At 37.4% G+C, this 123,678-nt stretch overlaps 3 protein-coding genes across 16 annotated transcripts; 2 read left to right on the top strand and 1 right to left on the bottom strand.

Annotated features, from left to right (window-relative positions):
• The first annotated feature begins 13,130 nt into the window (after nucleotides 1-13,130).
• On the top strand, nucleotides 13,131-27,439 carry PLA2G10 (phospholipase A2 group X). The gene is made up of 4 exons (XM_075718444.1): nucleotides 13,131-13,191; nucleotides 19,865-20,030; nucleotides 22,821-22,927; nucleotides 25,548-27,439. The coding sequence occupies exons 1-4, from the start codon at nucleotides 13,131-13,133 to the stop codon at nucleotides 25,691-25,693; spliced, it is 480 nt and encodes a 159-aa protein (XP_075574559.1). The 3' UTR covers nucleotides 25,694-27,439.
• Nucleotides 27,431-34,410, bottom strand: BFAR (bifunctional apoptosis regulator). Of its 5 annotated transcripts, none has more exons than XM_075718442.1 (8): nucleotides 34,386-34,410; nucleotides 32,498-32,826; nucleotides 31,426-31,627; nucleotides 30,860-31,029; nucleotides 30,057-30,201; nucleotides 29,635-29,805; nucleotides 28,907-29,109; nucleotides 27,431-27,998 (listed from the first exon to the last, which is right to left on the bottom strand). In XM_075718442.1, exons 2-8 carry the CDS (start codon nucleotides 32,761-32,763, stop codon nucleotides 27,806-27,808), a joined length of 1,350 nt encoding a protein of 449 aa, XP_075574557.1. In that variant the 5' UTR covers nucleotides 32,764-32,826; nucleotides 34,386-34,410; the 3' UTR covers nucleotides 27,431-27,805. The 5 variants fall into 5 exon arrangements, with proteins under 5 accessions (XP_075574557.1, XP_075574555.1, XP_075574553.1 ...); XM_075718440.1 differs by lacking the exon at nucleotides 34,386-34,410 and adding an exon at nucleotides 34,064-34,092; XM_075718438.1 differs by lacking the exon at nucleotides 34,386-34,410 and adding an exon at nucleotides 33,900-34,057.
• Nucleotides 34,411-38,778: 4,368 nt separating this feature from the next.
• Nucleotides 38,779-102,869, top strand: PARN (poly(A)-specific ribonuclease). Of its 10 annotated transcripts, none has more exons than XM_075718708.1 (24): nucleotides 38,779-38,809; nucleotides 39,209-39,286; nucleotides 40,179-40,258; nucleotides 42,040-42,107; nucleotides 42,206-42,287; nucleotides 43,057-43,117; nucleotides 43,856-44,021; nucleotides 44,235-44,300; nucleotides 45,031-45,069; nucleotides 46,980-47,022; nucleotides 47,714-47,794; nucleotides 49,941-49,997; nucleotides 51,062-51,139; nucleotides 52,323-52,366; nucleotides 52,848-52,890; nucleotides 54,629-54,704; nucleotides 56,927-57,037; nucleotides 57,123-57,192; nucleotides 63,852-63,907; nucleotides 68,592-68,678; nucleotides 76,117-76,191; nucleotides 92,092-92,281; nucleotides 99,073-99,266; nucleotides 102,000-102,869. In XM_075718708.1, the coding sequence occupies exons 4-24, from the start codon at nucleotides 42,046-42,048 to the stop codon at nucleotides 102,050-102,052; spliced, it is 1,734 nt and encodes a 577-aa protein (XP_075574823.1). In that variant the 5' UTR covers nucleotides 38,779-38,809; nucleotides 39,209-39,286; nucleotides 40,179-40,258; nucleotides 42,040-42,045; the 3' UTR covers nucleotides 102,053-102,869. The 10 variants fall into 10 exon arrangements, 9 of the variants coding, with proteins under 9 accessions (XP_075574823.1, XP_075574818.1, XP_075574817.1 ...); XR_012831500.1 differs by lacking the exon at nucleotides 102,000-102,869 and adding an exon at nucleotides 95,709-95,892 and having other exon boundaries at nucleotides 38,790-38,822; nucleotides 99,073-99,111; XM_075718703.1 differs by having other exon boundaries at nucleotides 38,790-38,822; nucleotides 42,257-42,287; nucleotides 47,717-47,794.
• Nucleotides 102,870-123,678: the final 20,809 nt, after the last annotated feature.

Raw genomic sequence — 123,678 nt, 5'->3', positions numbered from 1 at the left:
CCGCATTACAAAACTAACAATGTTACATATACACTGAAAAACTCTGACTGAATTTAAATAAAACTTTAAATGAGGCGTGGCCAGACTTGACTAGGTTCTTTTGAAGAAAACACTTTTGAGAGAAAAACAAAGGAGAATAAATTAGCTGATGCATTTGATCTAGCTTATTCCTGCTTATTCCTGTTTCTATATTGGTGAGCATCAAACTGATAAGAGGTTTTTCCATTTTCTTTACAATCACTACTGAAATACAGGATTCAAAATACAACTTTTTCAGAGGGCAGGGGAGAGAAGCAAGTGTAAGGTACTGTGCTACTGCTGCCGAATTTAGTAGTGCTGACATTAACTTCTGCTGTGAGCTGTATTGTAAGCATATAGGTATGTATGAATTACTCCTATACATATATGCAATTTCAGAAGTGATAAGAGTTCCATGACAGTGGACTAACACAATATACTTAGGTTCACAGAGTTCCAACTCTGAAGTATGGAAGAGAATCCAGATGAATAGGCAGCTTACAGTGGCCATTACAAATAATGGCACTGATGAAGTAGCAAGACCTTTCACAACAATCTTAGTCCACATGGGTATTTACAAGGCAGGATATAGGATACATGAAGTAATGGAGGAATGTTTTTAGGAAACAACTGTAATTGCAACAGAATTGCACTGCCATTAACATAGAAGTTGCTTCAACAGGCAGAGTCCTGCTGTTTCTCATACCTTTGAGCTAATCAAATTTATTTCATGCTCTTTTAATCTGTTTTATGAAACCATTTTTGTGTTTCTAACCACCTGTGCTTCCACAAAATTTGAGTTTTGAGCTCGTATGCTGTAAGACTCAAACCAAACTTTAGATGGCTGGGTTTTTAACTTGAAGGCTGTACTCTCAGATGTAGCACCCCACCCATTGGCTGTATACAAAAGGAGGTTTTAAACTGACAGGCAAGTTAACATTCTTCCAAACCTCAGTCTGGAGCATGTATAATTATGCTAAGTCATTGTTAGAACCTGTTTTAAAAGGAAATGTTGCCTGCCTTCTGAGGTTTTTCTATATACATATAGTTTGGGCATGTCAGCCTCTCTCTAAAAAACTCCAGCATTATTATTCTTGATAGAATAAGCAGCACTAGCACACTTTAAAGCACAGAAAATAAGACAAGCAGCTAGGCTCTTCCACGTTTATCTCTCTACCTTGCCACTGATTTTGTATAGAGCTTCAGTTATCCTGGGTCTCATTATTTAAATTTGTAAAATTGAGCTTTCAATTTTTAAACTGATGGCAGCTGTTGCAGTGATTATTTGTTTACATAAAAATGTACTTTCTTCTGTAAACTGCTGAATCTCAGGTATTAGATAGTTTTATACATTTTTCTTTGTGACCTTTTAGAGATAGTACGAATGTACTCGTTTAACTGAGGACAGAACCTATCCTGTAGTAAACATTGATTACATTTTATTTATATTTTCTCAGGACTAAAGTTTCTCTGGCCGTCAGTTGAAACATTTTAGTATTGAACTTACTGCCATTCCTTCCTTTTCTCAAAGGCTCTCCTAAATTATTACCTCTAACAAATATTTTAATGAATAAATCACCTTTTTCTTGCTGTTATCTTTATTAAATTTTATTTTTACTAAAAAATATGATTCACTTCAAACATGCACAGTCCCATCTTACTGTAAGTCAATCAGTTTTAAATAAACCCTCTCCTAACTAGGCTGTCCCATCTCTACTTCTCGTGCCTGCTCTTGATTCAACTCTTTTCTAGCCACAGGCCCCTTGCAAGACATTCTTCTGTTAACAGAACAGGAAGTTCCTTATCTTCTAAAATTGTGTGACTCCAAATTTAATTATATGCTTTAAGCAGATAGAAAATATGCCTTGCTCAGAGAGAAATTACTTGGGCTGGTACAAGACATTTCAGGGCCTATGGCATACAAGTCAGATGAGATGATCTGACCTTCAACTCTTTGAATACACGACAAGTGACTTAAGAAGCCGAAGAAGAAAAGATGATGGGCAGAAGCCAAAACAAAGTGATGAAAAACAAAATTCAAAGACGAAAAAAAATTGAAAGAAGCAGCCTACCAGTAAGCAGTTACACTTGTTTCGATGGCGACCCTTCTCTAAGGAATTGTGCTGCTCAGTGTTCTCACATGGGTTCCTAAGTCCAGTATTTCGAGTAAAAATAGGACTGCTGCAGCTCCTCCTCTTCCTTCAACTTGCAGTCATAATGATCATAAAAGGACCCACCTAATTCCAGTCCTTCCAGTTGTGGGGTAGTCATTATGCAGATTACAGAAAACTGAAGGGGGGATGTAATATATATGCTATGGTACAAATTATTTCTTTCTTTATATGAAAGAAAGTGATCATTTAGTGCTTACATTGTTTAGTGCTTCCTTTCTGACCAAAGGAAGATGCATTCCCTTCCCTAGGATCAGGGATGAAGTAATTACAGACCATTAACTACTTTGCTTTACATTTTAATTCTACTTCATTGCATGCATATGCAAAACACTTTTGCACACATCCATAGGCATACTATTTGTTGCTTCAACAAAAATTAATAAATGAAAAATACTGCTTGATTGGAAGTGAAGAAAACGAACCTTCAGCAGCATCTCAACACACAGTTATCCTTGAACATCCAGACATTTGAAAGAGTCATGTACAGTATTGACTTGTGGTTTTTCAAGTAAATACTATACAGGTATTTTCTTTGGTGGGTATCAGAAAGAACAAATCTAAACAAAAATTCAGTATAATATTTTACAGAACAAATACTAATTAGAATTGCTTATGTACCTAAGTCTGGGTATGCCTCCCCTTGGCTCTCCATTCTAAATAAGACTTGGAAACAAGCAAAGATTATCTGTTCCTGGCAAATCCTTCCTTGGGATTACATGGTGCATAAACTAATAAGGGTTTATCTTTTCTTCTGTCTGAGAGAGGAAATAACTAGAGCAACATTAAAATATTGATGTGGTATTAAAGAATTCCAAACAGAATTAAGAAATTAAAAGGTTAGGATTCTCACAGCAGTATCAAATCACCATTAAGTTTAAGTACACAGAACTTACGTGCAGACCACACATAAAATTCAGAGTACTCTGTGTGTGCAGTACTGTTTTGCTCTGTGAAGTAAAAATGTCAAGTATGCGTAAGCTGTTTATTTTGAAAGATAATCTGAATGTGGTCGGCATAAAATTCTGTATGCAGCACCATGTTATTCCTATTTCTTGGGGTGCCATAGTCACAAAACAAAGCACTAGACAAAATTTCTACCATTCAACACAATCTAAATGAAAATACTTAAGTAACTGAGACACAATTAGAATGTGCTAAGTTTTACACCATAAAAAGGCAAAAATATGTTTAGTACTTGCCATCTGAAAGAGTTTGATGATCACTGTAAAATGGCTATTTGGGAATATGTCTGTTTATTTCTGCAAACTTTGAAAGGCTAATCAGTGAAAGCTACTACACAAAATAGAAACTAGGAAGTTACCAAAGAAGGCCTCAAACGAATGAAACACTTTGTTACTAGTCGCCTTTTGACTGCTGGTTCTTGAGATCACCTATGACTTGGTACTATATATATTTTAGGATAAGTGCTTTAAAGAATTTAAATCCATTTAGTAAGACTCACTCCTCTAACAGTTGAAGAGAAAACTATTATTTTTAAAGCTTTACTATGACTGATTCCTTGCTCCCCTGTTTTTTCTTGCTATCTTGCACATCCTGATGCCAGTTAGCAAGGCCTGTTAGACAAAGGATAGCAAATTCCCTTATTCTGTGTAATAAACGCAAAGAGAATGACAGTTCCGTCACTGCTAGTACAAATGGTGTAGTTCATGGCATTTGATGTATTGATTTTATGATGGCAACTTTTTCTCCTTTATATGCAGGAACAAGATTCTTCATACATGTTATTTTAAAGCATACAGCCCCTCTATGGGTTTAGGATGGTATGAGCTTTATTAGTTACAGGACCTGTAGACAAGAGTTTTTCTAGATATCTCTCTATGAAATTCAGTAAATACAATATCACCATTAGGAACTTGTTTTATTTTAAACCAAGGAAGCAATTTATGTATTTGCATCAGGTCATCTTCCTTGGTTTAAAATAAAACCAAAAAGAATGACCAAGGCTTAAGACTGCCAAACCCATTGGTGTCCTAGTTTCCAGTTTGTACAATGGAAATTATGCAACATTCCTATATGTCTTTGGAGATTCAGTGAACTCTGTAAGAGTGAAGTATCATCATCTTCCCTGAGCACTGTCATATTTACAAGGTACTGGGACTTCACTTCAGCAGCTACCTTCAGACACAACTCTCTTTCTTAGCTTTTACTGACGATGCGTCCACAAGTCTTATGCTCGTAAGTGTCCTGAACATGTCTTCTCTTGTCCATAACTGATCACTTTTAAGGGAATATAAAGCCTACAGAATCATAAACTCTTTCTTAGTTTTAGGAAAAAGTATTCTTAAGCTAGTAATTGATACTGCAAAGAAGCATAAGCTTAAGTCTTTATAATTACAGGATATATAAATTGTTCTAAATCGTTTATATTATATAGTACCCGTGGCATCTGTTGCCTTCCAAATGCAGTGGAAAATAGGCCTACATAGAAAACTTAATAATATGTTTGTCATGACAGCCCAGATTTGAGAATGCATTTAAACTCTTACCTTCTGTTGAGATGAGAGTCCTCGCTTCTCACTGGAAATCAAAGCAGCTAGCAGCAAAACAATAGCAGCTAAGCAAACATTTTACCGAACGTTGACCTGTATGTTATGCACTTACACTCTGTGCATACTCCTCAGCAAACAACTATTACATCTTTTGGCTGATTTGGGAGTATCTGGTTTACTTCAGGTACAGCAAATCATGATGTTAGTGCTGACAGTTCTCTGGTTCAATTACTCTTCATCCCAACCACACTGCAAAATCAAAGAGTAAAGATGGGACACAATCCAACAGCAAAGAAAGATATCCAGAGCCTGCTTGATAAGTGACACATACTCAGTTCTCAGCACTATCGAGCCTCTTTTTGATCCCACCTGTCTTAAGATAACAGATTTCTGGTATTCACTTCTTTCCTACTCATAAATTCTCTAGCTAATCCCAACATTCCCCATCCCTCAGTACTTCTGGGATTTTTTTTGTCTCTCAATAATACATTCAGTGACTTCCCAGTTCTCAAAGTAGTCTAGATGGCATTTAAGCTGTTTAAAGATAGATAGCTCTTGTACTGATTAGCCTGGAACAGACAAGGGCTACATTCTACTCACCTTTCCTTTGATGGACACATAACTTAGGGGTTTTATCCTCTGCCAAGTGTCCAATTGCCATAAAACTCTTCACAGCTGAGGAAGCAGAGAGCATGAACAAAAAGGTTGTGAAAGAAAGCTGTAACACAAGCAGACCAGACCAATAGGGTGTTGCACCATTGACAGGATGAAGAACAAAACAATAAGAGGTGAACAAATAAACAGGTAAGAAAAATCTGCAATTTATTTTTAAGCAATTTAAAACATTTAGAGACAGCAAAGAGCCAGGAGACAGACTAAAAGGAAAAGTTACACAAAATCGTAATACGTGCATCTCTGTCTCTTCCCTCTTAGTGGAACATAGTCTGCACAGTCTCTATAAATCCATGGTCTATCTTTACCTCAAATACCGCATACAATTCTGCAGCTTCCTCCCCATCTCAGTAAAAACAGAACTGGGAGAAGATTCAGAAATGGTCAACAAGGACAAAGGCATAGAAATGGAATTTCAGTACACTGAGTTAAAATGGTAGGAAAGTAGTTCTTTATGAAAAGGGCACTGCTTCTCTTCATGACAAAGCTGTCTAGATAATAAAAGTAGGCAAACGAAGTCTCAACTCCCTTTGAATTCAGTACAGATGATTTCCCCCTGTGCATTTGCATAGCTTAGTTGGTGGTATGTGAAAAAATAATTATCAATGAATTTGTTATTGCAGTGGAACAGGCCTACTGCCTAACCTGCCTGCAGGGTGTAGTTTCATGAAAACCTTTAGGCAAAAGGAAAAGTGGTATTGGAGTCTCTTTCCCTGCCAGGGTGGAACTGCTAGTTTGAAGCTATCACATCACAAAATCATTGTATCACATCACTAGAATCACATAGGTGGTCAGGGACTTCTGCAAGTCTGCAGTCCAACTTTCTGCTCAAGGCAGGTCCCATTAAAGCAGCTTGCTTTGGGCCATGTCCAGTTGAGTTATGAATATCTCTAAGGATGGAGTTTCCATAGCCTCCCTGGGCAAGCCATTTCAGTATTTGACCATCCTTTTTTTAAAAAAAATGTTTCCTATATTGAATTTTCCTTATTGTAACGTGCTCATTGCCTCTAGTGCACCTCTGGGAAGAATCTGGCTCCATCTTTTCTACACCATTCCATTAGGAAGCAGCAGACAGCAGTATGACCTCCCCTCACCATCATCTTCTTTAAACCTGAGCAAATCCAGTGCTCACAGCTTAGAATCACAGAATCATAGAATGCTCTGGGTTGGAAGGGACCTTTAGAGGTCATCCAGCCCAACCCCCCTGCAGTGAGCAGGGACAGCTTTCACTAGGTCAGGGTGCTCAGAGCCCCGTCCAACCTGACCTGGAATGTTGCCAGGGATGGGGCCTCCACTACCTCTCTGAGCAACCCCTTCCAGTGCTTCACCAACCTCATCGTAAAAAATTTCTTCCTTATATCCAGGCTAAATCTACCCTCCTTTAGTTTAAATCCATTATTCCTGGTCCTGTCACAACAGGCCTTGCTAAAAAGATTGTCCCCATCTTTCCTATAGGCCCCCTTTAAATACTGAAAGGCTGCAATAAGGTCTCCCCACAGCCTTCTCTTCTCCAGGCTGAACAACCCCAACTCTCTCAGCCTGTCCTCGTGGGAGAGGTGCTCCAGCCCTCGGATCATTTTTGTGGCCCTCTTCTGGATCTGCTCCAACAGGTCCATGTCCTTCTTGTGCTGAGGGCCCCAGAGCTGGACGCAGTGCTCCAGGTGGGGTCTCACCAGAGCAGAGTAGAGGGGCAGAATCACCTCCCTCGACCTGCTGGCCATGCTTCTTTTGATGCAGCCCAGGATATGGTTGCCTTTCTGGGCTGCAAGTGCACATTGTTGTCTCATGTCCAGCTTTTCATCCCCCAGTACCCCCAAATCCTTCTCCGCAGGGCTGCTCTCAATCCCTTCATCCCCCAGTCTGTGTTGGTATCGGGGGTTGCTTCTTCTTGTATGTCAAGAGCTGCAGCCCCCTGAACAGTTTGGTGGCCTTCACTAGCCTTGCTTTAGTACGTCAATGCCTTTCTTAAAATGAGACACACAACTCCAGATGTAGTCTCACAAGTGTCAAATAGAGGGGAAGAATCACTTCCCTCCAAACCTGCCAGTTATACTCAGCCCAGTATACAGCTGGACACATTTGCAGCAGGAGCACACTGTTGACTCACATTCACCTTGTCCGCCATGACCCCCAGCTCCTTTTCTACAAAGCTGCTCTCTATTCAGTCAGCTCCCAACCCATTCTACTGCATGGGGTTATGCCAGATGCAGGGCTTTGCATTTGCCTTTGCTGAACTTCATGAGGTCCATAACAGCTCATTTTTCCAGTCTGACTAGGTCCATCTGAGTAGCAGCCCTGCCCTCCAGTGTATCAACCACTCCCCCCAATTTGCTATCGCCCACAAACTTGCTGGGAGGTCACTCTGTCCCATCATCCTGGTCATTACATCAGCCATTTCAAGAATCCAAGTTGATATAATCTATATATAAGAAAGCAAATCAAACATCCCTCCAGAGATATGCTACAGATTTCAAATTTTGTTTTACAAAAATGCAAGAGTTGCATTGCTAGCTCTCTTCTCCTCTAGATATAAAAATAAAAAGTAGCCCTAGGTTCCACAAGAAACAGGCCCTGGGTCTTTTTTTGGGTGCAAATGGTGAAATGTAGAACTTGACTTTGAGTGTGCAAGAAATCTTCTGGAAGGCAGATGACTGTTAAAACTTAAGAGCTAAGCAAGCCAGAAATTATTTATAGACTCCTTCCCCAGAATCTTCCAGTCTGTGGCTTTGCTCAAAGACAGATGATATATTTCCATGTCATAAACATGGACAGAGTTGCATCGGTATGTACATGGCACTCCAAGAACATACTCGCAATCTTGTTATTTGCCTGGGTAATTGTATGCACAGGACGGACTTTGCACTAGTAGCCATTATACTTAAGGAGCATAGGGTAGAATCTGGAACAGAACAAAACAAAACCAAAAAAAGACAGATGAAAAAAGAAAACTGTAGGAGTAATTTAGCTCCTCTGCATACAGTATAACTGTAAACCCGTTTCAAGAACATTTACGTAATAACAACCTTTCCAGCACACAACTGTCTGTTATGGGCAGCTATGCACTAGCACAGTATTTCTGCAGAACAGACGGAATAATATTGCTGCCAAAGGGCATATAAAGGACAACGCTACAAACAAGGTTCCCAGAATTCTCTCAGAACATACTATGCTACTAATAGGCTTACTGTATTACCAAAGACATTACAAGTTACACTATAGGCTAGTCTAGTCTTAAATCAAAGTTGGATTTTGTTCTGTATGCTAGAAATAGATTTGAGATAATACCAAGTACATTGGAAAATACTATAAAATGGATTAGCAGAATGTTTTCTGATCTTCCACATGGAGCTTGTCTCTCCAAACTATGCTTTATAACTCTCGTGGTTTTTGGAACAACATCCCCAACAACACAAGCTGAAGAAAACTTTGGTAAACAAGAAGCATTGGTTGTGAAAAGGAACTAAAAGAAGATGGAAAGACATGAAAGAGAAGAAAGCCAGCCAAACCTCTAAAAATGGGAACAAAGGCACTGAAAGTTTCCAAACAAATTCTTGAATAAGTAAGGCTGGGATTTTTTTATGAAGATGACAGTGATAAAGAAGCTGATTGTATGCTACTTGGACATTCAGTATCTGAAGGAACACACACTTGTAAGGGAAGTGTTCCAGGCCAAACCTGTGTCCCAATTCAACATTTAAGAAGATGTGGGGTAACTTAGGGACATTTGCCAAGTATAGCAATCAAGTAAATACAGCCACTTGACTTACTGCTGGGAAGCAGCTCTTCAGTTCTAATTATTCTGATACCTTCACAGCAAGGCATGTGTTTTCTTTCCTTATTTTCCTCCAGGAGTCAGTGCCACAGAAGAACCCAATTTGGGACTTAAGCTGGGATGGAGAACACCAAGGTGTAGTTTCCCAGCTCTGCTACAGCCATCATATAACACCTTGAGCAAATCACCCTGCCTCCATTCCCATCTCTAACAATGGGAAAATAATTTCTTTCACCATTCTTTATCAGTTCATTAATTCAATGGGGCAGCAAATATGTCATATAGCTTAATTGTCACATGCTTAACGCAGAAGGATCCTAATTTTGTAGGACTTTGCTTAGATACCTACAGACCCTAGTACTTCTATACTCATCATCATGACTACAGATCTTTGTAACAGCTAAATGCAGAGTATATATAAATTTGACCAAGGTAGGTGGTCAGTGCTTTTTCATTTCTCAGTAAAAATAACTGCTCTTACTAAATAAAAAGGGTTAATGGAACCAACTTCTATTACTAGAAAAATACAGCTTTGCAGCTGTTTAGTCAGCAGTAAATACACTGTTACACTGCTCTCAAAATCACTACCTTCACCTGCTCACAGGGAAGTGGATAACTTGCACTTACATTAACCATATTTTAGACCGTTCTAGCACTTGCCATCAACATTTTAACATTTTGGATTCATATACTCTATCATCTTCCTACACGTACAGAATCATGGACACTGAGAAACCAGGGTTTTACAACTAACTTAACAAGTTTGCCCATAATATTGTTATGCTGTGAGAATGTTCCTCAGTACACCCTATGTGTCTCAATTATATTAATCTATTCCTTAGATTTAAAACCAACTTAATTAAAACAACCATTGAGCACATGCAGCCTTGTTTGAGAAAGTATATTTGAAAAGCAAATACTTCTCCCCGCCCCTGCACAGCCCCAGTTGACAAAAAGAAAGAATTCATCAGTAAGAAGGAAAATGCCATTTGTCACATACGACTTATACCAGTTACCAAATGCTTCAGATAGAAGAAAAGGAACACTATAAAAAGCAAATATGACAGGTCTGCACCACCACGTAAGTTTTTATTTAAAAATTTAAAGGGAATTTAAAATCTCATTAAAAAAATCATTATAATCCATATTAATTTCCAATCTGTTACTATAGCCATATGCCATGGCAATTAACTGGACAACCTAACTCCCCCTCAGTAAAAGTATTTCATTCTATCAGATTTCTCCCCCCGACCCCAATTTCACTAGACGTTCTCCTTTGAACTTTTACAACAACTCGTAGGATAGAACTCCTGACTTGCATTCCTTACTTCATCGGTTCATATAGTTTTTGTCACTTCATACCTTTGTCTGCTTTCTAATAGAAGCAGCTGTAGTCCGAACATTTGCAGTCTCACTTGATTTTTCAATGGTTTTAAGATTGCTTTCCTTCCTTCAGAGAAAAACGTATCAACGGCACTAATCCAACATCAAGTGCACTAACGCATTGCATCAGCCAGCCTCCTGAAGAACAACCGTGACATGTAATCCATGTTGCTCCCCTGGCTACTGTTTTCATTGTCATATCCAATGGTATGCTGGATACTGTTCAACTGGAAGTTTCACTAAACTGCTGTTGAACACTATTAAAATGTTCTAATAGGTGTGACTTACTGACCGGAAGAGTCAGTAAACAAATACAGTATAAGTAACAGTATGAAAATAGAGTAACAGTAATTAGCGATGTGACTCCGTGAGTAATATGAAAATTGCTTTGACCCAGTTGGTGGCAGTAGCAACAAAATCTTAGGAAAAAAAAAGATTTAAAATCTATCCCAAACAGACGGGTTTTCTATTATGACTTGTACATTACCAAGACTTCTTAGGGTCATTGACAACATTTATGGTTGCCACAGATCGTATTTGGCTAGTATTCTAGTCCATCTCTGTTGGGAAACGCAGTGGTAGCTGCGGTCTGCTACCTTCATAACACCCAAAAGACAGGGATAGAACGACTAGCTGGCAGCGTATCACAGCTCGCTGTATCACAGGCTACTTGGTATCGATCCGCAGGAAGTCCTGGTCACACAGCAAGCCTCCAACAGCTTTTGTCCCTTTGCAGAATACAAGCTCTCGAGCTGGAAACCCTGCTTTCCTCTGGTTTGTCAAGTTCATACCATCATCCCTTCTGCTTATTCAAGCACCGTGCACAGTTTTGACTGGGCTAACATACCATTTCGGGTGTCCCGCATGTAGTTGCACAAAGGCGTATCAGGCGTACAAAGGCATATCAATATCCTACTTTAAATCGGCATGCTTCCACATTCATCCCACACTACCCTAACTTCGGTGCCAACACAAACATTTCATAGAGCATGGATTAATGAGAGCATAACAAAACCAAATCCGGTCTCTTTGCATACTTTTTGTCTTTTGGAATCAGACCACTATGATTTTCTACTTCTCTTCTGATTAAAGAGGAATGATATAACACAGAAATCAAGAGCATTTTAATGCAAAAGTAGAATTATCCTTCAGTATTGCACATAAAAAAACATTTTATTTCTTTGATGAAAATACCATTCCCTACAAAAAAAACCTACCACCTGCATTCCAATAGTAAGATGACATGATCAAGAACAAGTTCTTGGTAAGTTCCGTAAAAACCCTTTCCTTTTATCTTTCCTTCCTTATCCTAGTAGTGTAGGACTCAATGGGATCCAATGGGGACTACATCCTGGCATATAATAATGCCAAAAAAAAAAAAAAAAAAGAAGAAAACAAAACAAACCACACACACACAATAAATCAATACCCAAAATTTTGGGTATCCTGATTGCTTGAACAACTGGCAGGACGTGCACTGGTTTCAGTGCAATAATAAAAGGTCTGATGAAATACTTGGAACATATGAGCAAGGAAAAAAATCACAAAAGCAAGTGGCATTGTCTGTGTTGAGAGGGGCGATGAAACTGTGATTGCAATATGGCAATATGGCATCTAGTGGTAGGTTTTACAAAATAATACAAGAGTTGGAAAAAATGAAAAAAATATGCGAAGGGTACACAACGTACAAAAAAATACTCGGTATAAGACTCCATTTTGGTTGAGGGAAGGTTAAAAAGTTATTTCGATCAAGCTACAAATATCTGCAACCAGTTTAGGAGTTGGTTGTTCTTTAGTCCTCCAGGAAAAGTAGCACTCGGGAGATGAAGCTTGGCAAATTCAGTGTACGGGCACAGTGTGCGTATTCAGCACTGGTCGTAATTAACCGCTAGAATAACTTACACCACAGTCCCCTGCCATCTTCGCTCTTCAGATCTAGACCAAATTATCTAGGAAGTGCTGTAATTCAAAGAGAAATGACAGCTTCCAGAGCGGGTCCGTCGCGGAGGAGCGGAGGGGAGCAGAGGGGAGGGAAGCGGAGGGGAGGGAAGCAGAGGGGAGCGGAGGGGAGCAGAGGGGAGCGGAGGGGAGCGGAGGGGAGCGGAGGGGAGCAGAGGGGAGCAGAGGGGAGCAGAGGGGAGGGAAGCGGAGGGGAGCAGAGGGGAGGGAAGCGGAGGGGAGCAGAGGGGAGCGGAGGGGAGGGGAGCGGAGGGGCACGGAGGGCAGCAGAGGGGAGGGGAGAGGAACGGAGGGGAGCAGAGGGGAGCGGAGGGGAGGGGAGGAGAGCGGAGGGGAGGGGAGCGGAGGGCCCCTCCCGGGAGCCCGGCGGCGGGGCCGGCCGCGCTGCGGGGTGACGGGTCCCCGCTCTCCGGGCTCTCCCAGCGGCGGCCCCTCCCTTCTGGCCGGAGGGGCGGCGGAGCGAGGGCTCCAGCGCTGGCCCCCGGGGGACCTGACTCGGGGCAGAAAGCAGCCCTTTATAGCCGGCACGCAGCTGCCCCGGCTCACACCGACACACGCTGCTCCCGGAGCAAGGCGCCGCTGCCGGCAGCCCGCATCCCTGCCTGCCCCCGGAGCTGCGCAGACCCGCCCGCCGCGCTGCCCATGGGACCCCGCCGCCCGGCGCTGCCCCCGCTGCTGCCGCTGCTGCTGCTGCTGGCGGCCGGTGAGTAGAGCCGCTGCGCGCCCGGCGCCGGGGCTCAGCCGGGGCAGGCGCGGGCTCCGGCGCCGGAGGAGCGGTGCAGCGGGGAGCTCCCCGCCCGCAGCGGAGCGCCCCGGGCCCTGCCTGCAGGACGCGCTCGCCTCCTCCGGGCGCTCCCTACCCAGAGGGCTGGGGCTCGGCTGGGGCTGGGGGAAGGCAGGAGCGCGGGGGGGAGAGGAGGGAGCGCTAGGAGAAATGATCGTGGCAAGAGGGACCTGGGCAGGCTGGACCGATGGGCCGAGGCCAACTGTATGAGGTTCAACAAGGCCAAGTGCCAGGTCCTGCACTTGGGGCACAACAACCCTATGCAACGCTACAAGCTTGGGGAAGAGTGGCTGGAAAGCTGCCTGGCTGAAAAGGACCTGGGGGTGCTGGTTGACAGCCGGCTGAACATGAGCCAGCAGTGTGCCCAGGTGGCCAAGAAGGCCAACAGCATCCTGGCTTGTATCAGGAATAGTGTGGCCAGCAGGAGCAGGGAGGTGATTGTCCCCCTGTACTCGGTGCTGGTGAGGCCGCACCTGGAACACTGTGTCCAGTTTGGGCCCCTCAGTACAAGAAAGACATTGAGGTGCTGGAGCGTGTTCAGAGAAGGGCAACGGAGCTGGTGAAGGGTCTGGAGCGCAGGTCTTATGGGGAGCGGCTGAGGGAACTGGGGTTGTTTAGCCTGGAGAAGAGGAGGCTGAGGGGAGACCTTATCGCTCTCTACAACTCCCTGAAAGGAGGGTGTAGTGAGGTGGGTGTTGGTCTCTTCTCCCAAGTACTTAGCAATAGGACGAGAGGAAATGGGCTGAAGCTGCGCTAGGGGAGGTTTAGGTTGGAAATTAGGAAAAATTTCTTTACGGAAAGGGTGGTCAAGAATTGGAACAGGCTGCCCAGAGAGGTGGTGGAGTCCCCATCCCTGGAAGTGTTCAAAAAATGGGTAGATGTGGCACTTGAGGACATGGTTTAGTCTAGTCTACCCTTGATTGGTTTAGTGTGGACTTGGTAGTGTAGGTTAATGGTTGGACTGGATGATCTTAAAGGTCTTTTCCAACCTAAACGATTCTATGATTCTATGATTCAGCCGTCGGAAGGAGTACGCGCTCAGGCGTAACTGGGGTGTAACTCCCCTGCAGGGAAGGCAGCACGATGCCGGCGCACAGCCGTAGGCTGCAGCTGCGCCGACAGCTCAGCCCTGGCTCAGCTTCCATGTGCAACACGGGAGCTTCGCTGGAGGGTCTCACATCACTTTCTTAAAATTCATCAGTAACATGCGAGTGTGTTAAAAAGCTCAGTATTTAACATCAGACCGCAGATTGCACGTGTAGTAATAATCTTTCTACAAAGCCAATGCATCTACCCACACTCTTCTTGTGGGTACCAGGGCAAGCGATCTCAGAGCACTTAAGTTACGAAGCCGTTCAAAAGCTAGGAGCTGCTAGAACTGAGATTGCCTACAAACCCGCAACTGGGTTATTCTGAAAAAATGAGTCAGTCTTTATGAATGAGTTATGATGTGAGAATGTAATTAAAGGACCCCTGCCTCATGCCCGAGCATAGCTGACTACTCACTTTGCAAGTATTTAATTATTTTTTTGTCTCCTATGTCCTATTTATTAAGCAGTATTAAAGACTGGTTGTAATAATTTACAGTCCATTTCCTCATAGGTTTTCTGAGGTATTCATCAGTATAGTATCTGAATGCACTTAATTCTTTCACACTTCTGTGCAACTATATTACCATCCCTCTTTTTCAGATAGGTAGGTGGGCTGACACAAAAAAGCACCCACTAATTTTAGGTTCCCGTGGTGACACATGAGAACACAATTTTACCTACAACTACTTACAATTATGTGGAACTTTGCCTGGCTCTGAGTATAGCAGTAGTTTGGTACTCCAGCCCCAGGACATTCAGCAGGCTGGGAGCATACTATTAGAAAACACCGATAGGCATTGTTTTAAAGTTATTAAACTAACCTCATGCTGAACCTTTGTGATAGCTGTAAGGATAAAATCCAGTTTTCCAGACTAGCATTCAGCTGCCTTAATTAAGAGATTCTCTTTTGTCTTCTTGCGCTTTTTTTTTTTAAATACATTCCTACACAGCTTGCAAATTCACCAAACCAAATCTTGCAAATAAGGATCCTAAGGACAAGAGCCTCAATTCATTCTTACAACAGATTCTGTGCACAGAACAAAGCAGGGTCTGGGAGTGGGGGAAAAGGCAATCGCATGATTAAAGACCGTAAGGTAAGGTGCTTGCATAATGGGGCCAACTTAAGGTCCCACCAAGCTCACTGCCCCAATTCTACTTCCTGACCTCAGCATGCCCCTATTATTCCTTCTGCATTTTGATTATCCTCCAGAATTCGTCCTTTGCACAGCACAAACCTCAGCAAGAACATTAAGGAAAGCAATGAAAGACTGTTTCACTGCTTCTGCCAGCCTAGAGTGATCATTACAGAGAGCCTGGCTTGCGTCCGATAGCTCTGAGTCAGGCATCAGAGTCACCCATTCCGTAGGCGAGGAGGATGGATGCAATTTACCTGTTTTTCCATGCTTGGTCCACAGTATCAAAACATTTGCATGTGGCCACAGATTGTGGAGATAGCAGATGACTAGTCCAGGCAACAAGATGAAGTGGAAAAAGGCCATTCCTGATGGCTTATGAAAGAAGAGTAAAAATCTAAGGAAAAAAAAGAAAGTTTCTATAATGCATACAGTTCAAAGGTTTCCACTTCTGGCAAGATCTTGGAGATGCATCAGGAAGTCTGCTTATTCCCAGGTTTCAAGTTCTGAACTACTGGAGCACTATGGTTGTACAAAGGAAATATTACTATAGCAAATCTTACACATATTTAACACCAAAAAATGTTTCTGTAGCCTCAGTCTTTCAAAGAATGGCTTAAAATTTCCTTTAAAACCCACATAATAGTCTGTATTAGATGCTAATGATTGATGTAGTTATGTATCATAATTATGCAAAGTGATGCATCTCAATAAAAATATATTTATATATCTGCAAAAATAATTATTACGTTTGCATTGTCCCCATTGCAAAAAAATAAAATGTTATGGGAAATATGACCTTTCACAAAAAATTAATGTGTTTCTAAAATGTTTTTCTTTCCTCTATGCATATGGAAATTTAAGGGACTGGATTTTTAAATACTATTGTAAGCTATTCAGAAAACTAGGAAAAAAGGAGAGTAGGAAGGTGTAGCGGAAAACATCTTGTAAAGACATAGTAACGTACAGCATTTAGCACAATCTGCTGTCAAGAGCTTATACAGGCAACAAACCAAGAACAGTATGGTGAAGTTCAAACTCTCCAAACATGACAGGGCTCCAATTTAGGCAACAGAAATTACAGTTTTAAAATCAAGCACAACACAAATATAATGTGATTACTTACTGTTACTTGCTCTCAGGCTGTCTTTAGTGTTCATTTAATTTCAGTCTTCAGAAAGTCACCTCATGGCTTTTGATCTCTCTGGCTTATTCATTACAATCACAAAGACATTTGTTTGGGGTTTTTTCTTTCCCCATCTGCTGTTTTATGGTGCCTAAAGTAGCCTTAGGATTGGTATGGTTTTGGTTACCCTTCAACCTCTACTTTTAAAGCAGCAACATCACATCCAGTTAAATCTGAGTTTGCTGATGGACTTACCTCTTGTGAGTTTTTTTTTTCCCTCTCCCAAATATGTCTTTAAAGTTTTCTTCCAAGAATGAGAACAGTTTAAACTTGAACAAAGTTCCAATTCCTATTATGCAATAAATACTGGGATTAAATATTAGAAGAACATTAAAAGCTGTAACAAGACTAGACTCAAATTGTATAACTGTAGTTGTACTTACTTCCCAAATGGGAAGTCTTCATAAAACCCAACAAAACTACACAGAAGATTTTAAAAACATACCTTCATCATTAAACATTTGGAAATATGCAGAAATGTCACTTTACTCTCTGTATTCCACAGAAGTTCTGATAAAATACTTTGAAAATTTTATTATGTTGCTAATACAGTAATGCTACCATCATCATACTGATACTCCTATTGTTTCCATAGTTCTGTGTGTTCTAGGACAGTCTTTTGTCACTTTTATTAAAAACTCAGGTTACAAAGCTGTTGGGGCAGAGACTTCTTCAGTCACGTTCAGAGTATCTACAGTACAATACAGTCTTGGTTTATACCTGGATGCCCAGATGCTGTAACACAAATAAATTGCAAGGATAAAAAGTTCACGTCCTTTTCTTTAACTTACATGGCATGTTTTAAAGATTTATACCTGAGCTACTCCAGAAGTAGACAGTTCATCACTTCTACTTTACATGGATTTAAATCAAGGGACTGGGATTTGTCCAAAGTTAGCAAACAATTTGCTGATGCAGCCAGGAATGTGACTTGGAAATTCTTAGCTTCCTCTTCCTGTCTTGTAGCTCTCCTACACCATCCTTCCCCAGTCACCAGGAACTGGGACACAATGTAAAAACTCTTCAGGGATTTCTTCAGAATCACTACTGCCATGCAGAGCAAACCCAACTTTGCCATTAACCACTACATGGTTCCTTCAGATGTTACTGGCTAGCTACAACAGTCTAGCCAAATCTTACTAAACATTTAGGAGTGTAAGCAGTTGTCACCCATAATGCTGCAGCCTTATTGCAGTTTTTCTTCAGCTGGGAATTTACTGAACCTGTACTGACAGTAACGATAGTATTTTCAACACTTCATAAAGATAAGAATCTGCTTATACTCAAATGGATGCTTCTGCTACCTGGAGCTGAAACATATATTCAGAGCTGCAACGGAATGGGAGATGATCATGTGTCAGTTCCACGACGTGTTATTTTGACGCCTAGAACTACAGGTTCCAAAGAGTCCACCCAGTACACCTTATGGACCCTTTGGGAAAGTGTGAGAGGATCTTCTTACCATAAAACCTATGTAACTAACCAGCAGATAATATCCTGGAATGGGAGCTGTGACACAGTAGATACTATTCACTATCTTAGCAAGGAAGTTCTAGTGCCAATGAAACAGATTTTAAATGAGACTGCAAGCGACTACATAGCCAAGGAAGCTTTTTTAAATTCCTCAAGATGCAATTGCTTTTAATCAATGGCCAAAAATGCATATGCAAGTTTAAGCACTCTTGTTTCAACATCCTCTCCTCTCCCTATATCACATACCCACAAAGCAGGAGGGAACAAGATCCGGGAGTAGTCGCCAGTCAGAAAAGTACCGAATATTGTCTTAGGAAGCCTAGCCATTTTCATAAGTAAGGATTAGCTACAAACATTCTTTCTAAAGCTTTTTTTACCATTCTCACATATAAAATAATTGTATTTCTTAGTGAGGTGATTTCATGACGTGTTTAAATCCCTTTGTTTCATGAAATTATGAGTGCTGGAGGTCACCAGCATCCCACTTTGAGTTTCAAGTTACTCAGCTGTGCTGGGAACAATATTTTTCTGGCAGACCTGCCATTAAAATCTACTATAATATATTAGTCTATTAGTTAGTCTATTATAATAGATTATGTACAACCTGTATAATCATACAGTTATTCTGTAGGAAAATAAATAGCAAGGCCTTCAATGACAAAGCCTAAATATTTTTTCTGCTGTCTCTCTCTCACAGATACTATCAGTTATTAAAGCTTAATGTCTTTCCCAGTCTGTATTCAGTACTGGGAGTTAAGGTTTGTAAACTGTTCTCATACCAAAATACATCATTTAGTTTAAGTAGTAAGACAACTCTAATCAGCAGCCTTCCACTAATTTGTTTTGTACTCATCCAACTTCTTCAAAATTGCTGCAAATAGCTTTGAGCCTGCACTGCAAGGAAATGCTGCCTATTACCATTCAGGGTCTTTGATGCACTAGCTCAACCTGAAGGATGACTTGAAGACCTAAAAAAAGTTACTTGGTGTCTCAACATTTATCTGCTGCCCTGGATATACTGCTTTAGTACTAACACAGGATAGTTAAAGTTCCTAAATACAGTCTCGTTCTGGAGAAATAATGGTGAGAATTCCTTAAACAACAATAACAAAACCCAAACAAAATGAAACAGGAAAAAAAAGAAAAAGCAACCCTTCTTCTAATTTCCCTGGAAATGACTCCAAGCACCTGCCCATTTCCCTGCTCTACACCCACCCCACCACCCCCACCAGTTATTTGGCTGCTTTGTCTAAAAATGAGGAAAACCGGAACCCCATCATAGAGAACATATTTGTTCAAATGTAAAGCATTACATTCTACAAAATAACAACATGGGCAAAATTGCATGTTATGATAAGGAGAAAATACTGCAACACTTAGGGCATCTAATCTTAGCAGATCAGTGGACCTAGACCACAGAACACATGCTAGCCCTTGCCACTTGTAAGACTGGAAATGACTGAAGTCTGCCATTGTATGCTGCCTTGATGGGAGGAAACCACTGCAGCTATTCAGAATGTTTTTCAGTATTCTGCTCACTACAGATTGGGGTAAAAAGGGACTGGGTCAAGCAGTGTGGCCCCAAAGTGCCAAAAAGAAAACTGTATTATTTTCAAGTACTGACATTCACTATCAAAGTTTAAAAAAAACACCACCAAACTGGTTTATATCTGCATGTTTGATGCAATAAAAGAGTTTTTCTTCCACAGTTTATAAAGGCGCTCTTGGGGAAGCCCATTTTAGAAATCGAAGAGGAATTCTTGAATTAGCCGGAGCCATTAGATGTACTACAGGACGATCTCCTTTTGCCTACCTACGTTATGGATGCTACTGTGGCCTGGGAGGAAGAGGATGGCCCAAGGACAGAGTAGACTGGTAAGAGTAACTATTCATCTGAGTAGTTAAATGCTGAATGTATGCAGATGACAGAGTAAAAACACTAAAATATGAATTAGGCTTACTTAACACCCATGAGGAAAGTGAGCTTAAACACACCTCAGACTGCTGAGAAACTCTAAAGCATTAAAACTGTGTTACCATAGAACTACATGAATCTTAGTTGCCTTGAACTGAAACTCTCATTGCATTAATATTCAATTCACAGTACAATTGAGTTTCTTTGCTGTTGCTGTTTGCCCGATAGCTGAAGAACTGAAGTCTTCCTGGAGAAGCTGTAAAGCTCAAACATTCAAGCTATCTATAAAAATAATTTAAAAAAACCCCGCAATTGAAAAATCTTTTGATTCTACTGCCATCCATCCCATTTTATTAGTATTCAAAATAATACATAGAAAATGACGCAAAATTCAGCCTGTTGAAAAATAACTTTTGAATAAAAGGAATTATGAACTGTTACTCAAGTAATTCTAAAAGCAGACCTTTGTCTTTATTACTAAATCTCAGCATATTGACTATCACCAATTTAATTTATAAGTGAATATTAGCTGACAGGAAGATGATTTCATGGTTACAGTAGTTAAAGGTTTTATATTTTCAAGTTTATCATTATAATGATACATTTCCTCACCATATGTGACATCTCAAGTTCTGATGTATCAGACAGACACGTTGTAAACTGAAAGGAAAAGAAATGTCTCGTTCTCACATTTAGGGTAGAATATATGTAAAATTCAAATCTGGGGTTTTTTTTGGGTGGGTCTTTTTTTTTTAATAAAGATTCTAGTTGTGATTAGACCTAAAACTTTTAGAATCGTTGCCTAAATATTTCAAGTTTTTGTATGTGTAATCTGTTATTTTAAAGACAATTTTGTAGAATGTCATTGCTACTTTAATGACTAGGAATACATACGTAAAGAAGGGACTATTATTAGTTCTGGTCATCTGTACACCTAAAGGTAATGATGGAGAATCTGCAGTTTGCCAAACTTTCATTGTAGGCCATTTTTTCACTTTGTAGAAGCTTCTTCATAAAACACGGTTAGCTAGCTATTTGTGGTCTGCGCTTTAATAGCTGCAGAATGTTAAGAACAAGCCAGAAGTGAGTGTACTTACTCTACTGCATTTGAACAGAATCAAGAATTACACCGATTGAATGTAGAGACAAACATTCTTACCGAGTTTGATTTCTTAAAGTTCTGAGCTACATTGTGGGCTGTTTACATTCAGAATTATGCCTGAAAACAAGTCAAGTTAAAACACAGAAATAATTAATATGAAGTAAGAACATCTGTAATGGAATTATTCAAGTAAGAGTTATTGCAATTTAGATGTTTGCCTGCCACTTATAAACTTTCAAATGGACACAATGATATATTGCTTTCGTAAGATAAAATGTAAAATCCTTAAGCATCTGTTTTTATTTAAAATGCTTACAAAAGGACTAAAGTAATTCTAAAAATTTTGGTAAGCACATGAAGATAGACTGCACTATGGCAAAAGAAGCCGTATTTCCTGGTTTATTTACCTTAGTGCTGCTACAAAGACTCACTAGAAGTCAATTTTTTTTTTTATTTCGACACGTGAAATACATGTATTGAGCTACTTCACAGGCATGTGCCGTTTAACTGTTACATACTGCAGGATCTTTAAATGGAGAGTCATGTGGAATTACCAAGTAATTATTTAATAAGCATCGGAAAAAACTAATTGCAAGTGAGAGCTCACAGCATTAACTTTTTCTATTGCAGACACAAATTCCTCAGGCAATCTAAACATCATGTGCCTACTGTAATATGATGGTTTTAGGCTACCAGGAGGAAACGGAATGACTAAATGCAAATAGCTTGCGGATACACCCGGTTCTTCTACCGAGTCAAAAAAAAAAAAAAAAAAATACAGAGAGTACAGTTAGTTTGCAGCAAAAACTTACAAGCCATCTAATTTCAGATCCTTGTTACCTCCCTCACTTGCTCTTCTGGGCTTGCAATGAGTCTACACCAGAAGAGTAATTCTTTTTTTAAGCATTAAAATACACCATTAGTGCTCACCTGTACTGTTCCGTTCCACAATGTGATAGAAAGTCTATGAATTCATTGTCCCAATTATGACAAGGACAATTTTGAAATCATCATTTTGGGCAAATTTCCATATTTTCCTATGATAATGAAAAAAAGCAGTTTTAGTTATATTATGGTGTTAAGCAGTACCCGTGCCTATTTATTCCTGAACATTTCACCTGCTCTCAGCTTTTCTGCCACCATCTAAAGACTTTACTATAAGACAACATTTATGATAGTATGCTATGGTCTAACAAATCTTCTTGTCCCTTCCCCGTTAGTAACTGTTACAATAGCATCAATAACTGGTAGAAAAATACATCATTATCTCACAGACTATTCTGGCATTTAATCTTTTTCTTGGAAGGGGCTAGGCAGGAGGCATACCCACATAAAAGTTTATTGTGTTTAAAACTGAGAATGCTTTAAAGATTCTTTGTATTTTCATCTGTGAAGAAGTTCAACTAGATCAATGTGCATCTGACATTTTCCTCATCATTGATTACATGAGAGAGTAATAATTTTTTCCAGGTGATCTATTAAACGATTACCTTGTTTTGATTCCTGAGCAACTGTTCGTACGTTCACGTATGTTGACCGTTTTGTTATTTCACAGCCTGTAGAAACATGCTGATAAAACCCATCCAGATTATGTGACCATAAATGACCACAGTATGAATTAAGGCAAGCCCATTTCTGTTACTCTCAGGTGCTGCTTTAACCATGACTGCTGCTATGGTAAGGCAGAACAAGCAGGTTGTCACCCAAAGACAGAAAGTTACCACTGGGAATGTGAAGACAACACTGCTATCTGTGGTGAGTGAACAGTTCTAGTTTTTTGGGGGGGTGGGGTGGGCGGGGTGTGGTTGGTTGTTGTTTTTTTGTTGGTTTTGGGGTTTTCTTTTTTACTTCTACTGATTGTCTCATTGACTTAACAGAAAAACATTTAAACATTTTTTTTTGTTAATTAACAGTAAAATTATTTTGCCATCCTTCCTTTTGTGACTTTTCTGTCAGGGCAAGCTATGCCTCCAGAAAGCACAGCTATGCCGATCAACTAAATGCAGTTTCTTCTTAATCCCCACCTACTGACATACATAAGCAAACAAAATTCTGATCTACAAGCTTCTATTACCCTTTCAGAAAACACTACCAAAAAAACTCCCTTTTTACTCAGCATTTACATGTGTTGAGGAACTCATGTTATGCTACTCACTGTGGGTCTCCAACTGGAGAACAACTACAAATAGGTGAGACAATTACAACTGTTTAAAAAGGACCTTTTTATACTTAGCAGAAAATACTTCACACCATTTATAAGTTTATGATGGATGAGTTTTTGGCATACTTATCCCCGATCAGTTGCACAACCCACTGCTAGTGGCTGCAATTTATGAATGAATTCACAATTACAACTTACAATTTCAAACACTGAGGTAATAAAATATTTGATGAGTATGTTTATTTATGGAAGTAACATGTCCACAAGCCATAAAATGTTAATTTGAAAATATTTATTTACATAATTAACGTACAGGTTGCAACAGATGGCTGACCGCATCCTGATAAATTTTGTTCGCTTGCTCTGAAATATGAATATAAGATACTTGCCATGCTATAGTATAAAAGAGAAGGACAAAGAGATTACAAAGAAACAATCAAAAAACATTTAACAGGAAAAAACAGCATTTCTTTTACATTATTTGTTCACAACTCCCTACATTTTAGCAAGTATTTTCCAATACACTTCTAAGACTTTTTGAAACTCTAACTTCTCACAAGCTCCCAAAATTTGCAGGGTTTTTTCTTCTTCTTGTTAGGTTTTGTTTTGTTTTTTTAAATCAGGTGCTAAGTCAAAGCTACTCTGCATGTAATTTTATGCTACTACCTAGAATGTTAATCAGCTTGAGAATTGCTTATTACTTGCACCATAAAAATGCAGACCTTTATATTGGTTACAATGAGTCTGAGTTTCTGACTACCATAGTTTGAAGGCAACACAGTAGGCCATTCAGAGAAAACACAAAAAACTCTCACTTCATAACTCAATTTAGAATTTGCCTGACCTGAAATCAAATAAAAGTTTTTGACAGTATTTCCTTTCCTCCTTTACTTTACCCAAGTGTCTACCTCATGCAGAATCTCTACTTGCTAATTTCCTCCTCTGCTCCCGAAGTACTAAGAGTCTGCTCTCTCAAACTACCCAATTAACTATCAAGTTACCGTCCACCTATATTTGGCTGTAAAGGTTCTGCTCCTGTTCCAGTCCAGAAGCTGACAACATTTTAAAATACTGGCCAAGATAGTAGACATGTCATCAAAAAACAAAGCTGAAACAAAGACCCTGGTATACCATGGGGAAGATTAAGTTTGGAGCAGTAAGAAGAGAAGAAATAGTTCTTCTCAGTTAATGGGTTTTGTGTTGGTGGTTTTTTTTTTTTTTTTTGGGGGGGGGGGGGGGGGGGTTGATGGTGTTATTCCTATCATGTTTTTTATGCTACTGAGTAGTTCTTAAGGTAGCTAGTTGCAGCATCAACATATGTACATTAAGAACACTTCCATTTCATAGCAGAATTTGAGTTTATTCACAAAACTGAACACTTGTTCTGCTCCTAGACAAATCTCAAGCAGAGATTCAGCTAAGCTTTCAAAATGTTAAATACTCAGACAAAATACAGTCAAGGATTTTTCAGTTTACAGACAGTTGCAGAGAGAAAAAACACACATTTCTGGGTTGGCACAATAAAACCAAAATATGTTGCTGTAGAAAATGTTCATGCCAAGAAGAAACGCTCATGCCAAGAAATCTGTTAAGTTACAACACTACAATTATAAAACAAGTATGGGCAGACATGGATTTTATCATCCTTAAACACACTTTACCTAACTTCTTACTGAATGCCTTAATGAAAAAAGGTGGGCGATTTAAGCTGAACATGGAACATCTTTGCATCCCTTATTTCACATATATAATTTTAATGCTACATCCTTTAGTAAATTAAAGCATATGCGAAATGGAAAATATCTTCCCAAACTCAAGTTTCGCTAGAGCAACAGGGTGGGCAGGGAGGGTCACATACCACTTTCTAAAGAGGAAACAGTTATTTTATTAAAGAAAGTCAAGAAGAGTATTTAAGGCTTTATCCAATTATTATATTTTCACCTGCCAAGATAGTTCCACTGATTATCAACTGTTGCTAAACCAAACCATGCTTGTATCTTCTCTGTTGCTAAGATGTCCTAGCAAGGAGCTCTGCCTAAAGAACACAAAAGAACTCTTAAGTCTCACTAAAGCTCAGTACAGTTCCTATGACTCTTGAAACGTAAGAGCCATTTACACAGCAAACATGGAACGCGAGGTAGAAATTCTTGGTATTCCATTTGATATTTGTTAATTACTTCAGACTAACATCAAACTTACTGTATTTTCTTTCAGAATCACTAGAAGACAAATGTCAAAAAATGGCATGTGAATGTGACCGTGAAGCTGCCAAATGTTTTTCTAAAGCTCCCTATCACACAAAATACCTTTTGTGGCCAGACTTTATGTGTGGTGAGATTCAGCCTTTGTGTAGATATTAGCTATACAACATCGGTCTTTATGAAAACTCTGTAGGTATTTAAATCTAAAATTACTTATTTTTTTGTCACATTAGTGGCAACAAATGATCTTCCCCTTTTTTGATCCTCCTTCCTGCCACCTCAGCCTCTTCACCCCAGAACGGCCAAAGTAAATATTTATCCTCTCCTTTACCTTCTACAGTGCATGGACTAAAAGCAAGTTCATTAGTTCTGTGTAAGCTTTTATTGACTAAATAGGAATTTGAGTTTATCAGCTTAAGGAGTAACTGACTTAAAATTAATTTAATTTATATTCAGATTCACAGATTTTTCAGATTCATAAATATTGTTCACTGTAAATTTTTAATCCCCCCTCCACTGGCTGTAAAATACAAATCAAACTTTTCCACTAACATTTACCTTCACACTTGTTAACTTTGAACTGACCGGAAGAAATGCGTGAGGTGACAGTGTCAGCACAAAGAGCCCTCTCATCTATATTAAACACTTACTATGAAGCCTAATTTATCTTTTGCTTCTCATTCACCTTAAATAGTTCTACCTGTATTAAAAAATGCCTAATATAATTATTTTTCTTTTCTAGTATTGCTTTTTAAATACAGTTTTCTAAAAAGTTGTTCATTTGATATGGCTCAAGCTCCTTACTCTATGTACACCTTGAGTTTCCTGTAGGCACAGGGACAAGTTCTACCCTTAAAACTTCAGACACAGATTTAAAAGTGCAAATGCAAACCATCACCAAGACAGATACATGAAAAAAGTAGCAGTTACTGGCACCAACTGCCTTTCCCGTAAGTGTTAGATCTTGGACAGCATGAGTTTGCAAAGTTCAGAAGTGTATACACCTCGTAAGGATGTAAAGATGGTTTTAGCTAGGGTCACTTCATAGTTTTTTGAAACCTTTTAGGAAGAGAGATCAGTTAACACAAATTGCTGAATAATACACTTTTTCACAGCTACTAATTTTAACAGTTTAAGAAACAGGACTGTTTAATGTCTACTTTCACCCACCTCACTTACTTAAAGCTGCAGGGCTACAGAACAAATTTACACATGTCAAAGCTAATGACAAGTACTTCAATATTAAAAAAAAAAACCAACCCAAACAACACTTCTGTAGGAAGGACGAAGATTTCAAAAGAGATCTTTAATCTTTAAAATGTTCATAGGCAAATGATACAAATGAAAAAAAAACCAAAACAATGTAGAATGCAAGGGGACAAAGCTCTTGAAAAATTTAACTTTTGCTTCAGTCAAAACCCATACATTAACAAATGGCAATCCTGATTATACAAAGTAACTTTCCAGTCATTATTTGCTCACAGATCTAAATACACACATTATATTGCAGTAAGATGTAATTACAGTGTAAGGTCATTTTTCCAAAATAATCCTTTTAAGGGATAACCCTGAATTTAAGAATTAGCAACAGACTTCAAGAGGAGAGCATTAAAGAAGCTATTGATGAAGTCTAACTGATCCGAGTAAAAAAATTTTGAATGGCAATCACGTTTTCTAAAAGACAAGAAAACTCAAGCAGTCTTTGCATTCAACAGAGGGAATTGTAGAACAAACTCTACTGTGAGACTGTGTATTTAACAGTCACAACTTTACATGCAAAGAAGACTGAAAACACTGAAGTACTTTCAATATCAAGCCTATCCAGGAAGAGCTTTGGCAAACTTAAGTTGAGGAACACACTGCTGGTATGAAATGCCAAGTTTTAAAGGAAAAAAAAAAAAAAAAAATCACTGTAGCTGTTCAGTAGACACTGATTTTAAGGCAGGCTTGAAAATAACCAGAATGCTCAGGACAAAATACAGAGGTCTTATTTGCTCAAAAATAGGGTGACATGACTGTGTAAGTTTTACATGGCTAAATTAGGAATGTAATTTTTTCTTTCCCAATAGAAAATTCCTTTTGGATACTAAAGCCCATCCTCAGAGTTGGAATCAGCTGGTGTAAGAGTAACTTACCTTAAGGCTTTTTTGTGTGTTTAAATTAACATAATCCACCACTTTCACTGCCACATATATAAAGAAGAAAAAAAAGCAAAGCTTATTTCAAATGTCCATTTTTAGAAGCTAAACAGCTCAAAAGTTCCAATGCCAGTCACTGCACTTGTGTCTCCAGACGCCTTACTTCTTTAACCACAAGATCAATGTTTATAATTGGGTTAAAGTACAAGGCCCAGTAAAACAAACAATTGCAAACAAACTGAGGAATAAAAGGCCAAAAAATGGCAACAAAAAGACCCTGGGTTGAGACTTTCCAGAAATGCCTCCACATTCTGTGAGGAAGAGTCCTGTGAAAAAGGAGAGGGAGAGACTTAGAGTAACTTTCCATTTTGTTTTTATGCATCCTAAGAAAAGCTAGTATGTGCTGTAGCCTCAAATTATTTAGCACTTACTCAGGTACCTGTAAAATGCCATTTTGCACTCCAGAAGAACTTTCTTGAAATACAGTAATACTAGATTTTATATGAGGAAGCATTAAGTCAATTTATTCAGACCACAAAGCACAGTAAGTTAAAGTGGTCAAATTCCAGATTTGTCCTAGATTATTTCCATGTAGCCTGTTCTCTTTTGAACATGTTCTGCCCCCTAGCTGCTGGCAGAGAAAATGAAAACCCAGTATACACCAAACAAAGATTTTCTCCTATGCAAGTTCTAAAATCTATAAATAAAATATCACTGCAATTATGAAGTAGTATTAATATGCTTGAATTAAAGCTAACACACGTAACTGAAAACAGCAATTTTGACCACCTATCAGAAATAGTATCAGTGTAACTTAATTTATGATCCTGAGGACTCATCCTTTAATAACTGTATTGTAAGCATATCCTGACAAAATCTTACGTATTTAGTTCTCAGCTGACAGCTAATACCAGTTACCATAAAAGGCAATTCTCAAGGTAAGAGTTAATATTTACCCAATGGTTAAGAACATGCTTATTACCATTACTACATTTGCTACATCTGATCAGTAAAACCAGCTTCTAGAAACCCTTTCAAGTATTCACAGAAATAAAGATATTCAAGAGTGAGTACTAGGGTATGTGCAGATTCAGATTCACATGTTCTTATTAACCTCAGAGTTCTGGTTAGACACTGTCATTTCAGAGAGCAACTGTGAAATTGTAAGACTGTTACTTTCTAATTATAAGGCCACGTACTCCCTACCCTCTTCAACAAGCTCGGTAAGACTTACTTCAACTCTCTTCTTGACCAGAGCCTCCAAAAGGAGAATAATTCCAGAACAGAGAGCAACATAGCATTTACAATTATAAATCTTGATGTCCAGTAGTGCACATCCAGCCAATCCCAAGCAAATTCAGCTATCAACTGGTATGGCAAAAATAAATACTTTACAATGAATTCTCTCCACTGTTTCCAAGAAGGATCTTTAAGGTCCTGTAAATTAGGATAAGACAACTGTTAATCAATTTCCTATTAAACAGGCACATTACTGGCTTATTTCCACTACTCTTTTGTTGAAAATTTGTTTTTTTCACACATTGAAAGCAGTAATTTATCTTCACTATACTTTCTGGTAGATAATACTTTAACCCAGTGATTTCTATTAGATTAGAATAAAACCATACAAACAGACCTTATAATGGCATTTGTTAAAATACAGGCATTTTGAGTGAACAGCCTTTCTATAGTCATGTGAACTTCAAAAAAATTAGTTTCACAGATTTAAAGTCTTAAAAGCCTTAAATCAATCTTATTAAAGGTCACTGTCACAACACTGGTGATCACATACTTCAAACACTGGTGATCACAAAATCAAGGAACCACTTACTTCGTAGGACTTTTTTAAGTTGTATTTCAAAGAGATGAAATGGTGAATAATTACATCATGGGTTTTTTGCTGCTAGTCTTAAAATGCTTGTAACTAAAGCAAGAAGCATATTTAATGTTTTGAACACTTACTAGTAGTTTTGTGACAATATCTTCATACTTGTCTTCTTGCGTAGGGCAAATTGTGTGGATGAAAGGTAGGAAAGCTTCTGCATAATCAAACAAATACAGGTATAACATACTGAGTCTTGGAGAATTCTTCAGTGCATACAGAAGAAAGAGGGATTTTCCTGGATTTACTGCCTGAAAGGTACAAAATTATCAAGTTTCAAACAATCAAAAAATAAAATGAAAGGGACATGCCAGTTCTTGAGTTTTCTGACAAACATTTTTCAAAGGATCATTTTTCAAATACAACAGTTCATTAAACTGAGCAGTTTTTACAAGGGTAATTCTACTACCTTAACACTCCTCCTGGCTTTAAGACAATTTTCTTTTAAGGATATTATTTGAAAAATACTTAATATACACGACAGACTTTATATCAAATTTACCTTATATTCCCAAAGGTTCTGTGGTGGTTTAACGCCTAAAGTCTTCACACATTCCAGTTCTGCAATAATAGCTTTTCTATGGTTACTGTTCTCTATACTATAAGGCTCTTTTGTGAAATCCTCCTCTGTCAGTGTTAGAAGGAGTCTACAAAACCAGAAGAATACAGAAGGTAAACAGTGCCTCTTCACCAAAAAGATACGACTAACAAGTTAGCGATTACATACTGAAACAATAAGCTACTGATAGAAGGTATCACCTTTTGGATTACACTCCGTATCAAGTGTTCTGAGTCAACTGCATCTCAGAGCCTGGGTTTTAAATATCCTTCTTTTCAAGTTTTCTCTTGCCTGCTTTCAGCATGCAAATTTATCAGCTTGTTGGCTATTATTGAACACAGTTCTTCAGTACTTCACAGATCTAGTCTGGTCTCCTGAAATCAAACCTAGAGCTCTTGGGTGGAATGCAACAATGCATATACCATATGCATATTTTCACAAGAAAGAAAAGGTAGGAGGGGTGGATAATACATTAGTAGAGTTTTACTTTCAGTATCATTTCAGTTTGCATTGTCAGCATTTAAAAAAATCCTTAGAGAATTCTCAGTTAGCTTGCTTAGTATCTACTACTAAATTTTTCAACTACAAGTGTTAAAACTTCCCCTGAATTTTATTCTGATACATCAACAGAATATTCCCACAATCTACGGAACGAAGTACAGTCATTTCACAATGTATCATCTTTAATGAAAGCTATCCAGCAGTCCAATCAAATGATAGCTGTTCTTGACAATGAGGCCTCTCACCTTCCATTCACCTTCTCCAGTAAAAATCTTTCTTTATAATGGGAAGCCCATGGGCCCAGCTGCTCTAGCCAAAGTATCACTTCCTCAGCAGTCCATTTCATCACAGGCTTGTGGACAAGAAGATCTTCTTCAAATTCTCTGCTACTCCAGTGATATCCAAGTAGAACTACCTATAGGTAGATTTTTAAAAAAAAAAAAAAAAAAAAAAGGGGGGGGGGGGGGAGAAAAATAAAAAAAAAGATATTATTTACCTGCAAAGCAAATACATTAATGATACAAATAAACACACTTTAAGGGGCTTGACATGTAGAATCTTCCATTTTATGGACCCTAAAATATTCAGGTTATAAGAAAGTACCTTGAAGTTTTACCCAGTCCGTCTAACTTCCGTTTGCTGTATATTGCAATTGGAGTTCCTGACAGACAATTCTGAATGCTACCTTATTTACTCTGCTCAGCTGAAGTCTCTTCTGTGCTGACAATCTTTTTTATATGCATGTAACTTAAGTATATTTGATTGCATGCTTAATTAAGTAAATATGGAAAACCAACCAGATAAAACTTACTGCTACACAAGTTAAAGCTGTCAGAACGCCTGAGAAAAACCCTCCTCCTCGAGGATTAATTCTTCCTGTGTTCGGAACTGTAGGGATCTGGTCATTCCCATATTTTTGGAAGGTTGCTAAGCTGCGTGCTACATCACTGCTTTGCTGAATATCTTCTTTTCTTTGTTCAATGGCATCAGAAAATAGCTTTTCAATAACATCCCTAATGGGAAAAATATTTGTCATTGTACTATAACCATTGAGGCTTAACATTCAGAAAAGGGACTAATTTTTGGATTTTTGTTTTCCAGCCTCTACTAAAGAGTGTCATCTTTGAAAGGAAGAAAACATTAGTTATTAATACTTAGTTAAACTTAAACCAGTTACTTCCAAACAACATTTTCCTTAGCTTCTAAAGACAGAGGAAGTTAAAATATCACATTAAAAAAATAAAAATCCTTATTTCTTATCTAAAACTAGAATTGTGTGTGCTACTGGCAAGCCCTGATTATTCAAAAATGCTAAGCAAAAGACAAAATAAAAGCGTACCATCAATCCTACCATCTATTTATTAAAATATTATTAACCTAAGATAAAGTATTACCCACAAGTTCTTGTGTTAATAATTCAAGACAGCAAATTGATATTTCTAGCTTTGTTCTACAATAAGATCACATTCACTCCTATAAATAATTCCTATTACAGAAATAATTACACAATTATCACAGATCATTCTAACTTAGAATTATTAGGAAACAACCTGCTGTATTAAAAGATGCAAGTGTCTCAATACTAAAAAAGGATCCCTCGTCTCAATCCCCCCAAAAATTCAGAAGGGAGGAAAAAAAAAAAACAAACCCCAAACAAAACAAAACAAAACAAAACAAACCCCAACCAACCCACCCCTTAGTTCCATGCAGAAAAATGTGCTTGAACAGTTCGGAACTGGTGCAGAACATGAAAGACTTGAGGATTTAAACATCCCTGTGACAGTTCAGATTACCAATAAGCTGCAAAAATCTGCAGCAAACTTAAGAAACCAGACAACTAATTTCAGCGGGTTTAGAAATCCAAAATGGCATAGTACACTCACCTGAGGAGGATGTTGACTTTGGGGAATCCTTCCCATTTTTCTCTGCATTCAGGGCATTCATTCTTCTTGGATGATACCCACCACAAGGCAAGGCAATGTCTACAGAAACTGTGCCCACAGTTCAGGGTGGTGGGATTGACAAGAATGTCGTAACAGCAGTGGCAAAGGAACTCACTAACTGATATCCGCCGACCCATCTCGGGAGTAGCGTGCGTTTCAACTTTTGCCACCTCCGTTTCACCTTGTAAAGTCTCATCTTCTTCCATTTTCTTTTATGCCTTATGCAAACAGAAAGCTCTTAGATCTTCAAACCAGGTAAGGCATTACTTCTGCAAAGCAGCAAGATAAACCTCATCAAGAAAAAAGTTACTATAGAGTTTAGAATTGCAAGCAGTATAATTTATCATTGTAATTCTTTTGTTGCTCTGATGGTTTTAAACTTTTTAACTAGCTTAGCTCTCCCCAGAATGAAACACAATCTTCTACTTTCACAACAACATGCTCATTGCAAGCTACAATCAAAACCAGATTCTAGATGTAAACAGCCAGGCTCAATCTCCCTATATTTTCTTTTCCTGTATTACATAACACACGAAAATGAAACAAAAAACCTCACTAACTACGATTCAGATTGCTTTTGACAGCATCTTTAATCAAAGTTTTACTAAAAGACACCAATCAAAAAAAAAAAATCATTAGAAAATACCATCAGATGATACAAAGACAAAACACCAGTATAACATAATGATCTAATTTACTCCATCACTATCCTTTCCAAGCATATGGAGTAAAACGTTATTAACAGAGGTCAATACTAGACATTGCTGGGCAATGTTAAAAAAAAAATTTATCCACAAAGTCTTATGCTTCAGAAGTATAAGAGGTTGGTCTGTTTGCCATCTCAGTGAAGGACTGAACTCCGTATTAACTTTACTGGTAATTACTCTTTGCTAGTATTTCAGAAAATGTACAAATGAGAAGAGTTTAAGTTCGCCAAGCTTACCAAAAATACAAACCTATTTGCTTGATGCTCCTATTATATTCCCTCAGATGGCTGTATCTATCTTTTCTTAAGAAAAACATTGATCCAGATCACTCACTCATCAGTCACGTTAAGTTAGAAGCTATCAAAAACTACACAATTTTCTCCTCAGGCACTACCAAAGCAAAATATGCTTACACTCTCCACCATGTGGCTCCTGCTTACTACGAAGTTACCACCTTTCCATCCAGATCAAGCACAAAGAGGTAAGCACGCAAGTTCGTAAAGAGTAAAAAATTAAAAAAAAATTTACAGGCAGTACAAAAATACAAACCGATAGTGCTACTAGGATCCTCAATCCGCTTACAAACGTGTCTTTTCCCAGCAAAGCAAAGACTGTTGGCTTTCTAAAAGACAAACCTGAAACATCACTTGGAAGAGGAGAAATAAAAACAAGGTTTTGCACCTAAGAACATTCTTCTAGTTCTCTGGAAGAGAGCGGCAACGGGATTTCTTTGCGTGCAAGAATATTTCGCCACAGTCTCTGCACCAAATAACAGAAGGGTCAGAAGCAGAAAGCTTACTAGTTGCTCTCCTGCCTCCTCCAAGTTCAGCCTACTTCCTCCCCTCTGCGCCGCTACCGAAGCCGAGGCACGGAGGGCTCGGCCCGCAGCGACGCGAGGGTCGTTCCCCGCCCGCAGGCACGGCAGGGCCCCTCTCGGAGGGGTCAGCAGCCCACCCCTTCCCCCGCTCCCAGCAGCGGAGGGGAGCGCAGCGCAGCGCAGCGCCACCAGGCAGCACGCCCAGGCCGCGGCTCCGCGGCAGCCCAGCCCGGCCTGCCCAGCCTCAGCCCCGCCGGCCGCAGGCAAGAGGCCGAGGCGGGCCGCGCCGCCCCGCCCGACTCACCCGCCGGCCGCCCCGGTCCCCTCGCCCCGCGGCCTCCGCCGCCGCTTCCGCACAGCCGCCGCCAGCGCCCCGCGGGGCGCGCCCAGCCCTAGCGCCGCTCCGCCGGGGGCTGCCCCGGCTCTTCCCACCGCCCCTCGCCCCACGGGAAGCGCGGCTGAGAGGCGTCTCGGCGGGGGGGGGGGGGGGGGCTGCCAGCGGCCTCTCCGCGCCCCGCCGGGCCCGCGGGCGGAGAGCTGCGCTCCCCGGTCCTGCGACAGGCCCCGGAGTGAGCAGGGCACGCCGGTAGGGAGGGGCTGAGCAGCAGCCGCGAGCTTATCGATACAGTCTGTACGAGCAGAGCCCTTTTCTTTTCTATCTTTAAGCGTTGTATTTCAAAGCTTTTAAAATTACCAGGCAGCAACACTACTACACTCACATTTTTCTTAATACGCTCACTTCCATAGTCGTGAGAATTGAGCTGCGTTTGCTGGATGTATGCCTACACAGCCAGGTAATCTTCCTTCGCAGAAACTCTGAGGTTTATTTTACAAGTTAAGCTCTAGAGGTCTGATCTTAGAAGTAAATTAGACTTTTAGATGCCAGGTGGACTGCAATGCTAACGCATACCGCACCAGGTTGTTTCACACAGGGACTATTTTTACCACATGAGACTATATCTATATATACACACATCACAAATATTTATATCAGTCTCTGTTCCCTTACTGCATTTCTTTTTGACAAGAGTCCAAAGAAAATTGAGTAATTTTTTAAAGCACTGTTGAGATGTACTTTCTCACTCTGCAATGCAGTGACATTTTCTTAAATATTTTGTTCTTGTTCCGGTTTGATACAAGCTACAAGTCCACTTCAAATGACATTTGAGTTACCAGAACCAAATAATAACTTTTTAATTATTCCAGCCTGTTTCAATAAGGAAAATAATAGTCTCTCATTGTTTCCTGTCCCATATTATCCAGATTTCTCCAGAGGACAATTATTACTGTGCTGACACATACATAGCTCTGATTTTGTTTGCTTTAGAACTATCCTAATCAGATTTCTTATGGGACAGAAAAACATGTAGCTGAAAAGTTCGTCAACTGTTTGAGCAACGAGCCGCTATTTGTATATCACACTTCCAAATTTACTTGTTTTACTTAACAGTTGCTGCTTCTTTACTTGCTCATGGAGTTCTGTTAACAAGACTGCAGTATTATTTTTCAGATCCGTTTGTGACAAAACAATCAAGATCCAATTCTGTCCTTCCTTAAAGTAGTAGATTAAAAATACTAGACAAATTTCCTATCAAGATGGAATAAACCATCATTTATATTCAAGTGTACCTGCCATTTCAAGGGGTTTTTTTTTAACACAAAAATCTAGCTATAATGGGTCAGGGATCATAGGAATGATCATGGATTCCAAAGCAGTTTTCAACTTTAGTCAAATACAAATTAAAACTCCACTAGCAGCACAGAAGTGCGGACAAGCGGGTAAGTCCGTACAAGCTAGCTTCCAAGGCTTATTTTATGAAAAGATCTACCACCAGTTCATACTTATTTGTAATTTTAATTAGGTATTTGAAGTGAAATCCCAATCAGCAAATCCTTAAACTACCCTAGCATGGAAGTATTAAACCTCTTCTAGATCAGAGGAAGTTCACCTAGGTCTACAGTAGTATATGTGAGGTGAAAATGTGGCCTAGAATATTTAGGCCTTGTTCTAGAATCTAGTTTTTTACTATTTTTTTTTCTTTTTTGTGTGTGTGTTTTCACTTAGGTTCACATTGGATGTTCAGAAAAGTAACAGAACACACAAAAGTGTTTGATACAGTCTCCCCAGCAGACTTATGTCATGTTGTGGAAATGTAGCCTTTTTGTTCTAGTTTATAAAACTTTCATGTATAAAAACCCAATGTAGTCCTGAACTAGCTGTTTGTATTGCTCTCTGCCAAGAGTACCCAGTAATCTGGAAAGCAGCCAACCTCTTCTGCTGTCATTTAAAAAATGTGAGATTTGAAGAACTCTGATTACAAACTACTTAAGTGCAGTTGCTTTAATACATACACGGAAGAGAACCAAGCAGGTGCTTACTTAATTAGGCAAATATGTTATCTTCTGAATCTAAACAAAAGTGAAGATGTATGCCCTCTGAAACATTTCTTGACATACACGATTGCAAGCAGAAAACTAATTAAGGATAACTACACAATATGGGGATTAAAACTTAAATAAATATCATGAGAGTTCTAAATTCTTAACAGATAACAGCATTTCCTTTTTATTGGAATATATTATATACAGGAAGACAGTAAAGAGGAGACTATTCCTAAAGAGGAACAAAGCCAGAGAATGATGTACCTCGGCTGTCAACTGCACCATCAAAAATTAGATTTTTCTCCAAACCAGATCTTCTCAGAAAGCAAAAGGAAAAAAAGAAGTACTCCCATCTATTCAAGCTCTAGTTGTGCAGTTTGGGACACTAGTAGTGACAGTGGCAAATGCAAACAGAAGTCATCTAATAGATAAAAAAAAAACCAAAACAAAACCACAAAAAACCCAACACAAAAGTAAATCTGAGGGGATTAATTGGACATTAGACCTTCAAAGACAAAAGATGTCTAGTATCAAATAGTAGTTCTGACTACTATCAACTAGACAGAAACTGGTTGAGATGGATAATTGTCCTAATTCAGCAGAGTACTTTGCTGTTAAAAAACTGCTTTGTATACTATATGCAGGGCACATTTCCAAGACAATAGCACCAGAAAAGAACAGGGCATACAGTACTATATCCAAGGTAAAACTGTATTAACTCATAGTGTAGATTATTGCACCACATAAATATTTTTGGAGCTACTATCATCAGAGTCAACACTAACTATAATTGTGCTGGTTTAGTCCTGCTATTCAAGTTCTTTATGCTTTTTCTCCTTCCAAGTTAAAAATAACTTTTTTTGTAATAACTAAAACAACACCCCAAAAAGATTCACTTAAGTGTTTCAAATTTTCCTTCTAAATATGTAATAACACATACATGTTGAAGTAGAAAATGTCTAATCTGTAACACATAATACTTCAATTCCTATTAAGTAACTGCACTTTATTACAGCATCTTACATTTCTACTTGCAGTTTAGCTTTATTTTGTAGGTGAATGAAGAAAAGAATTCCTGGATTTGTCCGCTACTTGGGGAAAAATGCCAGGGTTCTAAAACAGCCATCAAGAACTTTAAAGTACCATGAGCACTTTAACTAGAAACTGCAGGAGCATTTCTTAAAAAATAGAGGAGTAAGATGAAAATTTTAGGCTTTAGCCAATTTACTGCAAAATAGAAAAATCTCTACTACGTTAACTAACTTCTTACTGAGCACGTTTTAATCATATAGATGATTTGCTGGGAGTGCAAGTAGAATAAATTGCTCATACTGAAAAAGCAAAACGTAATCTTGAAGAATCTTTAAAAGCTCTCGCTGCTCAGTCCTGCATAATTTTGTATCTTCTACTCTATGCAGAAATCACCTCCCAGTTTGTGGAGAATTTTCCATTTGTTTTCATTCTGCTAGAATTCTGGAAAAGATTCATCTGCTGTGTGAACTCTAAACCTGCAGCACACATGCTAAACTCTGCATACTGCCCTTGCCCACAACTTCTTGCTTCCTTCCACAGCATAGGTGCAGTGCCATCTTGACAGGCGTTGAGCTTTGTTTACGGTTATTCTAAGGTGACGTGTGAAAGTGCTGGTTTTATCATTTTAACAGGAAGAAAAACGCTTGTTCTGTAATACTTCAAGCCTACCAGTTCCTCTTCATCATGAAGGTATAATCACCAGTAGTTCTCCATCATCCCCCTAGTATCTCCTCAGCAAATTCCTATCCCTTTTTTCTTGCTGTTGGGAGTTCTGCCTTTCCGGTCTGGAAGGCAAAGACCGTGTTTTCCAACACGTGTGAGTGACATTTCAAAAGACCCCACAGAAAAGCAGCTGGTTTAGGACTCCTTTCCCGCTAGCGGGCCTGTTACAGCTCCTCCGCTCCGCAGCGGCTGGCAGGGCTGTCCTCCGCCGCCTCCCCCGCGGCAGATGGCCGAGGGGCGCTTTCCAGGCCTAAGGGCCCGCCGCAGCAGCAGCAGGTTTGCGGTCCTCCACACGCAGGCGGCCAGGCCTCCCCTCCGCGCCCAGTTCCTCGGCCCCCCCCGCCCAGGCGGGGTGGGCCTGAGGCCGTGCGTGGGAGCCGACGACCGGTACGCTGCGAGATCAACCCCCGCCCGCTGCCGGGCGCCGCCCCACGAGAAAATGGCGGCCGCCCCGCCCGCCGCCGCAGGGCGCTGACGCGGCGCTGACGCGCGGCGGGGCGGGAGGGGCGGTTTCCGGAAGCGCTCGGCGGCGGCTGCGGTGGTGCCGAGCCGTGCCGAGCCCCGGCGGGCTGGTGCGGGCGCGGGATGGAGGTGATCAGAAGCAGTGAGTGGCCAGCCGCCCCTGCGCGCCGGGCTCGGGTCGCACCTGGCGGCCGCGGCGGGAGGCCCCGAGCCAGCGGCGTAGAGGACGTCCCGGTGTCCCGGCTTCCCTTCCTCAGGCTGGCGGCGGGGTCCGGCCTCAGCCTCTCCTTCAGGGGCGAAGGGGGTCTCCGCTCCTCCCCGCGCCCATGAGGGCCAGCCCTGAGGTGGGAGGTGCGGCGGGCGGGCCTCTGCCCGCGCCCCGAGGCTGAGGGGGCGGCGGGCGGGCCCCGGCGCGGTAGGCCCCACCGGCCCCGCCGCCGGCCCCGCGCTCGCTGGCAGGTGCGGGCCACCGGGCTGCGGTGGGAAGTCGTTAGTAGTCTCAGGTGTGTTTTACCCCTTTACCCGCAGATTTTAAGGATAACCTAAGCAAAGTTTATGAAGCTATTGAAGAGTCGGACTTCCTGGCCATCGATGGGGAGTTTTCAGGTATGGTTGCGCCTGTGTTGTGATTGTGATCTGTTGGCAGTATCTGTGCGGCGTCCCAGGTGGCCGAGTTTGCTCACGTAAGGTATCTCGGTGTCGGCTTGAAAAAGCTAAGGCTAAGGCTGCCACAAAATGATTAAGCCGCTTGTTACAGCGCGATAGCAAGGTTTTGGTCAAGGAAAGATACAAGTCATACTCGTGCTGTTTCTACTCCCTCCCCACGGTAATCTTTTAACATGTTAATTGATTTTCAGCTGCAGCTCAGGAAAAAAAGAAGATTTTATGCATGTCATGAAAGCAAGAGGTTGGGATAAATAAGGGAGGCCCTGCAAGTGTTTGGACAGGGAAAGACAGCAGTAAGAACTTTTACGTTTGTAAACCCCAGAGGGTCTATGCATCAGAGAGGTGCCGTACTAAGTGCTTTAGCTTTGGGATACAGAGTTCAGTCAACCATGAAACGTAAATGTGATCAAGATTTAGTTTTGTTAGATGTGGTGCTTATGGAAATACAGTGGTTGTTATGTATTGCTTGAGGTGACTAAGTCATTCAATAAATCTGTGGAGAGCTCTCTTCCCGTTTTTAGTTTGACTTTGGTCCTGCATTGTGTTGTAAAGACCCATCAACATTATGTTACTGGTAGATCTTTTCATGTTAATGTCATGTAGAGTAGGAACCAGAGCAGCAGACCTTTACTGGTAGAACACTACCATTAAACTGGGTGGCTTTTATGCTAAGACCTGTACTTTTCTGCAGTAGAAAATCTTTCTCAACCGAAATAATCTTAACATGTACTTGAAGTGAAAATGTTTTTCTTAAATTACCAGTTGTTGGATTTATTTGCTGTGGCTAATTTTGAAAAGCTTACCCAAAGCAAAATATGTTCTTCTTATTCAGGAATCAGCGATGGGCCTTCTGTTAGTGCGTTAACCAATGGCTTTGACACTCCAGAAGAAAGGTATCAGAAACTTAAAAAGGTAAAGTGTTTACCTTGACTAAAATAAAAATGCTGGAAAAAGGTTAGAACTCCTTAGTTCAGAATGGAGACAATGTAGGGAAATAGGGCAGAGGTCTGTAAAATTGAGTTACATAGAGCAGACAGGGATTGCTTGTTTCATTGTCTCTACTAACACAAGAATTGGTTGGGGAGTGTTGCATTAAACTTGTGGAAGTCCTGGTCAGAACAGACAGACATGATTCTTCACGCAAGAGTTAGTAGATATGTGGAAGTTAAAGGATATTGAGAGTGTTAAAATTTATCGGTTCAAAGGGGGACTGGGTAAGAGAAATTCAGTGACAGAGAAACTACATCAGGATTAAGGTCCTTGCCAAACTACCTCCCCTGCCAACATGTACTGTCCCTAACAAAACTTAAATGCCACTGCCACCTCTGTCTCTCTGCAGCACAAAAAAGAAAAGGGTGCTGGATGGCATTGAAAGAGTAATGAAAAATAGCCAAATGATCACAAGACAACATATGGTGTGTAAGGGTCAAAGGTCAAACCTGTGATGTTTTGGGTTGTAGGTTTGGTGTTTGGCTTTGGAGGTTTTTTTTCCCGTAAGAGGAGTCAGAAAAGAGAAATGCTAAGCATCTCGGCACATGCTATTTCCTGAAGTGTCCGAGGAGTCAGTGAACACTGTTTACTAATATTGATGAGGGAATTACTGGTTAGTGCTCCTGCTGAGAAACTAGGACAATAAATGGCAAAAACTAGGGAGGAGGCTATAGCTAAAAAAACCCCACCAAACACTAAAGGGGACAATAAAAGTGGAGACCAGCCTCTGAAGAGCATCCAAGAAACTAGAGGATGCCATATTCTGTTCATCTGGCTGCATATGAGCCTTTGAGAGCTTCAGGGTAGCTGATGGTTCAGGCCCTGCAGGCCGAGGCAGTCTCTGTTGCTCATTGTAAGAGGTCTGGTGTATCAGAAGCCAGCCCCAAATTCTTTGTTGTCACCTTCTTAAAACTTAACTTTTACCAGCTAATAAATTAACTTGATATTTTTGATCTTTATACTCAAATATAAGAGAAGAGGACTAATTTTATATGTCCTGTTGTCACCCATTTTTTTTTTTTTCCCCTGTGATAGAATTGAATAATCCTATGTCGTCTTTGTGTTTAAAATGGGTGTTTGGCCCTCAGGAGGAACGAGTCTTTCAGTGAGACCACAATGCTTTTTTATTTTCTCGTACACTTGCAGTGGTGTTAAAAATCTTTCCAATATTGATCCAATAATTGTGAAATGCTAGAGAACATGATGATAAAGTGCTTAGTGACTATGCTAGTACTTCTATCATGTTAGCCATGTGGATTAGAAGAACATTAAATATATTATTATGTATATTTGAAAACTATATACGGCCAGTGTCCCTCACAGCCTGCTCCCACACTAATGGGGAAAGTAAATGAACATTGAGAAGGAAGACTGATAGCTGCTTTAGCTGCAGCATCTCTTGTGTGTGAGCAACAGGTGGGGAGAGATGGGGCTTCCCTCAGTTCTTGTCTCTTTAGGGAATGGAAGTGTGTACTGCAAGTCATCTTTGGGCAATAGTAAGGTGATTAAATGGGGGTGAAAACTAGTTGAAAAACTCTGGTGTATTTACTTCAAAATTACGAACAGAACAAATGTTGGTTAAGAAGATTCAGATTTGCTTAATTTTGAAATGGAGAGAAATCGTATTTATTGTGGATGCACCCCAGTTATCTTTAAATGTGTACGATTTTTATTCTTATGCAAAGTTTTCTTTTCCTTTCCAGCATTCCATGGATTTTTTGCTCTTTCAGTTTGGCCTTTGCACTTTTAAATATGATCACACAGAAGAAAAGTATGTTATTCTCTTATTCTTTGTTTTCTTAATTGAGGAATTTATTAAGTAATATTGATAGATAAGCTGTATTGACATGCAACTCATCTTTTTCACAGGTATATAATGAAGTCATTTAATTTCTATATTTTTCCAAAACCCTTTAACAGAAGTTCACCAGATGTCAAGTTTGTCTGTCAGGTTAGTAGAAAAACAAGTTTGATTTTGTTTGGTTAAGGTATGCCTGCAGCAAACTTATAAAAAAATATTTCCAGGAAAACTCTACATCACTGTAGAGGGAGAAGTGGTTGGTCCTTTTAACAGCTTAAAAGGCACATAAACGTAAGTTTCTGGGGTGCGTTTCTTTCCTTATAGAAGAAATAAGCATCAGTTAAGAGCAAGCCATAAATATTAGCTTTAAGAAAATATATTTGATTTCAGTTTTTAAATCTTGTTACATGTTACATTATGTGGTGTCTGGAATTGGAGATAATTTTCCAAACCTGGCAAGATGATTTGATTTGATTTGTGGCTTTTGGGGGGGGGGGGGGGTTGTTGATGGCTTTTTTTTTTTTAAATTCCTTTCTTGTCTGACTTCCTGCTTTCTTGCTTTTCCTGTTTGGTCCTTTATTCCCGTATGCTTATCTCACTTTCACTGCTTCCCAGGCTATTGCCAGCATTTTTCTAGTCTCAGATTTGTTCTCCTGAACGACACTTTGCTTTCTTTAGTTTCCTCTTTCCACATAGCTCGTTCTTTCATCTTTATCCCTTTAATGTATTGTTCTTGTACTTCATGAAAGTTGAAAATATGTAGCAAAAGGAGCATAACCTAAACTCTCTGTGGCTTCTTTAGGGTCACAAGCTCGGTTGCTCTTAGTATAATTTCTTAAGAAGTGTAAAAATAACTGAATTGATCTTTTTATGCCACAGATACTGTTGCCAATTGTAAAGCTATTTTCTTTTGTTGCAGAGTTCAAGTATAGATTTTTTAGCAAACCAAGGATTTGATTTTAATAAAGTTTTTCGCAACGGTGAGTTGTTTTTTTTTTTTTCTTCTTCTTCTTTCTTTCAATGTCTGCAAAGTTTATGACATCTTTCTTAATTTTCTGCAAAAAGAAAAAGGCAGCAGCTATTCATGATACTCTCTTAACACATAATGAAATTCTTAGAATTATTCTTACCTGATCTACAATTGTGCTGATAGTTACTCCCTTTCCAAAAATTCATTATATAGATTCAACAGAATAGAATTCCTGTTTAGATAAGTGCTTGGTTGTTTATTTTTGTTCGGTGGCTAAACATAAATAGATAGATTAACAAGTTATGTAGCTGTGTAATGGATCAGTAGTGACATTTTAGAAAAAGTATCAGTGCATTGTAATAGGTGCTGCTGCAGTCTTATTATTAAAGCGATGCAGGTAGCAAGGAAGAAGAGTGCTAAATATCTTTGTGATTGTGATCTGTAGCCCTGCAGTCCTCAGGCTCATGCCTGGTGCAGATGAGGCATATAGCTCTTAAGAGTCCAGTGGTACCAGCTAATCTGGCATGTGCTAGAAGGAAGCCTACATACACACAGATAAAGAATGGGGTCTAGAACAGATGACTGAAAGGGAAGGATGTGTTTTGAGCCATCAGGGGTGTAACACTGGCAAATGCTTGGTTAGTAATAAGTCTTCTGCTAAGTCATACATCCCTAATTTGTCTCTATGATGAGCTTTTAAATGTAGTGGTTTTTTGTTGTGTGTTTTGTTTTTTTTTTTTTTTTTAAGGAATTCCATATTTAAATCAGGAAGAAGAAAGACAGCTAAGGGAACAGTATGATGAAAAACGTTCTCAGACCAATGGTGCAGGATCTCTGTCATACATTTCTCCTAATGCCACAAAGTGTCCTGTAACAATTCCTGAAGATCAGAAAAAATTCATTGAGAAAGTAGTGTAAGTAAAATTGTTTAATATCTTCTGATGTTGTTGAAACTAAAACATAAACAATAGTGACATGTTCATATGTTGAAGCTATTTTTATTAGTTCACTAGTTGTGAAATAGTTCTCTTGTCATTATGAAGTGTTTTTTTTGTCTTTTGGGGAAAGCTGTAAACGCCATAAAAATAAAATGGTAGATATAGAAGCAAGTAATTTATTTCTTCCAGGGAACAGATAGAAGACTTATTAAAGAATGAAGAAAATGAAAGTTTGGAGCTGGAGCCATGTACAGGGTCAGTTTCTGAAATTACATATCTTCTAAAAAAATTATGTATTTTGGCCATATAGAATTAGGGGAGTGATAAGGACGAAGCAAAATCTACATTTGACTGATGTCTGAAGGTTGAGGAAACGTGGTAACTTATATAATACTCTGTGTTATGAGCCATATCATATTTACGTATAAACATATTTTAAGTATAGCCAAGAAGTGTCTTGCATATGTGAGCCTTCTTTTGCTATTGCTGAAGTGCTCCATAAGCCTTGGATATGCATTTTATAAACAAATTTCTCAAATCTATTGAGCTATCAGTTATTCATAGTTGACACTATGAATTGAAACTGGTTTTAGTGGTCTCCTTCCCAAAGTCTATTTAGCTTTGGAGTCCAGATGTTTGGAGAGTATGGTTGTTTAAAAAATAAAAAAAAAAAAAATTGAATTTAGAAATATTAGAACATTGTGAAGCTGGGGGTAAGGTAACATCACTGTATCTATAGTCAGTAATCATGACTACAGAATATTTGCTTGTGAGAAGGTATGTGGATAACTGTACAAAATGCCATTACAGCTCGGCAACTCAGAATTCAGTAAAGCCCTTCCAAGCATATAAGTTATGGTAGCAGTGACTTAAGCTTTAAAAATCTTTCTACAAATGAACATGGAGCTGGCTTTAACTGAACACTATTACTTAGAAAAACTTTTGTAAGTGGAGTATTAGTAACACAATTGTCTTTTGCTTTTAGATTTCAGAGGAAATTAATTTATCAGACCTTGAGCTGGAAGTAAGTTACTGGTAATACTGCCTTACTGCATATTTTTAGTATTTCTGATAAGAAATCTGGGTAAGATGTGATCTACTTAACCTCAGAGGTGATCCATTTAGACTTTTTTTTCCTTTAAGGGAAGACTTCTGTAATGTTCTGAAGATAAATCGCATTAAACTGGTTTGTGATGATTCATTTCAGTATTTTAAAGCTTAGTATTTATTTTATCATTCCTATGTAAAATCTGTGAATAGGACAGCATAGCCTAGAATTATGTGACTAAAAACTTGACAGCCTTTTAGTGACCAAAAGTGCATGTGCTTATACAGATTGTGGACGTTACTTGAAAAACTACTAGTTCTGTAGTAGGTACTGGTATGTTTATAGTTTTCTGTTAGATGCCAACTATAAGCGTTTCTGATGACTTAAAAATCCTGATTCTAGTAGTAATTCCCTTCTCCTTTCTTGGCTTACTTTATCCCCCATCTTTGCCCAAATATATCCCTTAAGGCCTTAGGAGAAATGGTAAGGCTGTAGAGATGAGATTTTCATTGTTGTGACTGCTCTAGTAAAATGTGGAAAACACAGTGGAAATCTTTTTTTTGTACATTTAGTTAATTCAGTGTTGCAGCAGTATCTGGCACTCTGTTACTTACCATGGAAGCGGATAAAATAAAGCTTCTCTCTATAAAATGGAATCTCAAGACATGAGCTTGAGAACTAATCTGAGAAAGAGAGGTGTGTTCAAGAATTTTTCTGTGTGGATTTTTTAATATATTGATGAACTATCTATAGCTTCCAGTAGGACATAGTGTTATGTTTGTTTGACACTTATTCTTGTATCTTCTCTCAGTGGATGGAAGAGTGTGTTCATGAATTGTATTTTTTTTTTTTTTAATATTCAGCTGTGTTGCTTTATATGTATACAGCTGTGTACACCGTGTGTGTATATTGGTGAGAGAAAGCAAAGTTGTGAAGTTAGCATAGAGATAATTAAAGCAGAAACCAGTGAGGTTATTGATTGCCCTTATGTCCTGAACTCTTCACAGGCCATTTTCTCTATTGAAGTATTCTGTTGTGCAACAGTGTTTTGATTCATCCAAGGTTTATGACACGAAACAGCTTGGAAGTGAGGTCTAGGTTCAAAATTGTGTGAGAAGTCAGGGTGGAGAGGACACAATATTACTCATAGTATGTGTTCTCTAGTATTTTAGTAGCCAGAGGATGAAGGAAACATGCTGGTTCTGCAGTGGTTATATAATTGTTGTTAGTTTATTATAGTGGGAAGATCAGACTATTATCTACTTGCTAAGCAGTGAAAGAAAATACTCTCTGACCTTGCTATTGGTTGGATGCTCTGTGTATGGTAGTACTTTGGTATTTAAACGTGATTGTGGTGGAGTGATGCAACCCTGTAGCAGAGGTAACGACATTTGTGTTATTATTTCCTATTAGAGCTTACTGTTAGCAGGAAGTTCAGGGTTGTTTATAAATCCTAGAATAAGAGATATATTAAAGGCATGCAGTCACCAAAGAAGTTGTCTTGTGGCTGCAAGTAAATGAGAACTTTCTCACCAGTGTTTTGGTTTTGGATTTCTTGAAAGCGGAGATTCTAAATCGTGATGAAATACCTAGATGATGTTTACTTAATATTACTAAAATAAGAAGTTACAGGTTCCACAGCAATAGGATGGGAAGTTGCATAAGAAAATACATTTTAGTGCTAGTTACTGTTAGGTAATGTAGGTAGCCTATTGCTTCACATTTTCCATTATTTTAAATTAAAAAGGAACTTTTAACTGTTCTTTTGCACTTAAGACTTACAGTAATAACGAAACATGAAATTACCAAATCACTGTTGTGGTTTCAGTATGCTAAATGCCAAATTAATAACTATTTATATTTACTTTTCATTTGTTTTGATGTAGGTATCCAAAAGGTATCCATGTTGAAACTCTCGAGTCAGATAAGGTAACTAGGCATATTACTGCCTGTAACATTTGTTCTGTTTAAAGGAAATTGTATTTCCCATTTTACCAACTCTCCTAACTTTTGGATTTAGCTTGAGCTTTGTTATGCAAAATGTGAAACATTTTAAATGGAATACAATGAACTAGTTTCTCAACATTAAATCTGACCAACATGTGAAGTGTAAGCATGTATTTGTGTGGCTTAATGTTTTTTGTTGGTTTGTTGTTTGGTTTTTTTTAAAGGATACTAAAGGGTATTTTAAGATGTAGTGTTTAGTATTAGTAAGTATTTCAAGATCTGATGTTCAATATTGGTGAAAAGTAGATCTTGATCTTGGTGGAAAAATAGCAGCATCACATACTGTATCCTCACTTCCCAGCACAGATCTCTGCTTCAAAGGATATTTGAAATCCACTATTTACAAGGAAATGCTGATAACCTTTCTTCAGAAGTAAAAAGTGGATTTAGTAAAAGTTAGGTTTGGTAGATGAATCTAATACATCTTTCTAAAGTAGGCTTTTGAGAGTAGGTGATAAAGTGGTGCTTACAATAGAAACGGTCGTGTTGCCAAGTAACTGCTGCTGAGGTATGACTTAATTTTCTTTACAATGTAAATTCACAGAAACTTGCAGTGGTCTTAAATATGAGCTTCTCGGAGTCATTCCTCAAACGATACTTTTTTTTATTTTAGAAGGAGAGATATATTGTTATTAGTAAAGTAAATGAAGAAGAACGAAAAAGAAGAGAACAGCAGAAACAAGCAAAAGAACAGGTAAATAAGTTCCATTTCATTAGTTTACATGAAGGAGGGAGGGGAAGAATCTGTGACTTCAGCCAGCTATGCAAAATTGTGTGATACAGTTTGATAGTATTTCCCCTTGTTTGGCTATAGCTGTTGTCTGAAATTGATCCTCCAAATTCTACCAGATAACTTAGGCAAGAAGTGTTGCAAGACACTCTACAAAACGTTAAAGAATGAGTAACTGTAGAATAGTGAACCAGTGTTCTGGAGCAGGGAATTCCTCCTTCGATTAATCTGCTCTATCAGAGAAGCATGGCCTAGTAATAGGAAACGTCTGCATTTCTTAGTGCTGTATAACAATAGTCATTGCAAAAAGTCTTGCAGAAATTCTTGAGCAAGTTTTCACATTATTTGGATTCACAATCTGTCCTTGGAGTAGTACTCTCTTAGAAAACTTGCTTGCTCTTAGTTGTCTGAGTTAGTGTCCTGCACAATTAATACGTCATCTGACTTTTCTTGATAGAAACATGTTGCACACGACTACTGTAGTAACAAGTTGACTGGAAGGTCATGTCTGGTATATTCAGGCACTCTCAGCATTGTTTATAGGACTTGGTATTTTTTGCTTTCTGAGTCTGACACAAGTTTCAAGTAGTCATAAGACTTGAATTGTGGGAATTCTTGATCACACTCTTGTGATTTGTGCTTATATGTTTCAAGATAAAGTCAACTTGGGTGGAGCAAATAATACTTGTGTGCAGAATGCCTCTTAAGAGGGAAAGAGATGTCTAACAGAGACCTCAACTGATGTGACATCTCTTTTTCTGAAAGGCAAGTTAGGGACAATTTACTATTACAGTAGATTTTTCTGAAGCAGTCTTATTACTCGCTCTGACTAGTGACATTCAGAGCTGAACTAAAATAACAGTGAATGTTTTTATTGAATTTCACTTCTGGTTGAACAAAGACAAATAATGCAACGCAGAAATTACTTCCCTAAGCCTGAAAAAGAAAAATCTGTTACAAAAAATTCCTTAAATGAAACTAAAATAGATGCTGTAGTGAGATCCCCCCCAAACCAATCTGAGTCAGTTTAAAATGTGTAACTCGCATTATATAATATTGTATTTGTATAATATTGTAGTTGTATAATGTTTCTTATTTTTCTTTATATAAATGATGAAGAATGTTTCTTCCCCAATCTCAGTGTTAGCATAAAAGTACAGTCTGATTTAATGGAAATAACAATCAGGATTCAACCTGTTGCATCTTATAACAATGTATGTAAAAAAATGTGGCTGAAGATACATAGCTTAGTTTTAATGTCTTCTTCAGCTGTTTGCAGTCTAATAGCTGTTGAGCACTATTGAAGATACTGCATTGACAATGAACTGACTCCAGCTGTATTGGTCTGATTGGGATGAAGTTAACTTTCTTCATAGCAGCCCATATGTTGCTGTGCTTTGCATTTGTGGCTAAAACAGTGTTGATAACCATACAAGTGTGGTAGCTGCTTCTGAACAGTGCTTGCACAGTGTCAAGGCTTTCTCTCTCTCTTTCACCCTTCCCCCAAAAGCAAGTAGGCTGAGCTGGTGGGCAAGAGGTTGGGAGGGGATGTTTGTGGTTATAGTGTTTATCTTCCCAAGCAACCTTTAAATATGCTGAGGCCCTGCTTCCCAGGAAGTGGCTGGGCATCCGCCTGCTGATGGGAAGTGGTGAATTAACTCCTCTCTCTGCTTTGCTTGTGCATGTAGCTTTTAGTTTTCTTGCTAAACTTGTCATTATATTGATCCATGAGTCGTCTTGCCTTCTTTTTGAATTTCTTCCTTTTTTTTTTTTCCTTTTTTCCTTCTTGGGCCTCCCTATTCCCCAGGAAGGCAGAGTGAGCAAAAGGCAGAGTGGGTGTTTGGCTTCTGGCCAGGGTCAACCCACCACAATAGCTTGTGACTTGTCCTACTTTACCTTGAACTAGAGCTACATATAAAACTGGAATTCTGTCAGCAGCATCCTGCTTTGACCTCACGTATCTTCCAGATATTGATGTTTCCTCTGTGGTCTGTTTTTGGTTATGTCTGAGAAACAGTTTGAGCCAAACTGGTGTGTCTGCCAGTTGACAGGTACAGTTTTGACAATATTTGTATTTATGTTTCACTAATGTCAGAATCTTTGCTTACAGGAAGAATTGAATGATGCGGTAGGATTTTCCAGAGTTGTTCATGCCATTGCTAATTCTGTAAGTTAACATGATTTTTAATGTACCTTTTGGTTGTTTAAAAAAAAAAAAAAATTCAAAGAAAGATTTCTTTTGCTGTTACATTTTAGAAGATAAGATGAAATACAAGTTAAAGTGGCTTCTCTTTTTTTTTTTTTTTTAAGTTGATGTTGCTTCATGTTTTACAATGGTTGAGTATGGTAGATTAAGCTCTTAAACTAATGACATGAACAACCTCATTATCTGTAAGAGTCAACAATACCAATTTCTTAGGGCTCTTAACAAGATTCTCTTAAGAAACTAAGCTTTGAGGGCTTTTTTTCTCTGTCCCAAAAAGGTTGTTGGTTATGGGTTTGGGGGTGGTTTTTTTTTTTCTGGCAGTTAAAGGCTTAATCAGAGAAGGTCATCCGGTTCTCTTCTTATTACATAGTTAAAATAGGCTATAGTTTTATATCTGTCCCCTTCAGCCCAATTATTTTCATGTAGTTGTTACAGCCTGCTCTGTAGGGGGGGAAAAAAAATGCTTATTGTTTTCTCTAGCAAATGGAGGATGCAGGGAAGCAGAAAAGGTTGTCACGTCAAATGAATCAAAGTTAACATTTTAAAAATTTCTTGTACTTTTTCAAGAAGGAACTTTTGTACATCATCTGGCATGAAAAGTTCTGCACTGTGAGAAGCCAGGTCATGCCCCTAATAACTATTGTATATTACAACCATAAAAAAAAAAATATTGTGAGTTGTTGTACAAGTTGTAAATTAAAAGATAGTGGACTGTGAAATCACTTGACTTCAATCTTAAATAGATTACATTTGGAAACTAAGTTGTAAGTAGCTGTTCTAGTGCATCTTCTCAACATTTCAAGCTGCTGCTGAAGGCTGTGATAAGTGGTTGGGAGTAGAGGAAGAAGTGGATCCTCTGAGAGAATGGAGGAGTGTGTGGAGCAGGCAGAGAGCAAATGGAGAGGTTTCATTTGTATTTGTTCCCAGCTGGCCTCAGCTAGCATCTGGGATAGGTGCTTTTCACAAATTGCCCTTGCCATGGCCAAGATTGGAAGTGTAACTAACATTCAATGTTCTTTTCACAGGGCAAGCTTGTTATTGGGCACAATATGCTACTGGATGTGATGCATACCATACACCAGTTCTATTGTCCCCTACCTGATGTAAGTAATCTTCTGAGTGTTCAGATGATGAAATAAATGCTTTAATGTATTTGTCTTTAGTCTTTATGTCCAAAGTTTCTTGTGAATAGAAGTATATGACAGTCTATTAAGAACAATAGAAGAGTATTTTAAAAAGAACGCTTGTTACTTCTGGGCTACTGCCTTATTTTCTTAAATCTTCATGTAGAAAGCTTAGTTGGATTGAATTCTTCTTTACATTTTTAAAATGTTCAGATTAAATTTTGGAATTGAGTTGTAGTTTCTGCTCGTATCTGTTAGTCCTTCACAAACTGCTTGGATAATGGCAGGTAAATTTAGCTGACTTACTCGTTAAGATACTAGTTTGGAGCTTCAGCATTATTGTGTGGCATTTTTCCCCCTGTAGTCTATAAAGTGGGAATACATGTTTTCATGTAATATAGTACAATTAATAGAACGATAAGAAATCTTGTAGCAGGATGATGTTCATGGGGTGAAGAAGTGGAATGTCTGAATAATTGGAGGGAGTATACTTTCATGATTTCAGTAGGGCAGTCTAACCGTTCATGACTGCAATAGTCTTAACAAGTTAAACTAAGCAATGTATTGGCACTGAGGACAATGGTCTGAAGAAGCCAAAGGTCTCATTGGAAGGATGGCCCACATGATGGTTATATTACTTATAATCCTCAAGAGCTTGTGGGTGTTATGGGAAAGACTTGATTATGAGATGGGAGAAATAAGTCCGGGACCTGTTCAGACAGTGTTGGAACATAGGCAGTTGTCAGTTGTTCCTGTACTTTTGACACTTGGAAGATCTGAACCTGTAGGCCGTCAACTGTCCACCTGGAGTGACTGCTTATATTCCATTGACAAATTAAATACCAGGAACATTTAAGTAAAACTGTTAACACAGCTGGAATTAGAAGTAGTCTAGGTTGTATAATAGGATAGGGTATTGGAGGTAATAGAACATTTCTCTTACAAATCACAGGCAAATCAGAAATAATTAGCCTGTAGTTCTGTGTAATTGCAGGTGGTATTTATGGTAATGCTGTCAAATACATCTCTTACGAGATCAGGATTCGGTTGCTGTATCTCAATTTTAGAAGCTGATTGGATAATTGTAGCTATTGCTATCTATCATTGTGAGACTGATAAACAGCTTACTTGGATCTTACCTTCTGGTTTAATGTTAAATTAGGACCTAAGTGAGTTCAAGGAAGTAACATCATGTGTCTTTCCCCGGTAAGTTCTTTATTCAAACTTTTTTAGTATTGTTTTAGCAAGCTGATATTGTTTGTCCTAGCCCTGTAACCTAGCTGTTAATGGAAATCAAATTGGGAACAAGTTAGATAAACATAGTTTTTGAAGTATTCTGTAGCATCTCTCTTTCAGAAAAGCAGTACTATTGTTCTACTTCTTGGCGAAAGATGCAGCTTTGCTACCCCTTTGTTTTTGGCATGATGTTTGATGTTTTGAATCTGCACTACATTTGGAACAAGATTTATTTGCTACTTACTGTTTGCATCTCTTGCTATTGCTTAGTTGCTGTCCTTTTTCATGCTGAGCAAAGCCAAGGAGTGTTTTGGCTGCTCTTAAGATCTGAGTAATTTTTCAGTAGCGTGAAACTGCTGTTTCCCAGCTAATACACCAAGACATTTTTTGAGGATTTAGCAAAATGGACATTCTTCCATTTCAACTTATTTAGCTCTTACTTTGTTTCTAGGCTATTGGATACTAAACTGATGGCAAGTACACAACCTTTCAAGGTAAATGAGTATAATATTACAGAAAGATTTGAAGATACAAGTTTGCGTTAAGTGTGTATTGAAACAAATTATTTTTTTTAGAGAAAAATGTCTAACAATGTTTTTTGTGATGCTCCTTTTTTGTAAAAGAATTTTTCTTAACCCTTTATGTAAACTTACAAAATTTTTAGAATACAAATTTTACTTTTGTACAAGTGACTTTTGTGTTTGTTGCAGTTTTACGGTGACTTAGCAGCTTTGAATTCCAAAATATGTACCATTTTTGCTACTTAAAATGTGATTAGCAGATTTTTTTGTTTGTTTTATAAATTAGCAAAAGACTGCATGTCTCCTCAGGAGGAAAAAAAAAAAAGTGTTATTCACAAACAAATAGGACCTGGAAGCTGCTTGTATACTCAAAGCTTTAGAACATTGTGAATGCTGACTTAGATTTGTCTAGAAAAAGATGCTTGAACATCATCATTAGGTTCTGTTGTGGCCTGCTGTTCAGTGGGTAGTTAGCAGGAGAAAAAAAATTACAGGTTTCTCTTAAAACACCTTGCAGCGTGAGTTTTATTATTCCAAAGAAGTATTGAGATAAGTAATCATATCCTCTTGCTTTCCTATGTGCCTTGGGAATGAATTAATTAAAAAAACATGCTGATGAAGCACCATCTATCTTTTTGCATACCTCTGACTTCAGAGCATTGCATAACAGAAAATCTCATTAAAATGTACTTAGTAGATATTTTCAGGTTTGTCTTGCTTACCACTGTAGTAAGAATAGATGCTTTTGTATTCTGAAAACTAATAATCCTGCACAAGTTTTATGTTTGGTACAGTTATGTTGATATTTGTAATTTTTACAGGAGATGGTTGGGTTTTAGGCTATTGTTATCAACTGGTGCTTTGGGATGCCGATATAATGCATCATTTGAGCTTGTACATTGTACTGAGTTCTTGATAACTTTTTAGACTGCATTCTTGGTAATAACTGTAAACAGCTCTCTTGATTTAGAACCAAAGGAAATTTGGTCCTCAAAAATTTCAGACAACTTTAAGAAAGATTGTGCGAGATTTTTAGTTTTCTCTTGCTATTGATTCTGCATGTTTTTTTTCCATTGTACTGATTGACAAAGTTTATTTGTTTATTCAGGAAGTTTGGTTTGATGAAATCAATAACCTATATATCTTTTTGTGATGTTTTATATATACACATATATAGATTTGGTAATGCAACTCAGCTAAGCTGAAGTGTAAGAGCAGCTCTCTGATTGTCAGGCTTCTTTCACTGTCTTTGTATTACTTTAAACCAGCAGTATTTACATGTATAAAAGTATTCAAGAATGTCCAGTCAGCAAGCATGCTTCAGTGCTCACCTTGAACGCCTTCAATCATTATCATCAATATTTAGGATATTTTGCCTTGCTGCTTGTACTGGCTTTTCCCCCACCACATGTACCATGCATGGAAACAGATTCAAATAGAAATATTACTTTGGCATAATTCATCATCAAGAATTCTGAAAAGTATCAATAAATGCTTGTGACTCATAGATACTATGTTGGAGGTGAGGCAAGTTAACTTTCCAAAACTTGTATGGACAGGCTTCTGTGGTGTATTAGTTTGAAATGAGGCTATGTACAAATCCTTAGAGAACACAAGGTGGCAGCAGTAAATACTCATTTTATCCTATTTGATTTCAGTTTCCAGGGAAAATGTGCTTGACATTGGCAGTTAATCGTATCTTTTCTTGTAGGAGATCATTAATAATACATCCCTTGCAGAACTGGAAAAACGTTTAAAAGAGGTTCCATTCAGCCCTCCTAAAGTTGGTAAGGATATATCAAAATGGTCTTATTTCTGAAATGTTTTCCTCTTTCAGAGGAAAGAAAATGTTTTGATTATTTTTGTTCTTGGTCTGAAATGTAAATTCCCCTGTTAATACTTAATGTTTTGATGAAAGGGACTTTAAACATGGGCAATATGTGTATAGTGCAGTTGTATTTAGAGTTATTAGTGGAAGTCAGTAGGAATCCTTCCACTTTACTTCAGATAATAGGAGAATGGATGTATTCAGTGAACAGCAGTTTCATCATCTTCTAATGATAGCATTTTGGGTTTTAGCTTGATTTTTTTGATGAGTAACTTGAAATTGTTTTAAAACCGTTTCATTTGGTTATTAATGTCCTTCAGATCAAAGCCAGAGCACTCTAATAGGCACTTGAACAAACAAAACCAAGAAAACTTACACAGTAGTGACTAGTCATGTGTGTTCTAGAACTTGTTAAAGTTCCTGTAGAGCTTTCTTTGCTTTGAGGTGAACGAAAGGATATTTAATCAAAGGCCAAGCTTATCTCAAGGTTCTGGAATTTTTCTTAAGCTGCTGATTTAGAAAAGGGAGGGAAGTACTGAACAGTAGAGCATGCTGGTAGGGGAAGTCTCAGTGCTTAATCAAAAACAAGGTGAGTGATACTTCTTTATATTGCTGAATGTGCAGAGCAGGTGCACATAAGCTGTAGTAACAGGACAGATAATAAGATGGGTAATCTACAGTCATCTTGGACAACGAGCGGGAGCTGTTGGTGCCTAGACCTCAGTAATACCACGCATATGGAGTGTACAGTAATTGCATGCGGACCTTTTAGTCCTGTATCCTCTGTAGCTTCTTCTCAGGATGTAACATAATTTGGCAGCTGTCAGGTACTAGTTTTTGCTGATGTAATATAAAATAATTTTACCTTTTTTTTTTTCTTGAGCAAAATATGACCATAATGGTTAACTGACTCAGAAGTGTTAATATGTTAGTATTTCATCAGAGATGATTAATGTGGCTCAGAACATCCAAAGCAAAGCGTGTTTAAAAATACTAGAATAGTTTCGTTAACTGTTCATTTATGTTTTCTTTTGGATATGTATCTATTTTTTAAAAAAAAAAAAAGTTAAGCACTAAGAAATGACCTTTTCAGCTCAGCCAGTATAGCTTAGTGTCATCTGAATCTCAGACAACTTTATTTTTTAGATAAATATTACAAGGGCTCATCTGAAAAAAGACCTGATGTGTTGCTACTCTAGTTTTATATATAAAATTAGGACTCCAGTTTCTTTTTACAAAATACAACAAATATATATGCTTACATATTTCCATTGTAGAAGTTATGCTAGTATGCCATATCACTGTTTTAAATCCTGGGTATGTTTCATCATTGTTTTAGCTTCTTTTGCTAGGTTGAATGCAATAAATTAAATGGAATTATTGAGTTCACTTTTCAGTCTGTACCTTAATGTAAGGGTCATCATTCTGGCTTTTTAAACAGTTAATTTTGGTCTTCCAGTCCTATTCTCAGTGTAACTTCTAGAGGAAAATGAGCCGGCTTTCTAGAGGTTGAGAAGCTAGCTACAGAGGTGAAATAACTTTGATGTTGGGAGTGAGAAAAAATTAAATGTTAAAGAAAAAAGTGTGATGTGCACATGTTTCTCTGTTACTGAGACTTTGGCGCTTTCAAACACTGCTCTTCAGAAAAGTGACTATTAAGGTTCCCACTTTCAGAGGTGATTCAAGGGATACTTCTCAAGGTCTTCGCATAAAAACCAAGCATGGTTGTCAATAGAGACATCCTTTAATCACTTAGTTCCATCTTCATCATTTAAATACCTTGAAAAAATCTGACCCTAAGTCAATGGGATGGTTAGCAAACAGGTTAATGGTAGAGTTTTCAATTAGCCCGAGTGTCTGTTCTTTTAAATGCAAAACAGTCAGGAAAAAAAAAAAAATGCTGTGTGGGGAATCCTGCTGTCATTGTGTTAGAATTAATACTCCATTTTGGCTAAGTAGGTCTGTGGATTAATAGCTTTTTAATAGGAGGAAGTTTCTATCCTCAGAGCCTGTTCTTATTTAAAAATAGAAAACAAAAATGTCCTTTATTCAGAACATCTGAAAACCATATAAACTTGCCCAAATGATATTATGCTCTGACAAAATAAATGTGTGGGTAAGCATACAGGGCTGCCTTTAACTTCTGTGATAATGTGTTTACAAATTGTTTTTTCTTCTTAGAAAGTGCAGAAGGGTTTCCAAGTTATGATACAGCTTCCGAACAACTTCACGAAGCAGGATATGATGCTTACATTACTGGACTGTGCTTCATCTCCATGGCTAATTTCCTAGGTATCTATGTAGTCTTTTTCAAACCTTCTCCTTAGTGCTATCTGTAGCTGCTTATTACATACTGAATTTCTTCTTCGTTCATCAGGTTCATTCCTCAGTCCTCCGAAAAACCATGTGCCTGCTAGATCAAAACTCATTGAACCTTTTTTTAACAAGTAAGTAGTTGTTGTGTTAAAAGACCTGCTAAAACATGGAAATATAACACTAGCCTTAGAATATATCTCTCTAGCCTCAGAATCAATGTCTAACTGCATTTTTCTTTACACTTCAGTTTTGATTGGCTTTGTGGTTCAGACTAGTAATGCTGCAGAGAGGCCAGAATTTGTAAAGTAAATACCTTTTTCTTTTGAAGACAACGGTTTACTTTCTGCTAACCTGTAAAAGGACACTTAGAAGAGTACCTGGACTGTCTTAATGGCCTTGTCCATGCCAGTGTTGAGAATATGTTTACAATTTAGAAAATTATTTCTGGAGTAAGCTTTGAGGGTAGTGGAAATGAAAAAAAACTGGTCAGGTGTTCTTTATGTTGTAGGACACTGTCAGAAACTGGTGATAGTTAAAACTGAGTATGCTAAACAGTCTGGAAAACCTAAAATATCCCTACTGTAATATCAATCCAAATAACACAAAACTATTATATTAACATTATCAGGTAACCCATTTTTAAGAAGGCGAAATAAACATGTATGATTAGTAGTTTATGGGATGATGCTATCATCAGTATTTTGCTTTTGAATTGGATCTTCATGCAAGTTACTTGAACAAATTGAAGTAAGACTTGAGAAATCTAGAAGTCTTTATGCGCAGATTTGATTTTTTGCATATTTAATCTGTAGATTTTGCCTTATGAACTTCTAAAGGTAGTATAACCTGTCACATAGAGGTAAAGGAGTTGAAATTAAAAAGCTGCTAGTGCTTTAGTCTGTTTGTTTAAATTCAGGAGAAATTCCATCCAGAAGCAATTATTTTAGCTTCAGATGGCCCATACAAATGAGGCAATAATCGTGATCAATGGCTTTCAGCTTCATTGGTCTGGAAACCAAATGACTATAGTGACAGCAGTTAGATGATTCTCTTGACACTGACACATGTGAGGTAGTAACTCCATATATTCTAGCAGATGTTATAAATTGTATGTACATTCCTCAGATTGAACATGGATCCGCAGTGACCACTTGATTCGAATGTGAAGGTGATGATAGAATTGATCAGCATAATTTCATTTTAAGATAGGATTTATCACAGGGTTGTTTTCAGTAACACCAGCACACATACATGCCAACTAGTAGATGCCAATTGAGGGGGTTATTTTTTCAATCATTAACCAAAATGCTTTCAGCTCTTTCTAGAGATGCATATCTGCAACAAGTACAAACTGAAACTTCTAAAACTGTCACAATAATACATTAAACTTAAGCTTTTCAGGTTAAGTTGTGTACTTCAAATGTGACATTCCTCTAACAGTGACATTTCGAAGTTTTGAGAGGAAGCCCACTGTGTCTATTCTGGCCTCAGAGTTAACACTGCCTAACTGTAACAAAAGGGAAAGTTAACAAAAAATTGTAGGGAGAAGAACAGCTTGCTTTTTTTTTTTTTTTTTTTTTTAAGCAAGAACTGAAAATTACTGTTTCCAAGGAAAAAAGTTTATCCATTCTGTCATTATTCAGAACTTGTAGCTTCTTGTTTCAGAAGAGTGATATATTGTTTTTAAATCATGAAAACTTGGAAGACTTGCCGTGTCTTACTTTCACATGGTCTTAGGAGCTTTGCCATATTCTAACATCTGCCACCTCACCTCAGTCAGAACTTGGAGATGAGACTGTCTCACCTTTCCCTTATAGTGAACAGGCCAAGGCTTGTATTTTTAAAGCTTTTTTTTTTACTATAATGCAAAATAACAAACCAGGATAAGACAACTCTAGTTATTTTTTAAAGAAGAAAAGAGATTTACATACATGTCAGAAGTCAGAGCTGTTGGATATTTAAATGAACAAGTCTTCTGCTCTGTTCCGTATGTCCTTGCAGACCAGATAGCTATTTCCAGCTGTCTGTTTAGCACCTGTAAGTAGCATCCAGGGCTTGTGCAATTTACATAGTTAACTTAAGGTCCCTAGTAAGTATATTGCTTCTGGGGCTTTTTTGCAGGTATGCTCTGGGCTGCCAGTAGCTTCCTGCTACACCTAGTTTTCTCTAGTTTGTGGTCTAGAAGCTTTCCCTAGCTGAGCATCCTCTCTTCCTCCTGGGGAGAAAAAAAACTATCTTCCTCCTTCCTCCAGAAGTTCTACCTGATCCTGTGGGCAGCAGTCAGAACAAGGAAACCTTTTCCTTTGTGCTGTAGTCATGTTCTTCAAGCAAAACACAAACTACAACATGCAAACAGTAAGCTAACCAAATGAAAGTTATACTATCTGTCACAAAAGTTTCTCCTGAAAGAAGCTGAACAGAGTAGTTTATTATAAGGCAATTATTTAGAAGCAATGCTCTCAGTTTGAACTATTATCAAGGTAGTCTTGAAAATGTTCTTTAAAGCAGACCACTTTATGATCCTTTGGGTTGCTTATAAAGTCTTAATTTCAAGATCTCTGGAATAGTAGGTGTTTAAATACAGTTTAGAGATTAAACTTTTACATGATTGGTGTGAATGATAGGATTTTGGAAATGTTTTCCGTTTGAATAGACTTGTCACTAATGTGAGTAGTGTGAGTAAATTTAAAACTGAAAAATCAAGCTTTGATTTTTACAAACTTAGCCTTCAAAGGAAGGTAATACTTTTTTCAGTAGTTATTTTGACTCTTTCATTATGTCAGCACAGTTACGGAACTTCCTGGCTTGCCATTCAAGGGTGGTGGCCAGCATATAGGTTAATGATGAATATAGGTAAAATCTTTAGTTTCAGCTTCTTGTAAGAGTGGAACTGATTAAAAACAGGCTTTGCCTTAGGGTTGCTTGGCTCTTTCAGGCATAAAGCAGTAAGTTACAGGATAAACAACTCAATAAACCAAGAATTCCAGAGATGCATTTCTGTAATCTTTATGCTTCATTGTATATACAACATCTTTGAAAAATCATGTTCATGTGAACAATCTGTTGTGAGTAGTCCCTGATGAACACTTAGGAGTTGAGATGATGGGACTTTTTGTATTATAATATGTAAATTCTTATGTGTATAATTCAGATGCTATATTGTGTTATATACTTTGGAGTTGATTAGAAATTTTTTGACCTGTTTTGTTTAGAGCAACAGCTCTTCTCCATGCCTCTCTGCCCCCACCGTCAAGCCCCTCCCAAACTTTTAATGAGAACTTTATTTCTGATCTTTGGGTTGTTTGAATGTTGGGTTGTTCTTTTTTTCTTTTGATGTTGCTGGAGGTAGGGGGTGGAAGAGGTGGAGAGATATGAAAACACCATGTTTTATTGACCTGAATAGCATGATGGTCTGTAGAAATACAAATTATCTTAGAAATAATTTTTTTCATACATAAGGATATTGGAAACCAAATTTGATGTATGTGCAAATAGCTTGGTTTTGTGCTGTTTGTGGAAAATGTCTCACCAGGGAGCTAGGTTCTCTGGCCTGTATTGCAAATCAGTTAATTTCTCCCTCTGCTTTTCTATATTAATTGAATTTCCTTTGTAAAATTCTTGAAAAAGAATATGAGTGTGCTTTTCTGCAGTTTGACCGATAGCTTTTCAGTCACAGTGTAGGAGTAAACAATTGCTGTCCTTGTGCTTTCAGCCACATGTGGCTGTTCTAGTTACTGAGCTGGATTGGTAAACTGATCTGGGTTTAAAAAGATGCCTTTTCTTTTTTCAGCTGGATCAGTTTTTCTACACAGTTCATCACACACCTGTGAAAGATTTCATCCTAGCTCAGTGCAGAGGAAGAATGTTGACTACTTGAGACTACTTATGCATTGCTGTGAAGTGGCATGATCATAGCCTTGCTCTCCTTATTTCACTTGGCTTGCCAGATAAACAATTGTCTTCCAAGTGGCTGTCTCAAAATACCTCAAAGTTCCTAGGATATTGTTGTATATTGAAAAGTAGACCTCTGTCCTCTGACCATGTGATCTGGCTGTAGCTTCTAAACAGTGTATGGTATAACATTTTTAAGCTTGGTCAGTATAGCTTCTAAATAATTGTGAATTAATGTAGTGAAAAGCAATGCCATAACTACAATTTCACGAATCTAGGTAATTAAATATAAAGTAGGGTTCATGTTGTCATACAGAAGAACGTTATTAGTTTTAAGTTTTCTGCAAATAGATGAGGAATCTTACAACTGTAATTATGGATACTTAATTATGGATTATGCTGCAACTCAGTGTTCATAATCCGTGTGATGTAAGTTAGTGCTACAGGATGCAGTTATTACTGCTGTGCACTCAATATTAAAATCAGTATTTATACTATCTCTTTAGGGTGTGTGTGTGTTTGTGTGTGTATGTGCTGTTTAGAGACACAGTTCTTTGACCAAACAAATAAATGTAGGATTTGTCTCGGAGCATAAACTGATCTTAGTTTCTTAATTAATCTCAGGTATATGCATTTTTTGGCATAAGTCTGTTCTTGCTGCTAGCCACTGTATTGCTTTCCTCAGCATGATAAAACGTGGGGGAGGACAGCTTAACTAGTATTCTCTCCAGAAGTTTTTATTGTATTTTTAGTAAACTTTGTCTTTATTTTTATGAAAACTGCTACCTAGGAAACTAAATTTGAGTACGTTAAAAAGTAGCTAGTTCCAAGAATTCTGTGAAAGCTTTTTCTTCAGATAGCTCAACTTAAACCAAATCTGCCTGTGGGTTTTTGGTTTTGGTTTTGTTCCCCCCCCCCCCCCCCCCCCCCCCCCCCCCCAAACTTTTGCTATCCTGCATGGATGATGGACAACCTTCATCCAGTGAAGACTAAACTGCTTTTACTGACTAGCTGAAATACTGTACATTTAGGCTATGCTTATCCCCTGCACTGGAGTCCGAAGCAGGCTGTGGCTCCTAACAGTGACATTGACATTATTTCAGATGAAGACATGAGCACAAAACATAGGTAATAAATGGAACCGAGCATCTTTCAACAGTCTGAAGCGAAGCCCAGCTTGCTAGCAGAGCATAGATCCCAGACCTGCAAGTTCTTTTCTGCTCAGCTAGGTGCTCTGTGATGGTGGTATGATCCTGCCTGATGTCTTCCACCAGAGATGGAATATAGTCATCTCCCTTCTATTCCTCCTTGGAAGATGTGTCCCATACTCCCTCTTTGTATTCCTCCTCTTTAATCTCATAAAAAATACCCTTATCGCCTGATCACTGTGTCTCCTGTCTGTTGTTTTCTGCGTGGATGGCTTTTTTTGTTTCTTTTTTGAGCAATAGCACTGCATGTCCTGTCAGTATTACCCCAGATCTCTAGGAGATATCAGAGTAAGGATGTTTTTCTCTGTTTCCTTGTGGAAGCTGTGTTCTGAAGCTAGGTTCATTTTCAAGATGTCACTCCTGTCCTGTTTAAACAGATAGCTATAATGAAGCTAAGGCTATAGGAGTATGGCACCTAAGGCTAAACATAAGCAGCAGCTCTGGCTCCTTTGTAAAATGTCTTCATTACTCAGTGCTATGCTGGAATTGTTAAAGTTTCTAAAGTTAATAGATGCTGATGTTTCTAATTTTTATTGATAAAATTCCTTTTAGGTTCTGCAGTGCTCAGGGGGACACAGTGCACCTTACACCATATCTTCCCTGAGACTCAGGAAGAGAAATTAGATGGGACAGTGTGTATCATAACTGGTGCCAGTTCTCTGAAGACCCTCTGGCTCACATGTGAACCTGTCATATAGTCAATTCTCTCCCCAGTGTTGTGGCGTTTTGTTTTTTTTTTTTCTTTCTCCTGAGTATAATAAATACAAGTTATCAACTGCATTCCAGTAGACTTCTCAGTGATACAAGTAACCATAAGGACATAATATTCAAACTCTTAAAGAACTAATAGTGAGTGTGGTATGATACAAAGAATCTCTAGGGAATTACAGATCAGTCTACACACTTAAAATGTTTTTATCAGCTGTTTATATCAGTTACTACTTAGTTGAATACTGTAATTGTAATCTGATAAGCATTTTAGAAGCTTTTTGAAGTTATCATAGAAAAGTTATTTATTTTAGCCCAACAGTGAACACTATACACAGCAAATGTTTTGTAACAGCGATGTGGCATCTATACCTATGACAGGTTTTTAGACTACTTACCTTATTTTGGAGGGAAATAGTTCTCAGAGCTGAATATGAGCTTTTATTGAAAGCATTTCTTGAATGTTTTGAGAAACTCTTCAGTTACCTGTTAAACAGCAAAAGACTTGTCCTGGTTATCTCCACTAAAGTGTCATGATGGCTTTTGCTGTTCTAGGGTTTTAAGATCCATTCTGTCTAAAGCATGATGCACAAAATGGGAAAGTGTATGTGTATTTAGAATGACAGCTTTTGCACTATCCACCATGTAACTGGCTCTTACTGCGCAGAGCTGCTATTTTCTAAATGTTCATTTCCTTACTTGTTTTAATTGTTTTCAGCAGTAACAGTTTGGGGCTTCTTGTTCTTGTTTTGTTGAATAAGTAAAATTACTAGCATGATGCCAAGTAACTTTTGAATCTGGATTGTTAGAGAATGGATTGGACTTAATTAGAAGGTCTGTTTGTTTTAATATAGCTTAAGATACGGTTGGGATGATTAATTCTGCTTCTTCAGAAGCAACATCTAAAAAACTATAAAAAGAAAAGCTTATTAAAAGGTCTTTAGGCAGAAAATTGCTAATGGTGCTTTTCCGTTTTGCTTCAGGCTATTTCTTATGAGAGTAATGGACATACCATATCTCAATTTGGAAGGACCAGACTGTAAGTAGCTTAGTTCATTGAAAACTTTACTACCATTCTGACAAATTTCCTGGAGAAGGAAGTGTAAATAATTATTGTGTATCTAAAGCATGGGACATCAGCTGTATTTAGGTTATTAGCCACTTACCAAATGATGGGGGTTTTTTGAATGAAGTAGTAAAACCATAAGTTCTTCAGCTTTGACCAGAGAATCTGCATTATAAAGGGGATTGACTAGAACAGACTAAACTATTGTAACTAAATATAACAGAGTTTGAAGTTAACAGCTTTATGATTTCGGCTCACTGTTCTTGCGTACTATACAACATATAAAATGGGGTCTTAACACTTTCCCCCTCTCCCCTCACCCCAGCAGTAAATACAGGGTGCAAACTAGTGAATAGCAAATGGTTCTGAAAATCTTCTGGCCACTCCTTCACAATTTGCATGCAGCAGTACCCTTACTTAAGTTCAATCAACAAATCAGAATTCTATTGCCACATAAGATTATGATTGCATAAATGGAAAAATATTACTTGAAATATTTTTACATTTCAAGTTATTTCAGGTTACAGACCTGGGGCTGTAATAAGTTGCTAGTACACTTAAATTAAAACAGATTTTACTAATATAAAGGTCCTTACTGTTACGGGATGTTACACTATGAGGAAGAAAACTTCAGATGGGTGTTACCACTGATGTCTTGACTTACAAAAATGTGAAGCTCTGGAGGTCAGTCTAGTCCTTGACTAGACGAAAGCTTAATTTTACACAGTGAAGTCAGATAAATGAATGTCTTAAAAATGATACCCATCTGGAAGAATATTGATGTGAAGACATTTTCCACTCCGTGCATCGGAAAGCTCAGACTGGAGGATGACCCTTTATTAGATACTAGTTTAATAGTAACAGAATGCAATGCCAGAAAGATGGAAGTAACTACTGGAGAGGGAAATATATGCTGTAAGGGCATATATTTAATTTTAAATGCAGTTAGGTGATCAGATCACTGAGCTCTGGCTCTGTGGATCTATTGGAATGGTTATCTAATTATGTTGCATACTTCTTTCCCCAACTGTTTGATATTGAGTGGAAGAATGGGTAAATACTTTGGGTCATTGAGAGAATGCCAAAGCTACTAAGCTGTAAAGATGCTACTTCCACTTGCTAGCCAACTTACAGGATTGCTTTGATGCTTTGCCAAGAAGAGTTGCCAAAAAAGAGTCTGCCTTGGAAAGTCTCTCTTTTATCTGAAAGCCACTGCTGTAGAGCAGACTAATGCAGATGTTACAGCAGAATCTGAACCAGGGAGAATTTCTAAGCTTCAAAATGGAAAAGTACATCTAGGGTGGCATGTTTGGCTGGCTGCTTTAGAAACTTTTATTTCTATTCTGACATTTAAATGCTACTGTAGGTTGAGGAAGCTATCTGGTTGGTTGTTGTCTGTAGGGGGCATTCTGCAGAGAAGTAAAGCCACACAAAGAATAAGGGCACACTTCTGTGGTAGATATACTTGGAGACTGTATTTAAAAAAAAAAAAAAGGTGAGGCACAGCTAACTAGGTGACTGTTGTAGGTTTTGTTGTGTTTGTCTTATAGTGTTATAGCTAGTTTGTGCAATTTTTCCAGAAGTAATGGAGTTTGTAACATATGCTAGGTCAAATAGTATTGAATATGTGAAAGTGACTTTCATCATCTTTTGCTACTGTGTATTAAAAACTCCTTTAAAAAGAATGAAGCTGCTGCACAAAATGACTGCAAAGCAGAATACAAATCAAATATTTCTCACCTGAGTAGATAGAAGGTATAGATGTTTAACAGAGGATTCAAAGTGAATTTAAGAATAAACTGATACTAGAGGGTTAGGAGTAGTTTCTTCTTTCTAATCAATAGAAAGCAGCTGTTAACATCTGAAACTGGAGCTGTTACAGTTACACTTCTCTACTACTGGATTGCAAATAGTTTAGGTTTAAACCTTTGTATTGCTAGTTGTTCAATAGGCTATACAGCAATGAATTGATCTTCATTGGCTTGTTAAGACAACTTGTGGGGCTTCGGTTTTGGCTTCTGTAGTGCCAAAAAAATTGAATTCTGGTGCTTTAAAAATTTTGTGTTCTTTTTGTTTTTTTGAAGTAGAAGATTTAAGGGACAAGACTTCCCCTGTGCTCTTGAAGGGATTGCTTTCTTTAGCTACTTGTGTCTTCATCTAATCTGATGCTCAGGTGCTCATGCAAACCTGTAATTTGTTAGCAGGGAGTTTCTAATAAACTCATGCTAACCTGGCTTGTTTTGAGCAAAAAAGATTAAAGTACTACAAGCAAATAATATGTGGCCTGGAGGCTGGCAGCTATAACATCTTCAATTAATACTGTTTCATCTGAAGAGGCTATATTCCTGAATACCTGTCTCCAGTATCAATTTTATTTCAGTTGATATGATCAAACAGATGAAAAATTTACTCTTTTCTCAGCTGCATGGGTTCTGCTGACCAACTTATTAAGACACCCTGTCACAACTTACCACAGGGTCATGTTCTGGTCTTGCATTTTTTTGAGCTGAAAAACTAGGTTCTTTACTTATGTGGAGCAAACCAAGTAGTTACTCAAAACTTATGAAACTTAGTCTCCCCTGACTTCATTAAGCATTCAGTATTTCACTTAGGAGATGCTGAGTTACGATTGTATTATTTTTACTGTTGCTACATGCATAATGGCACTTTTGTGAAGATCTTTTTTTCTTTTCTTAATATTTTAATATTATAATTGCATTCATGCTGCAGTCTCTTCCTTAGGAGATAGATGCATTTGGAAATCTCTGTCCTATTTTCATGACATGTTTTGGTTAGGAACTTGAGTTTTAGATGCCTCTAACCGTTGTGTTCTGTTGAGTTTACGCAAGATGTTAAAAAATTATTTGGGAATGAAAATTCCATTAACCCTGTGGGCAGGGGTGGGAAGGCTTAAAACCAAAGCACACAAAAACCTGTTCTATCTATTCAGGAAACACTGTAGCTGTTGAAAGCTACTGTTCTCAAATTCATGCAAAAATGAAGCCTTACTTGTGGACTAGAGTTACACCTAGAAACGTACATGCTTTCTACTACAAAGTACATACCAGGCTGAGGACGCTACCACTTACTGTAATTACTAGTCATAACTAAATTGTAGTAATTGCTAATGCTTAGCTGTATTTATGAAATTAACAATCTACAAGGCTTTCATCAGTTAACAGTGCAAAGTTGCATCTTAACCAAATGTGGCAAAAAAACCTTGTGTAATGGGGTCAAGTACACATGAAAGTTGGATATAGCAATAACAAGTGGTTGATGGTCTGGTTTTGGACACCTGTGCTCCATGAATGAGATCCACCTTGAAAAACTCTCCTATTTTAATGCTGAAAGCTAAGGACATCAGAAAGTAGAAAAGTTTGTATCACAAAAGAATTCGGGAGGGTAATTCACTAAGGTGAAAGTCAGTCCCTATATCTCTACACCCAAAGAAGAGAGAAGCTTTTCCTGAGAGTGTTTCTGTGTGGTCAAGTTAAAATCTGATCATATAAAGCTGTGTGTAGTTAAGCCTTGAGTTACGTTTAAGAAACTGGAGCAGTAAATTATAAAGTGGAACACTTCACTTTAACGGTTTGGCCTCTGTCTAACATCAAACATAAAATGACAAGGGAAGATCTGGCAATGTGTCATTCATAAAAATGTAAGTCTCTGCAGATAACTGCGGAGAGGCTCAATTAATGACTTGTAAATAGTTTCACAAAAATGGAAAATATTTCAGTATCTTTGCACCTTAAAATATAGTATTCCACTTGCTGCTTTTTAAAATACGATAAGACTCCACAGGTTCTAAAAGCTCAAGTGTCTAATGAAAGGAACTTCAGCCGCATGTACATTTTGGTGATGTCTTATGTACAAATGATCTTTACTGGGCGAGGTCAAAGGTCCATCTTGTTCAGTAGCCTGCCTCTGATGATGACCAAAACCAGATGTGTAGGGGGAAGTGTGTAAAAGTAAGGCAGGTGTGTAATGATAATTTCTGCTGTACTCTTACCTCATCCAGCAGTTTGACGTGGATTCTCTCTCTCAAATTCCTAAAGCTCCAAATAACTTTCAGTGTACACCAAAGGCGTGTTTTGGACCACTTCTTTAGGTGTTGGCCTTTATATGCTATTTTTTCTTGGTGTATTTTTTAATTTAAAAGAAAAAAAATCTGTCAGTGTGTATATTCTAGCTTGTACCTAGCGAACATGGTTATGTGAACACTGAGTTGAACATTGTTTCGCAGTAAGTTTTTTATTGAGAGAAAAATGACAACATTGAATTATTGCTAAGAATTTTTTAAAGCTAGAGCTGGAGCATGAAGAGGCTGTTGTTTTTTTCTTCTGTCCTTGAATTTGGTGCAAAGGATGTGAAGGACTGGATTTGTGAGCATTTCCCGCTGCATGTAATGCTGTTTCAATTTCTTATACAGACGAGCTAGTAGGATTTAGTAATGTCCATTTCATGCATAATTGCAGGCACATCTTTGTTGGTGTCTGGTGTAGCTTCATAGATTTTGGCCTGTTTTCTTTTTGAAAAGAAAAAAAAAAAAAAAAAAAGAAAGAAAAAAGCTACATGACCGTCTTGGATAACTTTTTTAGGATATTCTAAAGGTACTAGTAGTGACTCTTATTTTAACAAATGCTTTTTTGTTTTGCAGTGCAGCCAAAACGAGATCATGTTCTTCATGTTACTTTTCCCAAAGAGTGGAAGACTAGTGACCTTTACCAGCTTTTCAGTGCCTTTGGTGAGTGATACAGTCTATCCTTCCTTATATGTTCCCCCCCTCCCCGCCCCCCCCCCCTTTGTCATTAGCAAGTACCTCCTGGTTTTGTTTGTTATTTTTAATCTGTGGATGCAGACTTATTCCTAGGATAGGTAATGATGAATTTTGTAATTTTTGAATGGTGTCCTGTGGACTTTCTTTGTAATGGTATGTTGAAAATGTCTGCCCTTATGAACTGCTCTTTAGAAATCTTTTTACGTGGTGCTTGTTGAATATTGTGGACCTTTGATCCTTTTATTTACAGCCTCTCCTGGGAGGAGGTAGGAGTTCATATAGGTGGGTAAAGGGAATGGGGATTGGTGTGAAAGGTGGATCAAGGTTTTAAGAATAAGGTTCATCCTGCAGTCTACTTAAAGCCAGATGCTAACTTAGTGAGTCTAGGCAGGCAAGCAAGCAAGCTTGAAAATAGCCAATTTGATTTCAAGATTGTGAACACCATCCAAGTCAGAAGAAACAACAAAGAAGTTATTAGGTAACTGGGGACTAGTAGCCCTATTGTTCCTCTACTGCGTATTAGTGTATAATGTAAGGATATGGAGATCCTAATTAGTTGACGGTGATTTCCTGATACCTAGCTCTTGCAGCAGAAAACAGTGGCTATGCTTTGCGTCCCTAAATCAGAACAAGAATGCTCTTTCATACAGCCCTGTTTTGGATGTTGTTTCCAAGATTTTTATTGCAGATTGGTTTCTAGTTTCTTATTGCTAGGTAAGGTAATGCTTCAAAAGAGATCTTTCGGGCTTGTAAATAATTTTAAATTATTTTTCTGTGGCTTTTCTTTTTTTTTTTTTTTTCTTTTTTTGCAAAGAGGTAACTTCTTCCCATTTCTTAAAACATTTAATGTAAAACAAAAATTATCACTCTTATTTAATAATTTTTTGCATGACTTTCCAGAAATATTTGCTCACAATACTTATCATACATATTGAAAGTAGCTTATTAAATGTTGTGTATAAAAGACGTTTATGCATCTTGTCTTCCTCAAATTCTGTAATACAGATTCTAATGGGAAATTGCTTAAAAAAAAAAAAAAAAAAAAGGGAATCCGTTTACCAAAGTGCTTATGGGGGGAGTGGGGGGTGTCACTTTCTCATTTAAAAAAAGAAAATCCTTGCTTTACATTCATCTTGGCAGCTCTAAGCAGAGCATGTATGACTGAATTTGTAATTTCCCTATTCCTAAAAATTTTCTGCTTGGCACTATAGTTTTCCCCTTTTTCCTGTCCCCAGTCTTACTTAAAGTCCCAGTAACAATTTTGTCCATTGGAGTATAATGGCTGTAAAAACTGTGCATATTTTTACATGTGTTTTAAGCAGGTAAGAGACTAGTTGGCTCTCTATTATGAAATGGACCTTTCTCTTTTTGGAGAGAGGCAAATGAAGAGAAGTCTGTTTAGCTAGCACTTGATCAGTGTACCGCAGTTGTTCCAAAGTAATAGAATCACAGAATCATTTAGGTTGGAAAAGGCGTTAAGATCATCAAGTCCAACCATTAACCTAACACTGCCAAGTCCACCACTAAGCCGTGTCCCTAAGTGCCACATCTGCACGTCTTTTAAATACCTCCAGGGGTGGTGACTCAACCACTTACTTGGGCAGCCCGTTCCAATGCTTGGCAACTCTTTTGGGGAAGAAATTTTTCCTAATATCCAATCTAAACTTTCCCTGGTGCACCTTGAGGCCGTTTCCTCTCATGCTATCAGTTGTTACGTACCACGCTTAATTACTTAAGTCAGAATTTGTAGTGTGGCAAACAGACTCAGGGCAAACCTGAACATAAACTGCTTTGAAATAATTGCTGTGGTATCCATAAGGATGTTTAATCACCAGTGAAAGGATGGAAGTCCCTTAGTGTACTCAGTCGTGTCACTCTGTGCTTGCTGTGGGTCACCACGCTAGTTTACAGAATGATACTGTTCTTGTCTTCACCTAGAACTGTGACTTGGTAGTCTGTGCAGTGTCTCTGGATCTATATAAAATTCACTCAGTTCCATCTGACTTTTTGATCTGTACTGCAGCGTGATGCCAGTATAATGCTGGATAGGATTTAATATTCCCAGCTGGGAAATCTAGAATGTGAGAATGTAGAAAGTTACTGAGGTTCTTCTAGAGTTGCTGTTACAGGGGTAAGAAACAATGCAGTTTGGACATTGCTTCTAGAGGCTTTTAAAGACTCAGCCATATAGGTGTTCTTATTTTATCAACTCCCCTCATTCAGTGTTGGTGTGAAACGCAAGCACAGATCACTACCACCAGGGGTCATACTTACACATCTCAACATACTATTCAATTTTGAAATTCCCATTTCCCTCACTTCTCCAGATTTCAGAGCTGAATGTTTTAATACCTGGATTTACAAACTCCTGGTATTTGGGTAGTACTTAATCTATGTTTTGTTTTAGGTCTTATTGCCATGGTACCTCAAAACAAGCTGCAGATTATTCCTTCCAAAATTCTAGGAGTACCCATGCTTTTTCAGTTGTAGCTGGACAGAGAGACAGAGAGTGGCGCAATGTGAGGTTAAGTGATTTGCCAAAAGCCTGAAAAATATGGCAGTAACAGACATGAATTACCCTGATTTATTGCACCAGTTAAACAAAAGTGTTTTTAAATTAAGCTTTTACCTTGATTAAAAATCAGTTGTTAAATTGAATAGCAACATTAATCTAGCTTTATAGAAAAATTATTTTGAATTTGTTTTAGCCTAGTATGAATTGAAGCAGAGTTGTAATCTTACATGAAGCTTCTAATGAAAGCAGTGAAACAGCTGAAAGGGCTGCCGTGTCAGGCTTGGAAATGTTTTACGTTTGCTACTCTAGGAGTGTTCATGATTCTGAAGTCTTTCAGTACTGCATGCATACCAAGTGGACACCTGTTCATGCAAGATGTTTTTATAGTTTCATGGCTGAAGGTAGTTTCACTGTACAAGTACTTGCAGTACTATGCAGTCTCTTAAAACACTTTCTTTAAATTCTTAAATTTGTGTAGTCTGTTTTGTTTTGCTGATGTCAAATATGGAGGTATTAAAATAGTATTTGCTGGAATACAGCTTTTGTGTATAGCCTTCGTTTCTACTTAAATGAATGTCTTTGGGCTTTAATTAAAACACATACTATAAAGTATTGTAAAAACTGCTACTTAAATTTTCCAAGCGAGTGGCGTCAAACCTATGATTGTACTTTGTGAGAGCCTGAGAGTCGTCTTTAAGAGGGAGGTGAACACTGATGTAGTTCATGGAGTTACAGGGATCTTGAAAATGTATAAATTACTTTTAAAATGTAACCAGTCCTTTGTGTGTTTAAATGTTGTTCTAGTAGTCCAAGCTACTATATAGGTGAGTTTTAAGTGACACTTAAGTACATTTTTGAGACTCATTTACAAGTTCCATGACATTTGTTCCTGTTAACTGCTGCAAACTCACTGTTTAACTTTTCTTTTTTTAAAAAAAAAAAAAAAGTGGAACTTTAAAACTATCCCTTACAAAGGTGAACAGTCTAATTTAAGAAAAACTTCTAGCACACAATATATATACTAAGTATTCTCCTGAGCTCATGTTCATATAGACATGTTTTGAGTGTTGGGTTTTTTTTTTGGTTTGTGGGGGTTTCTTGGGTGTGGAGGTTTTTTGTTTGGTTTTTGTTGTTTCATTTTGGTTTTGGGTTTTTTTTTAAATTTTAATGCTATTTTTCTCTGTGCATTTCTGGCCTTTCCTCCTTCTCATGCCAATGTTTGCTTCAGCTGTTCTTGCTTGTTTTGTACCCTGTCTTCCTGCCAGAAAGTTGGAAGCTCTGTTAACCTTTCTCAATTATTCACCAGCAAAATGTTTTTTGTGTTTAATATATACTTCAACTATTTCTGTTGTCTGATGCAGTCACTGTCCAGAAACAGTTAGCGGTTCTATCATTGTGTCAATGTGGTAACGTTTTTTTTATTGTAAGGAAGTAGAATGTATTAATAAACATTTTTGGTTAAATGAAGGTATATAGTCCTAATACCCATCCAAAGTGTTTAATTGCCCCTAAGAGTTGTTTAGGAAATGTATAAGAACAGAGCCAAAGTAAAACAACTTTCCTGCCTTCTAGCAATCTGTAACTGAGGGACTCATGAGCTAGAGGTCACACTTGCTTCTTTTAGTTTGAGCCTTTCACAGCTTTATGTCAGTCAGTCTAAAAATCATTCATTATCCCATATATATTCTTGTAATCTGCAGCACTTGATGGCAGTTCTCTAACTGCAGTTAAGCATTATGTGAAAAATTCTTTTGGTTTTAAAACTTCTTTATATTTTATTAGATTTGTCTTAGTTATTTTATAATGAAATAGTGAAACCCCTCTGTACATCTTTCATATAATTTCTGTTCTCATATCTTCTCCATAGACATGTCTAGGCATCTTCCTTAGAATTTTCTGTTGAAGGCTGAGTCCTAGTTTACTGAGTCTGTTATGCGGAAGCCTTTCCATGCCTTTGGTCATTGTGGTATAAAAACTGAAGGAAAAATCTGTTTGACTGACATAATCCATCAGTATAATTTTGTTCTTTGGATTTTAATGTTGCTTGCATGTTTCTGTTTATATGGAGAGAATTTTCAAATAGAAAAAAACATGTTTTGCACCTGCATATCTGAAGCAACAGATCAGATTTTCATCTGCTCCTATTTGGGTAAAGATGTTTTATTTCACTTGCTAATTCTTTACTTGACATTACCCTTTTTTTAGCAAGGGACATTGTTTGACAGCACATGTACTAGCAAATAGACAAGGGGTCATATAGGCTAACAATGGTGGTCTTCAAAGTATTGAAGACATTTGATCTACTCTAGAAGTGCAGAGAGAGAAATCTTCTGTTGTATTTCTCTAGAGCTGGTATTCTGTTACATTGCTGTATATGGCTTATTTGGATTAGCCTTGCAGTAAGTTGTCATGCAGCTATGTTGATTGCTAAATATTGTACTTCAAGTGCAGATGCATTTGCTTTTCAGATCTTTGTTGCCTTTTCATCATACTTTTGAAATGCACAGTATTTACTCAATGCTTAGCAATATTGCTGAATGATCTAATTTATTAATCTTTTCTCTCTTAAATTCTTATTTCTTAATAATAATGGAATGTCACATAGTCTGAAAAGAGTATCTTCTAAGCATGGAGAATTGCATAAGAGCATTTTTTGCAGTTCTCTTCAGATTGCAGCTCAGTGTCCACTATTTAATGTTTGATTTGTTCTTAAAATTATATACTTAAAATATATAAATCTGAGTATAAAGGCAGCATATATTGGCAGGTATAGAAACCCTTAACTATCTAAAATACCAAAGTAGTTTAGAGTGCAGAAGCCTTTCTGCAGCAATGAGTAAGTATCTGATACTGAAATGATGTGCCATCAATAGGTTGGATTTTTATTTATTTTTAATTGGTACTTAGTGAAAACATGGGCACTGAAGTCCATTGGAGTAGAAGCTGAACTCCTTCAGGAGATTTTAGTCCATCACTGAACCTCTATTTTACACGAAGGGCCCAATTGCAAGATGTTCAGGAGAATTTTTCTTTCTGATCCTTTTTTTTTTTTTTTTTTTTTTCTATTTAGGGTAGATACGGAATTAATTAACTATATATGTAGGAAAGGGCCAGCACTTCCATGTTGAAGAATTACAGAAGAGTATGGTCTCAGATGCCTGAAATGATTGTTTAGGAAATTTTGTAATTAGTAATGCAAAAAAGGAGGACTTGATACTCAAAGAAATTCAGTGCAATAACTTGCCAATGCACTTGGAACAGTGTTAAATGGTGCAGTAATTTCTAATATTTAAAGGAAGCTCAGTGTTGGGGTACTACCAAATGCACTACAATTTTAAGTTGCAATCATAAATCGGCTTGGGCTTTTCCTGTGTTGTAAAATATTAAGTGTCCTGCCAAGAGCATGTTCTCCCTACAGTAAAGACCCTTACCCATAGGCAGCAAAGATCTATGTTCTTCAAAGACTGAATTATTAGAAATTGAATTTATTTGCCCTACAAAGTGTTTAAGGAAATTCTAATGTTTGACTCCTCAGCGTAGGCTCTTAATAGCAGCCTTAGCCCTTTAGTATAGGGAAATGTCAGAAACCATACTGAATTAATTATGATTTTGGCAATGATCAAAATGATTATAACTTAAAGTCCTAAATAGCTGGCTACTCAAATGTATAGCATGCAAACTAAATCTAACTAGGCTTTTATTTTTTATAATTAGAAAATCTGTTTATTATCTGGCTGGATTTCAGAAGAGACTTCTATAACCTTGTAACCTGTAGGCTAAATTAGATTTAAATAGATTAAACATCTGAAAATAAAATGCATTTAAGCCATTTTGCATCACTGTTTTTAACCTTGTAATGTCTGAAGGTTAAACGGTAGTGTAACATTATATGTAACTTGATTTCCGAGCCTGCCTGAAAAAAATTGCACCAATTTTCAATATCTGAATTGTACAAACAGTAGAGGACTTAGATGAGGACAGGAGATGTAAATGGATTTCAGACTATAATAAGACCTTGTGTCTGGAATGGGAATCCTTTCCTCCACTTTTGCTTGATTATGAGCTCTTTTAGTGCTAACGTGACACTTTAAGCCATTCACATAGAAAATGGACTAACTGCTTGATGAATGGAGGAACTTATTTCCAGTCAATGTTCCATTGTCACAGCTTCCAAATGAGGTCCCTGATTTTGTGCATTTGCCCTCATATTTACTCAAATTAAGTTTTCATTGCACATCCAGGAAGTGGTGTATAGTGTGATCAAAACAAACCAGAGTTTGAAGATTTAGTGTTGTAATAACTGGAGTTCTCCACTTGTGTGAGCAATCTTCCCTGCCTGCCCTGCCCCGCTCTCCTGGAATTTCTTACCTTGGGTGTCCGTACTAATAAAGGAACAGTGAGTGGTAACTGGAGCTTGTCCATGCTGTGTCTTTAGGAAATGCTGCACTTCTGAAGGATGGTTATGTTTTAAAAGCCAAAGAGCTGTTCTTTATTTTGGTACAAAGCTGAAATTTCCCAGAAAAAAACTGCTTCAATTTTTGTTGTAGAATTATGTAGATTTAAAAAAAAAACAACAGCTATGAAGAACCAGAAGAATACTCTGGGAGTGAAAAAGGTGTTAGATGTGTCTCTTTTTCCTTTTGGTCCTTACTCTAGCATGTCTGAGGATATACAGGATGCGTACGCAGCCCTAACAGTCACTGCTTTCTGAACAGTTCCAGGCTTATGTACAGCTGTGTATGCACTACACACCTTTACAGTAGACAAAAGCCTTCTCAGGTGAAGTTACTCTGAGTTGACTATCTTCTTTTATGTCATGGCACATCAGACAAAATCTGTGACTAAGCCTAAGATAAAAGAAGTTCTGATAATTTATTTTGCCTTTTCTAGGTAACATTCAGGTTTCATGGATTGATGATACATCAGCATTTGTATCATTGAGCCAGCCAGAACAAGTACAAATAGGTAAGTGTTTCTGAGTTTACTTCAGTATTAAGACTTGACTTCAGCTGGCTCCTGTAAAATGCTTTGAGCCAACAGGGTCTGTGATTCTAATGGCTAAACTGCTGATTTTGTTCAGATGCTCTAGGGGGAATTAAACTTTTGTAGTACTGGCACATGTGTTGAGTCCAACAAGTCCAACAACTGGACTTGGTTGAGAGATTTTTGTGTTTCATTCCATGACTCTCTAAGTACCTGAACGTGTAGGTAGAGTAATGCTAGTTTCTTCACTTGATGCAGTATTTATTGAGGTTGTTTACTGTTATTTTGCACAAAGCAGAACTATCAAAGAATTTTATGGTCTTTGCCTTCAAATATCCTTTGGACTGATACACGTATTTGGTTTGGTTTACATTTGCAAGTAACAAGTACAGTGGAAAGCCTTTTGGTGTATTGTAGAACACATGCAAAATAATAGTCTCCTAACAGTCTGGACTGCTAATGTGTCTATACTTTGTGTATTAATAATATGCAATCTCTCCAGACCTTGATTTTTTAATGTTCATTTGAACTTTTGAGCTTAGCTTTGAAAAAAGTTCATGGAAGTATACATGTTTAACTTTTTTCTTTAGAGTTGATGGGGTTTGGGTTTGGTTTTTTTATATATTACTACTTGGTTTGGATTTTAGGAGAGGGATTAGTTTAAAGAAAAAAAATTGTGCATGACTACATAAACACTTTTAGTGAACCCACATTCCTAATGCACATAATTAGGACAAATAGTAATACTTTACTATTTACAATTGTGCAAGGTACTCTAGAAAGAACCATTTCCAGCATAAGAAGCTGAATGAAAGCATAGAGCAAAGCATTATCTAGGCATCGTAACAAAAATATGGAATAAGTAACACTCTAGAGAAATCATCAAGAATTAAGTAAAAAACATAGGAAGAGACCAACATCTCTGAATTTACTCAAAATACTGTTTCCAGTTACGAGGAAAAACAATCTTTTCGACGTGTGGGGTTTTTGGGTTGTTTTGGTTTTTGTTGTTTTGTTTTGGGGTGGGGTTTTTTGTTTTGTTTGTTTGGGTGTGGGGTTTTTTTTGGTTTTGGGGTGGTTTTTTGTTTTTTATGATTTTTGGTTGATTGCAGTTGGATCCACAAGCTCTTAGTGGTTTCTGTAGTTCTTTTGGGCATAGATTTGAAGACTGACCCATAAACTTACTGCTGAGAACAATGACTGGAAGTGGACTATTATAAATGATTATTTGGGATATGTTATGGTAGTGTCATCCCTATTTACTGAAATGCTTGCATCGAATGCTGTGGAGCCAGTAAGAACAGCAGTATACATAGCACTTTTGGTGAAGTGGCTGAAATTTTGTTGCACTTAAGAGCTATCCTGCCAGAATTCCCACAATTAAGTTCTAAAAAGAAAAATCCAAATTAGAAAACCCCACCAAGTTCACCATCATCTATCTTATGAAGCTCGAATAAAGAAGCTTTCAGGTTCTGGATGCATCATCAGTGCATCTCTCTCGTTCCTTATTAACATCCTGTGAGTGTTTATCATACTTCCTCATACATACATATCTCTGCAGAGGATTTTGAGTGCTTACCAGCAGCCTCCTTACAGCAAATGCTCCACAGCAGCAAGAGCCATTGTTTCTTCATCTATATATAGATATAAGGACCATATAACTTCTAGTGAGAAGTTCCAGATGAAGAATTATGTCAAAATAAATGTGGCCGTATTTTAGCTAGCTCTGTAACTCAGGGAAGCATTGCTAGCACTTCTTGCTTGTGTCGTCTTAGTTTCTTACCTCTGAAACATTCATGATTTGCAAACTGTATCTATTATAGTTAGTGGTGATACCAGCACACCATCAAAGGTTTGAGGGAAATGTTGTTCATGCAGCAACAAGTATATTACAAGGTGGGAGGGAATAAGCCTTAATCTAATTTATTTAAAGTAAAAATGTACTCTGAGCTGTGCGATCACAAATGATGTGTTTGTGAAGTAGCAACTTATCTGAAGTGTCTGAAGCTTTTTATTTCAGACTTGATTAATCTTATTCAGAATTTGGTCTCCACATGTGAGGTATAGGCTGAGAAAAAATTGAATAAAGGGTTGGAATTGTTCCACATTTTTGTCTTTCCAAGAGGATTTTTCTTTGTGGTGAAATGCAACAAAGTTGTGTTTTTCTGCTTTTTAGTTCAGATGCCCTGATGTACAGAATATCTATGGGTCATTGTAAGTTTATACATCTGTGTCTTTTTTCCCTCCTCTTTTCAAGCTGATTGCTTGTTTCTCTGAGGGGGACTTGCAGGACTATTTGTTTTCAATAAAAAACATGTGGTTTATGCCATTTCATAAGCTGAAAGCCTTCCTAGATGCTGCTACTGTAACCTCCCTGCTGCCAGCACCTCAGTTACTTACCTATTGTCTGAATGCTTGGCATATACATTCACCACCACTATTTTTTTTTTTTTTTAATTTTTTATTTTTTGTTACAGCAGCTACATATTTTGGAAAGAACCGAATGTCTGCAGAATATTTAAACTGAATCTTTCTGGTATTGCTCTGTGTGTGTGTCTTTTTTTATGCTTTGACAGGGAGGCTTGTTCTGTGGCCTGCGTTCTAGGAAATAAATAATTTGTTTGAAAGCTTGGGTGATTATAGTCTTTCATAGATTTTTACAAAATCAGGTTAGTAACATCTCATACACTGAAAGCAGTCAGCCAACCAAGCTGATAAACTATAGCAACCTCAATTACCAAAAAGCTGTGTGATTTTTAGTGTAAAATCATTTGAACCTCTTGGGTTTTTTTTTTTTTTCCTTTAATAAATACTTCATGAAATCAATTCTGTTACTCTATTTTCTGATCTTAAATTCTTTAATGAACTGCTTTGGCAATAGAAGTCGCTGTTTGTACTTGCGCTTTAGTGAGCTGTGTTTAAGTGAAGAACCTAGGAAAAAGTAATTATGTGGTCTCTTTTTTAACCTGTTTAAATATGTCTGCATCTTCTGGACTATATAAGAACTGTCAAACAGTATGATACAGTGTAAGATGTTGCTGCAGACATACGTTTATGCTTACCTCTTAAAGATGTTTCTGGCTTTGAGCTGGTACTAATATGTGTAGTTAACAAAGCACACGTGCAACAAAAAAGGTTAATAGAATATAAATTGATTGGGAACATGAAGGGTGTGTGGAAGTTTCCCTGTATTGATGAGGTGGTCAGATTTGCGTCATACATGAGTCCAAGCACTGTAAAAATATCCAGACTTATTTTGCATGTAGTAAAACAGACATATTTTGCATATAGTAAGGGAACTGTGTGGGGAAAAGCTATAAAAATAGGATCAGTTTTGTAATAATCTGGATGGAATGTTAACTGATTCTAGGTCTACCAATTTTTTTTTAAAGTCAGTTCAGATCTGGGAGGTGTCTTTATTTTTCAGTTGCAGCACCGATCCAAATACTGAATATTTGGCTGAACTAATGTAAAGTTACAGAATTGAACAGCAGATAATTTAAAGACTGATGCGCAGTCATCCCTTGATGTACATAGTCGGGATAACTAGTTGATGAATCTGGCTTGTTTCTTAAAAACTTTTCTCCAATGCCTGTTTATTTTGTTCAGCCTTGTAGGTGTTGAAACAGAATTTGAAACCTGTGATTTGTCCATATTACTAGTTTCGTGTAACTATATTTAAAGGATTGTATTGAAATCGTGATCATCTTGTGTCCTAAATACAGGGGGTTTTTTCCATGCTGCTTTGAAAACTTGGAAAAGTTTTGGTTTTCGAGATCAATTTTTACCTGAATAAAAAAAAAACCCCAAACCTCTCCAACCTCCCCCCTACCTTTTTTCCTTTTTTTTTTTTTTTTTTTTTCCCCCCTTCAGGTTGTCTTTCACATTTCAGATAATTAATTATAATTAATTTTCATGCTTATGCTTAACCTTTACATCAAACAAATGACAGTTCTTTTAAAATGTGACAGATTGTATAAGCTGTTCTATGCTGTTTCTGTTGCTTCTAACTATCCTGGTTTTATGTATTTTGAATGGACTAAAAACTTGTTCATCTACATCCTGGGAATATGTTGGATTTCTCATGTTAATAAGTATAGAAATCCATTTTGAAGATGTAGGTAATAAAATGTATCTGTCCATCCCCCAGTGCTCTCTAAAACAGTGTTCCTGAGTTATGTAATATCATGGATGGTAACCATTAAGACCTAGTAAAAAACTGATTGATAAAACATTGGTCCATATGCTTTTCTGTTTAAAAAGTATAAATCTGATTATCTGAATTAAACTAATGAGTAGCTCTTCAAATTTCACATGGTAATCAGTAGTGTGTATGTGGCCAGGAAGAATGCACATTCCAATTTTTTATTTGTTAAAGTGTTACCCTGAAGGACCTGTGAATCTTTGCATAGTATAAAAAGACTTGCTCACTCTTCCCCTTATTTTCCTCTGAAAAAGTTAAGTAGGGGAAAGGGCAGTATTTTTGTAGGCAATTTTGGAGCTGCTCCGAAGTTTCAAATGGAATATAGCATGCTTAAAACACATAAAACGGAAATCTTGGGAAACAAGAAGCAAATCCCTTAACCTTCTCATTTTGCTGCTTATGATAATGTCCAAGAATCTTCACTTTATTTGGTTATTCTTACGACTCACATATTGGCAGACTCTAACTTAGCATGAGTAGAAAAGGCTCGTTCTTGTATAAAATCATATTACTCTTTACAGTTAGAACATAAACTTCAGCTTGAAGTGACAGCTGCATCAAGACAAATGTTAGTTAACAGTTTCATAATCACCATGGAGTTAGGCGCCTGCCATGTCTATACATGCAAGTTGTACCTGCATAGTCAGTGGGGGAAGATTGTTCTTGAGTTCTAGTGGGCTGTGTTCTCTCTGCGTCCGTTACCACTGTTGAACTGCTATGTTGTCATGTTAAAGCCAATAACGAGTTTGTGAAAGTAGTGCTTTAGATGGCTCTGATTTGTCGCTTTTTGCAATATGCTCTGCTGTAAACTGATTTCCAAGTTACAAGTGCCTGAAAACAATAATGGACAATAATGGACACAGTCTGTTTTCTGTTGAGGCTTGCTGTTCAAGGCAGGTAATTAATAAGAATTTGTTAAATGGTTGATATTCCTTTAGTTGGACATCTGGGAGACAGAACTTACTGTTGCCAAATTGTACTTAGTGTGGACTCAGCATTCTGCCAAACATGGAGCACGTGCTTTTTAAGTGTGTGCCAAAGGATAAAGCAGTATGCAGTCTTATAGTTGATAAATACAAGAAACTTCAGAATGAACTTTTGGTGTACACCTTCTGGCTCTTATGACTTTCAGCTTGCTAGATAAGCTTGCTTTTGGATGCTGTTCAGCTTCGTATATTTATAAAGTTGACTTCATCTGGAAAAGTTAGTATGGAATAAGTACTATTTCAATGCTTTTTGACTTACAGGGGTCTAGACTTCATCCAAATAGTCTAGAAATGGTGGGGAAGATGGGAGAGACTTCAGCTTGTCTTAACTTTAAAGTAAACCCAGTATTTTATTTTAATTAATAAATTAACATAACCTGAAGTTTTTCAGCGTTTCAACCATTTGAGTATCTCACAAACTAGTGAACTGCCCGGAATGGTTGAGTCCTCAGTTAATGCTTTGTGTCAATGATTCTTAATATGAATAACTCTTGTTATTCATGATTTCCTTGAATTTCGTTGCCAGCCAACTTTCAGTGTCTATCTAGGTCGCTGGTCTAAAAAGAACCGAGATGCACTCTTAAAGGGAGGTTTCTTTAGATGTCTTTGCACTTGTGGCAGACATAAAAACTTCTTTATTTGCCATCTAAAATGTGTGCTTTAAAATTACTGTTACTTGAGGGTGGGTTAATTTCTAAAACATGGGAAAAGTCTTATGTTAGATTTTTATTGCTTGAAAGTAAAGTTGGGTTTCCATTCTGAGACACTTGACATAGTTATATATTAATGGAAGTAATGGAAAAGTTTATCAGTGGTACTTCAAAAATATACCTGGTTTATTTTCCCTTAGCAGCTAATGCTTGCTCTTAATTCTCTTTACCAAAGGCTTAGGTGCAGTTTAATAACGTCTGTGTTCTGGTTATGAGCAACTTCTACAATATTTTAAGACTTAAGAGTAATTTTAACTTGAGAATCTTTCTGAGAATTTTTTTCTTGCTGTTTTAAAATGCAGTAAGTACACTTAACCTGAGATTTTAAATACACATGAAAAGCAACTGCTTGTCATAAATGGCAAGCATTGAAATAATGTTAAGTTGTTCCATGTGTTAGTGCCCTGATACATGAGCTCATATAGAATTTACTGTGTGCAAGATATCTTCTTCCTCTAGGCATTGAGTAGACCAATGTATTTAGACAGCAGGGGAGCAATGGACTAAAGCAGGTGCAGCAGCTGAAATTGTGATGGCCTTTCAATGATTCTTGTTTAAATCATTAATCTTCCTGAACTTGTGAGTTTCTCAGACAGGGCTGGACCTTATGGTTTATTACTGTTTTATAAGGTTTACTATAGAACCTTCTACTTAGCATGAATGCTTACCACTACAATTTAAAAATATACACGTGTATTTTGAGGTTGTGTGCACATCAGTCTCTTCTCACTGAATTTGTGGAAATGGCAGGTAGTATCTACTGTATTACCCAGATTCATTGAAAAATTTTATTTCACATGACTGTGTTATCACCAATAAGATGATGTGAAATTCATGTCAGATACATACTCTGGGCAGGAAACTTCCTTAATGTAGGCCAAGGAAGCTGGAGTCATACTGCAGTGTGTCTAATCTCAGCCATTACTGTTCTACTTTTTATTCAAAATAGGTGCAGCCTCAAACAGTTTTGCTAAATTTTGTGATTTCCACTCCCATCAAATTTTTTGATTCTTAAGTTCCACAAGATTTTGATGTTTTAGGAAGGCTTGATTTAAATTTTGCATCAGTGGCTTGGTATTTCTCATGTTAATTTTTGAGTGGCTTGAATTCTTGTGCTGCATCAAAATGGCATTTTAAGATGAGAAACTGATAGTTGTAACAATTGTAGTATGATATAATCACCTTGTAGATGTGTGCTTTTACATTATTTTCGTGCAAGCTGAATTTTGTTTTTTAAAAGCATACCTTGTTGTTCAAGTTACCTTGAAACTGCATATAGTTTTGCAAAAAAATTGTAAGGATTTGTTATACATGCCTGTATGCTGTAAGTACTTGAATGAAATGGTCTCACTAGGAAGATCTGAGCAGTTAGTCTGTGGGTTTTGCACCCCTCATGGGTAATAAGGGTTATCAAAATGGAAAAGTTAAGATTTAGCTTTATTTGGGGTGCCTTTTTAGACGGGGACAGTATCAACACACTTGTTTGATGCAGTAGTGAATACGTTAATTCTGGCAATGGGGTGCAATCATTCCTGTAGCAAACTGTGTCTGATGGGTGAACTCATTATCTGGATAGTTGTTTTTAAAGCACCTGACATGTGGAGCATTAACAGGCGCTTCAATTGAAAATGTCTGTATTAATCTTGAACAGTCTTCTGGACAGCACTGCCATGAGGATGTCTCCAAGCTCAGTTCACTAGTTCTTGCTCTGAAGTTCTTAACAGGTGTCAGAAATGTCATCGCATTTCACAGGAGTGTGCTTCCTGCAACTGCTCAGCCTTAGCTGAAATGTTTAATTTGCTGGTATTAAAATATAGCTAATGGCTTGTGCCAGTCCTAATCCTTCATGGTTACATAAAGCGGTGACCCTTTCCGCACTCCAACAGCGAGCTCTCACTGCTTTTCTTTTGCTGGTTCTGTGTCCAGAAAAAATAATAAAGGAAACTTCCTGCTAGTTCAGTCAGGTGAACTGGCTCGTCAGCAGGTCAATAAACACCAGAAACACTGTAAAGGAGGGCATGGAACCAGGCGGCTTGGAGCAGGGGCTAAGGAGCAAGGAGTGGGATTCTCCCATTTGATAACAAGCTGTTAGATGAAATCAGCAGTCTAGCCAGACCATGGGTTCTGTTTCTTTCCAAAAAGTCTTTCAGATCTGAGCTCTCTGTGCTTTGAGTACTAATAGACACTGAGACCTTCTGTCTGACTAGAAAGGAAGTGTTCTGTACATTTGACACTTTTAATTGGTAGATTAACAGATCTGAATGCTTCACTAGTACTCCTGGAAATTAAAATTCTCCAGTGTTGATTTAAAAGCATTTCTGTACTAGTAAATGCAGGGAATGACATGCGGTGAATTTCTACTTGTGTTGTTCAGGAATCTGGACTATAACAAGACAATGAATTGCTGGTTGATATATTCTAGTCATGGTTTTACAGTGGAACCTGTGGTATAAATCATAATATAGATAGCTGTTTCACAACTTTCAGCACTAGTGATGCAGAATTAAGAGGACCAATTATAGACTTGCCTTCAGGCACCTCCAGCCATATTTTTTCTCATCAGTTAAAAAAAACAAAGCAAAAAACCCCTGTGCTCTCTAAGATAGAATATAGTAGGTTTTTTATTAATATAATGTTGGAAGTCTTTTGACTACTTTTTAATTTGATTTGGATTTTTTTGAAATGGGTTGATACATTTCATAGCTTTTTGTTTCAGTTACTGAGGTATTTAAACAGGGTGCAAAGGTTAAGTAGCTTGAATTCTTTCAGTAACTAAACTGCATCTTTAAGAAAGTTAAAGTCCTTTATCAATCTGCATTCATGTGCATAGTGTGAAATGTCTCAGTGGACTATGCTATCATCTGTGTTCTTTGTTGAGAGAAATTTTTTGAGTTCAAAACATTGTCTAAGGATCTTTCCTCTTTCTCTGCCATGCTTTGTACTTGGCATTTTTTTCTTTCTTCTGTAAAACCATTTTCTTTCAGATCACCTGTTCATTTTCCCATTTTCCCCAAAATGGAGAGTCAAAGACTTATTTTGGTTTGCTCTCTGACTCATTTGCCATCCTCCTTTACAAAGTTGACAGCTGCTTCATCACCACATTGATCCTGCTCTGGATTCAGATGTCAAGAGAGATGACATTCTTTGTAGAACAGTCTTTTTTTAAAAGTCAGTTTTAGACTCCATAAAGGCACCTTCTGCTATCTTAGGCTAATACAGGAGAGGAAAACAGAAGGAGATGGTTAGCACCATGTACAAATTGGGAGTTTTCAGTTTTGATAGAGCCTGCAGATAGTTGCTGTTATCAAATATAATTCAGAGACTATGGATCCTTCAAATTGTTGAATTACTTCTCTGTATCACACTCTAGTACACAGGTTCTTAGGAGCAAGGAAATACATCTTCACCAACCTTAATTTGTGTTTCTGTGCAGTCAGTATGCAGCTTGTGGAAATTAGGCACGGAGTTAACTAACAAAGTTGATATATTTTTGTGACTTGGAAGACTGTTGTCCTAGTATAGCGATTTGTTCTTGAACATTTTGTACTTAATTCTGTACCTATGTCTTGGAACAAAAGTAGTTTTTACAAAGTTAAGATTTTCTTCAGAGGCACCAAAGAATAACGTAGTATTTTTGCCTCAGTTGTGTTGTGTTGTTTTGTTTTCCTAAACAAAAAAATTTTTAGACATCTGAATTTCTAAGCATGTGAAAATGATCAGTCAAATATTGTTAGTTTTATTTTAGTAAATGCAATGCAGATGATTTCAGAGAGTTATATCTTCTTAGCAGTTTGAACAGGTGGCCTATGTTGGTGAAATTGATAAAAAGTTAAGTTCTCTAACAAAATGTTGAGGCTTGGCACTTCTTAAATACAGTACCTTCCGGCCCATTTAATGTTTAGGCAACTGAGGAGGAGCAATGCATATACAAAAGTTTGATAAATTCCCGTGGTAAAGGCAGGGGAACAGGCATGTTAAATAATTGAAAACTTGCTGAAGCACACATATTTTACGATTAAATGCTACAACAGGTACTACGAGGCTTGAGATTTTCTAAATAGTTACATTAAGGCTGCTTTCCTTATCACTGAATAAAAGACTGAATAAATCATTCTGCTGATCTCCGAGACCATCAACTGTAGTTTTATTTCTGGAAGTATGTTGACTAATTAAATACTTTGTAACTTCTTCAGGGCTTTTGAATTTTTCCAAGTGATGCTGGGATCCAAAATTATGCTGCATTATAGGTTTCAAACTATTAGGCTCTGACTGCCACATGGTTAAATGTTTTTTATCAGTAAAAGAAATTGTAAGTGACTTTTAATTATATCCTGATCTCAGAGCAAACCAAGACTTTCCCTTCACGATGCTTCAGCACAGGATGATCCTAGAGGATCTTTCATGAGATCTTAATACCTTGTTTTATTTAATTCTCTACTTTTTTTTTTTTTTAATAAACTGTTTGCAGTGAGGATTTTTCTTCTCTTTAACCTTTCTTGAGGACAAGGATCTTGAGAAACACACTGATGAAGTGTCACTTCATTCAGCAATGCTGGGCAAGTCTGCTGTAGTTACCTTGGCATGTGCAAAAGGGTTTTGATGTAGCAGCACAGCTATTACGGAAAATGGAAAGCAGGCAGTCAGGCTTTCGGTAGCTGAATTAGCAGTTATTTTTGACTCTCTTCAGTCACAATTGAAATATTTGTTTGACTCTATTAGAAGTAAACCTGTGCAGGATACTTCTGTTGAAAGTGGAGAAAACTATTTTCAGGATAAGGTTTCATCTCAATAAAAGCTTTAAAAAAGGGTATGCTGAATACATCCAACTCAACCAAATAGCTGCCTTGCTAGTGTGGGTTGATGACCAACGCTTTAAAGAATCCTGTCTGTCATATGTAGGTGTCTTACCCTGGCAAATTAATGAGGCCTTAGGTCGGTTTTGACAGTAACAGTGTTAGATGGCTTTACTCTGCTAAAACTCCACTGTGCTCTTCAGCTGATTGATGATGAGTTGATGTGAGCATTCCAGATGAAAAGAATTTAAAAACTACCCACAAAAAACCCAAGCCACAAACAAAACCCCAAGATTTTAAAAGCAGGATTTAAGGAAACATTCAGGTTTTTCTGTTGAAATTCAAATGAATTTGAATCCTTCTTACCTGCTGTCAAAAGTAACAGTTTAGTTAACTTTTTTTGTAACCAGACTTGAGAAAATGGTCTAGTCCACTACATTTAGTTGTTTTTTTTGGAATTATTCTTTTGTTAGGGCTAGGAGTAACATACTATATCAGACAGTGATTCCTAGGATCATTTCTTCCCTGCTAAAGAAGCATCACTTGTTTTGTAGTCTTCCAGATTCTTATACACGCCTGTGAAATTTTGAAAATTACTGAATAATACACTAAAGCAGCCAGCTAGTTTAGAACTTCATTCTCTGTATGTACTGGGACAGAAGAGAGCACAAAGATTGTGAGATTCAACCTGCACTATATTTCTGTGTTTGAATGAGTGCCATTCATAATTAAATCTGGGGTACTACATGGACTTACTCCAGGTGAAGAAACATTAAGAAAGAAAACTAAATACAGCAATTTATTGGTAGGAGTCAGTATAGCCTGCCTCCTTCCTAATCCTAAAGATTGCTCATAGTTTTCAAAACTGTTCATTTAGTCTGTTGAGGGAGGGAAAGATGTCCTGGTGCTGTCCTTGTTCTTTATTATGTTCTTTATTTTGCCTTTCAAACCAGATTATTTTAAGAAAAAAATTAATGGTAATGGAGTAATTTTTATCATGTTTTTGTTTGCTTGTTTGGGGTGCTCTGGTCCTTTTGGAGGTGGACCAAGGTTTCATTTCACCAAGGTTTTTTGTATTACTGCATAGACCAGCACATGGTTCCAGCCCCATTGCCAGCTCTGCTTCCTTGTTTTAGGCAAGGGATGGCCAAGGAACTAGTGAATTGGGGTGAGACTGGGAACTAATTAGTTTACATTTTTCAGGTAGAGCAAAGAGTCTGTGATTGGACCAGGTTTGAAAATAAACTGGTTTGACAGTAAAGAAAAATGCATTTGACAAGGACTACCCCACACGAAAAAAAACTGGGATGAGGAACCAGAAGTGGATAATGGGATGTAGCTTGGTTAATTTGGGGAAAAGTGGTGCCTAACGGTAGCGGAGACAATTTACAAAAGGAGGTAGGAGTACTGTCTTGCCAAAGAAAATAGGAAACAGCAAGTTTAATATTGAAGAATGTTTAGGGTGATGATAGATTGCAAGACCAATATGAGATAAAGACACACCCAGAAAAGAATGAAGTGGGGAAAAAGACAAACCGGAGAGTGTAGGATAAGAGCTGCAATCAGCAGAAGTGTTGGCTAATTAGTGAGAATGCTCTCAAGCTCACGCCTCTTTCTGAGAAAAATCAACAGAGAGTGTGCCCAATGCTTTTTATATTGAGTCAACACTAGCAGCTATCAGTACCTTCCATTATTCTAGTGGGGAGGCTGAAGAAGTGCATTTAAAATTTCTGGTCCAACTAATTAGTTGTGTGTGTAATGGTGTGATGCCTTGCAGCAGAAATTGTCCAGGTATGCTTAAAGGTCTGAAAACTGGATATAGGCTAAAAAAACCCCCAACATTAATATTGCAGTGCAATATTAATGCAATAATAATTAATATGAATTATTAATATTTAATAATTAATGCAAGATCGCAAATTTCACTAATATTTAACATAATATAGGTGAATTATGCTTATGTGTTGGTAAGTCCCTGGCCACGTGATCACATGCTGTTTCTTTTGGAGAATTTTGATTTATGACTTCTCTGGGAGTATTTAATGCATTTGCTGTGTAGGAACCCAGCCCTGATTGAACGCTCTGTGTAGTGGACAATTTAATTCCATTTAGGCTAATTTAAAAGATGCCCTCTAATTTGGAATGTTCAGTCTTTACTTCTGCTTTCTGTTTATAAAGTAGGCACATAACACTGCTGCTTCAGCTTGTGAGTTTTTCTTTGAAACACTGGACAATGCCACAATGAAGAAAGCGTACACGCAAACTTCTGATTTTTTAAATGGAGCATGAATATCCCTAGAAGTCAGTAAATAAGGCTGTGGAACCATACAGTGAGTAATGAGAATAAAACAAAATACTGAATTAGCTACTCACTAATTGAACACTGTCGATCCCACTGAGGCAGCAGTCCCATGTTTTAAGTAGTACATGATCAGATAAGACTAACACAGCATCTATACAGAGGTCACTTTAAGGTTTCACAGGTGAATTTTTACTTTAGTGCTTCATAAACTTGAGTGTTTAGTATTGCAGCCTTAATCTGTGTAGTTCTGTGTATTTGTTTTATTTATATATTGTGGGTTTGTTACCTACACGGTTCACTGAAATATTTGTCTATTAGGAGACTTAATATTGTCAAGAGGCCATCTGTCAGGATTTTGCTTTGCATAAAAGCAACAACTTGGTGAGAGTATCTTTGTACACGTTCCTCTTGGATCGCTCAACGTCAGTCAGCCTGTTTAATAGCTTGCCTAATAACTAGGGAAGATGCCATCCTCTAGAAATGTTTTTTTCCTAAAATAATGTGCAATTACTATCATTCTACTATAAGACAGAAACTTTAACTTTATGGCTGCAGCTAGTGTAATGAAATGCAGCCATGTGGTATTGGTTACTAGGTCAGGTTTCTCGCAGAAAGATTTGTCTTCTCTCTTGTGATTTACATAAATAAGTAAACCAACCCCCTAAGTTCTCTTTAGTTTGCTAGAATTCACAAAGCATTCTAACAGTGCATTTCTTCTATTGGCAATGGAGAGAGATGTAACTGTATTCGCTTTGTTTGGCAATATGGATAGCGTTCATCAAAAAAGCATTGAGGAAAATGTATTTTAAACTTCTACAGGGAGCTGCTCTTCAGTTCAGGACCATGCAAGATTGATTTATCTGTGTGGCTCCATAGAATTCTCCATATGCCCTCATTTCAGTTGTTCAATGCATGAAGGAATATATTCAGCATATAATTTTTTGTATTAAATGTATATATACATATATATGTACATCCATATATTTGTGTGTGTATGTGTAATATGAAAGGGTTGCTATAAAATACAGGCCTTATTTCAGGAAAGCAGGGTTGTCTTTGTTCAAAAATATTGACTCTTGCACGGATTTATTTTAAAATTATCTTTAGGCTGCGTAAGGATTCCCCCCTCCCCCCCCCCCCCCCCCCAGCCCCCCCCCCTTTAAATACAGGCCAAGTTTGTCAGGGAATTAAATGGAAGAGCCATAACTCTTAGTTTATAGCAAAACAAATAATTTGAAATGGTTATTGTGTTTTAACAAATCACTATTTATCAGATGATCCCTGGTAACTATGTGCTTGATTTTAGCAAGTAAAAACATGCTTGAGTTTAACTAAACAAATTTTACCCTGAGGAATGTCAGCTGGCATGCAGTAGCTCCAGTTAGCATTATTAATTCATTCATGATGCCTGCACCATAACTTCATGGGCAGTAAATATACTCCTAATTCTTACAAACAGATCCTGTAACTTCACAGTTCAAAACAAATATAAGGGGTGTGAAAGGAGGCATGCATAACATCTCTTCGGTTAGTGCAACAATTTCATGAGGCTGTTAATCATAATTGCTGGTATCTATTCCTGGGATTAAAATTAAATATACAAAGCTGTTGCCCAATTTTATGTACGTTTGAAAGACTACTGCAGCAGCAGCAGCATCTATATGCTGTGACTGGTGCTATAGGTAATTAATTCAGTAGCATAGCCAATATGCATAATAGATGATCTATTCTGAAAGAGGGGAAGAAACCAAATCCACCCATCTTCTTCACTTTTTCTGAATTGTCATGTTGGAGTTTGCTATTTCTAGTGCTTGGGCTAGAGGTAATACAGAATACCGGTATTCAAGATGACACCACTTCCAAATAGAATCAGAAAGTTGGATACACATGTGAAACATCTACAAACAGATTGGAAGTACATAATAAAATCAGGATTTTGTCTCCACTACAATTATGGTATTTTAAAATGTGCAGCCCAAGTATATGAAAAACAATCTGGGTTGGTTTTTTATATTATTATATTTAAACTTGTTTACTCGTTGATTTACAATGCTTTCTTTCAGTGAGCTAGGCTGAAAACAGCAGAGGACACCAGTTGACAGTCAGTTTAATTTGCTGATTCATCTGTTACAGTGATGGCTTCAGGCCAGAGCTTGGCTTGCAGACTAAAGACTGAGAGCTGTGAAAATGCCGGGCTTTGAAGGAATGTTGGTAAATTGTTGCTGAGTGAAGGCAGTGAAAGTTTTTTCTTTATTTTTGAAGTGATTCTAATTTTGCATTGACAGAAATCCTTCTACCTTGAACTTGCAGTCTTTTTTAGTTTAAATGGAGACCAAACATTAGAAAGATACAAGGATGGAACAGCTGGATATTAGTTAAGTGCTGCTTCCACGGATATCTTGTGCAACCAAAAATGCAGCTCAAATAAGCTTATGTTTCACAGCAATCAAACAGAGTTTTGGCAAAGGCATTGCAAATGTCGTCTTTTCCTGGCAGACTTGCAAAATAAACCTGCTGGGTTAAGTAATGAGACTAAAAGGGAAAAAATCCAGGAAATCTTTTCTTGCCAACAAGCAATCTGGAAGAGGGTTATGACTGAAGAATTGATGGTTTCTAATTTAAAAGAAAAGTCTTAAGTAGATTTAACCCTTTTTGTATGAAGTCTGACTCTGAGAAGAGTTTTGAATATCTAATTCAAACATACCATGAGAGTACGGCTTCCCCGCCATCCCCCTTCTTCTAACCACTAACAAAGGAACTAGAAGTCATTTATATGAACAGAACAAATAGCTCACTGCCTTCTGCTTTTCAAAATAAGTTATTTCAGGAGAGGGCATGCTGTCATTTAACAGTGTTTTGTATATAACATCACTCTTCTTCCCCATAGCTGTAAACACCAGCAGGTATGCTGAAAGTTATAGGATCCAGACATATGCAGAATATGTTGAGAAAAAACATGAAGAAAAACAGGCAAAGAGAAAATGTACAGAAGATAGTTGGAAGGAGATGGAGAGAAAGCGGTTAAAAACTCAATCCACACCTTACGTTTCCCAGAGTCGATACTACTGTGTTAACAGGTGAGACTTTTCCTGCATTGCCAACTCTTGTATTTTTATTGTATTTTTATTAGAAGTCTAGCAGTTTTCTGGTGGTTCTTAACCAATAGGTGACTTTTTTTCTGTACATATTTCTTCACATAGAAATTAGTAGTGGTACATCTGCTGTCACAAGATCATAGGTAAAGGAGCAGAGGGATTTTGGTCACAAATGTGATTAGACAAATTTTTAAAATACTGAGGTTTTCAGGGCAGGTCAAATCGCAGCTTCTGAGCTTGATGTAGCAGCACCATTTCTTATAACCAAAATAAAAGAATTATTTTCTGTATTCATTTGACACCTCTGAGTGGCTTGTGTCATCTGGAAACTTAGCTGTAATCTTACACCCTTGTAAAGGCCCTCTTGGTTTTTGGATGACTTTTCATGGTGATAATACTGCCACAGAGAAGGGTATAAATGACTGTCTTGAGCGGTCCTGATGAAGTCATCCTTACGCTTCAGAAACAGGAAGGCAAATGATGATACTTGCATGGCTTTAAGTTTTTGGAGTAAAACCTGAAAAGAGTTTTAGTTCATTATTTAAGGACAAAATTAAGTCAGGAGATGCTGGTTTTGATTCTGGTATAGTATGTTGCTGTGTGTATTTCTTGTTCCATTTTTATCCTCTCATATTAGTGACAGGTTGTGGATATGATGGTAACAGGAGGCTGCTCCTCAGTCATCTGTGTAGCTGTGAAAGGGAAGGGTCTTTTAGTGTTAATATAATTATGTAATTAACCTATGAAGTTACTGCCATTCTCCCCCCTCCCCACTCCTCCCCCAGATTCTATCAATTCTCTATGAAAATAAGTTTCAATGGAGTCTATAAGTTACATGTAAGGTTGTGGTTTTGGGGTTGTGGGTTTGGTTCCCCCCCACCCCCTTCCCTGGTTAGACAGACCAAATGAGATAGTTATAAAACCAACACTGAGGTTTTTCTGCTTTATCTTTCTTGGGAATGCTATGATAAGTTCTAGCTTTCATTATATCTTCCTGTAAATGTTATGTCATGTAACAAATCTACTAAACTTGTTCTGTTCTTCTCACTTACATGAGCTTATGATTTGCCTACTTTGCAAAATTAAATGCAGGTGTGTATTTTGGGTAGCTGTCAAATTTTTGTGGCTTTTGTCATGGTGGGAATTCTAAATGTGTTAGAGACATGTTTGATCCCTAAAAACCATATGGAGGAACCTGGTGATAAAATCCATATTAAATGAAGTTAGTTCAATTGAACTATTATACTTAGGAAAACTTGGGAGTGCATGCTGTGAAGAGATGAGGAGCTCTAAACTTTGTCCTGGCACTAGTTTACACGTGGCTAAGGGTTAGGTCTACAATTAAGTCTGTATTAAATAATCTGAAAACACTTACCACATCTTGAATCTACTGCAAAGAAACACTAAGTCCTAGTTTTATTTCTACTAGAGGAAGTATCTTGCCTCAATGAATATTGTTTTTTGGGTATCTCACTGATTCTAGACAGATGGTAAGAGTGGCAGCTTATGGTTTGAACCATAGACAACTTACATATACTTCAGAAAACAGTAAATGCGGAAAGCTGATTTGTTGTTATCTCGCAGAGAAGTTTGAGGACTACTGCAAATGTATTATTTGGAAAATTGCTGAATAAAATTTTCAGTGAATTTTTTCCCTAAAATTATGATACACCAAAATGAGTTATATGCCTAAGCACTTAATGTCCTTGGGAATTTTTGATCTTTTTTTTTTTTTTCTAGTTTTGTAAAATTCCACAAGAAGCAGCCTTGGTGTTAGATGATCAACACTTTGATGGCCTTGGATAGCAGCCTGTTTTTTGTTGATAGAACTTCTTTTGTAATTGATATTACATGCATTTTTGTTCTCTCGTTATTCCATTAATAAAGTGATTTGGTTCTGTCCCAATTTCTCTTTCATGCAGGTCTTCTGACATGTTTTTCTCCATTTTATTTTCACTTGTTACTAGTCAGGTTGTGCTCTCCTATCTTTTGTAAATGTTTCCTCTTAAGTGTAATCTGGTTAGGTACATGCAACTGCAAACCTTGTGTTTTTTCAGTTCACTCAGGATTAACATTTTCCTTTTGTTTCCAAACAAAGATTTCTCAAAAATATTTATTTATATTTTTATATATTCTATAAAACCATTCTTATATAATAAATATAACACAATACAAATATTTACGTGAAGCAGTCAGGACAAATATATGTGTGTGTATTTGTCCAGATTAATTTGAATCATATATAGATGAGCACTCAATACTGTGATGTATCTAGCAGCTGATCTCTTATAATAGCTTCGTGTTACTACATCCTTTATTTATTTATTATTTAATAAGCTTACTGCATCAGTTTCTGCCAGGGAGCACAGCTGCAGAATAGCTGTTCCTCTCCATGATAGCAATATATCCTGGCTACTTTTTCATTCAGTAATGAAGTTGTTGGGTATTTCTTGTAAGGAACTTTTTTATTAAATTGGCAGATTGATAAGTATGTAACAAAGGTTCTTTAATTCCTGTCTTGCTAAAAAAACTATAGTCCCATATTATAGAGAAACTACTCTTCAGAAGATAGTGTAATAGTATTAATAGCAGTCACAAGGTAAAATCACTTACAATTAACATATACCCCTTGCATATAACTTATTACTACTGTTAGATACCAAAATTTATTTTAATGGAAATATGCTTGATTATTCATGTGAGATGGAGAAGTAGATGAAAAACTGATGCATTTGACAAAACGTCAAGTAGTTAACAAGATCCCCTTCTCTAAAGTCGTTCGCTATTCAGAACACACTTTCAAACCGGATGGATCATGGCCTTTTGTGTATTATAGAGTACTGGCTATGTTGTGCTTGGCAAATAACTGCCTGCCAGCTCTGCCATGACTGTTAAATGCATGGATTTAAGATTTTTCCCTTAGCAAAATAGTGTTAAACCATAGCATGAAAAATCAAGTAGGGTATGCTCTATGTAAAACTAGATACCCTGCTCTACTTGTACTTACTTATTCTAATTTTCCTGATCATCATGTAGGAATGAGTAAAATAAAATAAGGCCAATGGCAAAAGGCTTACACGAGTATGAAGTACAGGAAAGTGGTATGTCGTTTTGCCTTACAAGTTTCTAGCTAAAACCAGCAGTGCTACATCTTCTGTCAAGTCAGGGTGCTGTTTGTAGCACCACTTCCTTGAATGTCTTTATTTTGCTGAAGATAGTTTGTCTGATTTTTGAAGTGTTCATGTATTTCTGCTGATGATTCTTTCGCTTTTTACAGAAATGGTTGTTTATAGTGGTTTATTACTTAAAAAAAGGATAAGAATTGGGAAAAGCTGAGTCATTAAAGATATGGATAATAAATATTGCAAGCAAATTATTATAGTATTCCAGTATTCTAGTGTTACTTCAGGAGATTTCACCTGCTCTTAAGCTGAAGTGACTGATTTTTATGATGGGTCAGTAACTACTCCCCCCGTCAATGTTCTTCAAAGTGAGAAGAAAACACAGCGTTTGTTTTCATTTAAATGAAATTTACTTGAAGTTGGAGGTCTATATATATCCAGGCCAATTCAAGATGCTCTGTTGTGATGGAAGTAAGTCGTCCTTTTAAAAGCCGGACATGCTTTTCCAAATCAGAAAATGTTTAATGCTACATCATCATAATTGCTTTCCCACCTTTTGCCCCCCTCCTCCACTTGCTGATTCTTTCAAAATAATTACCACAGTACTAGTTGGGTTGCTGCTATTTAGTAGGTGAAATGACATCACAAAGTTCATGGGCAGTTTAATCAGGTGGAGTCTGTGTTCTTTCTGGCAGTGGAGTGATATATAAGTATTCCACATCCTGTTGATTCATCTAGTACTAATGTTGCTAGTCATACTGCTGGAATTTAATAAAAATACTGTATTCTTTGTTGATTAGGATTGTAGTTAGTAGGAATAGAAATTGAGAATAAAATCTAGATTTTCTGTCTCTACGACCTTCCTGCAGTGGCATTCATCCTTGTCAGGTTTGCCTGTGGGCTGGCATTAAAAATAGGTCAACAGAAGGGAGAGGTTGAGGAAGGGCTAGTGGAAACTGCCATCATTGAAGATGCTTGGAACCCCACCTACCATCATCACTGACTGATGTGAAAGCTATATGGTGTTCACTAAGTAGATTTGCCAACTGTCAATGTATGATAGGCTTTTCTTGTTGTTTTTGTTTTTTGGGTGTCCCCCCTCCAACCCCCAAAAAAACCTCCTTGGCTAGTAATTTTAAAAAATTAGTACAATCTCCATTTCAATATACAAAAGAAATTTCAGAACCTCTTAAATATATTCTTAAAAAAAAAAATTATTGCCTGGATAACTTTTGTACATGTATGTTTTGAAACTTAAGTGCTACGTTTGTTAATGGATGATGTAAGTCTCTGTCTCTGAATGCTTCAGGTATCCAAACCATTTGAGGATCCTAAACAAGTACATCTGAATTGAACAATTACTGATGGCTATTAATTTGTTCAGTTCTTCCACTTGTTTAGCTGTTTCTCAACAGAGTGAGGAAATTGAGACAGAAATATGGGCATATTCCAGAATAGCTGGTATAATATATATATATACACATATATATATAAAACTGAACTTTGTGAGTAGTGCTCTAACTTGTATATACAACCATACTGATTTGCTACTATTGCTAAGTGAATAGATAATGTTGCTGTATGTAGTCCTTGAATCTTATTTTAAGTCGAAGAAGAATAAGACACACAAAAAAATCAACCCTTAGCCATCTAGAATCCATGCAATCAATGAATGAATGTAGAGTAAAATTAATATTTGGGGAGAAAGCAAGAAGTTAACAGTTCTTGATTATAAGATAAATATTTTGGATTTTGTGCTGCTGTTTTTTTAGTGGTGTTTTTTCCCCTTAAAGTATCTGCAGGAAGAACGTAAGGCCTAAAATTAATTTTTATTTTGTACTTTGGTACCCAGCTAAATGCCCATTGAAGGTCAAGAACTTGTTTCTCTTTATTTGCAATAACTTTTTAAGAATCTTAAGTTGAAAAAAATTAAATTCAGCCATAAGACCTTGCAAAAAGGGAGCTTCTTCCTACAGTGAGTGCAAGTTCCCTTAGAAGAGCCAAGTGCTCATAATATGGCTAAGAAATCCTGGGATCGTAATTTATGACTCCTACGTTTTCCTTCCTTAGCGTATTTTTTAGAATATCTTTCCCAAAAGTGGAGTTCTTACAAACTTTTCTAAACAATGTTTTTAAAAAAAATATATATAGTTTTTCATTTTCTAAATGCTGTTTCTTCAGCAGTCCTTTTTTCTTTCCAAACCTGGTTTTTGCCTGTTTTACAATATTGAAGTGTGTATGTAGGATAAACAGTTCTATCCAGCTTCTTGGCTTGCATCTTTTTATTGATGGTAGTTGTGGTGTAACTCGAAATGATGATTTGTAAGAAATCATGCAAGAAGGCCTTCTGTGTGTGAATGTTTGGAGGAAAAGCCAGCTATTCATCAAATGGTGTTTGTGCTCCTAAAGTGCAAGTAAGAGCATGAGGCGTAATCATATGTTTCATGTTTGTTTATTGCCTTTGGACATCCCAGAAAGAGTCTGTTTTAAATTGCAAAATATTCAGCTGAAAAAATTCCATTTCAAAGCCAAAACTATACAGCCAAATTTAACAGTCCTTTAGCTGAAACCTTATCGAAACACCATAATTCCCTGCTATTATTGATTAGAAAGAAAAAATAGCTTGTAAAGCTCTGTTCTATAACTCTATAACTTCTATTTAAATAGAAGAATAGAACATGGCTTAGATGCATACAGCCATTTTGTGTAGTACTTAATGAAAAACTAAAGGTTTGTAAGTCTAAAACTACCTTGTTTTTAATTGGTTGTTCTCAAAGAGCATTAAAATAGATGTTTAAGTAGCTGATATTCACATATTTAGAAGTTTGTAATGGGAACTACTTTTTTAATTATCCCCTCTGCTACTGCATTCTTTCTTATATTCATGCTAATTTTATTTTAATATTGTCATTTGTCTTTCAAGGAAACTTAACAATAGCATTCCAGTCGAATGACAATCTATGCAGTGTTATTTTAATGTATGCTGAATGAAATTAAGCTCTAAGTTCATCCTCATACTGTATTAGTCAGGCTTCATTCAAATACTACCTATGAAATGAGTGTGCAGTTTTTTGTGCTTTTTACTGTACCAGCCCGTTGGATGGTAGGACTCTTCACTTTGAGGCCTGATTTAAAGTTTATTATATGGAGCTTGATGGTTTTCTCTACCTTTATATAACAGAAATGCCTTTAAAACTGCATATAGTTCCAGGAGAGAGGGTGAAGTTAGCATGTAACATCCTTCAATATCAAGATGCGTATTTGAGGCTTAACAGTTGTATATAACTTAGTGTCTATTGAGAATGCTTTACAAGAGCTTTGATAACTAGAGAATAAAAATTAAAATTAAGCAGGGATAGAGAACAGCTTTAATTACATTTGAGTTGAGTGATCTCATCAGAATAGCAGCTAAGCCTGAGATGTCTATAGTACAAAGAATGAATATGTTCTTCTACATAAGCTTGGATTAGACAGCCAACTTATGGAATTTTATAGTTAAGTCAGATCTTCCAGCTAATGTAATTTCATGGTACATCACTTAACTACAGTTTATTCTACTACCTTCATAAGCATTTAATAGATGTACATCAGCTAGTACTATGTAATAGTTATTCTTGACTTGTTCATAATCATACTTCTTCTACATTTCAGTTTTACAGGTAGCAGTATGGCGGGAAAGAGAAGCATGAGTCCTATTCAGGAAGAAGCTGGTTCTGATGATATGGAAGAGGGAGAAGACGAAGATCCAGAATATGATCAGACAGACTCCTGTGCAGAGTCCCTTCCAGATGGTAAGAAGAGAGCCAAAAAGTTGAAAAAGATCAAGACAGAACAAGTTAAAGCAGGTAAGCGCAATGTTTGTGCGCATGGTTTTCTGTTCTGTTTGGAACTACCCTAGGCCTGAACAGAACTGAAGTTGTTTTCTTGAATGTCTCAACTTTTCTGGACTTACATGAATATAACGCAATAACTCACTGTTAGAAGTTATTTTTCAATAAGTTATTTAAACTGAAGATTGCATCATACAAAAATTGTAAAAACAAAAAACAACCAACCAACCAACCCTCAAAAAAACAAAACTCCAAACTCAAAAACCCCACAAACAAACAAAACCCCATTTGAGACCAACCAGGATGTATTTGATATCTTACTTGCTTACTTTTTTCCTTAAATTAAAGCTCCTTGAATATTTTTTAGCTGCTATTAATCTCTTTTTTTTTTTTTTTAATGTGACTGTCTAGTTAAGGTTACTGATATGTTTTGCATATCATAAGCAAAATTGAAGTAATTCTGGAAGTAGGATTCTAGAGTAGGTTTCCCTGTTAATCCAATACTTTATCACAAAATGTAAGGTTAATTTAAGGTGGACATTTTCCCTTAAGCTTGATTGGATGGAGTCGTGGCATAATTGAATGCACATAGCTTACCCTGCCAGATGTGCGTCATTAGACAACCTCTGTTGCTTGCAAATGTGTCCAGTTTTAATAAACTTAGCTGCTGCCCTGAAAGCTAATGTATTTGCCCTTTTATTTAGCACTTTAGGACTATATATCCTGATAGTATTGCACTAAGAACCCTTATTTGCGAGATAAGATATTTCTGTAAGTTGAGAAAAAAATGGAATTTCTCAATCTGGTCAGAATATTATTCATCTCTACAATTAAGCCAAAACTTGGACAGTCTACCTGTCTGCCCCTCACCACTCCTCTGGCACCCCTCTTGCCACAGTGCTGTTTTAGGTTGAGTGCAGTTTGACCCAGTCAGACTGCTGTTTTATATCCCTTGGTATAAATAACTAGGCTGCAACTCTAGTGAAACCCTTTCCTCTCTAGAACATTTCCTGAGATGTGTTGACTTCCCGAGACAACTCAATGAAGGGAGTAAGCTGCCAGACAGGTGCTGATCTACTGGGCTCTTAAACTTATGCAGGCCCTCTAGCTTTCTGGGTGCTTTGCATTTATGAATCATTTAGCTGTGGGGTTTTTTTCTGATAACACTTGGCTAGATGGTGATGAAAAGTGAGTGTGTTTAAAATCCCCTCCAAACATTTTGGATGGGTGAATCATAGTCACCCTTAACAGTTTTGCAGTATACCACATGCTCTGCGTAAGCCTTTGCTTATTTGAAAGGCTTACTGGACCATTAGCAGATCATTCACATTTCATGTGAATGAGGAATCTCGCTTTCAGGAGATGCAGATTTTGAAAAATAGAAGAAATAGTATTTTTTTGTTGTAAAAGTGTCTAATTGTGGATTTGCCCAAGCGATAATTTTTTTTTCTCCTGTTATGTATTTTATAATTTTTCTTTTTTTTAATCTGGTTTAGAACTCACAATGTAATGCTTGAAAAATCAATAGCATTTCTAATACAAATTATAAACCCAAATAATCTTTTTCTTTCTTCTAAAAACTGTTTTGATGTATACATTAGTATATGCAATGTTCCGTGTGGTGTTTGTAACCATAGCCTTTATTGTTCTTTATCTGGTTGAAGACACTTCACCTAGGGTTGACGTAAGGGGGTTTCTGCAGACCTAATACCTACATATTTTTAGCCAAAGTGTCTGACTAAACACAGGCAGGTGACAATTGGATGACTATGTTTCACCTGACATTTTTGCTACATTGTATGAGTTACTGCAGCCTGTACAAAAAAAAGTAATTAAATAACCTCAGGTCACATGAATTTAAACCTCAAAGGTTTGATTTTTATTGATCTATTTATTGTTGATTCTATTTCAACTTCTGTTAGTAATTTCTTGCAGAAATGGATTAGACTATATTAAAAAATTAAGTCGCATCTTAATTATTGGTCATCTGGAGCACTGCCTGTATTGAAGTATATTAAAATATTAATATTAATAGTTAAAACTTAATTTCAGTATCTGTTCTAGCCACTTTTATCCAGAAAGTGGTATTGTATACCAAGCATCCTTTTTCCTGATTTGGTAGAGTCAAATCTTTCTTAGCAGATTCAAAAGCTGTGTTTGGAAATTGCTTTCTTCTTGTAGTTCAGTAGGGCAATAGGGCCATGCAAGCATATGCAAAATGACAAGGCTGGCTATTGTAGTTCCAAGTATAAAATTCATGCTCTGTATTTAGCATTATGGAAATATACATTATCGGTATTAGTGTGATTCATTTTTCTTCTTCCGTTATTTGTGCTGGAAATATTCTTCACTGTCTTAACTGCCTTGAACAAGAGTAACTGCAAGTACACTTGGAAAAATAGTATTATTTCACTTTATCATCCCAGTAACTGCAAAACCAAAATTACTTGGATTAAAAATATTCATTAATTGCAAATATAACATTTACTATTTGGGTAAGAAACTTGACATAAAGCTTTTTTTTTTTTTGCCTTTTTTTTTTTTTAAAGTGCCTACTCATAAACAGTCTCTTAGTTTCCCTTTGTAAATATTGACTTGCTGGTAATGTATCTAGAGCCTCACTCTAGAAGCGAAAATATGTCTTTGTATGCTCTGAAAGAATAAAAAGATTCTTGATTTAATTTTTATTCTGTTCAGTGTTTGTGTATTGAAGTCTCTAATACATTGTTCCATGATTCTGTCTTTTAGGAAGCCTCACAACTAGTTCCACTGGAATTTTTGAAGTACCTGAAACATGGTAGGAAACAACTGCCCTAACAAGTGGAATTGATTGCAAGCAGCTGTGAGAATACAACTCTTGGAAGCCATACTTTATTTAAATAAAGTGGTGTTAACAAAGCAGTATGTGTCCTGAAAATCAGTTTAATTATTTTAAACTGTTACTGAACAATCACTGTCAGTTTTACTTGTGTGTATATTAACCAGTATATGATTTGTTGTTGATCATGTGGAATTCTTGCTGTCATAAATGATGTTAGATTTAAGAAGCAAGACTAAATGTATTTTGGTCACCTACTCTGGCATGCTGGCTATGAAATGTACAAAAAGAACCGGCACTCTATGATTTCATGCTAGGCTGTTTCCTGTGCTTGAGGGGAGTTACAAATCTCCTAATCTTAGCTATTTTTTCAGGCAGTATCAGTATGTGGTCAGCATTCTTGAAACAGGTAGAACTGCAGTTTCACATACTGCTTTCTACCAGTTACTTTATCTGGAAATCTTTTTTAGTTTTCCATTCTGTACCCAGCATCCCCTCTGCAGCCAGTATTCATCTAAATACCAACTTTACACATAACTTATCCTTTCAAAAAAACTGTAACTTACAGGTTTCTCAAAAATTGATTTCCTGGTGGGAGGTAGTTTTTCTTTGTTTTCACGTCTATTGCTGTTTTCACTCTTAAGTCTTGATCTGTTTCTTCCCTCCTCCTTCCCCACTGTGGGGTTTTTGTAAAAACGTTTTTTTTTGTACCTGTGACAAACCTGCTAACTGCACCAGCCCTTTATTTGTTTAAAAAAGGATCTGCATTGGTAGATTTCAGAAAATGTTTGATATTTAACATTTTTGTATCATGGAAATAAAAACAAAAGATGTATTTCCATAAGATGAAAATTAAAGACATTTTCTTATGAACTGGTTCTTTTTTTATTTATTAGCTTCTGAAAAGTTTTTAGTGAACTCTTCTTTTGTCTTCATAATATAATGACTTTTTTGTCAACCTGTGATTAGCAGACCCTTTTGGTCCATGGACTACTTTCAAGATATTTGTGAAATGTAACCAAGAAAAGCGAGCCTGTTGTCATAAGATTTAAATCGCTATGCATTTCCCTTGGATGGAGGGGGAAAAAGAGAGTTCTGCAAACCAGCAAGTTTAAAACTATTGCTGTGGAAGAGTGGAATATTAAGAAGACTTCATCAGATTGTATTTACATTAGTGGGAACCACTGTCATTTGAACAATGCAATAACTTGTTTGAAGGTATGCCAAAATTTGTGTTTTTTCAAGTGACTGTGAGAGCTATCATGAGCTTGCATTGCAAAGGGGAAAATAATTTAAAGGCATTAAGTGTGAAATTTTTTGTTTCTAACCTTGGAATACTAGCAGTAGTAGTATAATTAAATTGTGTTTTTAATAGCAGCCATATCATCACATTCTCACACTAAAATGTGGGAAAGAAGACTGTTATTAGTAATGCAAGGGGAAATTAGTAACTGAACTTGTCTGCTTTCAAGGATCCAGAGACTTTTTTTGTCTGAGACTCATGGCCTTAGGAGTAAATACTCAAATCACTTTTATCTTGAGTATCCAAACCTACAAAGAAACTGCAAATTTAGTTCTCAGAATGTATGCAACACTTAAAGAAAAATTTTACAAAATATTCATCTCTTATGGACATGATTCAGGTAACTTGGATGGTGTTCTATCCTAATGTTGGGAGGGTGTTATTAACTATATGTCCTACAGAACTGGCATAACATGATTTGGGAGAGAGCTGAAAGTCACGATGTCAAAAGAATACAAAAGTGTTTGAAGGGATTGTCGGAAGTGTAAGTTAAGAGGCAGGGAAGTCTCCGCTCAAGAGCTACATAGACCTGCACTGTTGCAGAGAATCCACCTGGAGTCTTTACCCTGAGGCCATTAGGATCTTTATGGTACTGACTTCACTCTTGAACAGCAACACGCACCTGCAGGGAAAATGTAAGTCTTAATTGCATATAAAATACAATCCCTTAAAAACTTGTTTCTTCAGAGTAGGCCATGTATATCCTTCTCTAAACTACAAAGGTTAATAGATATTCCCACTATTTCTACCCTCCTTCCCTCCTGAATTGGGGAACAGGATGTTATTTATCTCTACCTGTAATTAATACCTCTTAAGAAAATAATGTTCTTCCATTTTCTAGTCATTATGTGTTTGTTTTTACCAGTTAACACCTCAGTAAGCTAATAAAATGTGACTGGATGCAGGACTCTAGCACTTCTAAGTTTGGGTAGAGAATGTCAGGGGTCAGTGACAGGTGGTGTCCTAAGAAGGAACTGGTCCCATTGATACCGCATCAAACCTCATTATTCTGTGGGGTTTGGTACACTTCCCTTTGTTTTAAATGAAATCATTTATTCTAGAAGGGAAAGAATGTAGCTTCTTAAATCAGATCCACATTTGTTTCCCAATGTATGTTTAAAGTACGTGCATGGAATTTAGATCTTTACAGCATTTGTTTCTGAAAAACAAAGCTGTCATCACTAGTCTTCATGGCTGCGGAGATTCCTGGGTCTTGATCTCCGGGGGTTTTATGTACTATTACTCAACTCCAGAGGTATGGCGAGGCATCCGTCAGTCTGGCTGCTTCATTATGGAGCTGGGATAGCTCCTAAGTTGCTGAGAGGCTATGTGTTGGCCTCATAAAAAATCAGATGCATCCGTGCAATACTTTGATCAAATCACTTTTTTGAATTGCTTTCTGCTTTTCCTTCATTCCCTTTTTCTCCCAGGGGCGGGGGGACGACCCACGGATCCGTTCAACGTTAAGAGCTGTTGTTTTGCTTTCTATTTGGAGCAGCAGCGATGGCTACACCTAGTTCAGTGTCCTGCGCAACTCTGCCTGTTCAGGGCCAAACCAGCCCTGGGCAGGAGGACCCTCTTCTGCCCCTTCGATTTTTGTTGGCGGGTGGGGGGCAGCTGGGGCGGCGCGGCCCCCCCGCTCCCCTCTGTGCCGCGGGGCGGAGGAGTTGGGGCAAGGTGAGCTGTGTGGGGCCAGGGGCAGCCCCCACCCCAAGGGTTCTTATTTCTGCCTTCCGATGGGATGAACCAGCCGGCATTCCTGTGCTGTTAGTAGTACTGAGGTGAAAGATTTTCTTCAGCAGGTGGCCAGGGGCTGTCCTGTGACTGTGGGTGTCCTGTGGAAGGTTGTCCTCGCTTGTGGTGCGGTTGGCAGCGTCCTGTTCCTGAGCGTTGGCTGTTTGCGTGGGGGTCGGCCGGGGGACGCCAAGGAGGATGATAGACGCAACATAGAGAAGTGCTGGAAGTCGGGGTTGAAGAAAATGAGGAATTCCTTGAGAAAGTGAGGGAATTTTGTGAGTAGTGTTGAGAAGAAAAGATGAGTGTAGACCTGAATGTGAGACGATCTGAAGAAATGGTGTGGAGAAACATGGGGGACGCCTGTCTCAGTAGGCAAATGGGGTAGATGGGCTGAAATCCTGCCTCTTCAGAGGAATAAGAATGTCTTTATTTGACTGAGGCTTAAACTTGGCAACAGTCATTTATCAATGGTGATTGAGCACTTCATTCTTTGCATCAGAAGTCAAGTTAAAACTGTATTTGAAGTAATAATTTTCAAATCCATCTCAAGCATTTATGGGTGAGAAGTATTAACTTGTGTCAGAATGCACAGGGCATGAGAAGTTGCGAGTAGACAAGAAATACAGAGAAAAAGGTAATTGTGTAGTGCAGAGTACAAGGGAAGAGTGTGGGTGTCCCTGTAGCGTGGGTTTGAACGGGGACAGGTAAGAGAGAATGAAGACTAAGGGAGAATGAACTATCCCATGTAAAATTAAGATTGCTGGGAGTGCAACAGCCTATTCTTGGTCTCAGTTCGGAGCTTATGGTTTGGAGCAAAAAGTTTAGCGTCAGATGATTTAGGTGGAGGACTAAATTTAACTAAGTATCCAATAGAGAAACCAAGAGAGAGGTAGAAAGTTAAAACTTATGGTCATTCGGGGGGGGGGGGGGGGGGGGGAATGTTTTAAATCTTTCTTTCTTTAAATCTTTGAGTTCTGTCATGGTGCCCGCAAAATACTGGTACCCTGGATGTGTTCTCTATCTTTAAATCACAGTAAACATAATGCAGACAAAAAAGTCCTCTGCAACTGAGCTTCAGAGTGTATGCAAGAAAACTGATAATCAAAAGTTCTTGGCTTCTGAAGTGTTTAGACTATTGCCAGCTGACCAGATGTGTACACTGAAGAAGATTCCTCAAGTTAGTCCACAGTACATTTAGTAAATGAATAAAGACTTGTCTGTATTGTATGGTTGTAGCTTTAAACTTACACTAAACTAACATTCCCTGTGTGCTTTACAGAAATACTGCCACACTTTCACTGGATGTGGAACAATAGACGGTGGGTTAGGCTGGAATTTATAGGGTCAATATACTCATAATTAAGATGTTTTTTGCTTTAATATGTATGCATGAAGGTCCTTTAAAAAATATTTTTTTTCCAGCAGAATAATTATTGGCAGCCGTGTGCTTCCATGAGCACTGTAGCAGATCATGGGTCCGTCCCAGCTCAAGACAAATTCATATGGAACGCATCTATTCATAAATGCAATATATAGAAAATATTCAGCCAAACTGTGAAAAGTTAGATTTCCCTGCCCTTATATTAAATTCTTAAAAATGATTGATAGTTGTATTTGTACATGAGCAGTCTATAGTCTGCAAGTTCTTGCAAACAATTTTCTGGTTTATTAGCGGAGTGACCCTATATGATGTGACTGGTATTAGCATGCAGTTGAACGTGCAACTCTGGAGGTTGTAGCTGTGCCAAACCGGTTGCATTGTAATCCGTGATCTGTTTACAACCCATCAAATGACTGGAAATACAATTGTATTAAAGCTGATGATTACTTCAAATCAGCCTCTGAAGTTACCAATTCCTTATATAAGCCTCAAAAAAACCTTTGCACTGTTACCGTGGTAAGAACAGCTATTTTGTTTGATTCTAAAGACTTTGTGAATAAATTTCTCTCAGTAATGAGCGTAAGTGTTCATATGTACAAACATATATGTATTTTAACTCTGTCTTTTTCAAATGTGATTTTAAATTTAGAACGTTCAAGGAAGACCGAACATGTTTAGTTCATGTATATGCTCAGGTTTTTTGTTGTGTTTTGGGTTTGGCTTTGGTTTTTGTTGTGTTTTTTTTTTTTTTAAATAGAAGTTAGGTGACTTCAGCATGGGCTGCTTCTTACTCTTCAAAATCAAATCTGCTCCAAGCATGTACAGTATGCATGGCTGTAAGTCTGCCATTTAAAATTTTTGCATTAGGGAAAGTTGCTTGCCACATTCGCAATAAATAACCGATACATATTTGCTAACAATTCCACAATAATTTAAAATTGGCCCTCCATTTTCTTTGGAAAAAGTCTACTCTTCAACCTTCCCTTTTAATTCTCTCATATACTGGATTTAATTTCAGTTATGTATTTTTTTAATGCGCTGTCGAGAAGCTGCCAGTTATCAATAGAAACTTTTTGGTACAATAGCTTAGAACTGCTGAAAGTGGGAAGAATAGTTCAATTGTCTGGTCCTATGATGAGCATATTGTTTTCAGGTAATAATGCAGTGTTACAAAGAGATGATTTACCGGGGAATTTCATCTCAATGTTACTGGAGTCCCTCGGATGTAGACTAATAACCCTTTCTGCTAGATTGTACTGTACTAGCCTGGGGTTTTGAAGTAGATGTTCCTAAAACAGATTAAGGAACATGTATGGTGGTACTAAATGATTAGTCTGTGAAGAAGTTAATGGGAAGTGTTTGTACCGGTAAATTTTCAAGCAACACCTCATTTGGCTTCTAAATGTTCAATATTCCCTTCTCCTAAAACAGATCGCTGTATTTTCAGTACTTTAATCAGGTTTCTTAATTGAAGTAAATTCTTCAGTCCCTTAGAGGGTGCAACTCGAAGGTGTTCTAAAGTGCTTATAACATCTTAATAATAATTTCGAATGTATGTTTGCAATTATGCATGGAGGAATGTTTGAGACTCACACCTTTGGTTTGAATTACATCCAAGAACAGGAATTTAACATCTAATTGATCATCTAATACATGCCTAATGTCAAATTTGGGGTAAGTGCTCAGTAGGTTTGAACAGAAAAACCTTTTCTTCCTGTGCATCTTCTCCTCACATGTCAGCAAAATAATCCTGTCCAGGAGTTATTTTGACCCTTGTCGGCAGGCAATAGCACAACCCTCCCTGCCCACCCCCTCCCCAACCAACTAAGCGGGCAACCAACCAGCCTGTGCTAATACGGTATATGTGCAGCACATTAGATACAAACCACCAAATGTTATTATCATGCTCCCATTCAAAGGCCTTCAGCTTAGAAATCTGTTAGTCCATGAACTATATGTGTATGTAAACATAGTCCAGTGGCTCAAAAGCAAAGCCAAGTGTACAGAAAGGAATACTGCATTTACAGATTGTTAGTTGAATAATAGTCTGACAAAGGATGTGCCTAAAGTAAAATGGAGATTCAGTGGCAGAATCACTTGTTTAGTACCCTGCAGTCTTTTTACGTGTTGCTTTTTTTTTGGAGGAAAGAGCTAGAAGAATTAGACTAAATATAAACTAAACATGAAAGAGTATTTTAAACTGACAGTTTTAACAAATACTTATTTTCCTTACAACTACTCTGAAAGACATTTTTAAACACTTGTGATGACAGTAGTGATATATGCTGATTGAGTGTGAGTACTAGCTTATACTAAAATCTAAATTTAATGTAGCTTATCTTAAAAACCTTACAATAGCAGCTATACAAACTTCAAGAAACTGAGTTTATAAAAAGACTAAAGAATAGAATGATGCTCAATTTAATGTATTTCTACTCTGAGGTTAGCAAGGTGGAGCTATTTTTTCACCTTGGAAGGAATCTGTAAAAGAGATGCTTCTAAAATTACTACTCCAACATATAAAATAAGTCTAATAAGTAACAGCAGAAAGTAGCACTTTTCTGAGGAAAGTGCACTATTTCTGATGGAAAAAAAAGGATGCAGTATTATGAGAGGATTCCCAGTTATAGTCTGACAATTTTCAAAGACTTGATGAATGCACAAACTCAGGTCTGTGTTTTTAGAACAGAACTTGTCTGGTTTCTTTTTGTGTATATGATATGTAATCTTAGGGTATGTGTGTTACGAGCAAGAGCTAGAAGCTTTTATACATGTGTTCCAGTATCTTAAAAAGCAGGCTTTCTTACTCTGTCTTGCCAAAACATGCACTCAGGCCAATGTATTTTAGTGGAACAGAGGATTTTCTATCAGTAGATGCTTTTCAATCTAGTGTAGGTGTTTTCTCAGTTTTCTCAGTTGAAATAAGGAATTTTGAAAGTTCTGTGGTTTACTTCTACAGGTGTTCAGACGAGACAGAGTTGTGATATGTTCTGAATTCCAGTTTCTTAAATGTAGTTCCCTGCTTTACTTCCTGTGCATGCTTCAACAGTTTAAGTTAATGCACACCAAATTTAACTATGGCTACCATATTCTCATCTATTTCCGTTTACTAAAATGCTCACTCATGTTAAATCAAATACTTTCTTGTTCCTTGAATACTTTCCTGAAAAGCACATAAATACATAAACACAGCTGTACTATTGCATTCAGAACTCTTTGAAAAATGTTTAATGTTTACACTATATATAGTATTTCTGTGTATATTTCCTTTATATTTAGGAATAAATTATTGGGGTAACAATACTCCTGTGAATTGAACATAGACTACAATTTCAAATGTAGGCGTACAGCCTAAGGTAGATTTGTGAACCGTAATCAGTACTTAGATCTCCATTACTCGTTTTGGCAAATAGATTTCAGCTCGTTTCCCTCTGAAAGAACTGAAATTATCACTGTGTTTTGAAATTGCAGGCTCTACCTCTCTCAGGCTGTTTTATGACTCAGGCAATTTGTGTAATCTCAGTGTATGAATGGATAGAGCACTCCATTTCCACATGCAGAATATTTACATGAAATAGCACATAAAATTAATAATCTGGCATGGTGACTATTTAACATACTGCAAAGGATTGTGGAACCAATGTGTGGCTGTTCAGCCACGCTACCACCAGTGCAAAGGAATTCCTGCAAGCTAAGGCTGGAGGCACTGGCAAACTGCTCATATACCAGCCTGAAGAACAGTACCTTGGCAAACTTTATAAAAGCTAGAGAAAACTGGAAGAGTTTTTTCCTCAGAGGCTGAAGGGCTAATCCAAAAACTAAAAAAAATCCTAAAACATACTAAAAGAAAATGGACAAAGGATCTCAGTAAAGATGAGAAGTTAATTAGTTGTTAGAATTTTGAGTATGTCTGCATGTTAATATTTCTTAAATAGGACTGAAAAGGCTTGTGCAAATAAGACCTCATGTAGGCAGCGTTCAGTGATGCCCTTTGATGAGGAAATGGCTAGTGGAGATTTAAATGTGACACTAGATTGAGAAAATAAAGGGTAAAAATGTTCTCATGTTTTGTTGTATAGCATGCAACTATATTAATACTGCCTGTTAAGTGTTGAGTGCTCAGCTGGACCGCAGAATAAAAATGTTCTGCACTGGAGCAGAATCATACCTTCTGTTTAGGTGTCTTGTCCTTGTTAGGGGCAATTAATACATAGACACTCACATGTTCTGTAACTGTTTACATGCATGTAAAAAAGTCTAAGAAACTCTATGGTTACTACATAGAGTAGTAACCCAGGTGGTTATTTACCCAGGTGGCCAAGAGGGCCAACAACATCCTGCCTTGTGTCAGGAATAGTGTGGCCAGCAGGAGCAGGGAGGTGATTGTGCCCCGTACTCGGCGCTGGTCAGGCCGCACCTGGAATACTGTGGGAGGTTTAGGTTGGATATTATGAAAAATTTCTTCACAGAAAGAGTAGTCAAGCATTGGAACAGGCTGCCCAGAGAGGTGGTGGAGTCCCCATCCCTGGAAGTGTTCAAAAAACGGGTGGATGTGGCACTTTGGGACATGGTTTAGTGGGCATGGTGGTGTTGGGTTGACGGTTGGACTGATGATCTTAGAGATCCTTTACAACCTTAATGATTCCTAGTTTTTACTTTCATTAAAAAATATTCCAGCCACCAAGCCAGGAAACATGAAATTACTACTCTAATCTTAATTGTTTTAGTGGTGGACTTGTTAGTGTTCGGTTAATGGTTGGACTGGATGATCTTAAAGGTCTTTTCCAACCTAAACGATTCTATGATTCTATACATATTTCCCATAGCTCTTCTGTTAAATGCCAATAGTGTGGTATTTATATCACAAATCGTTACAAAGTATCTACATTTTTTTATGCTAACAAACAATATGTAAACATTTAGTCAAATAGACATTGGAAGATGAAAGAACCAAATGGTTTGTATTATACAATTTTTTTTCCTTGCTTCTTCATACATCCTTAAAAAGAACTTGGGCATCTCACTTAATAACATTTCAGTTTGTAAAAGCGAACTATATTTTCTTATCAAGCATTCCTGCTAGGTTTACTATCTGTGTGTTTCTTTGAGACAGCTGGAAGATTCTATATATACTCTAAGTTTTTCAGTTTTCTGCTTAATTTTTCAGTTTAAAGATAATTACTGGGGGTGTTATCAGATTTTGGAGAGAGAAGCATCACTACAAGAAGACGTGTTTGTCTTAGCAGTCATCTTTGAACAGAATATTCAATTTCTATTCCATTCTGGTTTTTGGCTTTTTTTTGGGGGGGGGCTTGATTGTATTGCAAGGTGCATTCTAAAAATAAAATACAGAACTGTGTTGTCTAGCTCTAAATGTAAGTATTTGATGACTGCAGTCAAATAGGTATATGATACAGACAGGAAGAATGAGGCCAAGCATTGGCATCTCAATGCTGTGGGAAACAGAATGGAGTAAATGATCTTTTTGGCCTATAAATCTGACTGAAGTTATATTTGCTAGCAGTCCAACTGTAGAAACTTCTGGGAAAAAAATAGCAGGAAGCGGACACTCGTCTAGTATTCTGAGTAACTTAAGTGCTAGCTAACTCAGGTTCAGGAAAGTTGTTTTTTGTGTCTTTTTTTTTTTAATGCTAAAATGTATTTGCATTTCAGATAGATTTAGAGTTGTGTCTGGCAAAATGGTCAGATGATTTTCAAGTTTCGTCTAAGGAGAAGTTAATTGCTTTCCAAGTTTAATATAGTCTAACCTAGAAAAACAAAAAGTAAAAATGTTTACTGTAGTGAGATGTAAATAAAGGGACTTTTAGTAGATGAGAGAAATTTGCAGGACTCTTGCATTAGCTTTTACATTTTTTCCATTGCTGCTCTTGCTCTGTGTATTCCAAACCTAACAGACATAGATGTTTACTCCGTAGATTAGAAGAGCCTTACTAAGATCTATCCACGTTCAAAATAAAATAAAAAAAATCATCACACTGAATTCTCAAAGCTTGTAGTGCAAGCAGCACAGAGTTATCATTGTAGGTAACAAACTGACAGAGTGCTGCCATGGTCCAGACTTTTTTCTGTGGAATAGAAGTTGGAGTGAATGATCCTAAGAGAAAATCTGAGCTATGCCACTGATCCCTCTGGGTGGGTGGATCCATTTTAGCATGCTCTGGCTGGCTTTTAGGTAACTGAAATTAGTACTGGAAACTGGAATGGAAAAAATGGGTAACATAAGGAAGTTAAAGCATCTATAATCATAGATACACAGTATCTGCATAATAATAAAACCAAAGCAGCAACTTAACAACCCTTATGAAATTGCAAATATCCAAACAGAAGAATAACTGGAGAATTCACATAGTTGAGTTGAAAATCTGGAGTGCTTTACTTATATTTCATTAGAAGCAGGTAATGGCTTAGTGATTAAATAATATTATGCCACATTCAAAAGCACAGTCTCCCACTCCCCCTTCATTTCCTGAAGTTTGAGCCCTGTTTAAATCACTGTAAAACTGCTTGGCACTTAATCATATTCAGACATGCTCGTTCATGTACTTCTCTGGGATCCAGCTTACTCTTGTGTGTCGGCAACTGTCTCGCACCTTTCATGCTCTGAAAGACTTTTTTTTTTTTTTTTAGCACTATGTTGACTGCAAGCTACAAATGCAAGCCTCAGAGTTTAAGCAGCTGCGTAAGTTCCCTTGTACAATGCCCAATTCTCATGCAATATGTGCTGCTGAATATTATATTCTACAGAATCCTACACTTGGAAGCTGAAAAACTGCTAGAAATCATTTGTCTGAAACTATAGTAATTCTTCACAGAGTGATTTGTCTGTATTCCATCCTGGGATATTCATCTGAATTTTAACACTGAAATGAATGGTTGGTGGGAATCTGCAAACATTTTTATCTGTGTTTTTATATGCACTTACATCAGATTTTGTAACAAATATGAATAATGACTTTTCTTCTCCTTTGGTTCATTTGTATTTCCACTCCTCTGTGGACAGTTATACAGCAGCATACAACTTATCCTGAACAGTTCACAAATGTATTTTCAAACTTAGTGTGGAGTAAGACACAATTTAAGGGATTCCCAACTTGCCTTCACGGTGCTTTTAATTCTTGCAATGTAATCTCATCCTCAAAAGGCAGAAATCTTCTTTGATTACTGGAACTAAATGTAAATAGCTATGGCTGGGAGACTTTAATAAAGTAAGTATCTTCTGAAAATGCATATAGCTTGTAGATAATACTTACTAAGATCTAAATTGTGTACTAGTACAGATAAAGGTGGCTTTATTCTTTTCCATAGTGGTGATAAAATGATGTGAGGATTTATTTTGTATTTAAAAAAAAAAAAAATCAGTTCAATCTCAGGGATTCAAGATTATTTTTTCTGGGGTACCTATATTTAGCCATGAGCTGGATAAAACCTCCCTCCTGAAAAGTTTGTGGGTTTTATGCTCATGCTGCTGTAGTAAAGCTCATTTGAGTTAAGCTAATTAGTTTAGACTTAATTTTTGTACATTTCAGACAGAGTTCTGACATTCTTTCTTCCTGACAGATAGAATTCTTCTGATTTTAACTTACTTTTTATACAACTCCCGGGTTATATCTCAGGACATTAATTTATGTAAGGTTGGACAGTGCATAGAGTGAAGTTCAGCCACTCAAACCTACGTAGGTTTAAAGTGTTTTTTAAATGTGAATTTAATATTGTATTTAGCTAAAGTTTCTAGCTGAGGATAGTTCTTTAGTGAACCTGTGAAGATTTATGGCATTATGAGGGGAAACAGTACAGTATTTCCTATTTTTGCTAGCTCTATATAGAGTAATTGCTCTGGCATTTTTCCTGGCACTTCTCTTCTTTCAGTTTACCATAAAATCATATCACAGAGAACTTCACATTTTCCTGACAAAATAAAACAAAAAATTTTAAGATTTTGATAGATTCTGGTGGTGGACTGACTCCAGCACTGAATCTGATTGGTATTTAGCACTGGTTTACTGCTACAAAGCTGGAAGAGGATGCTCTGCTTAACTTTTATGTTTCATTAGTGTAAAGTAAGTGTATTCTATCGTTTTGTTTTGTTCTGATTTTCTTCCCTTTAATAGCCACCTAAAAGGAGCAGCCACTGAAATGCTAAAAATGAGGATGAATGACACATTGTAAGGAAAGAGGCTCTACGCCAAATTCCACACATTTACACTGCCAACATTTATCCACAATGTTGGCGAAGTGGAGAGACACTTCTGAGCTCTCCATTATTTATGAGACAGATAATTTTTTTTTTTTTTTCCCCCACCTGGTAGGACAGCACTGGATAATCTGATTTTTGTCACTGTAAGCTTAGCCACCAGTTTTTAGTGCAACATTGGGCAACTCACTTTAACCCATCTGTGTTTCTAGTTTCTCCATCTGTAATATGGAGGTAATAGTTATGTATCTGATATTAGTACTCTGAGACTGAATTTAGTTAAGATCCAGGAGTATATTACATTTTTATGCGAGGCATTATTACACATGAAAAGAATCATTACTTACAAGAGTTTAACATGTATTTACTCAGGATGTTGTGAACTTTGTGCATAAAAGCAATACAGAGGGAATTGACTGGTTTTCCATCTATTAGTAAGTGTTTGACAAAATCAGGTATGACAGTTTTCTTCAATTTCATTTGACAGCTATGACCATACACACTTAAAGATATTCTGCCTCATTTGTCTTTCTGAAGTCACTCCAGGATCTGTCTTCACCGTGAAAAAACATGTTTTACTGTCTTGGTCCTTTCCCTCCCCTCTGTCTCCCCAGTATTATAACTAAACTGTGTTTTTCCATATTCTAATTAAATGTGTAGGGATGGTGTTATGTTTTAGAGTCTTAGTTTATGGAATGATTCCCCCCCCACACCCTTGTCCTGAAAAGACCTATAATGCCGCTTTTCCTGGTATTGTAAACTCCCAACAGAGAGCATTAAGTTAGAAACGTACGTTCATGCAGTGAGAATGTTAGTTTGAACAATGTGTACTAAGTCCTTGTGCATGTGGAAGTTAATTACTGTGGAAGAGATTTCATATAGAAGTTCATTCCGGGAAGTTGCCTTAGGCAAAAAAGACAAATTCTTACTTTTTGAAGTGTCGTCACTACAGTAAGCAATGAAAGCATGTCTAAGTTCAAGCAGATAAATATTCACTGTAAATGTAACCTGTGTAGTTACACTGCTACACAGAAGCTGTTTTTCTATGCAACTTGAATACTACACAGGAATAATCCAGATGGGAGGAGACGGGCAAATGAAGTGAAAGAACAATTAGAATAGCTATTCTTTGAAATAATAGTCCAGGTTTTCCTCGTTAATACTAAGTGTGTATTTGTGTAGGAATGGAGGTCTGTAGGACAACATACCCTTTTCAACTTGGTATTTGTACGAAAAGGCATTACTTTTTTTATTCCTTGAATAAATACACAAAAATACTTCCCAGTGACAGTTAGTATCTGCTACAGTTCTCTTCAAATATTTTCCTGATATAGTTTAAAGCATCATGTAAACACAAAGAGAAAGCTTTATTCTGTTTCATGTGGTCGATGTTGTTAGACGTACTAATTTCTTTCAGTTCCTGTCTAGTACATTCAGTCTTCCAAAACAGATAGACCAAGACCCTGAGGTCCAGTCCACTGATTTGCATTGCTCTGATTTTATTAAAAATAGGGATAAGTTGAATTTGGGTTTTTTGTTTGTTTGTTTTGGAGGGGTGTTTTGGTTGGTGGTTTGGGTTTTTTTGTTGGGGTTTCGGTTCCCCCCCCCCCCCCCCCCCCTTGAACTCTCCTGAGTAGAAGTATCTCCTTGCAACAATCTAATATGCCCTCCTTTTTTTTTTTTTTTTTGCTTTTGAGTTTATGTGTGGAACAGAGAGCATACCAAAGAAGAAACAATGCTTCAATTTATTTTTTTATTTCAACTTCCATTTAGGCTCTCTTTGTATTCTTATAGGGTTTGGTGTGGTGGGGTTTTTTGGTTTTGTTTTTTGGGGTTTTTTTTTTTTTGGTATGAAAATTTCAACATTAGTATCCCTTTCAAGATTAATTTTTTTCAAAGTTTCAACAAAGTCTTTGCTCTATTTCATTCCAATACAATGTTTTCTCTTGTGCTTTGTTTGGACTTAATAGGACTTCTAAGTGAAAAGTAAAGGGTTTGTTTTTAAAAGTCATGTACATTCTGCCAACTAAGAATATTGTGGGTGAGCCAGATATCTCCAGGAGAAGACTTATAAAGGTGGCTTGAAAGTGTCTGGGGTTTAGAAACCACACAGTATAGAAACTCATAAAATACATGATTTATGCAGACAGAGAGAAGTCTTTGAGTCTAGAGAAAAAGTCTCTGGGGCTCAGAAAGAAAGGTAGGGAACTCTAAAAAATATTTTTAATTTGCTCAGGATATAATTCCTCATGTATTACATGCATTGCCTGCAAAGTGTACTGTTCGACTCTGTAATAGAAGCACCTCAAGCAAGTCATTATTTGAACTTAATTTAGTCCAAAATAATTAATTCAGCTAAACTAAATATACGTAAGTCACTTATACTTTTTTATTTTCTAATTTACAGCATAAACTTTAAAAATATTTTGCTGTGATATAAATGTTGAATGTGTATGGTAAGAGAGGGATTTTTGTGCAGACTAACTTTAGCATTTATAGTTTCCTGACTTTTTTTTCCAAATTGCAGTCTTAGATTGCTGCAACAAAAAATCGCCTCTATAAACAGAAATAACACAATTAAAGCTTCTTTTTAAAAGCTTGCAGAATCTTTGTGTACACAGTGATCTCAATTTAAAAGGTGAACGATTGTTAGTTTTCACATTACTTCCCTTGTCTTGAAGGCAGAAGTAATGTCTATTTATGTCAATAAGAGAGAGGTTACAAAATTTGCGATCCCTTCCTCAGGTCCCCAGGAGCCATTGTAGTAGGTGTTAGGCATGGATAAACTTTGCGATGGGCAAAGTTTATATTTCTCTCACAATTTTAAATTGGCAAAACAAGTTGCCAGATATTTTCTTTTTACATCAAGTTGTCTGCTGTTTCTAAGGATAAGAAACACTTAAACATCTACTCCTAAATAAAAGACTGAATTACTTATATTCCAAGTATAAGAGAAGGATTAATTTCACCGAAACATCTAATTAAAGCTTCATCTAGTTGAAGCTACGCATCAGTTTCAATAGGAACAAACCCTTCTGGAGGATGGTTCACACTAACACATGTTTTGTCGGATGGGAATGAATAGGCTTCTGGAGCTGCCCAGCTCTTTTCCTGCCAGCTGCAGAGCAAAAGCAATGGTCAGAGTAAACTGATCTTACCTTTAAATGACAATTTATTTGAGAGGAATCTTATCCAAAGTGTCCAAATGTGAATTAAACAGAAATGGTAGCTATGGTAAAAAGCTCAAGTCTGTGGCATGTCACATTCAAGAATTTAAATTCTGTCTCTGAATTAATTAATTTATTTATTTTTGACTTGGAAGTAGTGCTTCTGCATCTATATATGTCAATGAGAAATGTGGGTGTCTGGAAAGTTCGGTACCTTCTGAGATACCGTGAAAAACCTGAATAATAATTGGTTCTTGGTAAAGTACGGGAGAAGCCAGATGGTGTATGCTCTTCTACGCTAGTAGCAGGGGAAGAATGTAACATAAGGAACCAGAGGTAAATAGTGCTCGTTCTTTCTCCTTCATATTCTGCAGCCAGTTGTAAATCGCTATTAATGCAAAGAAAGTGAATTTGTAATAGATTATGAAAGTGGAGAGGCACCGTAATAATCTCTCTGCTAAGGAAAGACTTTTGGAAAGTCAGGAATGTCAGAAACATAAGTGAAACTACAGAAAAACAAGGTAGAAAAATAAGAAAGTCAACTAGGCATTGCTTTTTCCATGTGCTATTAATATTACATTTTTCAAGAAACATCTTTGCCTTCTCTAGATGTCATTGTTTCATTCTAACGAATGAATAGCAAAATATTGGAAAGAGGAAGAAGAGCTTCTCTTACATGCTTACGCTTGCATGTCGGCAAGGAAGCGCCTACGCGCCACCATTACGGAGAAATCCTCCAAACCCTCTCCAGGAACTCAATGTGCTGGAGCTGAGTTGCTGGGGTGCCTTTATACGCGTGCACGCGGTGTGGGGAATAAGCAGGGCGAGTTAGGGAGCTGCATGTAGTTGCAGGGCCGTGATGTTGTTGGGATCAAAAAGACATGGTGGGTTGGCTCCCGTGACTGGGGTGTCGCAGTGGAGGGATACGGGATATTTAGGGAGGATAGGATGGGAAGGTGAGGCAGGGGAGTTGCCCTTTATTGGGAGAGAGCTGCTGGAGCACATGGAGCTCTGTCTGGGGATGGGTGAGGAGGTGAGAGCTTATGGTTTAGGATTAAGGAGAGGACAGACAAACGTGACGTTATAGTGGGTGTCTGCTCTAGGCTACCTGACCTGGAAGAAGCAGCTGATCGGGCCCTCCGCAGGCAGGGAAGAGCAGCCTCAACTTTCCAGGCCCTGCTCCTCATGTGGGACTTCAGCCACCCCGATATTTGCTTACACTCATGTCAGAAGGCGTTGACACAGATTATTCTTGAATGTGATTCTTGGATATGATTTGTACTGTTGCTGTGAACGGAGGGACTCAGTTGCTTCAAGTTTCAGGTTTTGTTCTTTGTACCCACTGGAACCTGACAGAAGCAGTAGTATGTGGACATGCATGTAACTTGACTATCACAGGAACTTCTAAAGAAGTATTTCTTGTCCTAGTGCCGGGCTGTTGGACCCTTGTGCTGCCCAGAGAGGTGGTGGAGTCCCCATCCCTGGAAGTGTTCAAAAAACGGGTAGATGTGGCACTTTGGGACATGGTTTAGTCTAGTCTACCCTTGATTGGCTTCGAGTAGACTTGGTAGTGTAGGTTAATGGTTGGACTGGGTGATCTTAAAGGTCTTTTCCAACCTAAACAATTCTATGATTCTATGAATGGGACAAAAGACATTGCCGGCAATGGAGTGTGGATGGGAAGCAACTTGAAGACCTTGTGAACCCTTGGAGGTAAAGAAGGGGAGGTGGGATAGAAAAGACAAGTGTGATTGAGCAAGACTAGTAGAACTGCAATATTGAAACACCACCTAATGTGCTTGCTTCAGTTCAAGGTTATTTCTCCTTAAATATACTAAGAGATTTGTTAATATAAAGTAAAAACAATTAGAAATACCTTTTTTTTTTTTTTTTTAAATGATCTTTAGTTAGTTTCTTTAGTGTAGATCACATAAATGGGATCAAGACTCTTTCCAAGATCAGGGAATAAGAAGATGCTACAAACCATATTGTAGGAATTGTTCATCATCTGTAAAGGAATGGCTACAACTTAGGTGAGCTATTCCCATTACAATAAAAATAATCAGACTAAGCTTTGACCCATGCAAATACTAAATTATTTTGCTTTGATGGGTGGACATATGCAACAGAGTTGGACCTTGTGATTTAGAATTCACTACTGTGAAGTCAGAATGTTATACAGGAAGTCCCTTATGATAAAGGTATACATCAATATGTGAGTGCGGTTAAAACATCAGAGTGATTTTAAATAGCGAGCTTTCTTTTTGATTTAAGGGAGCAGGCAGGAAAAGTGTATTTAAACCAGCTATTTAAATAATTTTTAAGTACAAAGCAAATTTGCCTTGACAGTCTGATTCATAACAATTATTAAAGCATCAAAATATGTAATCAATAAATGGGAATTAAGAAAATATCATCTTCACTTGTAGAAGAGCCAAATGATGTAAAAAGTTACTTTTTATTTCAGGGTGACCTAATTAGGACATTAATCCCAGGGTTTCCAAAGATTCATTGGTTTGACCTTCCTGAAAATTTCTACTACAAGCACATGCTGGTTTTAATGTTTCGTTCCCAAAAGCATATTTTAATTTCTTTGACTTCCGTTTAAAAGTTCTAAAGTGCATCTTTGTGGACTTTGTATATACTAAGCAAATAAATGCTTTTTATTAAATACATTTTAATAAACCCACAAAATTAATATAGAAAACACCCAAACCAAATGCATTTAGGATTGAGCTTAATTTTACTTTTGCACAGGCCTATGTAAACCAATAGATCTTCAAAATGACTGGGTTAATAAATAATGGTATTTAATGAGATATTTGGAAACTAAATCAACTTGAGACAACAAGTTAGAGTTCAAGCCTTGTGCAAACAGGTGCAATTTAAGTGGTTTGAATGGATTTGATTATTGACATTTCTTAGGAGGCTGAAAGAGACTGAGATAAAGCTTTTTGAAATGTACACAAGGGAGAGTAGCCAGTGTGTTTCTCCCCAGAATTTTAAGACATCAGCTTTACCTACTGGGCAGATTTTCTGTTTGAAATGCTGTAGCTTTGCCATTGTTACACTTGCCAATATTGTGTCACATTTGCAGTATGAAATTTACTAACTTACATGCATTAGCTTGAAATATTTTTCACATACACAATTAGAAATTATTAAATAGGGTTTCAGTTAAACAGTCTTCCCTGACAAGCTTAAGCAAAATTTTATTTCAATAAACCAAACCATTAGGAAGCCATCTGTTTGAAAATGATCTAGGACTTTGAATTTAATATTTGTGTCTACGTTACCTGTTATTGAATTATTGACTTTTGTATTCCTAATTATGTGAAACCCACAAGCAGGGATATATAAATCTTGGGATTTATATACTAACTATAAGAAATTTTTGTGATTATTTGTTTGCTGCTGTTAATTGTCAAAACAAGAATCGGTCGGTCTCCTAACTCTCAGTTCCCTAAAGAACTGTAATGTACGCAGTCTCCGTCACTTTCCTAACCCATAATTATTATTTTTTTTTCATAAGTTAAGTGGAGAAATAATGTCATACACATGGCAAACTTAAAAAACTCATGTTTTTTTACCTTCCGCTTACCAGTTTCCCATTTGGTACTTTACTTTGGATGGTATATAAAGCCAATAAGCAGGTGGAAATTGGGTCATAGGAATCTTTCTGGTGCCAAAAAACAACTTAATGGAAATTGTTGAGCATAGCTGTATTTTCTAAGGAGTTTTTCTGTTCTCATCTGATTTTTGGCATGATATTCTGTATTAGGTATGTTTGAAACAATTGTAAATTAATGCTGAATCCATTTGGCTCTCATCAGCTCCTGCCAACAGCAAATGTATTTCATACAGATATATGTCCACTGGAAATAGGAAATCTCTTATTTGAAATGTTACAGCTTTACTTTTACATTTTTATGAGCTTTAAATTTCAATGTTCTTAATCCAGACAAGAGCTGAAGCTGTAAAACTCCAGTCTACTGAAGGCTGTTTGTTGGGTTAATGCTTACTTTGAATATTATTAATTAAAAACAGGTTTTTGAATAGGACTGGTAGTTGAATGGGTAGATTATATATATGGTCTATTTATTTATCTGGGGTTTTGTTGTTGTTGTTTTTGCTTTATTTTGGGTTTTGGGGGCTTTTTGGGGTTTTTTGTTACTATCTGTCTTTCTCAAAAAGAAATTACTGTTTAGTAATCACTCATGGTTCCACAGAGATGAACAGAAACACTGTCATTACGTTAGTCGCTATGAAAACTATATTGAAAGCTGTGACTAGCTATAGCTAATTCAGAATAAAAGCTTAGTATTTCCCAGATGAGACCCCTGACAGCTGCCTTTCTGCACTGGTCAGAGCTGGTCAGCATGGTTGTTCTCATCTCTCAGACTCCACCTAAACATTGTATGTTGGCAAGGAGCAGGGAACAATCAATCCAGAATTCAGCCATGTCTTGGAGACACCATTCTGTCCCTCCTGGGAGGATTATGCTTAATAAAGCTTGGGATGATTTTCTTTTTATTTATTTGCTTGTTTGTTTGCCTTTCATCCGTAGATGTTCAGCTTGAGTTCTTTTGAAAAATGTTTAGATGCACAAGGGAGCTTTGTCCTGGTGATAACTTTAGGTTCCTACAGATGTCAGGTGATTAAAAGGATCAGCAGAGTTTTGGACTTCAGTATCCAACTACACTAAATCTTTTTGTCCATCCAGGCCTTATTCTTTGCATAAGCTGTAAGACTGTACTTAAAACCAAATTACAGTAGTTTCATGTATGTAACTGGTATTTCAGAAAACGTATTTCCTGGTATTTTTGCAGAATAACAATTTAAAGGCATAAGATAATGATTATCTCCAGAGAACCAAATGCATGTTCATTCTGCAAAGTGAGTTGTAGTTACAGGTAGACGGTGTACAGCAGCCCTTGTAGGTCCAATGATACGCACTGGCTGGGTAGAACAGGAACTGATACCCTGCTGTGGTTGTCTTAATCTTTTTCAGATCTTTCTTTTCAGACAGAGTACATATTTGGGACAATCTAGTGTCTCTTGGACTGTGTCACCCCCTCAGATTCCTTCCCAAGAAGAGAGGGAATAATAAAGGTATCTTTGCTAGAACTCAGGCCTTACTTGGGCTTATAACGAGTTTTCCATGCCTAAAATTCCTGCCAGCTAATGAGTGATGCTAGCATATTATCAGCTATTAAGAATAACAAGAAAGTAAGGTAATACAGGTGCTAAAATCTTCAAAGCAATATCTTTATTCATACCATTATCAACATTGACTAAGCATTCAAATTGAAGGTTTGCTTAATGCTCTCCTAATAATTAGAATGGGATTAGTGGGTTTGCATGAAAGAGAAATTCAAGCTTTGTCCACTAAAAGCAGACACTTCTCCTGTCTATAAGGTACAGTTTTGAAGTACTTCTATATAATTGAAAAAACTGAAAAACAATAAGCTTTTCAATTTTGTCTAACCCCACATTATTGCTGTATTATCTTTTGGATAAATTTGATAACTAACTTACGGTTTGCAGATATCAAACCCAGAACTATTTCTGAAGAGATAAGGTGTCACTGAAGGGGAATAAAATTACATAATTTCATATAAGGAGGATGGGTAATCTGGCATCCACAGGATATCTGAATCCTAATGTATATTAAAATGGATGGACTAATTTAAATGAAATAACTGATTCCGGGCCTCTTGAAATAGGAAGGCATCTGTTGGTTAAAAAAAACAGTGTAGACACGCCTCAGAAACAAAAGCAATGCTATAATTGTTGCCTTCACTTTAAA

The sequence above is a fragment of the Pelecanus crispus genome, chromosome 11, assembly GCF_030463565.1.
Source record: "Pelecanus crispus isolate bPelCri1 chromosome 11, bPelCri1.pri, whole genome shotgun sequence".
Classification (NCBI taxonomy): domain Eukaryota; kingdom Metazoa; phylum Chordata; class Aves; order Pelecaniformes; family Pelecanidae; genus Pelecanus; species Pelecanus crispus.
The sequence above is the reverse complement of the archived record's forward strand: the minus strand, read 5'-3'. Positions and strand labels throughout refer to the sequence as shown.

Excerpts from the sequence above, each read along its gene's own strand:
- PLA2G10 (XM_075718444.1), top strand. The coding sequence starts at position 13,131 with ATGGGACCCCGCCGCCCGGCGCTGCCCCCGCTGCTGCCGCTGCTGCTG. Across the intron at positions 13,192-19,864 it reads GCTGCTGCTGCTGGCGGCCG|TTTATAAAGGCGCTCTTGGG; the intron begins GTGAGTAGAGCC and ends TTTCTTCCACAG. Across the intron at positions 22,928-25,547 it reads AGACAACACTGCTATCTGTG|AATCACTAGAAGACAAATGT; the intron begins GTGAGTGAACAG and ends ATTTTCTTTCAG.
- BFAR (XM_075718442.1), bottom strand. The coding sequence starts at position 32,763 with ATGGAAGAAGATGAGACTTTACAAGGTGAAACGGAGGTGGCAAAAGTT. Across the intron at positions 30,202-30,859 it reads CTGGAGAAGGTGAATGGAAG|ACTCCTTCTAACACTGACAG; the intron begins GTGAGAGGCCTC and ends CTGGTTTTGTAG. Across the intron at positions 29,806-30,056 it reads AGAACCTTTGGGAATATAAG|GCAGTAAATCCAGGAAAATC; the intron begins GTAAATTTGATA and ends TGTACCTTTCAG.
- PARN (XM_075718701.1), top strand. Across the intron at positions 43,118-43,855 it reads TAATAAAGTTTTTCGCAACG|GAATTCCATATTTAAATCAG; the intron begins GTGAGTTGTTTT and ends TTTTTTTTTAAG. Across the intron at positions 52,891-54,628 it reads CAAGTACACAACCTTTCAAG|GAGATCATTAATAATACATC; the intron begins GTAAATGAGTAT and ends CTTTTCTTGTAG.